Source organism: Salvelinus alpinus, chromosome 33 (assembly GCF_045679555.1).
Source record: "Salvelinus alpinus chromosome 33, SLU_Salpinus.1, whole genome shotgun sequence".
In the NCBI taxonomy this organism is placed as follows: domain Eukaryota; kingdom Metazoa; phylum Chordata; class Actinopteri; order Salmoniformes; family Salmonidae; genus Salvelinus; species Salvelinus alpinus.
Genome location: NC_092118.1, coordinates 12,596,095 through 12,740,273, shown reverse-complemented (window position 1 = coordinate 12,740,273; position 144,179 = coordinate 12,596,095).

The following is a 144,179-nucleotide window of genomic DNA, read 5'->3' as shown; positions in this document are numbered from 1 at the left end:
TAAGACGGATGTAATTACTGAAATGGGACTAAGACTAGAAACAAAATCTTACATAGGTGACAAAATGAACACTGCCTGGGTGTGAAGGGTGTGTGAGTACGAGCCACTGGTCTCTTCCTCCCTTGTGAAGGGCTCGACCCTGTGGATGGGGAGAGGGAGAGGGAGCGTGCTTCTTTAGATCAGTGGCAACGGGTGTACGGCTTTTGATCTCCCTGCTCTTCAATAAAAGCTTTAATGTAGCACTCGTCGAGGAATCCTCACCTGAGTCATACACGCACTCACACCCGCATGTACTTGCGTACACACACACACACACACGCACACACTCGTACATACACACAGGCACACACACAGGAAACCCTTCATATCCTCGCCCCCCTACTTTTTACACAACCTGTAGAGAGAGAGAGGAAGAGAGCGAGGATGAGTGACTCAGGCCACTAACTGGACTAATCCTGCAGCTTTAATTAAAACTCTCTAATGATCTGAGAGAGAGAGAGAGGGAGAGAAAAAGAAAAGTAATTTTCCTTCTGCCCTTTCTTTTTACTCCATCTCTTCCCCCGCTCCCCCTCTCCTCCCCTTTCCTCCTCCAGACACACTTTTTCAAAGACATTTGCTGAACGATTTACATTGCTCCGGAGGGCCCTGAATTTGCAATGCAATAACCAGAAGCATATGAAAGAGTAGCATGTACAGACACTTTTAAGATCCTTTTATAATCCTGATGAGAAGATGAAGAAAAAAAATGGAGAAAGAAGAAGTAGAAGAAAAAGCCCACATTCCCTGCTGCTGGTAAATTAAATACAGTATCTTGGGGGCGAGTGGGATGAGGTCGGGTTGAGGGTGGGGGTTGTAACAGCGGCACTTTTTGGTTTAGCTGGTGTCAAGAACCGGGGCTAGGCAATCCAATCCCAGCAGCTATGTCTTATCTGTGGCTTTATGGGAGAGACAACAATCTGGCAGATTAGTCAGAGCACAAAGCCACATGCCGCCCGGAGGAGAAAGCAGAGGACGCTCCCCGTCCAGGAGTCTCCCGTCTCGCCACACATTCACTCCCACGACATCCTAATCCCTCACCACACCACACAAATACCTGGGTGGGAATATTAGGCCTACCCATCACCATACCCATATATACAGTACATATTAATACCGACCCCACGAGACCCACAACTAAGACACTCTGAATGTGAACTCTGCATTTGGATATGCTGTGGTCTTCGAGGAAGGGAATAAATATGATCCATCATTAAGGATACCAGAACCGCTGAACGATGCAACTACAAAGTCAATTTGCAATTCCAAAAATGCAGGTAAAATCAGGAAGGAGAGAGCACCATGAGGATTCAGATTTGCCCAGGGTTATTTAAAGGGATGGGGCCTCTGGCTCATTTTGAGAGGGGCTTTAAGGTCGATCAGCACTGTCACCCAAAGTATAAGCACAGAAGAGCTCCTCTATGAACATTCTCAATATTCTGCCCAGAGATGAGGCCCGATTTGCTCCCTGATTAAAAGCATTGAGTCCCAGGACTGTTATAGATTACACCTGCTCAGCTATTCCTCACTGGGCCTCTTCCTCCTTCACACAGATTGGTTTGCTGCTCTGCATGGCTCTGCATGGCAGTAGAGAAGTGGATAGGCACAGAGTAATCTCTACTCATGATGCCACTTTCCAACACATCTGAGGACAAGTCAACATCCCCATCTCTCTGAAGCATACAACCCCATTATTTTCTATAACGTTACTTGAGAACGATGTGTATGACAATTTTAGAAGTAATCAAGACGGAGTGTCTCTGGTGACTTTTAGTGTGGGAATTTGAGTCAAAACTTTACCTTCAGTAAACTTGAGATCAGAAACTTCAGAATGGCTCTTTGTTTAATGACCCGCTCAGTAATTTGATGTATCTCTTCTTCTCTTCTCTCCTTGGTAATTACTTACAGTCTATAAACTTTGACACGTTCTTCACTATTGCACGTTAACGTTTTTAGATAGACTCTCGTTTCAAGGTGTTTTTTTAATGTGCCTTGTTTCATCCTAATCTGTATTGTTCCACACTCCTGCGCTAATGATTTTTCTGCACCACATTTGCAATCAGATTAATTTGTTTCCTGGCTAACACACTCAGACCAATGAGAGGAGCTGAGTATCTCTCTCTCTCTGCACATAGTCTCAACCAGTATGAAGTCAATTCTGTTCACGTCACACACTGAAGGGGATAGTTGACCAGCCACTTGATGGCCATAGAGTGTGTGTGTGTGTGTGTGTGTGTGTGTGTGTGTGTGTGTGTGTGTGTGTGTGTGTGTGTGTGTGTGTGTGTGTGTGTGTGTGTGTGTGTGTGTGTGTGTGTGTGTGTGTGTGTGTGTGTGTGTGTGTGTGTGTGTGTGTGTGTGTGTGTGTGTGTGTGTGTGTGTGTACGTTAGAGCGTGTGCCTGTACGTGCACGAACACATGCTCCCTAAGCCCATAACAGCCTGTGGTCCAGACCTGGCTGACAGGTGACATTTTGTGTTGCAGTATTAGACAGATGTGGCATTAGTGTGGATTACAGGGTTACCCAGAGTGCAGCTTGTGGCCTGGAGGAGGAACAGGGAGAATGAGGTAGTATTAGAGGAAGATACAGGTAGAGAAGAGAGCCTATATAATCCTGCTGGCTAATCGATAGTGGAGACAGACGCTGATGATGGCTGTCGATCAATCGTACTGGGCTGTGTGTGTGACGACGGGCCAAAGCAGCCCTGCTCCAGCCACAGCCGACAGCCCCAGCGCCTGTCTGTCTCTATTGGCGCCAGCCGCACTGATACTGACCCTGGGTCCTCACCACCATCTGAGACCCTCCTGTCCATCAGTCGCTCTCCCAGGGGGAGGGCCCTGTGGTGGGGGTGGTCTGCTGGACCATGGAACAGAAGGGAAAGGCACAATAGGTCTAGGACAAGGCTGTAAGAAAATCCTTCTTAGAGTGGACACACCAAAAACAACACAGATAAAAACATTTAGTATGCCACTTGTAACATTAGGGTTCATGGTGCGCTTGTTGGGGTAGGACACAACACAACCACCAGGGTAATACAGGTGAAAATCAGCATGAGTGCCCTCCACTAGTTTCTTCCCTTATATTAGAGTCACACAGTGTGGTTTAATAAATCGGGTATAGAATCCTTCTAGAGAGAGGAAGTATCTATTTCAGGAAGTAGAGACAAACACAGTAAAGTTGTTCCTGTCGTCATCTCCAGAGAAGCAGGCCTTATCATCCAGGCATGATGAGAAAACACAGCTCATATTCATCTTAGTAAAGTTGTAATAAATGATTTCAACGGCATTATCATCAATTGTATGCAGGTGGGCCGGCATCATACAGTGTATTGCAGGAATAGAGAGAGCGAGAGCGAGAGAGAGAGAGAGAGAGAGAGAGAGAGAGAGAGAGAGAGAGAGAGAGAGAGAGAGAGAGAGAGAGAGAGAGAGAGAGAGAGAGAGAGAGAGAGAGAGAGAGAGAGAGAGAGAGAGAGAGAGAGCGTATGAGAGAGAGACAGAAAGATATGGAGATGTTTGTTTAAGGGTCTGCCTCTAGGAGGAGTTGCTGAGCAGCCATGTGAACGTTACAGTGTTAGCAGATGGAGGGATAGAGAGATGGGATGGAGAGGGGGATGTACGTGGAGAGAGAGAGAGGGTTAGTCTGAGTGAGCTGGTCCCTGAAGCGGAGGAGGGTGATGCTCGGGGGTCACACAGAGGCAAATTGACTGATCAATGCAGGAGGGCTGTCTGCCGTCCCCAGAGTCCATGCTATACCTCCAACTCTAATGAACACAGGACCTTTCTTCAAGGAAACACAGGCCTCTACAATAAGTGCTGAGCCAGTCTATCAGCCTAGGGTCCCAGCTACTATACCCCACAAAACTCTGGGCTATAGTGAATACAGCCTCTATGAAGCTGAAAGTCACCCAGTGTAATGGCTCATATATGGTGTAATGGGAAACCGCTGGCCTAATGGTAGTGTGAATGTGTGGTCAGTGTTTTATCAATCTAATGGTTAATAAACATTGGGCCGCCATTGCCTTTATATTACGACGGCTACAGTATCAGCACCCAATATGTTATACTTAGCTCTTCAGAAATCAGCGGCTAACGATATCGGTCGTTGTCACTAAAACATCACAATAAGGTGCAGAGCATTTATTTGCCTGCTGGGAGGCAAGGGGATCATCCGAGTTATACAGCAAGTAACGGCATGCTTATCATGATCAGTAAACATCAACTGATCATGTCATTTCAGATATGTGAGGGTAGCCTTTGAGTGATATAAAATAAAAGTGAACTATACCTGACAGGTACGAGTGGTTTCAGTAAATCTCCCATCCTTTGTGGGCTCTGCATGTCAAGCAGCTGAAAGCCACATTTACCGATGTCTTGTTAACGGATGACGTTACTTTGCAAGCTACCGGTAGAAACTTTGTAGAGTTGGCTAAACATAGTGGTAAGTAGACCTAATGTACTTTTCTCTCCAACCAATGTAAGCCTACCTAGCGAAGTAAGCTAGCATCATCCCCCTTTCAACATTGTTTGTGTTATATTACAATTTCTGCTGACAGACAGGCTACATTGATAGGATACATTTAAAAAGCATTCTGACAGTACTGACAAACATGTTTTAAAATGAGACACCCATCCTCGCAATGAGAGAACACGTTGATGGCATTTTTGATATCAGATCATTGTGATACGATATAATGAAATGCATTTGAAAAGCGATATTATACAGGTGCATACGTTCTTTCAACCCACATACCTGATGGCTACCCCTCCTGCTAAAGTGTTTTAAAAGCCTAGATGAGTGGACATTGGGTTGGCTTTGGTTTGTAAAGCAGATCGTGTGAGAGAGGTTGGAGGAGTCCTTCATTGTACTGTATATATAATCTGCTAATGGGCTTTCCCTATCTTGCTCTCGTACCACTCACCAGGTACGGTGCATCTGCAGAACACCACCTTAGAGACAGGTCAGAGACTACAGCTACACAGCCTCGTGACGGTACCTACCTACGTACAAATGCAAACACATGTACAGTACCTATTCCAAGATCACTCCTGTCCATGCTTTAGAGTATGAGAGAGAGAGAGAGAGAGAGAGAGAGAGAGAGAGAGAGAGAGAGAGAGAGAGAGAGAGAGAGAGAGAGAGAGAGAGAGAGAGAGAGAGAGAGAGAGAGAGAGAGAGAGAGAGAGAGAGAGAGAGAGAGAGAGAGAGAGAGAGAGAGAGAGAGAGAGAGAGAGAGAGAGGCTTGTTCCTACACTGTTCTGGACTGCTAGGCGAAAGTGAGGAAGGATTGGGCATGTCTTTTTTTTATCACATATCTTTTGAAAAGTGTGGGAAACGGGGATAGGCAGGGGGAAATCATCTTCATATCAGCCAAAGAATAATGCATTTCATAAATATTTATACCCTCTTTTATTTCATATTCATCTGTTGGAGGGGAGGCAGTAGCGAGCTGCTCTCGATAGGGCCTCGTCGTACAGCTCGTAAGTTCACAGCCTCAATATCTGCTATTCCTTTTAGACTAGAAATCAGCATCCTGCTTGTAACAGTACACTGTATCCAGTTTACAGAGGTTTTAGATTATGTTGTACATGTATTATATAGTCATATTTTAGGGATGCATTATTATTTCAAACATCTTTGTAAGATATCGAATGTATTTACATGGAGCTATAAGGATGCTACTTTCAATTAAACCGTTTTGTCAAGAAAACAATACCAACATTGCCAAGTGCGATTTGAACCATGTAGGGACACCGTGATCATACTCTCAATTCCCCTCTGGTCTTAAAAAGAAAACAGACACAAAAGTTCCACAGCCAATACAAGACCACAGTGAGTGTCAGGAAACACCCAATTGTAGTGTGTGCAATCAAACTGAGAAAGTGTAATTGCGTTTTAACACCAGAGAACAATAACGCTTCCCTCTCCATTTTTGACACGCCACCAAAAACACATTACGAGCGGAGGATACTGTACCTCCATATCATTTCTGCTTTTGCAATATAGCAGGAGAAGTGGTCTTTCTTTGGCAGAGAGGGGAGGCAAGAGGAAGTGGCTGCACGTAGCATGTCTTCATTAAAGTGTCATTCCCCATTATTTTGCTCCTATCTCAATTAGCACTAGCTTTAATAAAGGGCCTCTCTCTCTCTCTCTCTCTCTCTCTCTCTCTCTCTCTCTCTCTCTCTCTCTCTCTCTCTCTCTCTCTCTCTCTCTCTCTCTCTCTCTCTCTCTCTCTCTCTCTCTCTCTCTCTCTCTCTCTCTCTCTCTCTCTCTCTCTCTCTCTCTCTCTCTCTCTCTCTCCTGATGTCTGGCTGGTGGTAGAGAGGGGAGAGAGAGGGAAAGAGAGACAGAGGAAGCACATCTGTGCAGTTTTTACAGGAGCGGCTGGTCCTCTCTCCCCCTCTGAGAGCAATTAGGAGGAGCCGGCGGTGGCTAGAACAGAGCCGCTATGCGTCGTATCCAAGGCTCCATATCCCCCTATTATCACCCCTGAATCTGAGAGAGAGCTACACTCAGCTCCCCGCTGCAACGCAACACCACCACAGGTCACCCTCTCCCCAGTCCGCACACGGCACAGTACGGTTGTCCCTCTCACCGAGAGAGACAGAGGGAGAGGGGAGGAGAGAGGGATGGCTTTATACGGAGCTGTAACCCGGATAAATATAATAGCAGGAGATCACAGAGTTATATTTCAACCCGGGGGTCTCTTGGTATTCCCATTCACCCACCCGCCTTTCCCTCGACCGCTTCCATGGGCTTCCAGGGTCTTCCAGGCTCTCAGAGCTGCCATTTTATATTTAGGCCCCATGGCTGGGCCTGAGAACAGTAATTGAGCGCATACATTTGCACTGTGACACCCTGTGACAGGCCCTCTGTGGAGGTGGTGTCAGCCTGGCTAGTCATCGGCTGATCTCTCAAATCGTACTCTAATTGGGGGATATTAAACAAGCCATCCCACTTAGCCTTTGGGATTGTGATCCATTTTCACTGCTCCTCATATTCACAACGTCAAGGCTTACTCAACCTCACACACCAGACACACACAGCACACACTCCTCCACACCCGCTGACACTGTGGACACACACACCATGCACACACACACGGACAAAAAAACACATATATGTGTTATTGATGTTATTGATGTTGGTTTTCATCCACAAAAGAGCCATAATGTCAAGTGTTTTGATTCATTCAACATTCCATTATTAATGCACAACCCTAAAGCAAATGTGCGAGATGTTTGTTGTTTAGAGGCAGTGTTACCGCATGACTGGATGCTCAGCATGTCTGTCTCATGGGAACCCTGTTGATATTGAAGAAATATCAACAGTGGACATGTGAAGGTCTCTCCTCACTTACAGTATGTACAGTCATGGCACAGTAGTATGACGGTTTTGACATGGTTAACCTTCTATCATTTGGGATTTTTTTGTTATTTTTTTTATTCTATACCTTTCAATAAACAATAAGTTACTTTTCAGCTTCAGAAATTGTATTTATGATACTGTTATTGATAAATTGGAAGATATGTAGTAATGCTTATTATTACAGCGTATTAACTTTTCTTTTTCTTTTCTGACATAAATATAGTTAATCTTAGGAGTCTTTAAAACAAAGAGTTCTAAGGGAGGGACATTGAATTATACTCTATTGTATTGCTGTATGTGAAACTGTGTGAGCTGGGTAAGGACAATCAGTCCAGTCAGTGTGTGTGGCTATGTGTTGTCGGTAAAATAGCATTCCAGAACAGTGTAGGAACAAGGTTCTCTCGCTCTCGCTCTCGCTCTCGCTCTCGCTCTCGCTCTCGCTCTCGCTCTCGCTCTCGCTCTCGCTCTCGCGCTCTCGCTCTCGCTCTCTCGCTCTCTCGCTCTCGCTCTCTCTCGCTCTCGCTCTCTCTCTCTCTCTCTCTCTCTCTCTCTCTCTCTCTCTCTCTCTCTCTCTCTCTCTCTCTCTCTCTCTCTCTCTCTCTCTCTCTCTCTCTCTCTCTCTCTCTCTCTCTCTCTCTCTCTCTCTCTCTCTCTCTCTCTCTCTCTCTCTCTCTCTCTCTCTCTCTCTCTCTCTCTCCAGAGCCCTTGAGAGGTCGATTCAATTTTCCAGGGCAGCAGTACATTAGCATAGGCTAAAACCATGACCGTAGGGTACACATTTTAATGATGAAACTGTTGTTTTTCCAAATCAAGGGCATTAGTTATGTTTTTGACAAAAGACAGCTGTGATCAGTTGGCCTATTTTACTTTGAGTGCTGTGGGACAGTGTTTATAAAAAAAAAGGGTGATTTATAGGCACGACCGCTCGCGCAAATTCTCCCCCTCTCCTCACGTATATTTATTAATATATTATACGCCAGGCATAGGAATGCATGTATTGAGGAGCATAATTGCTGTGAGGAAACATTCCTCGGAGGAGCTTGGCACATATTAAAAGCAAAAACTTGTGATAATATTCCTAATAAATCCTGCGCAGGCCTCAGACTCCTGACGTTAACAGCAACACAGCACTTCGTCTTCGTTGGGCTCCACGATTTAAGATTGGTCACAAACAATCTGAGCGGCGCCGGATTGCTAAGGCAGACACAGCGGCGTGCACCACTCCACTCATAAATCTCCTCTTCCTCATATGCAAATGATGCTCCTTTTTAATTGATAATTTCTGGAATAGCCCGGCTCTGTTGTGGACCCAAGTGTTCTAATGAGAGCGAGGGGGAGACCTATAGCATTCGGCTCCGAATGAAGGATCACATTTGCAAGTGGGGTAATTATTTAAGAAAGACAGGGGCTTGTCTGTATGTTTCTGTAAGCATCCACGGGAGCTTGCAGCTTTACTCAAGGTAAACGTGTGAACGTTTCTAACTGTTTATCAATATGTTTATATGTAAACGTGTGCAGCCAGCGCAGTATATATAAATACACAAAATAGGAACGTGTGTGAGAGGGGCGAGAGAGAGAGAGCAATTGCTGCTGATTGGCTTCATGTGATTTGTGTTTGTAGCCTAGCGGGTTATATTGTGTGTGTGTGTCTGTGTGCTTGAAAGTGCTTGCCTGCATGTGTATGTGTCTTTTTTTGTTGGTGCGTGGGTGTGTATGTGGGTGTGTGTAGTAGAGAGGAAGAGAGAGTGAGTCTGTTCCCTTGTCCTCCTCTCTCAATGTGGGTCACAGCTGAGGACCTCCAGGAGGACAATAGAACCGTGTCAGACACACACCGTGATGAATGGTGGAGGACTGAGCCCATCCTCTACACCATTACACCGCTCCAGCCCCAGCACCTGACGTCACCAAGGCGTTATTTAGAATTTCATTTGATTTCTTGCAAATAATGGACTGGGATGGAGAGGATATAAAAAATGAATGGAGAACTTTGGAAGCCCCATACATTATTAAGGCTCGTTAATTCTTAATAACCGATGTCAAAAAATCTCCATCTCGTGTACAGCTAATTCTCATCAAACCACTTTAGTGTTCGCGTCTTCAGCCGTCACAATGGCCCTTTCTTTCGCAGCGCGTTTGAAGAGAAGGGATCGAGCTTGTTCGTTCTTGCTTGTTCAAGGTGAAATATGAGGGGTATCAGTACCTTTCTTTCAGACGAACTGACGTTCGTAGCGTTCAGTCACTGTTCTGAAGGATGTGGGGGTGTGTCGCGTCGTGTTTATGCCCGCCTGTGTGAATTGTGTGTAACACAGCAGTGGTGTTTATGTTCATACTGTATCTGTTAAGATAAGATTAGGTCTGATTTAGCCGTCTGAGAGCCTCTACAATGATCAATATCTACATACTACATATCTACACACATACAGCACCTCAATTGAATGTGTGGCATAGCATTGGTTTGAGGTTAAATCTGATCCAAAAACAATAGTATTCCTGATTTGTTATACAGTATTTCACAAATAATCAAGGAATGCGATTGTTCTCACATACATACCATGTGTTTAGCATGTGATAATAGGGGAAACATGAATATAGCAACATTCGAAAGAAGTATTTATGTTTTGTGAAAAACGCAATCTGGTCGAAGATACAGCCCATCAAAATATATTGTATCTTGGTGAGAATATTCATTTCAAATCACGTTTACACGAATTACAGATGAACACAGTGACGTATATAGTAGTGAACATATAGAACATGACGGTGCTGTGAGGATTATGGTTCCACACCAGTAGGGGGAAGAGTGTCCAAAGAAACAACCGTCAGCACAATAACAAATTGAAAAGTGTTAGGCTTCTCCTCAAACAGACCAAATCTACATTACAGATAAGCATGTATCATTTTGATGAGCAAAGTCCGTTTTTTTTGGTTGTTTGAGAAGTAAACTTGGATTGTGTCAATTAAGGCCAGGAAATCAGGACGAAGAAAACATTGATCTCAGAATAAACCCTCCCGCTGTTCACCACGTCCTTTGGTCATTACAGCAGAGTATATAACCAGACATACTGTACTGTGTGTTCAACTGCGTCTGTGTGGTTGCAGCAGTATTGTATTAATAATGTTCAGACAAACAATTCACGTCGTCAAATCATTACTTTGAGTAGTACCTGTGATCATCTCACACACCTGTGCTACACGCCACACAGAAACGTGTACATTACACGTGCTCGTGCACACACACATAGACACACACACACACACACACATAGACACGCGCACACACGCACGCACGCACGCACGCACGCACGCACGCACGCACGCACGCACGCACGCACACACACACACACACACACACACACACACACACACACACACACACACACACACACACACACACACACACACACACACACACACACACACACACACACACACACACACACAGACACACAGACACTCACACACTGCAATGCCACCGGTTTAATGGTCTCGTGAAATCGGACTGTTTTAATTTATCTTATTCAGGCCTCCAGTTTGAAACTCTTCCTTCCCCATTTAACAATCTGTACATGGAGCAAAGCGGCGTCACAGCCCAAACTGACATGATTTTGTTTTAAGGGTTCAACAACTCGCTTGTTGTACAGCGCAGTATTTAGCACAGCACGCTCGTGTTAATTAGCCCTGAGTGTTATCATTTTATTAATCGCTACTAGGGAGAGGGAGAAGAGACGATACAGTTTCTATAGGATCACTTGGTGGTCTCCAGTCTCTGACCGTCAACACAACCATCAGCACACACCACGAGCATCATGGCAAATGGCTACACCATTCATTAAGACCTTTTATGCAAATTATGTTTGTTTTATAAACAAATTAACAGCCCAGATTTCCCGAAAACAGGTGCCGTGGTGTGACTGCGCACTAAATGATGTGATACTGAAGGAATTAATTAGAGCCCAAGCAGTAATTAGATGCAATAATTTGTGTGATTAGCGGGCTGTTTAAGATGGAACACACACACACCCACCCACACACACTCACACACTCACTCACCATGCACGCGATCCCTCGAAGACGATCACACGCACGCACACGCACACACACACACACACTAAACCATACACCGTGAATGCACGGCTGTGGTGTGCTTGTTGTCCCTCTTCCCTCGCTGAAAAGATCTCCCATCAACATATTTAGAACATTTTTCATTAAAAAACGCTGACATGGCTGAAGCTAATTACAAAAATGAGCGGTGGGGGGGGGCTTGTGCCTCTTCCCCCCCCTCCTTTCCTTCTCTCTTCCTAAGTTAAAGAGCCTCCTACCCTCAAAGCAAAGGGGATGTTTACACACACAGCACTTCTATGTTTGGAAGAGGCAATGAAAAAAAGCTAGCAATTTTTAAGCGTGACATATTATCAAAATCATAAAGTGCCTAATACATTTCTGCAGATTCAGTATATTTGGTTCTCGTTCTCATTCTGTAAATGGGGCTGCTCTGTACTTCTGTGGTCAGGTAGAATCCATGCACCTTACAAATGGGAACGTTTTTATGAAAGCCAGATAGAGAAAAGAGAGGCAAATATGTTAAAGCTGTGGCTAAAACTAATATTACAGGAATTAATTGCTATTTCTTGTGGTGACATAACATCATCAAACATTTGAAACAAAATGTATAGAAGCATATACTGTACATGTACACCCACAAGCACAAGCACTTGCACAGTTCTGTATTTGCATGTGTTGAATGTTGCCGTTGATAATTCCCATACTGTAACCTGAGATCGTACCTTCTCTCATGTAGCCTAAAGGGCCTGTACAATCATGATTGGTAGTACAGCATACTAATCCCTCAAATCAGAGGAAACTAGTCCCTAATACCACTTTAATCAGGGCCTTTGCATGATACTTGAGTTTACAGGGGGTAAGAGGGCAAATGATTCCATACCTCAGCATACCTGCATAGCCCTGTAAGTAAAAGTCCAAAGTAGAGATGGACTTTTTATGGTCTGTCGATGGGATTTTCCCATCAGCACCCTCCTCCCACTTCTCTTTCTCCCGACTTCCATATGTCTCCTGTGACAGAACGGATTACTGGGAACAGGTTGCATATCGCTGCTTATTTGAGAGCTCTTGGAGTTTCACATGGCACTCAATAAGTTAACATCACCCCGAACAGACCCCTTCTCCCCCTACGAGCCCTCGTCTCTTCTCCTCTCCGTTCCAGCGTATTCTTCAACACAGCTCTTCTGTCTGAGAGGTTGAAATTCATCTCTGTCTCATACGCAAATCCACAGGGACATCCATTGTCCAGGCCAGCGATTACAGAAACAGATTCTTCCATGCATAGCTTATTTTTGTTATTGGATTTATAGTAGCGACATGAGAAGGAGTTTTGAAAAGTTGTCCGTTTTGGTGTAACATATTGCGGTGTGATGACAGCTGAGACAAGGGAGGGAGCAGGAGGCTTGGAGGTAGGTCTACGTGAGCGAGTCTAAAGGTGACATGCGTGGCCTTATCCATGTACAAACAAAGGGGATCTATTATATCGACAAGATAGCCGAGTTACCGCTCTAACAATGGACATACATATCCTCGCTGATTGAAGGCAGGCGAGATCAGGTGGGAACATTCTAGCCAATGAGAAGGGAAGATATGCGTGTGAACAACAGGCACAACTAAATGTACCTATATCTGTACATTTGTAACAGCCTGAACATTACAAAATGTATATTTGATCAAATAAACCTGACGTAATTCAACACTCTCTCATAGACCTCCATACAAAAACGGACTTATCTCACACAGACAGATTTTGGGGCGGAGTAAATCCTCTCGCTTCACCTGTTCCCCTCTGGTACAGCTCATTTGCAACACTGCAACTCTCCTCACTGTTCAAAACAATTGTTCCTCAAGGCATTTCGGGAAATAAAAAGACATTTGAATAACTGACAACTCCAAGCAAGATGGAGATCTGGATGTGTGATATCTGGACCCCTGACACAATTTCTAGGTCTAGGAGCCATAGGACCCTTTGTACCGCTCCATTAACCCTCATGTAAGTTAATGATAAGAACTAGCCACCATGCAGAGATGGTACAATGAAGAACAGATCGTTCTGAACCCTCTCCCTCCTCATGAAAAGTAGCGCAGAAATACTGGGACCATAATTGTAGAATAACAAGAGAAACCTCAGGGATGTAATTTGTCATCCAGCACATTAAAAAGGAGAGCAGAGTGGGGAACAACATGTATTGCTCTTCAATTTAATGACCGCCCATCCTCCCCTCCCCTGATTACTAAAACTTTGATATCTACCTCCTTTAATAATGAGAGAAAATGGTCTAGGCTGAGAACGTATGGCGTTTAAAAAAGCATTAGCAAAGGGATAAATATTGTTGTTGGAAACAAGCTGGTAGCAAATAAACAAGCGCGTGATGAAGTGTGTGATTTGTGGGCAGAAGCTCTGCACATCCCTTTCAAAACCAATTTGAGTGGGAACGTTGAAACTTTGAAACAGAGTTAGAATTTGGTTTTGGATAGTGAAACTATGAATTTGAAAATATTCCCTTCAGAAATGTTCAACAAGCAAGAAGCTGGTTTGAACATGAAGATGGTAGAATTATGATGGGATTCGTCCAGATGAATTAGACCCAGAGCCTCTACAGAGAACTGAGGGAGACCACACCACATCAATTATTACCAAACATAATTCCAGCTGTTAGCTCTCATTCCTGAATACCTCAAATTAAAATTTGAAGTTGAAATGAATGCTGCTAAAAGAGAAATCACATAGGGTAAAGACCAGTGAGCCATTTCTCTGACTGAAGGGGGGGGGGGGGGGGTTCTGTGTCTGAGGAGTTTTGACACATTTATGTGTGAAGTTGGTATGAAGCGAATCTATTACCATACAGCTTATCCATGGTGAGCATTACCGCACCGCAGAGAGAATTAGCATTCAATGAATAAAATGTAAAGGAAATGGAATAATAAAGGATTATGTGTATTATACTTCCCTCCTATTTTTACTAATCTTCACCGGGGTCAGTGTTTTATCGAAATTGATTTCCTTTCTCAGGGATCCTGTGGTATCATAACACCGTACAGTATTCGTTGGTTCGTGGCTTTGTCTCCATGCAGCTACTGTCTTTGGATGGTAATCTCTGTGCTGGTGAAAGGTGTGGGGATTACAATGTGATTCATTCATATTAGACCACAAAACACAACAGGGGTGAATAGGCGTATGTAGTCATACACACTGGAATGTGCAGAGCACCCAGGATGGTTCTATCCACAGATGGACACCGCAAATGAGGGATAGATCCACAGGGGGTGGACAGTAGGGGTTGCTCATCAGTTGTTGCATCTTGGCGTAGTTTCACTGCTCGTAAACGTCTCAGCACAACAGATAGAGAGATGCTGCTGTCATATTGGCCATGTGTCTATGAGTATTGAATAAAGCATGTCATGACATTCTCCTCAGCGGCAGACAGAAAACTCCCCAATTAAAACCCCAGGGTAATCACACAGTGGTATGATATGTTATATTTAATCTTCAGCTGTTTGAATATATTATGTGAAACCTTAGCGTTTGTTTGACGGTTATTCTTAACTCTAAGGACTTAGCAACAAAAGTAAAGTTCAAAGCACATGCTGGAGGGTTCATAGCTAATGGCCGCCACTCGCTTGTTTGGCGGTTGGTTTGTATTTGTTTTCCATTTTGCACAGCGACCTCTCGCACAGAGCTGGCTTTTCCTCTGGTGAAGGGTTACTCTGCTGCCTTCATTTCCCCCTGATTATCTTGAGGCCTGTCATCTTTCTACAGCTACCCCCCCCCCCCCACACCACCCTCCCAGTTCTCTTCCTAATAGATGTGAAACACTCCAGTCAATAATATTGTACTTGTCTTCCCATACACCCGTCTCTCTCTGTGTGATCGGCTTGACTGTAAAAGAGTCAGGAGGGAGGTTCACATCTGAAAGTTCAGCCAAATGTTATCAACCACGGGGATGTTTCTCCTCCCCATCCCCCCTCTCACCCCTTCTAAAACCTGCAGCCAATAACAGCCAAGCGTCACTGATAACATCAACAGCTGTCAAAGGCCCAGGCAACTGTGGTTGTCTCATGAACCCAAACACTTGTATTCCCTCATTCCTTTGATTGTTATCCTTCACTCCCTCCACCACCCCTCCGAGCCTCCCTCTCCTCCCTCTCCTCCCCATCACTCACTTCAGTTTGATTCGCCTGTCAGATGGCCTCTGCCAAGATCTCTGCAAGGGGGGTTGGGGTAATGGAGCAAGGAGGGAAGGGGGCGATTTATAAACTGAGAGAGCGCCTCTTCAAAAGTTTGGCATGCTTTCAAAGGGAGAGGCGAGGCCTGCAGAGAGCATGTCACCACGGCCTCTTCAGTGATTTCTTCTTCTCCTTTCATTTTGTTTTACAGACCACTAGGGGACGAGGTAGGGCTTTTAATTGTTATTATTTATGTTATTATTTTTTAAATGTATTATCTTACTGCCCTTATCTGCAGTGCTCCACCACCACCACCACTACCGTCACGGCCTGCCCAGGATGCTCTAGCGCCCCTGAGAGACAGTGGCACCCTGGGCATGAGGGCACCAGTATCCTGCCAGGGATAATCCACTTCCTGGGGCTTTGAATCGCATCACAGGCAGCTGTCACGCTGCTGCTCCCCATCCATCATTTAGTCAATGAGAAATACTGATTAGAAAACACAAACAAAACTCAGGCCTTTGTTCTCCATTTGATGGGAAACATGACAGCGTTGCTGGGAGACACCAGCTCAGCAGTCCGGCGCAACACAAATCTTTAAGACAAATGCTGAGGGGTGTTTAATCATATGCAATGTTGATATCTCTAGGTTGAAGATGAGAAGGAGGTGGTTCCAATGCTGTTCTCTTCTGATGAGCATGGAATGGTTGTGACTGCCAATCATTTGAAACATAAAATTACTATTCATGATCTGTGTGTGTGCTGAAGAGACAGGAAACTCTTAATCATAGACAGGAAGGAACACAGAGAGAACTGCAATGTCTCTCTCGTCAGAACAGAGAAAGAGAGAGAGAGAAAGGGATGAAGTGAGGGGGAGAGAGACAGAGAGAGAGTTAGTTTGCAGATTGCCCCTTGCTCGATATTTGGATTTATGTGTGAGACACATTAACAGTAGAATGGCATGCAGAACTCGTACACTTCCCCAACATGTGGCCCTATGTGTGTGTGTGTGTGTGTGTGTGTGTGTGTGTGTGTGTGTGTGTGTGTGTGTGTGTGTGTGTGTGTGTGTGTGTGTGTGTGTGTGTGTGTGTGTGTGTGTGTGTGTGTGTGTGTGTGTGTGAGAAAGATACAACAGTTATAGGGGGCTGTCTTTGTCGATGGGCAGGGATGGCATACTGGCCCTCTCTCCTTGACTCCAATAACTCCAATAACAGTGACAAAAAAGGGAGCATTTACTTTTCACTAAATCATAAACATAAAATATTGAGGAATATTACAAGTTATTCTTGTCTCAAAATGAAATTACATCAGTAAACTTCACACGGAAAGGCATTTGGGTTTTGCGTGTCAAAAAAGACACACGTTAAATAGCACTATAAGCCTTTAATTTGACACGTCAAATAACAAAATCCTATTATAGAATATTGTGTGCGCTGAATTTGCATGCGCAAGCCAAGTGCCACCACTCCGGTCAGAAGCACTGTCAAAGCTGTAAAAAATAATAATCTCCAAACAAGCACACAAACCGGCCACAATATGTTTACAATACAACATAAGGCATTATTTGTTCGACCAAATGGGAAAATGTCTGTGTGAGCATTTGAAATAAGATCAGGATCAAATGAGCAGGATAAAAAATGTCCCTGACATGCAACCATCCCAGAGGCAGGGGAGAAAGAATGGTGATCCTGCTGCTGCTGCCTGCCAGACAGCCAGCCTGCCTGCCAGACAGCCAGCCTGCCTGCCTGCCAGACAGCCACACCCCAAGCAGTTGCACCTGACTCATCCTAGCTAGTCAAAATACAGATTAATATTCAAGGATTTTGTCAACATTGATGACAGTTTGGAAACTGGAGGTAGGCTGTCTCCCTACTACGTTGACTTCGGTTTGCAGTATGACAAAGTCACTCACAAATATCTTTGATACAGATGTTATTTGCAACTTCTGGGGTAGCTAGCTAAACAATGACCAGAAACTGCAATCATTTTCAATATTCTTAGCAATGATTTAGGAAGCTATGTGACAAAGTATTAGCTAGGCAGCCACTTGCTTTTCTCCTATTGAAATTGAACTTTGGTTCATGAAAATAACTACCGGTAGCTAGCTAGCTAGATAACAATTACCTAGCCCTGTTGCCCCGAGCTAATGTTATAAGCAGCTAGTTAGCTTAATCTGGCTTGTGTGTGTGGCTTGACCGGACCTGGTCCGACCATCAACAAACCAAATACAAAAACTTATAAATTAGGGGTATTTTAGATGTTGACAATTATCTAGAGACTTAGCTAGCTGACAATAGCTGAACAGATATCGTTTTGCTATGTTTTTTGGGGGAGACCATTGCATCCATCAGCTAGTTTCCTTTTCGTCTGACCAGCACTGTTCCAGAGCTTGTGTGTCTGCCTCATGCGGCAGGTGTGCGAGACAACACTTTACCATCATCATAACATACGTATCGGTGAATAGCTGTGACATATGAAATAACAGTGATAGTGGAATCAGTGTGTAATAACTACGTTAAAAAAGGATGAATGTTAAATAGTGTTATTTGACGTGTATCTTTTTTGACACACAAAGACCCAAACAGAGTTCCATAGAAAAGCAAAACATTTCATTTTATTCCATCTATACATAGAAATCTGACATGGTAGCCACCTTTCCCTCACACCCAGAGTGTTTTATTACAATCAGTACCCATGTCTGCTTGCACTGGGAAAAATGTGCAAGAAATAATTAAATAAAGAGGTTCGAGGGTCTGGATTGAAGTGTTCCTGTAAGAAATCCAGTGGTGTAAGCAATTTATTTCTTAACACATAGTTCATATTGTTTAAGGCACACTATATATCTGCCAGCGATGACAGGAAATATGGCTTTAATACAGCATCACACACAACGAGGGACAGAAGATATATTTCTAGCGATCTTTTCCCGAAAAGAGAGTTGGCCCTTTTATCATCTCTCAAAGAGGAAACGGCAAAAGCTAACCGGTAACCACACCATAATGCAATGATTCACCCATTCAGTGTTCACTTGTTTCCTTCTGATTATTCTGCTTGAAAAAAAAAGATTTACTGAGTGGTTCATTTTGCAGCTCAATGTGTAAAAAACATGCAACTGAAATGGGAACCATTAACGGTCCTAAATATCAAAACAACATGTTAAAGGTAGTATATTTGGCAAAGTCAAATGTTGACTAGAGTTGACTAGAGATTTAAATCTTCGTGCCTACTGTACATGTTCTACCTATTTAATATGTCTACCAAATGTGATTCATCTCCCAGACTAGATAACAATCTATCACATCAGGGCAGAATTAGTGAAAACAATACTCACTATCATTGTTATTTATTTAAAAGATGGGTGAGACATTCAAAGTATGCTGCCAGGGAAGGAAGTGAATCAGGGTTAACTGAAGACTAATTACAAAGCTAAATCCAGCCATATATGCTATTCACGGTAAAAACATTAAAAGAATATTTAGCCTTTTTGCATAGGATGAAGGATAGTATACACATTGGGTAGTCAAATACAAAATTCAATGCAGAAGCCAAAATTCCAGCCAGAAGGAGCACTTACTGACAACACTAAAACTAACCAAGAGAACTGATTGGGAAAGGGTGACATGACAACAGATATGTAACCACTCTGGCCACGTGCCAACCTGTGATTACAACCTAATTCTATTGTAGAACACATCTTTAGAATGTTTTACGAAAGTGTGATTAGCTACTGGCTAATGTTATGCTCATGCCATTTTATATTTTGGTTAGACATGTTAGACGTGTCGAGGCATGATCAAGTGGAGATGTGCAATGTAATGGAAGGGCTAGCTACAATATAGGGTAGCACACCCATTCAGATGGGAATCCCAGTAGGTGGATCTCTCTCTCTGTGGGACTACCAGCTAGGGTCAGTATTATCTCCATATTCCTCTGAATCATGCTGGAACATCTGAGCCAGCCAGGCCTCTCTTGAGGCAGTGGTTGGGGAGCTAGAGCCCAAAGCATTGATTTCATGTGCTGTGTGCTAATGAGCTAGCCATCTACCTATTCAACTGAACCGGTTAAGTGAGGTTTAAGGCTGGTCAGTTTCTCTCAGGAGAGCAATGGTGCCTATACATCCAATTACAAATATAATAGTATAGTTTGGATATTATAAGTAATCAAGAAGATAACAAATCACATTAACGGCATTGAGGTGGGCTAGCATGCTAAGAAATTATGCTAACCCATACTTTGTATTTGTCAGTTTTGTTTGTTTATTTGTTTTATTTTATTTGCATGGCGAAGGCAAGATGGCCGATGCTAACGTTAGCGGGCTACAGGTCAAAGTAAACTGAAATCGTGGACTGCTCCCAGTCCACCATACATTTTCCAGACACAAAAACGATTAAGCAACACAGATGTAGTAGAAATGAACTGTCCCTCTAAAGCATCAGAGAAAGAGACTAAACCATGTCTGCTGTGCTGTTTGGTCCATCTGTGTTTTTAAATAAAGTTCAACTTGGACAGTTTTTTCTTCTCTCCTTTTTAAAAGTCTCTGGTTCAGTGGTATGAAAGCCTACAGGGTGAGAGGGGGGTGGCAGAATAAACACTCAGTAATTAAGAGCACAAAATATCCGCTATCATTGCATTTTTTTCCCCGCCAAGGACTTCAGAGGAGGCAAGGCTTTTTGCCTTCAATTTTCCCACACGTCAGCCACTCTGCCATGGCACTGTGCTGTGCAGCTGAGAGTCACTCATCTGCACAGCCCTGAATGTACCTACTGCAGCCCTGGGCCTCTTTAATGTCAATTAACAAGGCCACAGATATCCAGCCACAAAGCAGCTAGCTCTGAGCTGACAGAGAGGAACTGAACTGCAGCTCCTGCACTGCCCAGAGGGAGGAGGGACACATCCGGAATCTCCCCTGTCCCCTCTCCCCCTGTACCTCCGTTTCCCCCACCACACGCCTCCCCCACCACACGCCTCCCCCTGCAACCCCCCCCCCCCCCCCCCTTACTCCTCCTCCCCCTTTCATGTCCAAATGGAAATGATGAGGAGGAGACCTGTTTTAAATTTTCCATGAACACAAAATTGAATTAGGTGTACCTAGATAATTCAAATGAACATTCATGTGTTTTATTTTTCATTGGCGCAAGAGGATGGATTCTCACAGTGTTCATTTGAGTGAGGACGCATTTAAATTATTTATAATTTGCGCATTGTTAAGTCTTAGTTGGAAATGTCACAACACATTGTGCTTTGTCAGTAGTATCCATTGCAGTGTGAATGTACTGTATGTTACTCTCACTTTATATTGTAAGGTTCAGAGACCTGCAAAACACCACAGAGCTGTAAAGAACACTTCATAGGTTGAGTACATTGCAACAATTTGATATGCCACTGATGCATATACAATACATACAGTACAATACAATACCCAGATAAAACCCAGCAGTGACGTATTGTGCATCCCAGCCTTATAAAACCCAGCAGTGACGTACTGTGCATCCCAGCCTTATAAAACCCAGTAGTGACGTACTGTGCATCCCAGCCTTATAAATCCCAGTAGTGACGTACTGTGCATCCCAGCCTTATAAAACCCAGTAGTGTTGGACTGTGCATCCCAGCCTTATAAAACCCAGTAGTGACGTACTGTGCATCCCAGCCTTATAAAACCCAGTAGTGTTGGACTGTGCATCCCAGTCTTATAAAACCCAGTAGTGTTGGACTGTGCATCCCAGTCTTATAAAACCCAGCAATGACGTACTGTGCACCCCAGTCTTATAAAACCCAGCAGTGACGTACTGTGCATCCCAGCCTTATAAAACCCAGTAGTGACGTACTGTGCATCCCAGCCTTATAAAACCCAGTAGTGACGTACTGTGCATCCCAGCCTTATAAAACCCAGCAGTGACGTACTGTGCATCCCAGCCTTATAAAACCCAGCAGTGACGTACTGTGCATCCCAGCCTTATAAAACCCAGCAGTGACGTACTGTGCATCCCAGCCTTATAAAACCCAGTAGTGTTGGACTGTGCATCCCAGCCTTATAAATCCCAGTAGTGACGTACTGTGCATCCCAGCCTTATAAAACCCAGTAGTGTTGGACTGTGCATCCCAGCCTTATAAAACCCAGTAGTGACGTACTGTGCATCCCAGCCTTATAAAACCCAGTAGTGACGTACTGTGCATCCCAGCCTTATAAAACCCAGTAGTGACGTACTGTGCATCCCAGCCTTATAAAACCCAGCAGTGACGTTCTGTGCATCCCAGCCTTATAAAACCCAGTAGTGTTGTACTGTGCATCCCAGCCTTATAAAACCCAGCAGTGACGTACTGTGCATCCCAGCCTTATAAAACCCAGTATTGTTGGACTGTTCATCCCAGCCTTATAAAACCCAGTAGTGACGTACTGTGCATCCCAGCCTTATAAAACCCAGTAGTGTTGGACTGTTCATCCCAGCCTTATAAAACCCAGTAGTGACGTACTGTGCATCCCAGCCTTATAAAACCCAGCAGTGACGTACTGTGCATCCCAGCCTTATAAAACCCAGTAGTGTTGGACTGTTCATCCCAGCCTTATAAAACCCAGTAGTGACGTACTGTGCATCCCAGCCTTATACAACCCAGTAGTGTTGGACTGTACATCCCAGCCTTATGAAACCCAGTAGTGTTGTACTGTGCATCCCAGCCTTATGAAACCCAGTAGTGTTGTACTGTGCATCCCAACCTTATACAACCCAGTAGTGTTGGACTGTGCATCCCAGCCTCAGTGTTGGACTGTGTTTTGTGTAGAGCTGGAGAGGAGGGTGAGATTCCCTGGGATGCAGAGGCAGTGCAGTGGTGGTGGGTGTAAAACGCTTTGATTGTTTTAATAACGAGGCGGACGTCCCTCAGTGTAATTAGCTTGCTGCAGGTTTCCAGGCCCAGCTCATTTGTGTCAGGCGGGGAGTAATTGTGTTGTAAAATATCGGCCCAGTGAGTGATAGCGGGAGCAAGCCGCTGGATGATTTGTGGGGCTGGGGCCTGCTGTATGCATTACTAAACAATCCTGATGCATTTATATAAAGAATCAAGTTGGAGAACAGCTTCAGCTAGACACTGGGGTAAAAGGCAGAATTGCAGTGACAGTGTGTGTATGTGTCTTATACTCTCACGTGAATGTGTATGTGTTTGTGTACAGTATATGCCAGTCTGTGTTAAGGTGCACGTTAGAACATAGTCTGTGTGTGTGTGTGTGTGTGTGTGTTGCATGATACCCTAGCTCTGTTCGAATATCCATACTAACATACTGTATACTACATACTTTATGAGTATATACTACATACTATATACTATTAGTTCATTTTAGTATACTGTAAACGAATGGTCATTTTTCAGTTGAGTGTACTAGCGCTTTTCCTGTCTAACAGAAGTTGATGCTGTTGATATGCAACTTCTTGCTAGCTTGTTAGCAAAGCTAACACATTACTAGCTAGACATCTTACGACTTCATTGACAATGTCCATTGAGAACGCACAAGCACTACACCACTTAGCATAGCTAAGAATGACGTGAATAATCAAGTCATTAAACGTTGGGTAGTTAGTTAGATAGCATATAGATAATATACTGGCAAGTTTGATGTATAAGTAGCCAACTAACATTAGGACGGTAGCTAGCTAACATACAAGTACTGCTGTAATGATATGCTTTCCAGTTCATAAGGCTACCATAGCTAACAAAAGGCATTACTTTATTACAATGCTCAACATTTTCTTAACATTTGTCATAATTAGTTATAATATTTATCTGCTCTCGTCAGACTTTGGCTGCATATTTTCTCCATTTTAATTCATAATGTTGTGAAGCCATGCTCATTTTCTGAAGAATTGCATTATAGGCCCCAAAAGCACGGAAAGAGTGTCCACTGCTTATATACTTTGTATATTGCCAAATGTAGCACGACATCCGCAAACTTTTGGCATACTAACTATATCCATGCTATGACCAATAAGCATACTACATACTCAATTTACATAACAAATAGTATGGTTAGTGCTGTTAGTATGAGTATTTGAACACAGCTCTTGTCTGTCTGTGATATGTACACTACTGGTCAGAATGCACTCCAAAAAGTGATTATTATGCAACAGGACAGTTAACACTGGCTGCCTGCTATATTATCTATAGGCTATGTTTCAACTTGTCAATTTCAAATTGTTGTATTTTTTGTATTTTCTAACAACAGTTTGAATTGAGGTGTGTTCCGCCTCCTCATTAATTCACATAGAAGTAGCCCATTTCAGCGTTGCGGACAATTTATGTTTGAGGCTTTACTGAGCCGTACAATCTTCTCTCTTTGAGGAGAGCCCACGCACTTCACCAATGTTTGCACAGATCAAGCATGCAGATATTTGCGCAGTCTTGAATGAATTGGAACATTTCCTGGCTGGCGCTCGCATTTCCTTGTTGTTTTCCTTACACAAAATAACTTTGGACATGTGTGCATTCCAATCATTCCTTATTTTCTGTACATCGTGTTGTCGTTTCTACTGTGGGCACATACAGTATATATCTACGCATGTATGTATGAGCATAATGTATTTACAGTTTTATTCACATGTTTTCAAGTACTGGTGACAAATATTGCATTCAGATTATTTCATAGATTGTAATGGACACCTGCTGTATGATGTGTGTAAAATACTATTTTGAAGGTTGTACTGATGAGCTAATAATCACATCACAGGTGAGCTCACTATTGAATTAAATAATTGAGTAAAACACTTTCTAGAAATCAAAAGTAATCCGACGATGGGTAGTTTGTGCGCGCCGCCATGTTTGTTTTTTCACATCAACCAAAGATAATAAGAGGAGACAAGATGAGTTTGGTCTGTTTATAGTATGCATTTTGATGGGGGTGTGTCGTCACTTCCCTTCATTCACTTCCGGAAGTTTAACTGAAAGATGAGTGAACCATTCCTTCACCTCATTATAACATCTTTGGTCTGACAGAATGCATTATATAATGTCAACAAGCATGGCGCCACACATAGCTGGCAAATAGCTTAGCATTCATAAATAGCACTTGCTATTAGCTAATTCATATTGTAGTTTCTGTCAGCCGAGAGTTATAAAAATATGACCGCTTGTGTTACGTTAATCTTTCCTCAGTTAGCGCTAGGACAAATGTAGCCTACATTTTCAGGTTTGGATGATAGTGTTATGCTGTAGCTACTTCTGTGAATGTCGCATCCAAAAATGTACTGGCCACATTCTGGACATAACTTTGTAAGGACTGTGTTTGTGCAAAATGTTTCTTTGAAAAAACTATGTGGTCAGCTCAAATACTAATTGTTGCATTAATCTAAACTGGACGTTCTAAATAAGCATACTAATCACACAAGTTTGAGTGTACGCTGCAGGGACCACTGTAGAATGATCACACCCGTGTGTTAATACATGTTGAAAGGTTAAACAAATCAAAATATATTTTATATTTGAGACTGTTCAAATAGCCACCCTTTGCCTTGATGACAGCTTTGCACACTCTTGGCATTCTCTCAACCAGCTTCATGTGGTAGTCACCTGGAATGCAATTCAATTAACAGGTGTGCCTTCTTAAAAGATAGCAGAAGATACAGAATACATGTACATATACAGCTAGCAGAAGATACAGTATACAGAATATAGCCCTAGTTGGTAAAAGACCAAGTCCATATTATGGCAAGAACAGCTCAAATAAGCAAAGAGAAACGACAGTCCATCATTACTTTAAAACATGAAGGTCAGTCAATACGGAACATTTCAAGAACTTTGAATGTTTCTTCAAGCGTAGTCGCAAAAACCATCGAGCGAAATGATGAAACTGACTCTCATGCGGACCGCTACAGGAATGGAAGACCCAGAGTTACCTCTGCTGCAGAGGATAAGTTCATTAGAGTTACCAGCCTCGGAAATTGCAGCCCAAATAAATAATTAACAGAGTTCAAGTAACAGACACATCTCAACATCAACTGTTCAGAGGAGACTGTGTGAATCAGGCCATCATGGTCGAAACCACTACTAAAGGACATCAATAATAAGAAGAGACTTGCTTGGGCCAAGAAACAAGAGCAATGGACATTAGACCGGTGGAAATGTGTCCTTTGGTCTAGAGTCCAAATTGGTTCCAACCGCCATGTCTTTGTGAGATATGGTGTGGGTGAACGGATGATCTCTGCATGTATATATCCCATCGTAAAGAATGGAGGAGGAGGTGTTATGGTGTGGGGGTGCTTTGCTGGTGACACTGTCTGTGATTTATTTAGAATTCAAGGCACACTTAACCAGAATGGGTACCACAGCATTCTGCAGCAATACGCCATCCCATCTTAGTGGGACTATCATTTGTTTTTCAACATGACAATGAACCAACACACCTCCAAGCTGTGTAACGTCTATTTTACCAAGAAGGAGAGTGATGGAGTGCTGAATCAGATGACCTGGCCTCCACAATCCCCCGACCTCAACCAAATTGAGATGATTTGGGATGAGTCGGACCGCAGAGTGAAGGAAAAGCAGCCAACAAGTGCTCAGCATTTGTGGGAACTCCTTCAAAACTGTTGGAAAAGCATTCCAGGTGAAGCTGGTTGAGAGAATGCCGAGAGTGTGTAAAGCTGTCATCAAGGCAAAGGGTGGCTATTTGAAGAATCTCAAATATAACATATATTTTGATTTGTTTAACACTTTTCTGGTTACTACATGATTCCATATGTGTTATTTAATAGTTGTGATGTCTTCACTATTATTCTACAATGTAGAAAATAGTAAAAATAAAGAAAAACCCTTGAATGAGTAAGTGTTATAAACTTTGACTGGTAGTGTACAGTATGTGTTTTTGCATGGGGTGTAGCAGTTTATTGCTGCAGGGTACAGATCCAGTGTCTCTGTGTGTGTGTGTGTGTGTGTGTTCATGTCTGATTTCCGAGGCTATGTAAGAACAGGCACTCCAGGCAAGCCTTAGGCAGCCCTGAGGGGCTTGGAGACACCAGGGTGAGTCTCACCTGCTCTACACAGGGAGAGGAAACACAGAAACCATAGAAAGACTACATTACGGTGGGTTCTGATCAATGTCAGTGAGATAACACAGAAACACAGACACACCTTTACGCTCTCTATATCTCTTTCTCTTTCAAAAGTTGAAAAGGTAAAGTCAGCTGCTGAATGAATCAAAGTAAGGCGAGAACAGAAATGTACCTATTAGCACTGCATAAAGGTTGATTATAAGATATTGTAGGTTCACTCTGATTACACGATTAAGTTGCCGGCATGTATTTTCCTCCTTTTGACACTGTTTTAAGCACAGACACTCATTATCACAGCCGGGGAGTATTTGCTTGATTTTCTTGCTTTTATGTCTGGAGGTGTCATTAGCGCTGTCTGAAACACAGCCGGTTGGTTCCCTGATCCACTCCAACACAGTCTGTCTGCCAGGAGATGAATCCACACCATACACCGGGGGCTCGGGCTCTATGGGAACGTGTGGGAGGGCCAGAGAGAATGTGTGCATGTGTTTGTGCGCATGCACACATGTCCTTTTAAGTAATATTTTATCACTTATCTCCATGTGCATGTGGAAGACAGATTGTAAGATAATGTTTTTCAGCTATCGGTGTATTATGCACCAAAAATGTGCATGGTTAATGCCTCACTGTGCCCAAAAACAATGTGTCCTAAAGAAAACACTGTCTGATTTCAATATTTGCAATTATAGCCCCACTTTCACTTATATAGCCAGCCATACAGTTTTATACTGAAACAAAAATATAAACAAAATATGTAAAGTGTTGGAGCCATTTTTTATGAGCTAAAATGTTCCATACACACAAAAATATAATTTCTCTCAAATTACGAGTACAACTCTGTTACTGAGCATTTCTCCTTTGCCAAGATAATCTGAGAAGTATTTCTGTCTCTAATAAAGTCATTTTGTGGGGAAAAACTCATTCTGATTGGCTGGGCCTGACTCCCCAGTGGGTGGACCTGTCTCTAAAGTCATGTGAAATCTATAGATTAGGGCCTAATGAATTTATTTCAACTGACTGATTTCCTTATATGAACTGTAACTCAGTACAATCTTTGAAATTGTTGTTTTTATATTTTTGTTCAGTATAATACAAACTACCTGATCAATAATTCTCTCAAGCTTTCTCTCATTCTCTTTTACTCTTTCCTATTTTCTCTGTCTCCCCTCTCTCTCACACCCCAACCCCCCTCTCTGCAGTACAGTATGTCTAACAGAGTGGGAAGAGTTGTCAGAGGATCCTAAATGACTACGGTATTTTACAGGCACATCAGATGGAGAAGGCTGTCAGACACACTCCTGCTCTCTTGTCTCCAGCACACTCTCCATGAAAGATGCAAATGGCTTCTCTAGTATTTCCCCCTTGCCCTTACTCTCTCTGTCCGCTCTTTACCGCCATTATAGCTACAGCAAATGATCAGAACCATGGCTCTTTTAACCTTATCCATCACCCTGAGATGTTTCCTCTCCGCCGGCAGTCCAATGTGCCAGCCCAGATTAAGGACTTCTCTTTGGATGGGGCCTAATTCACAGGGAAACGCAGGGTGCAATGAACTATTAAAAGAGGGCTGTGAATTCTTAATCCCCATCACAGGTAGAGGTAGTGGTTTTGACCCATCACTCTCCTCTCTATCTCTCTCTCTCTCTCTCTCTCTCTCTCTCTCTCTCTCTCTCTCTCTCTCTCTCTCTCTCTCTCTCTCTCTCTCTCTCTCTCTCTCTCTCTCTCTCTCTCTCTCTCTCTCTCTCTCTCTCTCTCTCTCTCTCTCTCTCTCTCTCTCTCTCTCTCTCTCTCTCTCTCTCTCTCTCTCGCCCTCCCTCCTTCCTCCCCTCCTCAGTGCCACCCTTGTCTCACACACACTTTGGTAGGTTACTTAAATCAGGAAATGCTCTTTTCCCCAAAGTATAGGAGAGGCCAGGCGGGAGCGGCGGCGCATATGTCACATCGTATCTGGTGACAGGGCCAGTGAGAGATACAGTATTGCTGCTGCCGCGGTGCTGGAGGAACGCTCAGCCATGCTTATCTGCGCTACGCGGGTCGGGCATTACTTGTCTGCAAGGCCCGGATCACTTTGGACAGTATCATTAAATGCCATGTCATTACCTGTTATGGAGTGATGCTCTCACTCCCAGTGCCTCCTGGGATGGGGGAGATCAGGGAGGGGGCTGATGGGTCGATGGGGGAGGGGGGTGAACATGTGTATGTGTTTGTGGGTTGGGAAGATGGTGGTGATAGTTGGAGGGGGGGGTCAAAGAGAGGAATCCTCGGATGGACGGGTTGAGAGATGGAATTGGCATTACATTCTCGATGCGGGCAGGATTGACTTTGACTGGAGCGAGAGGGCTGTTAGCTTATCTTTAAGGCTGTATTTGTCACAGGCTCAGGGCAACTTGCCGACATGCCTGCGCAGGGAAGTCGAACCGGTGGTTGAACGATATGGATAGGTGAAGGCTCCCGGTGGGACGTACTGCCGGGCAGGCGCGCAGAGAGAGGAGAGGCCTAAATTGAAGGTTTATTTATCCAATTCGCTGTCAAGGTCGGCTTGTCGGAGAGCTGTCCTGTGTGTGTTCACAAAATGCCAAAATCTAGACGAATTGTTAAAAAAAGGATAAGGCCCTGGAATCAATGACCTTTGTGCGTCAGGCATCAACATGCCAGAGTCTCTTAAGGCCATCCTTACTGGCCATTATTGTTGCCTTTTAAAACAAGAGAGTGGAGAGGAACTGTCTACTGAGAGTCATCCACTATAGACACACACAGACAACACACACACAGACATCCACACACATCACAAGTTACTCTACCCTTTCTCAGGTTCTTTACGTCTCCTAACCTTAAAGCCTAGCACGGTGGAAGACATTATTTCTGAATGTGTCTGGCAGGTTGTTAAAATCCATTGTAAAAACCAAGCAGAATAATGTTACCGTGCATTTCATTACTCCCCTTTATAGAACAGTTAAATATCTTCAGAATTCCTCTTGAAATATATATTCATGGATGGATGCTAAACTATCTCAACCCTGAGGTGATGTTTGCCAAATGGGTTTTAGCTCTCAATATGAAATAATTCTGACAGCAGTCAAATGAAAGCAAGACAATTTGAAACAGAGATCTCTAAGCATTCGTAACATCTAATATTCTGTTCACCCTTTTGTCCCTAACGGCCACCCCTCCGCTTGCTACTGTATGTACATGTATTATTACTGCCTATACCAGAAACCAGTCGTTCATTGTTTTCATTGCCAAAGCTTACAGTGTGTCTGTCATATGGCACCACAGTTCGGTCTGTTATTTAGTTTTCTAATCAGTTTGCATGATTGACCTGACACCAGCTTGATGCAAAGCTTAATTCCTTTTCCGTAAAGCGGCCCGTGCTACAGTGCTATCCTTTGGAGGGACCCCCTCATCAAAGTTTTGAAAGGCCCCTGTCAGCAGGAAAAGAACATGACCTTTAAATTGTATCAGCATGTTTGCTGGTGCATACGGGGAGTAGAAAAGGTTCAGTGGCCTGCTGGGGGAAAAGCGGCATTCTCAAAGCGTACACATAATTCACTTAGAGGGCTTTGAAAGAGCAGTTTGTTGACACTCGACAGTGGGGGCTTTAATGCTACTTTCAAGCCCCACATTTTTTTGTTGTTCCTTCTTTACCAGCATGGCATCTTAATTCAAGAGCTTATTTCACGTTAATTTGTTCATGTAAAATTAGATTTACAAACATTAAGATTAAGGCATAGGATTCTGTCATGCAGTATCAACAATTTATCCACTGCAAACAGTTATTTTTGTCTGTGTCTATCCTCCCTATCTGCGAACAGAACGTTTGACGCGGTTTAGCACAGGGAATTGTCATTGTCATTGATTTCTTTGTCAATAGTTTTGAGGTCACTGTAGTATATAAGCATAGTTTAATGAGGTGCTCTGAGATGCACAATGATCCTGGTTATTATACAGCTCAAACTAAGGAACTGTACTCTTCATGCTGGCGTGATCACTAATAATCTAGTAATAATCTAGTAATCCAGGCACTTGTCATCTCCCGTCTGGATTACTGCAACTCGCTGTTGGCTGGGCTCCCTGCCTGTGCCATTAAACCCCTACAACTCATCCAGAACGCCGCAGCCCGTCTGGTGTTCAACTTTCCCAAGTTCTCTCACGTCACCCCGCTCCTCCGCTCTCTCCACTGGCTTCCAGTTGAAGCTCGCATCCGCTACAAGACCATGGTGCTTGCCTACGGAGCTGTGAGGGGAACGGCACCTCCGTACCTTCAGGCTCTGATCAGGCCCTACACCCAAACAAGGGCACTGCGTTCATCCACCTCTGGCCTGCTCGCCTCCCTACCTCTGAGGAAGTACAGTTCCCGCTCAGCCCAGTCAAAACTGTTCGCTGCTCTGGCACCCCAATGGTGGAACAAACTCCCTCACGACGCCAGGTCAGCGGAGTCAATCACCACCTTCCGGAGACACCTGAAACCCCACCTCTTTAAGGAATACCTAGGATAGGATAAAGTAATCCTTCTAACCCCCCCCCCCTTAAAAGAGTTAGATGCACTATTGTAAAGTGGTTGTTCCACTGGATATCATAAGGTGAATGCACCAATTTGTAAGTCGCTCTGGATAAGAGCGTCTGCTAAATGATTTAAATGTAAATCACTCTGTTAACGTTAAAGCAAGACAATAAGAAATAGCGGCAACAAAGAAAGATGAAAGCATTGACAGCGAGCCACTTATCATATGAAAAGGGCTCTTCAGATAATAACAAACTAAAAGAAGATATCTGCAGATGGCATTTGAATAGTTAAACGCAATAAAATACTAGTATAATCTTTGGGGATGTTTTATGCAGTAATCCCCACTGAGTATGTGCCGGGACAGGATGTTAAACAGTTCCACTCACGTTGGTTCTATTTGCATTGCGCTGATTCTTTAGAGTGCAATGCCCTGCAGTGCGTTTGTTTCTCTCCACCGTGGAATATCACGGCTTGCATTTTTAATCAGACACCGAACTGAACCTGCAGCACAATAGATTGTTCTGTTTGCTATTTTACTTTTCCTGTACACAGTGGGAACGTGATGCAGATGTTGATCACAGGAACGCTTTGGGAGATGTACGACTGAAGGAAGACACAATTCGTTATTTTTTTTAAAACATGCTGGGCACTGCATATTTCAGATAGGGCCTGCCCCGGGATATTCATCCTAAAGAACTCCAATAGCCCCTACCGTCCAAACTCTGTTACAGTGAGAGAAAACGCAATGTACATTTGTATCACAGCATGCTTGGGGGAAATACGCAGCTCAAGAAAATATGTATTTCGAAAGACATTCTTTAAAAAAAGAAGAAGATGCCAGCACTGCACTTTTTTGAAATCACACTTGGCAATGTGTACCACTAAGAACAAAGAAACCAGCTCTATCATTGCTTAATCTCTTATTCTCTGGGGATGTGTAGCCTATTCTACGGTAAAATGTGTGGTCAGTTGTTTTCTCCATGAAATGACACAGAGCCTTCTGGTTGTTAGGTTAGGGAATCGGTGCATGGCACACTGTGGGAGGAGTTGCTGTATGTGGGGCCGCAGACGAGAGACACAAACAGTCCGTGGACAAGGCGTGGGCGGTGACTGATGACCAGCATCACATGTGAATCAAGTCTCCATAAGACTCAATAAAGAGTGAAGGGGGCTCTGGAGAACATGACACCTGAACCCACACTACTCACATCATGTGCTCAGCACAGCCATTATGAACTCAAAATGCACAGGTAGGGGATTTACATCATTCCCATGTTTAAACCAATAACTTTCTAAACACTAACCTGTGGGTATATCATATAAGAAGATGTATTTTGGTACTAGGCCAATATTCAATCAATTCCAGAAAGTGGATTCTGGAAAACATTAGACATTAGACAAATGCAGCCTCAGGATGTATGGTTTCCAGTTTACATAGAGTCCAGTGAAGTTCTTTCAGGGCCGACGAGGTATCTGCTTGGGGGGATGTACACGGCTGTGACTATAATCAAAGAGAATTCTCTTGGAAGATAATGAGGTTGGCATTTGATTGTAAGGAATTCTAGGTCAGGTGAACAAAATGACTTGAGTTCCTGTATGGTGTTGTGATTACACCATGAGTCGTTAATCATAAGGCATACACCTCCTCCCTTCTTCTTACCAGAGAGATGTTTGTTTCTGTCGGCACGATGCGTGAAGAAACCAGGTGGCTGTACCGACTCTGACAACATATCCCGAGTGAGCCATGTTTCTGTGAAACAGAGAATGTTACAATCTCTGATGTCTCTCTGGAAGACAACTCGTGCCTTAATTTCGTCCACCTTATTATCTAGAGATCGGACATTGGCGAGTAATATGCTTGGGAGCGGTGGATGGTGTGCTCGCCTTCTGAGTCTGACCAGTAGGCCTCTCCGCCTGCCTCTCCTGCGGCGACCACGTTGTTTTGGGTCAGCCTCTGGGATAAGATCCCATGTCCAGGGTGGAGGTCCGAACAAAGGATCCACTTCGGAAAAGACGTATTCCTGGTCGTGATGTTGATAAGTTGACATCGCTTTTATATCCAATAGTTCTTCCCGGCTGTAAGAAATAATACTTAAATGAATACATAAAAAACAAATAACTGCATAGTTTCCTAAGGACCTGAAGCGAGGCCACCATCTCTGTCGGCGCCATCTTGTTTTAATTGCAGTATAACTGAAGTTCAACCTCTGATCACAGCAGTTATTCTGCAATTACTGTGTCCAAAATACCACAGTCACTGCACTTTTACTGCAGCTTCAAATCTGCAATCTTTTTTTGTAAGAGTTTGTGTACAGTGAATTTCAATCAAGGATGAAGGCAATAGGTTACTTAAGACAGAAATGATAGGAGGGAGATTGATCGGGGAGGATGGGTGGATGCATAATGCAAAGGTCTAGCAACCAAACGTTACGTGTCCGAATCACATGATGGACAACTTTTCTAAATAGCATTTTATCTAATTAGCAACTTTGCAACTACTTGCTACTTTTTAACTACTTAGCTATCATGTTCCCTAACCCTCATACCTAACCTTTACGACTAACCTTAACCCCTAACTCTAAACTTAACACCTAGCCTAGATAACGTTAGCCAAGTAGCTAACCTAGCTAACGTTAGCCACAACAGAAAATTGTGTACTAAACACAAATGCTTTATGAATACAATCATATGGTGGACACGAAAAATGGTGTACTGGACACGAATGCGGTATGTAGAAAATTGTGTAGCAGACGTAAAATACACTGCTCAAAAAAATAAAGGGAACACTTAAACAACACAATGTAACTCCAAGTCAATCACACTTCTGTGAAATCAAACTGTCCACTTAGGAAGCAACACTGATTGACAATAAATTTCACATGCTGTTGTGCAAATGGAATAGACAACAGGTGGAAATTATAGGCAATTAGCAAGACACCCCCAATAAAGGAGTGGTTCTGCAGGTGGTGACCACAGACCACTTCTCAGTTCCTATGCTTCCTGGCTGATGTTTTGGTCACTTTTGAATGCTGGCGGTGCTTTCACTCTAGTGGTAGCATGAGACGGAGTCTACAACCCACACAAGTGGCTCAGGTAGTGCAGCTCATCCAGGATGGCACATCAATGCGAGCTGTGGCAAGAAGGTTTGCTGTGTCTGTCAGCGTAGTGTCCAGAGCATGGAGGCGCTACCAGGAGACAGGCCAGTACATCAGGAGACGTGGAGGAGGCCATAGGAGGGCAACAACCCAGCAGCAGGACCGCTACCTCCGCCTTTGTGCAAGGAGGAGCAGGAGGAGCACTGCCAGAGCCCTGCAAAATGACCTCCAGCAGGCCACAAATGTGCATGTGTCTGCTCAAACGGTCAGAAACAGACTTCATGAGGGTGGTATGAGGGCCCGACGTCCACAGGTGGGGGTTGTGCTTACAGCCCAACACCGTGCAGGACGTTTGGCATTTGCCAGAGAACACCAAGATTGGCAAATTTGCCACTGGCGCCCTGTGCTCTTCACAGATGAAAGCAGGTTCACACTGAGCACATGTGACAGACGTGACAGAGTCTGGAGACGCCGTGGAGAATGTTCTGCTGCCTGCAACATCCTCCAGCATGACCGGTTTGGCGGTGGGTCAGTCATGGTGTGGGGTGGCATTTCTTTGGGGGGCCGCACAGCCCTCCATGGGCTCGCCAGAGGTAGCCTGACTGCCATTAGGTACCGAGATGAGATCCTCAGACCCCTTGTGAGACCATATGCTGGTGCGGTTGGCCCTGGGTTCCTCCTAATGCAAGACAATGCTAGACCTCATGTGGCTGGAGTGTGTCAGCAGTTCCTGCAAGAGGAAGGCATTGATGCTATGGACTGGCCCGCCCGTTCCCCAGACCTGAATCCAATTGAGCACATCTGGGACATCATGTCTCGCTCCATCCACCAACGCCACGTTGCACCACAGACTGTCCAGGAGTTGGCGGATGCTTTAGTCCAGGTCTGGGAGGAGATCCCTCAGGAGACCATCCGCCACCTCATCAGGAGCATGCCCAGGCGTTGTAGGGAGGTCATACAGGCACGTGGAGGCCACACACACTACTGAGCCTCATTTTACATTTACATTTAAGTCATTTAGCAGACGCTCTTATCCAGAGCGACTTATTTTGACTTGTTTTAAGGACATTACATCAAAGTTGGATCAGCCTGTAGTGTGGTTTTCCACTTTCATTTTGAGTGTGACTCCAAATCCAGACCTCCATGGGTTGATAAATTTGATTTCCATTGATAATTTTTGTGTGATTTTGTTGTCAGCACATTCAACTATGTAAAGAAAAAAGTATTTAACAAGAATATTTAATTCATTCAGATCTAGGATGTGTTATTTTAGTGTTCCCTTAATTTTTTTGAGCAGTGTATAATGACTTTTTCACATGCCTGTTACACATTTTTAAGAAGTAAATTGTGTTTAATTCACAATAATCTGTGATAGTGTGTTGACAAGTAAGCCTTGTCCGAGCCAGAACGTCCCAAAGCAAGCTGACAGTTAATCATGTCAATCTTTATTGAGGGTCAGGCAAATGGTATTCTGGTGAACACATTACTAACAGTCACACTTTTGCGTTTTATTTGTCACATTTCAAAATGTCTATATTTCTTTGTGTACTACTTCCGGGAAGTAACTTTGTAGGCCTGTTTAACAACTCAACCACCAACACACTATAGTGTTTGTAGACAGCTGAATTCTGACAAGAACAATGTATGTTGTTTGCTGACAGTTTTGGGCTGTGGGTTATAATGGTGGAATGGGGTTGCTGTTGCAGCGGTGAATGCTCAGGTTTTTAAGCACTTGCCCAGTCTAATCACCATTTGACAGATCCACTGTAAATCAAAGGTCCAGTGTCAGTGGGTGCCAGCGAGTCTTTGATCTTATTCCAAGGCCTTGAAACAACTTGCTTATTTTCTGCTCAGTTTTTGCTCCCTGCTAAAGTAAAACATTTCGAGATGAATGTTCTGACAGGTCATTGTGTGTCAAACTGCCACTCTGTAATGGGTACATCTTTCAGCTGGAGAGTTGATGGCTGGAGAAAAGGCTGAAAGACAGTGGGAGAGAGAGAAGAAAACAGAGAGCACACTGTACCAGAGAAAGAGAGGGAGAAATAGAGAGAGGGGGGAGCAAGAGGGGGAGCAAACAAAATAAAACAGCAAGATTCTTCTCTTCCCAGCTAACGGCACATCTTCTCTACGACCAAACACTTGTCACGTTGAAGGAAAGTTATATACATATTTAATGATATTGGGTACAACTGGTGCTTTGAAAATCTGCTGCACTATAAAAAAATATATATTTGTTAGCTAAGGCCCACTAATGCATCAGAAACGCTAGCAGCGTGTCCTGGGGAAAGCGTTATAATTGCGTTGTTCTAATATCGTTCCTTCCCTAATGTCCTACTGCTATTCAAGCCAAGCAATTTTTTCCCCTATTTAATATATTCTGTTATTGCATCATATCTCATACGGATCTTGTCAAATACATTCGCCTCTGTATGACAGTCCAAATAATTATATATATTCTGAATTTCTCTTTGTGGGCTTGGGTAATCAACCCTTGAAAGACTTATTACTTTGTTTACACAAATTCCTTGCTCTTCTCTCAGGTTCTTCCTACCAGTTTTCACCTCTCATTTTCAAACGTAATAAGGAACCATGTATTTTCTAGCACACTGAGGATTCTGATGCAAACTAACACCTTCAGACATTACTATGAAGAAAATAAAGTGTGTGTGCTCTGGTTAATAATGGAAACCATCTTCCTTATCAAGATTTAATTGGACTAGAAACTACAGTCAACGGAGCACCACCAGAATTGAACAAACTAAACAAAGACAAACTTATGTTTAAATTCTGAGTTTATGACCCTTTCATTTATAGAAATGACTTGTGCCTGTAATGTGATTGAAAGGAGATTAGTATTTAAATGTGTGGCCTAGGGCCCTCAGTGCCCGCCAATCACTTCAAATCTCTTTAATGCTTTTTTTCTGCCACTGAAAGAGAACTCAAAGCTGCCATATGCCATGCGCCGCACGGCTCAAGAAGAAAACTGGGAAAGACTGTTACAGCCGATACATGCATTATTTATCTAGTGATTTAAACTACTTCAGGACTGTTATTAAAACAAAGATGTTCACTTCAGATAAATTATATTAATGTAACATTCATACTCAAACATATTTGAAACTAGGAGAGAGACAGAGAGAGAGAGAGAGATAGATGCATGTAAGCACAAGAGTTTGTGGATGCACAGAATGTCTGTTTCATGTGTGTGTGTGTGTATATCTGAGAGAATTTAGGTGATAATTGAATTAATTTGGCCATGTGAGCACAGGCTGGAGTGTTGTAGTGCTGTGCTACCTACTGAGAACCCCACTTTGTGAATAACAGACCTCTGGCCCCCAAAGGTTATTGAGGTCAGCCCCATTCCAAAGCAGACAAGACGTTTACCCCCCCAACCCCACCCCACCCCCACGATCCAGGCCTAACACAAATCATGTCTGGGGCGGGCAGGGGGTTTGAGTAATCCTCAAGTGTTACCCTCAAGGTAAGATGGAGAATTTGGCCAGGCCCAGTGAGTCTTGCTGCCCATAAAGAATGAATGGCTTTAGCGCTGCACCAAGACAGAAAAATCAATGCTTCATATGAGGAGGCTGCAGGGGTTAGGCTCCCATGTTCATGTCAACAAGGCTATTGGTTTTCTTAATACTCCAAAGTTGGCGTTTCCCTGCTGCAGGAGGGCTGGCGTGGTGACTTGTGTGGTCAAAGCTTACAAAAGCGATTGTGCCTCCAACCCTACCGCCTGGCTGGGGAGGCCCAGACAGGATTAATTATCAACCACTCTACTTTGTAAGGTAGAACTGTAGCACCACCAAACTGCTGCTAAAGGGAAGCCACCAGAACTTGGCAGAGGGGGTTGTTACATGTACTGTAGAAATAATGTAGAATAACATTGCCGTTATCCATGTATGCTGTTCTAAATGTATGCATATTGATAATGGATATATTGTATAAACACACAGAGGATCACAAATGATTAATCAGAAAATGTACACTACCGGTCAAAAGTTTTAGAACACCCACTCATTCAAGGGTTTTTCTTCATTTTTTACTATTTTCTACATTGTAGAAAAGTAGTGAAGACATCAAAACTATGAAATAACATATGTAAGATGGCGCCGGAGAAGAAGGCAGACGTTTTACGTGGCCCCAGCCGATTGTGTTTTTTTGTTTGTTTATTTTGTTTGTTTGTAACTTATTTATGTTACTTATTTTGTACATAATGTTGCCGCTACCATCTCTTATGACCGAAAAGAACTTCTAGACATCAGGACTGTGATTACTCACCACGGACTAGCGGAATCCTTTTTTTTCTTTCACGACTCTGACGAGCCCGACACGAATGATATACAGCTTCCTCGGGAACAGGCCCAGATCCCCGTGATCTGCGTGAAGAGGAGGCGGAGAAAGAGGGGCCAAAGGGCGGGCTGCCATCTGAGAATTCGTAGGCGATCGAATAAACCCCCACTTCCCTCCATTCTGCTAGCAAACGTGCAATATTTGGTTACGTGGAAGATTAAACTACCAACGGGACATTAAAAACTGTAACATCTTATGCTTCACGGAGTCGTGGCTGAACGACGACAATATCAACATACAGCTGGCTGGTTATACGATGTACCGGCAGGATAGAACAGCGGCGTCTGGTAAGACAAGGGGCAGCAGTCTATGCATTTTTGTAAACAACAGCTGGTGCACGATATCTAAGGATGTCTCTAGCTATTGCTCGCCTGAGGTAGAGTAACTCATGATAAGCCGTGGACATTTACATTTACATTTACATTTAAGTCATTTAGCAGACGCTCTTATCCAGAGCGACTTACAAATTGGTGCATTCACCTTATGACATCCAGTGGAACAACCACTTTACAATAGTGCATCTAAATCTTTTAAGGGGGGGGGGGGGGTCAGAAGGATTACTTTATCCTATCCTAGGTATTCCTTGAAGAGGTGGGGTGAAGAGGTGGACCACACTACCTACCGAGAGAGTTTTCATCTGTATTCTTTGTAGCTGTTAACATACCACCACAGTCAGAGGCTGGCACAAAGGCATCATTGAATGAGCTATATTCATGAGCAAACAAGAAAACGTTCACCCAGGCGGCGCTCCTAGTAGCCGGGGACTTTAATGCAGGGAAACTTAAATCCGTTCTACCAAATTTCTATCAGCATGTTAAATGTGCAACCAGAAGAAAAATAACTCTGGACCACCTATACTCCACACACAGAGATGCATACAAAGCTCTCCCTCGCCCTCCATTTGGCAAATCTGACCATAATTCTATCCTCCTGATTCCTGCTTATAAGCAAAAATTGAAGCAGGAAGCTCCAGTGACTAGATCAATAAAAAAGTGGTCAGATGAAGCAGATGCTAAGCTACAGGACTGTTTTGCTAGCACAGACTGGAATATGTTCCGGGATACCTCCGATTGCAATGAGGAGTACACCACATCAGTCATTGGCTTCATCGATAAGTGCATCGATGACGTCGTCCCCACAGTGACAGTACGTACATACCCCAACCAGAAGCCATGGATTGCAGGCAGCATCTGCACTGAGCTAAAGGCTAGAGCTGCCGCTTTCAAGGAGCGGGACTCTAACCCGGAAGCTTATAAGAAATCACGTTATGCCCTCTGACAAACCATCAAACAGGCAAAGCATCAATACAGGACTAAGATCGAATCATAGTACACCGACTCTGAAGCTCGTCGGATGTGTCAGGACTTGCAAACCATTACAGACTACAAATGGAAGCACAGCCAAGAGCTGGCCAGTGACACGAGCATACCAGACAAGCTAAACTACTTCTATGCTGGGGCAAATAACACTGAAACATGCATGAGAGCACCAGCTGATCTGGGAAGACTGTGTGATTACACTCTCAGCAGCCAATGTGAGTAAGACCTTTAAGCATGTCAACATTCACAAGGCCACAGGTCAGATGGATTACCAGGACGTGTACTGCGAGCATGCGCTGACCAACTGGCAAGTGTCTTCACTGACATTTTCAAACTTCCCCTGTCCGAGTTTGTAATACCAACATGTTTTAAGCAGACCACCAAAGTGCCTGTGCCCAAGAACACTAAGGTAACCTGCCTAAATGACTACAGACCCGAAGCACTAACATCTGTAGCCATGAAGTGCTTTGAAAGGCTGGCTCACATCAACACCATCATCCCAGAAACCCTAGACCAACTCCAGTTTACATACCGCCCCAGCAGATTCAGAGATGATGCAGTCTCTATTGCACTCCACACTGCCCTTTCCCACCTGGACAAAAGGAACACCTATGTGAGAATGCTATTCATTGACTACAGCTCAGTGTCCAACACCATAGTGCCATCAAAGCTCATGACTACGCTAAGGACCCTGGGACTAAACACCTCCTTCTGCAACTGTATCCTGGACTTCCTGACGTGACGCCCCCAGGTGGTAAGGGTAGGTAACAACACTTCCGCCACGCTGATCCTCAACACAGGGGCCCCTCAGGGGTGCGTGCTCAGTCCCCTCCTGTACTCCCTGTTCACTCATGACTGCACGGCCAGGCATGACTCCAACACCATCAATAGATTTGCCGATGACACAACAGACAACGATGAGACAGCCTATAGGGAGGAGGTCGGAGACCTGGCCGTGTGGGGCCAGGACATCAACCTCTCCCTCAACGTGATCAAGACAAAGGAGATGATTGTTGACTACAGGAAAAAGAGGACCAAGCACACCCCCATTCTCATCGACGGTGCTGCAGTGGAGCAGGTTGAGAGCTTCAAGTTCCTTGGTGTCCACATCACCAACAAACTATCATGGTCCCCTCTTTATACCACTGCTACTCTCTGTTGTATAGTCACTTTAATAACTCTACCTGCAGTACATATACATTCTACCTCAACTAACCGGTGCCCCTGCACGTTGACTCTGTATCGGTACCCCCTGTATATAGTTTCGCTATTGTTATTTTACTGCTGCTCTTTAATTACTAGTTACTTTTATCTCTTATCCCAAAAAATGTTAAACTGCATTGTTGGTTAGGGGCTCATAAGTAAGCATTTCACTGACAGGTCTACACCAAAAAAGTGTTAAACAAATCAAAATATATGTTATATTTGAGATTCTACAAAGTAGCCACCCTTTGCTTTGATGACAGCTTTGCACACTCTTGGCATTATCTCAACCAGCTTCACCTGGAATGCTTTTCCAACAGTCTTGAAGGAGTTCCAAAAAATGCTGAGCACTTGTTGGCTGCTTTTCCTTCACTCTGCGGTCCGACTCATCACAAACCATCTCAATTGGGTTGAGGTCAGGAGATTGTGGAGGCCAGGTCATCTGATGTAGCACTCCATCACTCTCCTTCTTGGTAAAATAGCCCTTACACAGCCTGGAGGTGTGTTGATTCATTGTCCTTTTGAAAAACAAATGATATTCCCACTAAGCCCAAACCAGATGGGATGGCGTATCGCTGCAGAATGCTGTGGTAGCCATGCTGGTTAACTGTGCCTTGAATTAAAAACAGACAGTGTCACCAGCATTGCACCCCCACACCATAAAACCTCCTCCTCCATGCTTTAGGTTGGGGAAAACACATGCGGAGATCATCCGTTCACCCGTATTGCTTCTCACAAAGACATGGCGGTTGGAACCAAAAATCGCCAATTTGGACTCCAGACCAAAGGACAAATTTCCACTGGTCTAATGTCCATTTCTAGTGTCTCTTGACCCAAGCAAGTTTCTTCTTATTATTGGTGTCCTTTAGTAGTGGTTTCTTCGCAGCGATTTGACAATGAAGGCCTTATTCACACAGTCTCCTCTGAACAGTTGATGTTGAGATGTGTCTGTAACTTGAACTCTGTGAAGCTGGTAACTCTAATGAATTTATCCCCTTCCTTTCCTGTGTTCATGAGGGCATAGTTTCATCACAGCGCTGGTTTTTGCGACTGCACTTGAAGAAACTTTCAAAGTTCTTGAAATGTTCTGTATTGACTGACCTTCATGTCTTTAAGTAATGATGGACTGTCGTTTCTCTTTACTTATTTGAGCTGTTCTTGCCATAATTTGGACTTGGTCATTTACCAAATATGGCTATCTTCCCCCTACCTTGTCACAGCACAACTGATTGGCTCAAACGCATTAAGAAGGAAAGAAATTCCACAAATTAACTTTTAAGAAGGCACACCTGTTAATTGAAATGCTTTCCAGATGACTACCTCATGAAGCTGGTTGAGAGAATGGCAAAAGTGTGCAAAGCTGACATCAAGGCAAAGTGTGGCTATGTGAAGAATCTTAAATATAACATATATTTTTCTTTGTTTAACACTTTTTTGCTTACTACATGATTCTATATGTGTTATTTAATGTTTATTTAATGTGTTATTTAATGATGTGTTATTTAATATGTGTTATTTAATACACATTTAATATGTGTTATTTAATGATGTCTTCACTATTGTTCTACAATGTAGAAAATAGTGCAAAATAAAGTAAAACCCTTGAATGAGTAGGTGTGTCCAATCTTTTGACCGGTAGTATATTTTTTGCAGTTTTTACATTTGTTTTAACTTTTATTTATTTTTTTATTTTTTTATTTTTTTACATTACATGTATGTTTCCATTTTACAAGTTGATGGGACAAGTTTCCTGTCTCAAGAACATGTAAAACAATATTAATGTGGTATTTAGAACACTGGTGCTTTTATCCAAGACGGATCGTACCATCACATACTGTATATGATCACATATATTTCTAATTTTCCCTTCCATTGAACATGCAAAAGCATTTATTATCTGCAGCACTCGCTTTAATTGAAATACATGGAACAGAATTGAACAGGATGTACACTCTTGGAGAAAAAAAAGTGCTATCTAGAACGTTAAAGGGTTCTTTGGCTGTCCCCACAGAAGAACCCTTTTGGTTCCAGGTAGAACCCTTTAGGGCAGGGGTGGGCAACTCCAGTCCTTGAGGGACTGGTTGGTGTCACACTTGTTCTCCATCCCTAGCTAACACAACTGATTATCAAATTGCATTTGAAACTGAAAATCATGATTAGGTGTTTATTGGAGTCAGGTGTGCTATCTGGGGCTGGGGCAAAACTATGACACCAATCAGGCCCTCGAGGACTGAAATTTCCCACCCCCTTTCCACAGGTTTCTACATGGATCCCAAAAAGGTTCTACCTGCAACCAAAAGCGGTTCTACCTGGAACCAAAAAGGGTTCTCCTATGGGGACACCCATAGAACCCTTTCGGAACCCTTTTTTTCTCAGAGTGTATAATGCAAAGTGTTTTATTTGATATCCGTAGGAATTATGCACAACTTTAATCAGAAGTGCTTTGTTCAAACCCATCAAATGTTATTAATAATTGACTGGCAACAGTTTTTATAATTGAACACACAGAACACTGTTCAATAAAACTTACCAGTGAGTAGTCAGCCATGACTCAGTTCTAAACCATGAGAAATGGTACCAGATAGCTAATTCTATTAGCTTTCTCTGTGTCTTTGATGCTCTTGTCTCTGATATATTCTCTAATAAGTGAAAGAGGAAACCAGCCAGGTAATTGCAGCTTCAGTACCCTGCACCCACACACACACACACACACACACACACACACACACACACACACACACACACACACACACACACACACACACACACACACACACACACACACACACACACACACACACACACACACACACACACACACACACACACACACACACACACACACACACACCAGGACAACAACCTCTCCCTCAATGTCAGCAAGACAAAGGAGCCGATCGTAGAACACCGGAAATGGAGGGCTGAGCACGCCCCTATCCACATCTTTGGGGCTGTAGTGGAGCGTGTCGAGAGCTTCAAGCACCTCGGTCTCCACATCACTAAGGAATTAACATGATCCACACACACCAACACAGTCGTGAAGAAGGCAAGTCAAAGCCTCTTCCCCCTCAGGTGGCTGAAAAGATTTGGCATGGGCCATCAGATCCTCAAAAAGTTATACAGCTGCACCATTGAGAGCATCTTGACTGGCTGCATCACCGCTTGGTTTGGCAACTGCTTGGCATCCGACCACAAGGCACTACAGAGGGTAGAGCATACGGTCCAGTACATCACTGTGGCCGAGCTCCCTGCCATCCAGGACCTCTATACCAGGCGGTGTCAGAGAAAGGCCCTAACATTTGTCAAAGACTCTAGCCACCCAAGTCATAAAATGTTCTCTCTGCTACCGCACGACAAGCGGTACCGATGCACCAAGTCTGGAACCAACAGGACCCTGAACAGCTTTTTTTCACCGCATACAGCGCATTCGGAAAGTATTCAGACCCCTTGATTTTTTCCACATTTTGCTATGTTACAGCCTTATTCTAAAACGTATCAAAACAATTGAAATCCTCATCAATCTACACACAATACTCCATAATGATAAAGTGAAAACAGGTTATTAGAAATGTTTGCAAATGTATAATAAAAAAAAAACTGAAATACATTATTTACATAAGTATTCAGACCCTTTTCTTTGAGAGTTTCCAATGATCATATTTGAGATGTTTCTACAACTTGATTGGAGTCCACCTGTAGTAAATTCAATTGATTGGACATGATTTGGAAAGGCACACACCTGTCTATATAAGGTCCCACAGTTGACGGAGAAAAATCCAAGCCATGATGTCGAAGGAATTGTCTGTAGAGCTCCGAGACAGGATTGTGTCGAGGCTCAGATCTGGGGATGGGTACCAAAATAATTGTGCAGCATTGAACCACCAAGACTCTTCCTAGAGCTGCCTGCCCGGCTAAAGTGAGTAATCGGGGGAGAAGGGAGATGACCAAGGGAGGTGACAAGGAACCTGATGGTCAATCAAATCAAATCAAATTGTATTTCTCACAAGCGCCAAATACAACAGGTACCTTTACAGTGAAATGCTTACTTAAGAGCCCTTAACCAACAATGCAGTTTTAAGAATATATATATATTTTTAATATTACAAAATAAATTAATAATACATAAAATATTAAAAAAATATAAAAATGAGCAAACAAAAATTACAAATAAAAAAATAACATTTATAAAAATAAACTGAAGTAAAAAATTTATAAATAAAAATTTAAGTAAAAAATAAGAACATTTTTGAAAAATAACAAATAATTAAAGAGCAACAATAAAATAACAGTCGCAAGGCTATAGACAGGGGGTACCGGTATCGAGTTAATGTGCAGGGGCACTGGTTAGTCGAGGTAATTGAGGTAATATGTACATGTAACTAGAGGTAAAGCGACTATGCATAGATAATAAACAGAGAACTTTTTGAGGATCTGAGGACCCATTGCAAATCTTTTCAGTCTCCTGAAGGGGAATAGGCATTTTAGTGCCCTCTTCACGACTGTGCTGGTGTGTTTGGACCATGATAGTTTGTTGGTGATGTAGACACCAAGGAACTTGAAGCTCTCAACCTGCTCGCCTACAGCCCCGTCAATGAGAATGGGGGCATGCTCAGTCCTTCTTTTTTCTGTAGTCCACAATCATCTCCTTTGTCTTGATCACGTTGAGGGAGAGGTTGTTATTCTGGCATCACACTGCCAGGTCTCTTTCCTCCTGCCTATAGGCTGTCTCATCGTTGTTGGTGATCAGGCCTACCACTGTTGTGTCGTTGGCAAAATTAATGATGGTGTTTGCGTTGCAGTCATGGGTGAACAGGGAGTACAGGAAGGGACTGAGCATGCATGCCTGAGTGGCCCCTGTGTTGAGGATCAGCGTTGCAGATGTGTTGTTACCTACCCTTACCACCTGGTGGTGGCCCGTCAGGAAGTCCATGATCCAGTTGCAGAGGGAGGTGTTAAGTCCCAGGGTCCTTAGCGTAGTCATGAGCTTTAATGGCACTATGGTGTTGGACACTGAGCTGTAGTCAATGAACAGCATTCTCACATAGGTGTTCCTTTGGCCAGGTGGGAAAGGGCCGTGTGGAGTGCAATAGAGATTGCATCATCTGTGGATCTGTTGGGGCGGTATGCAAATTGGAGTGGGTTTAGGGTTTCTGGGATAATGGTGTTGATGTGAGCCATTACCAACCTTTCAAAGCACTTCATGGCAACAGATGTGAGTGCTACGGGTCGGTAGTCTTTTCTGCAGGTTACCTTAGTGTTCTTGGGCACAGAGACTATGGTGGTCTGCTTGAAACATGTTGGAATTACAGATTTGGTCAGGGACAGGTTGAAAATGTCAGTGTAGACATCCGTCTGGCCCCGCGGCCTTGTAAATGTTGACCTGTTTAAAGGTCTTACTCACATCGGCTTACGGAGAGCGTGATCACACAGTCGTCCAGAACAGCTGATGCTCTCATGCATGCCTCAGTGTTGCTTGCCACGAAGTGAGCATAGAAGTTATTTAGCTCATCTGGTAGGCTCGTGTCACTGGGCAGCTCACGGCTGTGCTTCCCTTTGTCGTCTGTAATAGTTTGCATGCAAAGCCACATACGACGAGTGTCGGAGCAAGTGTAGTAAGATTCAATCTTATTCCTGTATTGACACTTTTGCAGGTAGAAAGTCAAGGGGTCTGAATACTTTCTGAATGCACTGTAGGCTGCTTTTACTATTTATTATATATCCTGTTGCTTAGTCACTTTACACCTACCTATATGTACATATATATCCAATTACCTCATATCCCTGCACATTGACTCAGTACTGGCACCACGTGTATATAGCCATGTTATCGTTACTCATTGTGTATTTTTACAACGGGTGGGTCTAATCCTGAATGCTGATTGGTTAAAATCTAATTCTAGCTGGTGTCTATTCCACAAGTTATCACCGGCTAAATCTATGATGTTAAAATGCCTGTTTACGCTGTTACATCTGACTGCGCAATCCACTGTCTCATCAGCCCAGCCAGGCAATTTATAAACTTGATCTACATTATAAAAATCATCTCGACATTATCTCACATTTGTTTTAGACTAACATTTAGTTTTCAACACCGGATATTTGTATAAACCTTGCTGTCTGTCTCTCCGACATTTAACATAATTTCAATATTCAAATTCGATCTCCAGCTGTCCCATAGTAATGAATGTGTCGGGTGTCAGGATGAGACAGACAGGCAGGCAGCTTTTCTCAGCCAGTTGAAATCATGAATCAGCATCATTTTTATGGATATATACAAAGAACTATCAATAGAAAACAGGTCAAACGAAATGATGTGCAGGTAGTTTGAAGTCTTTCCTGCTTCAGTTTGAAGTGATTGTGTTTGCTGTGTTGTTGGCTAACTGTGTCCTGACGAGAGGGCACATGTTCTATGCCAGGAGAATTCGCGCGTCATTAGCTCATTGTTATGGATGTATCCAAATAAATGTCACTAGAAAACAGCTTTAACAAATGCAAATGCAGCTACTTTGCTGTTGTTTTCTGGTTGCACTGTTTGACTGTAAGTTAGCCGTAGTTGTTGGCTAGCTAGCAAGCAAGGGATGAGAACGTTGCCAGCCAATATGGCAATGGAACATTTAGAACGAACGACTATGTCATGTCCATAGATACAGAAGAAAAAGACTGAACGACTGGGTCACGTCTCTGGCAACCGAACCGATAAAACGAACAACCAGCCGGCTCGGGTAGCAACCCTAGATTTGTGTCGGGACTATATCTTGTGGAAGGATGAAATAGTATGAATAAATGAATCAAAATAACGTTTTTAATGAAAATATGTCAATCATTATTTGAATATGTTGGTAACTCATAGTATAAAGACGGTGTTTGGAGGATATATTGGCAACACCCGTGCCAATATATCCTCCAAACACCAGCTTCTCTGGCATTATCACTTCATTATTCATAAAAAAAAATAATAATATTCCTTGTGTTATTATTTCTTATTCTTCTCTCTGCGTTGTTGTGAAGTAAACTTAAGTAAGTAAACTTTCACTCCTAGTCTACGCCTGTTATTTACAAAGCATATGACAAATAACATATTATTTTAATTTATTTGACAAACACACCGTTACTATTTTCTAGTTGTTTACTAATTTGTCACTAATTTAAGCTTTTGTTACCCTTAAGTACCTCTCTCAGAGCTTTTCCCCAGATCCCCCCTCTCTGCAGGCCCGACACCCCCCACATACAACCCGGCCGGCGCAGTCGTTAGCCACACAGTGCTAAAGGCGGTAAAGCTAGAGGGAGGGGTTGGTCGGCAAGGGGGGAGTGAGCATTGCTCACCCGGAGCAATCGGATGAAAACGCAGTGCAGATGTAATTTGTTTTCAATGGCTGTTTCAAAAGAATAATTGTGGTGACACTGGCCAATCGATATTATGGATTTTTGTTTCCGAGTGCAGTGTGTGTGTGGTGCTAAGAGTAGGCAGGAAATACAACACTGCAGCCAGAATACAATAAAAATGGATTGAGGGTCTGTGGGTATTTGTAGGGCTGGTAGCCATCACTGGGCCACGGACATCATTGGTGGGATTACTAAACGTGTCCTCTGGGCTGCCTGCCCTGCTCGCTGTGAATGTGTGGCTGCATTTAGTCCTGTTCCTCTCCCCTGCTACTCCTTCAGGAAGAAAAACATTGACTACACTTGAATAAACTCACTTAAGATGAAATGCAGAAAAGGGAGAAAACACTGAGTCCCCTAAGCTCAGGGGAAACAGTATGGGGACTTGAGGAGAGGGATCAACCGTGGGACTGCCTGGTCTATCATTTCTAGCTACACAGGCTTGTTCTGCAGGCTGGCGTGCGTGCATGCGTTCATGTGCCTGTGTGCGAGGGATGAATGGATGTTTTTGTTTGTGTGATATACTGTGGTGTGTTGGAGAGTGCAGTAGGATACAATAAGGATGGAATCACCATCTACAGGGGCAACGTCAATAGTAAATACAAATTTGGTATATGGTATTGTCATGCACATGCTTTGATATGCAAATGAGCAATGATATAAACAAAAAAGCAACAATTTGTATGATTTTGAGTCTATTCTCCAGCTGAAATTAATTTGAAGAGATTAAAATATAATTCGGTGTTGTTGATCCCCTTACTTGAACATCATGTTATGTCTCCTATTGAATTCTGTTGCATGATGTATCATTGAATGTTGTGAGTATCCCAGCTCATGGAAGGGAGACAGCTTCCATTTATTGATGCTTGTTGAACCAAAGAAAAGCCCCGGCTTTAAAAGAAACCTGGGCCTGCCCGCTACCCTGTTCTGTGTTATCTATCTAACCTCTCTCCTCCTCTTAGTAAGGCACCTGCATGCTTCCTTTCCTCAAACCACCTATTCATTTAGCATGCAAGGCCAGATTCGTCCACAGCTGCCTGATGTTTTATACAAACCTTGTCCTCTTTATAGATCTGTGTCTGTCTTTTAATGAACAGATGAAACTAATGAACGTGAATTATCCATTTAATTAAAATAATTAAAGTCAAATAGATAAACCCAAGCATTCAAGTATAAAAGTATTATTTGTGGAATAAATACATACATGTTTGTTTTTAACCAAATACCGGTAGGCCACCTTTTGAATTAATGATGAATATCGGCCTCAGCTTAATTTATCTGCAAGATTTCGAGTGCAGTCTGTCAAAAAGCCATTGAATGTATATTTACTTTCAACACTTATAATATATAATACAGGTTTACATGAGCCACTATTATCCAAATGTTCTTTGTAATTCACCATGCTTATTGGACAGGTTTGGGAATAATGTAATACTTTCTTTGGTTTCCTACCATACTGTATATTTATGTATTTATATGCTGAACTAATAAGGTGTTTTCCCTTGGTAGTTAGCTGTGTTGGTAGCATCAGATGGGGGTGATTTGTCTCTCTCCTCCCCCCAGCAGGGTCCTCAGGCCCTTCCCTAAATGGTCTCTCTGTGTAACCAGATAATGGCCAGTTTGTGCATTTGCCACATCGGGCACTAGTATTTTCCTGGCATCTGGGAAATGTAGTCAGGGGCACTTCTAATTTATCAGAGTGTGAGGTAGAGTGGTGGGGGGGGTCATTGAAGTGAGACAAGCTGTGGTGTTGGAGGTGTGGGGGGTGTTTAATACTGGAGAACATCATTCCTCTCTAAGCCCCCACTTGAGTTTGCATGTGTGCAATATCTCTCTCTCTCTCTCTTTCTTTCTCTCTCTCTCTGCAATATTCCCCTGCTGCTGGCCACCAGATACTCAGGCCTGATTTATAAGCATGGCCCCAGTTCCTGTCCTCTGCCTGACTGCCTCCACAATGGAGAAATGTCCCCTTTTTTTAAAACAACATGGAGAATCTAGAGAATGGGTGGTACATTATAGCATGACTTCCTAATACAGTGTCGTGTCTTCTGTTTTCAGACTCCCTGTCTACCTCTCCACCTCTCTCAATCCCTCTCCTTTGGATTCCTTTATGTTCTCAGTGTAGAGATCAATGTAGGGGTGACAGGTAGCCTAGTGGTTAGAGCGTTGGACCAGTAACCGAAAGGTTGCTAGATCGAATCCCTGAGCTGACAAGGTAAAAATCTGTCATTCTGCCCCTGAACAAGGCTGTCATTGTAAATAAGAATTTAGTTATGTAAAATAAATCTAGTTGTTTGATCTAACTATGCCTTGTTGGATTAATATGAAATATAGGCTAGTACATTCATTATAATTAACATTTTTCTGTACTTCTTTTAAGTGTCTGTATCCCCTTAATCCATCTTAACCCAATGCACAATGTTGAAGTTGGAGATGCTCTGAAGGGGTACTTCTCATATGAGTAAACATACTGTAGGTATGTGTGTGCCCAAGTATGAAAGAAGAATTTTAGACAGCTATCATCAGTGGTGGACAGCAGAGGGTTAATGTTCCCCTCATAATATAGAGACAAGTGCCTGGGTGTATTAGCCACTTCCCTATGAGTGGCTTCTGGCATATCATCAAATGCACAGGACCAGCAAATCTAGATGACCTTGATATTAGTCCTGTGATTGGTATGTTCCCCTTAACGTTGACATTAAAAAATAATCATTGTGGCTCATTGTATAATCATTGTAGAGCAAAATGATTACAGGACGGATGGCCAGATACACCTCTGCCCAAGGAGGATCTGCTAAGGCTACATAGTAACATAGACATTGAATTCTAGCATCAGGAAGATCACTTTTGTACTGCAGAGAGAGTGAAAATAAATCTTGACGATCTTAGAATATTTCCCCAACACGGCAGAGGTGTTTGATTCAGTTTTATAGTATGCTTGCACTGTGGTCCAGTGTTTTTTTGTGCCGTGCTTGGTGTTGAGCGGTGTGGAAGATTCCATCCACTCCACTGTCGCCCATGCTGCTCTGTGGCTTTGCAGAAACCTTTGTCTAATTGCAAGTGGGATGAAATGATTCTAGTGTGGCTGACAGGTGAGAAGCAGCTGGAGCATGACCAGAGAGAGATTTCTCTAGTGGCCTGGTGAGGGCCATTCCTGCTTAGATACATCCCCTTCTCCAGGGACCCCCATACACACACAAGCTGACATATGATATAGTTAGACACCAACACTGTCACACTCACATATTAAGACAGACAAACAGTCACTTCCACACCAAGGTGAAGCCCCAGCTCCTGGGTACTGAGATCATGTCGAAAATGTGGATGTCTTTCCCGCTTCTACATTTAACTCCTTTATGATCAGGCCCTGGAGCCAATTAGAAGTCCCCTAGGTGCTAGGCCACAGGGACAGGCCAAGGCGAGAGAGCGAAAGGAGCCATGATCAGCCCCAGCAAGCCCCTCCACCCTGCCTGCTCTCAGGGCAGTTCTTTGTAGTAAAACGCTGGCACATATAGTATTGATTTTCATTTAGATAACTTAATGTTCACAGACAATCCGCACCCCCCAACACGGGCCAAACTTAGATCTACGAGCTTGCCTCCCTGTAATCTACCGCCATTTCTCTTCTCTCGTTTTTTTGGATTCATTTTTCCTAAACTTAACTGATTCGGAATGGGGAGATATAAATGAAAAGTGCAGGCTGCATCGATCAATCACACGCCGCGCAAACATCCCCACTGGCCTTTCCCAACATCCTATTACCACCGGGTAGTTGGCCAGTCAAACGGGGATAAAAATTACACCGAAAACATCATAAGTTAGGCTTGATTTGTCGAGCAAGAAGCCTGACAATTCAGTGAGACTTATATACCCAGGCCAGCACTGAAAATCAGGCTTGTTATGGCTCAGGACTTCTATAAAGATTGTTCATTTCATATAAAACAGCTACCTGTAGTGAGAGCTGTGAGAGGAAGAGTGATGTACAGTAGGGTATAAATACAGAGGAAAATCTATTTGTCTGGCCCTGCCTGGCTGGCTGTGTTGGAAGCTGAGGCTGGCCAGGGCCTTAGTTGTGTTACAGGCAGCGGGGGGCCGGGGTGGAGGTTGAGGTGACGGCCATCATCTCTCTGCGTCAGATAAGATGAGATAAGTCGCTGATGTGTGACCGTTGGCATCGCGGCGGACCCTGCCCACCACCAGGGCGGTAATGAGGGGGATGGAGCGGGGACTCGTCTCGACACGCCACGACGCACTCACAGCCACAGTGTTAAGTGGTGGCGATGCTCTCGCTTGGCCCTCCCAGCCCCCGATTGGAATTAATGCTCTACTGACTAGTTACTGCAGAGAGATATATATGGTGTTTTTCTGCTTTATTGTCCTACTTTTTTTTAAACAGGCACGCAAGCGAGCATGTGCACACATGCTCAAATGTGTAGTTATACATTTTTGATTTACAATATGACGTTGTTTATTTTATGTAGTATTCAAAAACATGTTTGGTCATGAATGCATGCACTTTCTCTTAAATTAAATTATGCAACACAAAAGAAGCACCCACCGAACCAACAATATCATGCCAATACCAGTGTTGTAGTGTGATGGAGAATAACTGTTATGAACCATTCACAGACGTAGTATCTGAGACAGTAGGGATTGAGATGGGAAAAAATCCTCCCTCAGCCTAGTTCCTTTGAGTTGTGCTCCATTTTGCTACGACACTTATAAGGGCAACACTTTATAAGTGCAATAACTGGTCAGTGCTTGCCAGATAGTGAGACAATATTTACCTCCAGTTTTTAACTGTTTACAAATGCACTTACAAATGCTTATAAGATGAACCCTTATGTATCATTATGCAACCTTGTTTTCAATGGTTGCACAGTTGAACAATAGTTATTTTCTCACTTTTGCGTGTGAGGCATTGTGGCTCTTTTCCCAGTAACAGTAAAGGTTGATTTTCATGATGTGTCTTGACCCACGTTTGAAACCATGATGTCCAGGGCGAACCTACATCCCAGACATGATTCAATCATATCATTCCTAACACATTACCCCTTACCAGACTATATCAACACACGTACCACTTCTCTGTGATTGTCCATGTATGGTGAACTCTCTGGTGTGAAATGATACGTCTAATACCTTATGGTGGTGAAACAGTGGAGGAGGTGTACTCTAAAAATCGATCTTCATACCCACCACTCATTGTCTGAACCTGTTTAACAGAAATACTGAATCTTCTCTCATGTCATGTGTGATGAGTACCCAACTACTGCCTATAAGTGTATCTAAGCTCTGAGTGAGCTCTCAAATCATCTCGAAATTGTTATTATTTTTTTATTTAACCTTTATTTAACTAGGCAAGTCAGTTAAGAACAAATTCTTATTTACAATGACAGCCTAGGAACGCCTTGTTTAGGGGCAAAACGACAGATTTGTACCTTCAGCTTGGGGATTCGATCTTGCAACCTTTCGGTTACTGGCCCAACGGTCTAACCACTAGGCTACCTGCCGTCCCTTTACCAACATTTACAGTATAATTGCTAAAAGGATAGCTTATTTTAAAGTGGTAGAACTATGAACAATTATAAATGAGTCATAAACATTTATAACTGCTGAAAGAATACCTTATTTTAAAGTGGCAGACCTATAAAAATGTATAGATTAGTTATTAGCATTTAGAAATGCTAAAAGTGCAAGACCTATGAACATATACTTCTTATGGCTGCAATCCCGTTAACGGGATTGATATGATAACAGCCAGTGAAAGTGTAGGGCGCCAAATTCAAACAACAAAAATCTCATGATTAAATTCCTCAAGCATACAAGTATTTCACACCATTTTAAAGATACACTTCTTGTTAATCCCACCACAGTGTCCGATTTCAAAAAGGCTTTACAGTGAAAGCACCACAAACGATTATGTTAGGTCACCGCAAAATCACAGAAAAACACAGCCATTTTTCCAGCCAAAGACCGGAGTCACAAAAAGCAGAAATAGAGATAAAATGAATCACTAACCTTTGATGATCTTCATCAGATGACACTCAGGACTTCATGTTACACGATACATATATGTTTTGTTCGATAAAGTTCATATTTATATCATAAAACCTCAGTTTACATTGGCGCCATATTCAGAAATGCCTTTGCTGATCTTCGTTGGAATGCACTCCTAGGACTCCCACTAGAAATGTTTGTTTTGTTCGGTAATGTCCATCATTTATGTCCAAATAGCTATTTTTGTTAGCGTGTTTGGTAAACAAATCCAAAGTCAGGAAGCGCGTTCGCTAAAAGCAGATGAAATGTCAAAAAGTTCCGTAACAGTCAGTAGAAATATGTCAAATGATGTATTGAATCAATCTTTAGGATGTTTTTAACATAAATCTTCAATAATGTTCCAACCGGAGAATTCCATTGTCTTCAGAAGTGCGATGGAACAGAGCTCCCTCTCATGTGAACGCGCATGGTCAGCTCATGATAGACCTTACTCATTTCCGTCTCCTTCGGCCCCACTTCACAGTAGAAGCATCAGACAAGGTTCTACAGACTGTTGACATCTAGTGGAAGCCGTATGAAGTGCAAACTGACCCATATCCCACTGTGTATTCGATAGGCGATGAGTTGAAAACCTACAAACCTCAGATTTCTTTCTCAGGTTTTTGCCTGCCACATGAGTTCTGTTATACTCACAGACATCATTCAAACAGTTTTAGAAACTTCAGAGTGTTTTCTATTCAATATGAATAATAATATGCATATATTAGCAACTGAGACTGAGGAGCCGGCAGTTTACTCTGGGCACCTCTGGGCACCTTTTCATCCAAGCTACTCAATACTGCCCCTGCAGCCATATGAAGTTTTAATGACTTTTTATTTATTTATTTATTATTTATTACTAAAAACACAAGGAAGGGGTAACATTAAAGTATTAGAACATGAAGGACAAACAATACAGCACCAAGACACGATCAAACATGTATCTGTCTTTCCGCAACAGAGCCATCCTTATGTGTGAGGGTGTTTGTGCATGATAGTGACATAAAATATATGTCATAGTTTCCTTTTTCATGATCACAACCTTGTGAAACCCGAACCCTCCAAGATCCCCCCACAGTTCCCCAACAGTTGTCCCTCAACCATTCGAGACCCCTCCCACAGCCACCCCCCGGAAAAAATAAATAAAATACAATTAATTCCATTCCCCACCCCCAAGAACCCCCAATGCACCAACAACCAAGAGAATGAACTAAAGAGAAAATACGAAAAGACAGAAGAAAACAGCAAACAACAATGCAATTTATTTTTTATTTTTTAAACAAAACAAAGGACATCAAGGACAACTGGAATCATAACAGAAATGCCAACTGTATATGTTTGTGTGCATGTCTGGCACTATTACATGTATGTGTGTGTTCTTGTATGTGTTTATTTGAATGAGAGTGTGTGTATATGCATGTGTACAAACACCTGCATGGCATCAGCCTCAGGCAAACCGGCATTAGTGGTAAAAACACTGCCACTTAGTGTCATTCAAATGTACTTTTATTATGTTTTATTTTGACTTTTCTTTTTTCCTTTATCTTTTGACCATCATTCTCTCTCTCACACAGCAACTCCACTCCCACTTGTCTCCAATTCCACATACCAACCCTCACCTTCCCTCCGCCCATCCCATCTATTTCTGCTGGCCACCCACTTTGTGTTTCTACGCAACACATATCTTTCAACTATGCTATGATGTTTAACATACAATTTCAATGACTTAACATTTTTAAATGGCAAAATTTAATTATTACCAAATGTATTTTTACAACATGAATAACTGCTGAAAATATACCTTTTAAAGAAACTGGGAACCTACTTGTCACGTTCCTGACCTGTTTTCCCTTGTTTTTGTATTTGTTTAGTATGGTCAGGGTGTGAGTTGGGGTGGGCATTCTATGTTGTGTGTCTAGTTTGTCTGTTTCTGTGTTCAGCCTAATATGGTTCTCAATCAGAGGCAGCTGTCAATTGTTGTCCCTGATTGAGAATCATATATAGGTGGCTTGTTTTGTGTTGGGGATTGTGGGTGGTTGTTTCCTGTCTCTGTGTTTGTGTTCTGCACCAGATAGGACTGTCTCGGTTTTCACGTTTGTTGTTTTGTATTGTTGTAAGTGTTCACAGTTCGTTAAATTAAACATGTTGAACACTAACTGCGCTGCATTTTGGTCCTCTCCTTCATCCCAGGAAGAAAGCCGTTACACTACTGATCATTTATGAATGATTTACCAATATTTATAACTTCTGAAATACACCTTAAAAGAAATTGGAAACCCGGTAACACATTATTTGGATAGTCCATCTGTAGATGCTCTATCTATCAGTAACATGTCAACTGCATGTCTGTTGACTTTCAAAAAGAAAGTGTCTGTAGTCCATCTTCAGATGTTCAACAAACTATCTGTAGACCATCAGCAGCATTTCAACATAATGACTTTAGCATTTCAGTAGCATCTCAACGGTATATCTCTTCATTTTCAACAAGGTAGTCAATAGTCCATCTGTAGATGATCAACAAACAATCAAGAGACTATCAGCAGCATCTCAACTGCTTATCAGTTACATCTTAACAGCATATTTGTTATCATTCGAGTAACTATCAGTAGATGTGCCTTGAAACTATTCAAATAAAGTGAAACACAAGTTGAGCTTAGTTGATGGTCTACAGACTATATACTTCACATAATAAAATGCATCAACGGATGAGTATGTTCAGTGTATTTACTAACACTCTAGTAACCCTCTGTAGATGCATTGGAACGATCTAAATACAGTGAAAGACTGCTCAATTAAGTTAATATGCAATAATCACTCAACACATCCAAATGTGCAACTATTGTTGCCATGATTGAAATGATCTTTTGATACTGAAGCACCTGGGAAAATAAATCAAAAGGGAAACAAACAATTGCAATGCTTAAACGTGTCTTTCCTGTTGGTGATGAAGAAACGCATCAGAGGCATAATGTTGAAATCAATCTTTTATCAAAAATCACAACATTTTCTATCAACATTAAACCTCTTAGCGCACGGATCCCGTTATCGGGATCAAAATCGACAACATCCGGTGAATCTGGAGCGCGCCAAATTAAAATTACAAAATTATAATATTAAACATTCATGAACATACACGTGTCTTACATCATTTAAAAGCGTAACTTCTTGTTAATCCAACCGCGTTGTCAGGTTTCAAAAAGGCTTTACGGCAAAAGCATACCATGCGATTATCTGAGGACAGCGCCACACATCAAAATACTTTTTCAAACCAGCACAGGCATCACAAAATCCCAAATAGAAATAAAATAAATCACTGACCTTTGAAGATATTCCTCTGTTTGCAATCCCAAGGGTCCCAGCTACACAATGAATGGTCTCTTTGTTCGATAAAGTCCTGCTTTATATCCCAAAAATGTCAGTTTTGTTGGCGCGCTTGATTCAGTAATCCACAAGTTCAACATGCATACAAACGAATCCAAAAAGTTACCAGTAAAGTTCGACCAAACAAGTCAAACGATTTTTCTAATTAATCCTCAGGTACTCTAATATCTAAATAAAATTTAAGATGGAAAATAGTATGTTCAATAGGGAAGATAAATATCGAAGAGCGCGCATCTCATTCACGCGCGCAACAAGACTACTTTTTCTAATGAGAGACACCTTGGGAAAAACTACAACTACTCGCTTGTTTTTCAAAAAACAAGCCTGAAACCCTTTCTAAAGACTGTTGACATCTAGTGGAAGCCATAGGAACTGCAATCTGGGAGCTATTTATTTGTATATCCCATAGACAAGCATTGAAATGGCCTGTGACCTCAAAAAAAATATTTCCGGATGGATCTTCCTTGGGTTTTCGCCTGCCATATCAATTCTCTTATACTCACAGACATTAACTGTTTCAGAAACATCAGAGTGTTTTCTATCCAATGCTACCAATTATATGCATATCCTAGCTTCTGTGCCTGAGTAACAAGCAGTTTACTTTGGGCATGTCATTCAAGATTACAAAATTGCTTTAAATGTGCCCCACCATACACTTTTCAGGGGCACCTTTACAGTAGTGTTGCATGGTATACCGAAACTTCAGTGTTATCACAATACCATAATTGGCACACGAGATGCACACACACAAATAAGCTCATTTTAGACAGAACACAGGGTGCTTTCACTTAAACCTGCTCCAACCTTGCTGAACCTGATGAAGAATGGCTGCAACAATCTCATGTTGGACATTTTTCATCCACCTCTGGCCTGCTCGCCTCCCTACCTCTGAGGAAGTACAGTTCCCGCTCAGCCCAGTCAAAACTGTTCGCTGCTCTGGCACCCCAATGGTGGAACAAACTCCCTCACGACGCCAGGTCAGCGGAGTCAATCACCACCTTCCGGAGACACCTGAAACCCCACCTCTTTAAGGAATACCTAGGATAGGATAAAGTAATCCTTCTAACCCCCCCCCCCCCCCTTAAAAGAGTTAGATGCACTATTGTAAAGTGGTTGTTCCACTGGATATCATAAGGTGAATGCACCAATTTGTAAGTCGCTCTGGATAAGAGCGTCTGCTAAATGACTTAAATGTAAATGTAAATGTAATTTTGTCAAATTGTCCAAGCACCACATCGTTTTTTTGGGGCATGGTAGTGTTGCATGGTATACAGAAACTTCATTAGTATCACAATACCACAATTTTGCAAAATGTTCAATATAAAATGTTTTTGTGTGGGGGTACCGGTACTGTCGAATGTAACAAGGTACTCTTGTTTGCAACAAGAAAACATTTTTGTGCGCTTATCTTAGTTGGAAGGGAAGTAACCCCCCCCCCCTTTTCTCTTAATCTCTGTGACTTTTACTTGAATCAACAACTGTATTTTCTGTGCATAATGTTGCCAGGGGTGCGTTCAGCTACAGTGGGGAGAACAAGTATTTGATACACTGCCGATTTTGCAGGTTTTCCTACTTACAAAGCATGTAGAGGTCTGTCATTTTTATCATAGGTACACTTCAACTGTGAGAGACGGAATCTAAAACAAAAATCCAGAAAATCACATTGTATGATTTTTAAGTAATTAATTTGCATTTTATTGCATGACATAAGTATTTGATCACCTACCAACCAGTAAGAATTCCGGCTCTCACAGACCTGTTAGTTTTTCTTTAAGAAGCCCTCCTGTTCTCCACTCATTACCTGTATTAACTGCACCTGTTTGAACTCGTTACCTGTATAAAAGACACCTGTCCACACACTCAATCAAACAGACTCCAACCTCTCCACAATGGCCAAGACCAGAGAGCTGTGTAAGGACATCAGGGATAAATTGTAGACCTGTACAAGGCTGGGATGGGCTACAGGACAATAGGCAAGCAGCTTGGTGAGAAGGCAACAACTGTTGGCACAATTATTAGAAAATGGAAGAAGTTCAAGATGACGGTCAATCACCCTCGGTCTGGGGCTCCATGCAAGATCTCACCTCGTGGGGCATCAATGATCATGAGGAATGTGAGGGATCAGCCCAGAACTACACGGCAGGACCTGGTCAATGACCTGAAGAGAGCTGGGACCACAGTCTCAAAGAAAACCATTAGTAACACACTACGCCGTCATGGATTAAAATCCTGCAGCGCACGCAAGGTCCCCCTGCTCAAGCCAGCGCATGTCCAGGCCCGTCGGAAGTTTGCCAATGACCATCTGGATGATCCAGAGGAGGAATGGGAGAAGGTCATGTGGTCTGATGAGACAAAAATAGAGCTTTTTGCTCTAAACTCCACTCGCCGTGTTTGGAGGAATAGAAGGATGAGTACAACCCCAAGAACACCATCCCAACCGTGAAGCATGGAGGTGGAAACATCATTCTTTGGGGATGCTTTTCTGCAAAGGGGACAGGACGACTGCACCGTATTGAGGGGAGGATGGATGGGGCCATGTATCGCGAGATCTTGACCAACAACCTCCTTCCCTCAGTAAGAGCATTGAAGATGGGTCGTGGCTGGGTCTTCCAGCATGACAACGACCCGAAACACACAGCCAGGGCAACTAAGGAGTGGCTCCGTAAGAAGCATCTCAAGGTCCTGGAGTGGCCTAGCCAGTCTCCAGACCTGAACCCAATAGAAAATCTTTGGAGGGAGCCGAAAGTCCGTATTGCCCAGCGACAGCCCCGAAACCTGAAGGATCTGGAGAAGGTCTGTATGGAGGAGTGGGCCAAAATCCCTGCTGCAGTGTGTGCAAACCTGGTCAAGAACTACAGGAAACGTATGATCTCTGTAATTGCAAACTAAGGTTTCTGTACCAAATATTAAGTTCTGCTTTTCTGATGTATCAAATACTTATGTCATGCAATAAAATGCAAATTAATTACTTAAAAATCATACAATGTGATTTTCTGGATTTTTGTTTTAGATTCCTTCTCTCACAGTTGAAGTGTACCTATGATAAAGATTACAGACCTCTACATGCTTTGTAAGTAGGAAAACCTGCAAAATCGTCAGTGTATCAAATACTTGTTCTCCCCACTGTATCTGACCACTGTAGTTTGCATTGAAATTATAAATAAATCACAAAGGGTTAGTTTCCATGAAACAGCTGCCTGTGTTAGCTGCCGAGTTACAACAGTGTCCTTAGCTAGCTAGCTAACTATGTTGATGAATATGCTAACGTTAGCTAACTAGCTAAACATTTGGCTTAGGGCTGGCACTGGCAGTATAGGATTATGGAGAGTGAATTTAATAGTATGTTCGTCATCTTACTTGGTAGTTACCTATCTATGTCCATCTGGCTAGAATCAACAAGGGATTTCTACAAAATAACAACATTAGCTAGCTAGCTAACATTGGCTTACTAAGCAACAAACACGGACATGCATTGCCAAACAATGCTACTGCCACCTTCTGGTTTGGAGTATTTTAACATGGCTTTGTAGCTGACGACATCAAGTTTTTTGCTGTGTGAACACAAAAGAGATTGACTGCCGACACTCTGTTCAGAGGTGCTAATTACTCTCTGCTGGCAAATGGTAGACAAGCATATGTGTGTGTCCCCAGCTTTAGGTAGTCTCTTCAAAAGGTTTCTAACCCTGGCAGTCATTATGAATGCAGGTTGTGGGTTAATACAAAATTCCAACTGTTGGATATCCTAACTCTGGCAAGATTCCATTAGAGTGGTGAGGAGGATTTCCGCGGACCCTTCGTGTACAGAAGTAATTTAGCCCAACATATCCCATCGAGCCAAGCGTGGAGAGGCTGCCCGTTGTCACAGTTCCAAGACCAGTCAGAAACGTACAGCTAATCCTACACCAAAAACGCCACGTCAAGTAGTAATGATATCCTTCGTCACTGTCGTCTTATGACAGATATCTCAGTATCTCGAACCAGTCATGACTATTCAACAAAACAATAAAACAATCCAGCGAATTTCTTAGTTACATGATTGTATAACTAGCAAAGGAGTTTTGAAGTTGAGGGTGTGTTATTTATGAAGTTTGGCAACGAGGACAAAAACTAACATAGTTCAGCTAGCCAGCTGGTTGAGCCAAGGAAGACTGGGGAAAACATGCCCACAAGGCTAATTCAGGAGATTGTAGTTTTTATGCCCTGATATCAGGAGCTGGCGGTGAAAAGTTTGATTAAACAATATAGAGACTGAAATGAATATATAATATATTTAAGGACAGCAAATCAATATGAAATCAACTGTAACTGTCAATTGTAAAACAAAGCTTAAAATAATTTCTGAGTGAACCCTAAATACAGAAAATGAATGGTGAAGTCTCTTCCGGACATGGTTGACTCCTCATCTCTATAGGAATTACACACCACTCAGCATAATGTGACCTGCAATTAGTGTTGCAAAATGTTGGTAACTTTCCCAAATTTTCCAGATATCCCAAGCAAGAAATCTTTCAACCAGGACTTTTTTTTATTTACGTTTGGGAAAGGCCTCGTTTTACCCTAAAATAGTGGCCTGAAACTTGTGGTTTACAGGCCACATCAAGACTGCAAGTGGGGTTACAAAATATCTATATTCTAAGAGTTCAAGCCCTATTAAGTTGAGCATTTAATTAACAATGAACTTAAGGTTCAACGGCCTTTCTTTAAATTACTACGGCCTTGGTTTCCTAACAATAATATCTGTGTCAATATCACAAAATTAACTTGCTAACAACTTGTTGCCATATTCGCATGGCTGTAGTCAACCAGAAACCAGAAACTAATGTCATTTGACATTTTCAACGTTTTTTTTACTTCATTACTAAAATGACTGCTGAGATTGACGCTTTGTGAGCTCAGCCCTAATTTACCGCTACACACAACATTTCTTGCCTGACAGAATGATTGCTTGAATGATTGCTCTCTGTCTCATGGAAATAGTTGCAGTGTTCAGCTGTATATAGTCACCTAACTAGTTGGTTGTTTTGTCTTGTTTCTACCAAGCTGTTTGCTATAGCTAGCTAGCTTAAGCTAACAAGCAGCTTGGTAGAAACAAGATAAAACAACCAACTAGTCAGGCAAGAAATGCTGTGTGTAGCGGTAAATTAGGGCTGAGCTCACAAAGCGTCAACCTCAGCTGTCATTTTCACTAGCTAGCCATACAGACAACCAGCTAACTAGCCACTGAAATGAAGGCTAGGGTAATTTGTTTTTATGTGTTGGGTTTAGGTTATGGTTTGTCATATTTGCTAGGTGCAGATAGTCATAGACTATACATTGCCTCGTTTTCCTATTATTTGACAGCTTAGATGTCGTGTTAGGGTAGTTGGATATTTGTTTACATAGCCAGCTAACAAGTTGCTTGTTTTGTCCTGTTTCTGCCGATGCAATTCATTTGGAAGCTGTCCCAGCTTCGTAACTAATCAGCTAACATTGGCAAGCTCTGTAGTTATTCTGTCAGGCAAGAAGCAAGAGTTGATTGGAGGAGAGAGAGAGAGAGTGAAAATGAGAGAGAGAGAGAGTGAACGTGAGTTAAGTGATGTGGAGAGTCAGGGCTCAGCAGCAAAAAGCAGGGAGGAAGAGGAGTTAGAGATGATTGGAGGGCTAGAGGTGTGGAGCAAGTAAGGAGGGAGGAGTGGAGCGAGAGGAGAGTGGAGGGAGAGAGGAAGAGGAGAGAGCGTGGATCATGAAGAGGGAGAGGAGGATGGAGAGGACGAAGTAGAGGGAGAGTGCGAAGCAGAGGGAGAGGAGGAAGCAGAGGGAGAGGAATAGGGAGGGGAAGAGGGAGAGCACACCCAAGTGTGTCTACCCCAAGTCCCACCATTCACCCTTGTACCACACAGCCTGGGCACAAAGTGACAGTGGCAGAGGTTTTGGAGTTGTTTTTAAAAGTCGTAGGAACTTACATCTGTTCCAGAACTGGGTGGGGTTAACCATCTTGAACAACTGAAGAGCTATTACAATGTTGGACGCACATGCAGAAAATGTTGGAAGTATGTGTTTAGGGGGATGCTCAACACATGCGTACATTGTCTGGGGGACCCTGCAAAGGCCCCTTCCCAGAAACAGCAGGCGTTGGTCCCTGAAGGCATTGAAAATGCAGCTTGTGCATTCACTTTGTGATATGGCTACAGTGGCAGGAAGAGGGGAGCCAGGAGTGTGGCACCAGACCGTGTGGACCGAGTTGTAACTCATTTGAATGCCGGTGAAGTTTGAAGGGAGCAAGAGAGGGTGTGTGGTGTGCATCCGTAGTGGACGCAGGGAAAAGAGTGGGGTATGTTCCAGAAGTTCCATGACATGTTTTAGGGTAAATGCAATCACTAAAGTGACGATGTGAAATACAGAATGAATTTGTCCTAAAAATATTTTATTTTCTCTGAACAGTTGCTATTTTGTTTCTTCTCTCTTTATCTGTCTCTATCTAATACTTGTTGCATTTACTGAATCGTTGTAGGCTACTATTTCCACATTTTGTGTCAGGCCTGGTCTGTACTAAATCTTATTGAGAGAGGCTACTATTACTTATTGGAAATCAAAAGTAATCTGATTGGATCCTATAGGTTTTTGATCTTGTAGGATTTTCTCACCCCAGTCAGAATCCTACTTGAACTTTTTTCTTAATTGAAGCCAATAAATTATAGTTTTGTCATTAGTTCCAGTACAGTATAACAACATTAATTACAACATTTTCATTGATCAGAAACAACAGTTCTATAATAATTGTTGCTTTATTCACCTGTAAGAAAGCTTGTCCCTTTAAGAGTGACTGATGATGTCACAGCCAGTGCAAGCTCGCAGTGTTAATTAACTTTCAAATCATCAAATCAAATCAAATGTATTTATATAGCCCTTCTTACATCAGCTGACATCTCAAAGTGCTGTACAGAAACCCAGCCTAAAACCCCAAACAGCAAGCAATGCAGGTGTAGAAGCACAGTGGCTAGGAAAAACTCCCTAGAAAGGCCAAAACCTAGGAAGAAACCTAGAGAGGAACCAGGCTATGAGGGGTGGCCAGTCCTCTTCTGGCTGTGCCGGGTGGAGATTATAACAGAGCATGGCCAAGATGTTCAAATGTTCATAAATGACCAGCATGGTCAAATAATAGTAATCACAGTGGTTGTCGAGGGTGCAACAGGTCAGCACGGTCAGGTGGACTGGGGACAGCAAGGAGTCATCATGCCAGGTAGTTCTGAGGCATGGTCCTAGGGCTCAGGTCCTCCGAGAGAGAGAAAGAAAGAAAGAAAGAGAGAAAGAGAGAATTAGAGAGAGCATACTTAAATTCACACAGGACACCGGATAAGACAGGAGAAATACTCCAGATATAACAGTCTAACCCTAGCCCCCCGACACATAAACAATTGCAGCATAAATACTGGGGACCGAGACAGGAGGGGTCAGGAGACACTGTGGCCTCATCCGATGATACCCATGGACAGGGCCAAACAGGCAGGATATAACCCCACCCACTTTGCACAGCCCCCACACCACTAGAGGGATACCTTCAACCACCAACTTACCATCCTGAGACAAGGCCGAGTATAGCCCACAATGATCTCCGCCACGGCACAACCCAAGGGGGGTGGGGGTGCGCCAACCCAGACAGGAGGACCACGTCAGTGACTCAACCCACTCAAGTGACGCACCCCTCCTAGGGATGGCATGGAGGAGCACCAGTAGGCCAGTGACTCAGCCTCTGTAATAGGGTTAGAGGCAGAGAATCCCAGTGGAGAGAGGGGAACCGGCCAGGCAGAGACAGCAAGGGTGGTTCGTTGCTCCAGTGCCTTTCCGTTCAACTTCACACTCCTGGGCCAGACTACACTCAATCATAGGACCTACTGAAGAGATGAGTCTTCAATAAAGACTTAAAGGTTGAGACCGAGTCTGCGTCTCTCACATGGGTAGGCAGACCATTCCAAAAATTGAGCTCTATAGGAGAAAGCCCTGCCTCAGGCTGTTTGCTTAGAAATTCTAGGGACAATTAGGAGGCCTGCGTCTTGTGACCGTAGCGTACGTGTAGGTATGTACGGCAGGACCAAATCAGAAAGATAGGTAGGAGCAAGCCCATGTAATGCTTTGTAGGTTAGCAGTAAAACCTTGAAATCAGCCCTTGCCTTAACAGGAAGCCAGTGTAGGGAGGCTAGCACTGGAGTAATATGATCAAATTTTTGTTTTCTAGTCAGGATTCTACAGCCGTATTTAGCACTAACTGAAGTTATTTATTTGCTTTATCCGGGTAGCCGGAAAGTAGAGCATTGCAGTAGTCTAACCTAGAAGTGACAAAAGCATGGATGCATTTTTCTGCATCATTTTTGGACAGAAAATGTCTGATTTTTGCAATGTTACGTAGATGGAAAAAAGCTGTCCTTGAAACAGTCTTGATATGTTCGTCAAAAGAGAGATCAGGGTCCAGAGTAACGCCGAGGTACTTAACTCTCAAGCGACCTGTGGCTGTGCAGAGCATTTCTGGTTTCTAACATGATTATCCTTCACTGTGCGTGAATGCAGGAACTGTGAGTACAGTTTCCTTATGTTTCCTGACAAAGCTGTCAATGTTTTAGTCATATTTTTGTCACTGTACAAGATTTTATGCGCTCGTTTTTATGCTAGCTAAGAAACAAACTATTGTTTATCACTTTTTGCCTATCAGCTGACCAGCTAGCTAGCTAAGTTGTAGCCATTTCTATCTCATTTGGAGTCACTGTATTGTTATAGCAGATGAGAAATGTTTATCTTGTTTGTTATTGCTAAATATATGTGCTTTATTATAGACAAATCAAACCTGTTTTAATGATTTCTGGTAGTTCATCAAAATAAATAAATCATATCACATTTTTACTAATTCAGCAGTTTTTACCTAATTACGTAGAATACTATTGGAAATTAATGTTGAAGTTCCATTTATATTCCTTAAACATAATTTGAAAATGATGCTGTCGCTGCTTCCCATTGACAATAACTTTTGATAAATAACCCAATGTCAAAACACAGTTTTGAAGTGTCCAAATCAATAACCAGTATGATATATTGAAAACAAACATAAAATGTACTACCTACACATGCATCTGCCACAATAGTAATCAGATTACTTTTTAAACGAGCACCTTATAAACCCTGTATTTCACTGGTTAGAGGACAACTTGTGGAAGACAGCCAGCTACATTTTGAATTGTTGTATTTTTTTTCAAGTGGGTCACCAACATAGAAAGGTAAACACAACACTATTTTGTTAATCACCCTTATTGATATCAATTTGAAATCAATATAGCGGGGGCAAACGTTTGTGGTGTATGCTCTGTTTAAATTAACAGTATTCGAAGGCCACACTGAATCTGAGAATAATTATAATATCACTGGTTAGAAGATCATTTGCTGAAGACAGTCATCTAAACTCTAGAATCTTGGATGGAAGTTTTGGGAGGCTGCCGAAACAGGGAAGGAAACAAATCAGTTGGTTTGTTATTTAACTTCAAGGAATCCATAGGATATCAACAAGGGTTGAGTTTGAAAATTTGTTTGAAAGTCCTAAGACCGCCAACTCGTATGACAAAATCAACAGTACATCACCAATGATATTGATCTGTTTTAAGCAATCAATTTTGTTTAATTGTGATTACTATAACGTTGATATTAATCACTAATCTGAAGTAAAAGGGATGTGTAAATACCCTCAATTCGATGTGGTCAAAATGTGTGGTTGTAGTAACAAATGTAGTAATATTTTCCACATACAGGAAATTAGCACAATATAAAATAATCTAATATGTAAAGATAAATTAACATTTCAATTTAGGCTGATAGTGTTTGTTACCCACTCACAAATTCTTGTCACAATCATATATTTCTCACTAGTTTAATCGTTAACAGAATATAACCAGGCACACCCATAGTGACTGTGCAGTAGCCCATTAATTCGCCCTGCCTACTTATTGTAACCTGTCAAGCCATAGTATTAATATTATTGTTATTTCAGACCACAGTGTATGGATGTAGTGTGATTTGTTTCCTTCGCTGTTACGGCAGCCTCCCAAAATTTTAGATAAATACAGCTTGATTGGACAATCTCACAGATAAATATGGCACAGAAACCTGAACCTTTATGTTAAACTGCAATCAAGATTAAAGACCAGTAAACTGAGAAACAATCTCCCGTCTCTCTCTAAAGGCCCCCACAGACTGTACGATTTTAGCCGTCTTATGCCTCAATTTTGCCATCCCAGACAAAATGTCCACGTTGTGGGAAATTTCTTAGGTCATAAATGATGGCGGTCATAGCCTCCGACAAATTTCTGTCAGTTCTAGACTTTTTGAGCCTTTATTGTGTAGTGTGTGGCTGGTGTTGCGAGCCGATCCTGTTTACTGACCAATAGGAACATGGCCCGCAATGGCTACATGCATTTATAAAACATTTTTTTATGTGACTATAGAATTCACACACCGTATAATGAGAACTTGGTGCAAGTAATGGGCTGTGTCTAGTTACCAATAACATAAACACACCTCGAACGTCGAAATCACAACGCTTGTATTGAGTAATGCCAATGATTATGTGGAGACACGTATCACATTCGAGCTATGAGGCTTATATTCAGCTTTTCCATGTTGTGATGTGCCTCTTCAGTTTGAGAGTTGAGCTTTTCATTACGAGGAGAACACTGTCCCAGAGGTAGGAGGAGCAGTGTCTGTAAATCATCAACGTAGCAACAGCTTGTTGTTCTTTCAACGCCATGCTTGATGCGCCCAGTTGACGTAACCTACGTCTCAGTCACAGGAGGTTGGTGACACCTTAATTGGGAAGAACGGGCCCAGGGTAATGATTGGAGCAGAATAGGTGGGATGGTATCAAATACATCAGACACATGGTTTCCAGGTGTTTGATGCAATTCCATTTGCTCCGTTCCGGACATTATTATGAGTCTTTTATCAACATCCTCCTGTGGTCGCAGTTGATGTAGACTACGTCGCAGTTGACATAGTCAGCTGACGTAGCCTCGTAAGCCAATCGCAGAATGTGATGAAAGAACTGAAGCAAATCGTACAATCTGGCCAGGTTAAAATCAACATTTTAATTTGTTCACATAGTAAAAGACTGAATCGGACCTAGAGTGTGGGAAGATCTTAACCTGAGCACAATCTCCATCTCCACAATCTCCATTGCCTACTCACACCAGTGATAATTTCCTGAGGTTCTCAACTTCTTCAACAGACAACTACTATATGGGAGTGATTTAAGTCTGATTTGCAGTATGACCAATAGAAAAATCCTATCAGATCTTGGAGCCAGTCCTAGTGGACTATAGCATTTTAGGATAGGTTCCAAAATCAGAAGGGATATTCTATTAGATTTTTTTTATTGGAATCCTATAGCATTTTTTACTAGGGGACTAAGAATGCTCAAAACTTTGTGCTGATTGTCCTTTTTCCAATATTCAAAATTGAGTGCTGCTATTATGTTTGTCTTTATTCAACTTCATTCAAATACTTTCAAATTAATTATAAAATGTCCACATGCTTGACAAACGAAATCATTGAATTGACTTCATAGCACGGTTTGGAACCGGTTCAGGGAACAGAACAGAAAATCGCAAAAGAACGTAATTTTTCAAGGAACAGAACCATAACCGAGAAGAACATTATTGTCACGTTCTGACCATAGTTCTTTTGTGTTTTCTTTGTTTTAGTGTTGGTCAGGACGTGAGCTGAGTGGGCATTCTATGTTGTGTGTCTAGTTTTCCGTTTCTATGTTTGGCCTGATATGGTTCTCAATCAGAGGCAGGTGTTAGTCATTGTCTCTGATTGGGAACCATATTTAGGTAGCCTGTTTTGTGTTGGGTTTTTGTGGGTGGTTGTCTTCATGTCTTCGTGTGTCTGCACCAGACAGAACTGTTTCGGTTTTTCACATTTTGTTGTTTTGTATTTTGTAGTGTTCACGTTTATTGGCTTTAATTAAAAATGATGAACACTAACCACGCTGTGCTTTGGTCCGATCTTTCGTCCACAGAAGAAAGCCGTTACAATTATTTTACGCTCCGGGGCATTTTTTTCCAGTCCCACATAAAACACGCCTATGCAAAGCCCTCACTTTGCCACTCAGAAACTTATTCCAGTGTCTTTGCCAGTGTCTCTGTGTGTGTATACTACCTTCCCCCCTCCCTCGGAAGAATAGTCTACTGTAGCTACTGACGTTACAAGCATGATTCAGAACTTAGGGAGAGATTTTTTATTCGAGAAGAATGAATGAACTTTTTCAATGCTAGCTACGAATAACGTAAACTCATGTAAACTCATACATCACCTTGGTCTGTACAATTGCCCTTATTTTAGCACCCCAAAAACGTAATACTTCCAGATCAACTGTAATGTCAATACCATTGTAAAGCACAATTTCTCCCCTTTCCAACAAAATCGATTACATGACCTAAACACTGCCCGTTTCTGCATAATTCAAGCAGGCAATGAGCCATGTCGGGTCTTTTTAAAAATGGCGGGTGGGGAAGCTAAACTAATGTGTGCTAGTGAGAAGGACATATGTCGTGTGGGAAAATTGCTTTTTTCACTCGATCTGTCCAACTTATCACCTTATCGCCTCTAAAATGTAAATAAAACACTATAAAGAGTTTATATAATGTGTCATTACATACCTATTTGAAGGTTTGTGTCGAATTTGAATCGGGTTTTTAGGGCGGTGCTAAAGTGATCTTAGAAGTAAACAGCGGCTTTGAGAATGATGATCGCATCCAATGATGACGAAAAAAATGACTAGGTATCCCTCCTTACCCCCGTCACTGTCCATTTCTTGTTTTTAAACTTTGAGAGAAGTGCTACACCTGGTGGAGAGAGATTGTAAGACAGAAATAGTTGCTTTATGCGTGCTGTACGTTACGACATGACACTCAAGATGTAACGGAGGGTCAATTTTTTCAACTTTTCTCCAATACTATAGAGCCATTACCATGTCGATCAACGCTTGAATAGAAACCTAGTTCACACCCCCGATTTTGAAGTCAACACAGTCGCTACAGTCCCATTAGTCTTCTTTGTAGCCTCGTTTGAATGTCGCGGTTACGCACATTTGTACGGAATGGGGTGAGTTTACGTTACTATAGTTATTAAGTTTCACATTCGATTTATTAACTACAAAAAGGTAAGACATGTTTTTATTTACATTTTGGTGCCGCTCTGCACGCACAAGCTTGTTAGCAAGCTAGCTAGCTCTGGTCTAGCGCTCAAGCTCTAGGTGGCATTATGTGTAATATAATGGAACTGAGAGTCATGATCAAAGGCCAGCTTTGGTCCAACGTTAGTCAAGGCAACTCTCTGAAGTTCAGACATTCAAAGTTCCTTCCTAGAAGCCGTTCCTCCGTAGGTATAATTCTGTGAGCCTAATTCAGATAAGTCCGTGTTGCCCAGCAACAGCCCCAAAGCATCACTGCTCTAGAGAAGATCTGCATGGAGGAATGGGCCAAAATACCAGCAACAGTGTGTGAAAACCTTGTGAAGACTTACAGAAAATGTTTGACCTCTGTCATTGCCAACAAAGGGTATATAACAAAGTATTGAGATAAACTTTTGTTATTGACCAAATACTTATTTTCCACCATAATTTGCAAATAAATTCATTAAAAATCTTACAATGTGATTTTCTGGATTTTTTTCCCTCATTTTGTCTGTAATAGTTGAAGTGTACCTATGATGAACATTACAGGCCTCTCTCATCTTTTTAAGTGGGAGAACTTGCACAATTGGTGGCTGACTAAATACTTGTTTGCCCCACTGTATCTGTAGTCCTGCGTTTTCAGTTTATTTTGTTGATATACCGTGACCTGTTGGTTACACTCGAGACCTATCAACTTCAATTTTCAGGACAGAAAAATGTAATTGTCCCCCATGATGAAATTGGGTAGGGGACTATGGATCTGTCTCCGTCCGTTTGTTGATTGTTAGTACGTACGTCACACGCAATATTTCGGACCCCAATGGCCTGATTTTGACCAAACTTTAATGAATGATCCGTCTTTCCATGGAGATCCAGCATTGATTGGCCCAAGGGGGGTGCTGCATCATTTGTGCAGGATGACATGTTTACTGTTGCATTTTTGTCAAATGTATAATTTTTTTTCAATCAGGATGAGCAACAGGAAGAAGGCCAAATGGACACAACAGAGCATACATTGATGGAAAATAGTATGGTCTTTGCTGAGGCTGCCAGTGATCCTGCTGATTCCAGTTTTGTGTCTTTCACCAGCCCCGCCGTCTCCAGCAAGGGATCAACCTCTGACACTGTGCCAGAAGAAACTGGAGGATGGAGCGACAGGAAATGGATTGCGAATGAGTCTAAACTCATGGAGCTTTTCCAAACATGTCACCAATGTGGAGCTGTCTTGACTGATAGAAGATGCACCACTTTGGGCAGCAAAATCGAAGTATCATGGAGTTGTTACAATAGACACAGCATGCATGTGGAATGGCAAAAAATAACTTGCTTATGCTGTACATGGATCCATTCTTTTCACTGGTTCGACATACATGGAATGTGCTGATTGGGCCACACTGCTGAACCTTCAGATGCCCAAGACAACAGCCTTCTACAAAATACAGTTAACATACTTGCTTCCAGTTATTGAGCATGCATACCACGACTAGCAGATTACAGTCTTTCCGAGGCTGATTGTAAATGTGTGGTGATGGACAGTCCTTGGTTCAGGTAAGAATGTGGAAATGTTCAGCCAATGAATTTTACTAGGTGGGCTACATAACAGGCATTACTAATCATCAATTGTTTTTATCCCCCAAGGCAGTGTTACTCACTATTCTTTTGTAAGGGGGCCACTTTGGGTTGAGACAATCATTCAGAGGGCCGCACACATCTTTCATTTGTTGTACTTTTACTTCCAATATTAGCAGAGCAATAGAGCACATGCAATTATATATGCAATTACACACATATATATATATATATACATCTATACATCAAATAGGCTACATCACATGTATAAGACCCATATTAAGGGTTATCTCAGTAGTTGGATAAGAAAAAATGTTCTTTCAGATCGTTGACTGAAGGGCTCCCGAGTGGCGCAGCGGTCTATAGGACTGCATCTCATTGCAAGAGATGTCACTGCAGTCGCTGGTTCGGATCTAAGCTGCATCACATCCGGCTGTGATTGGGAGTCCCATAGGGTGGCACACAATTGGCCCAGTGTCGTCCGAGTTTGGCCGGGGTAGGCCGTCATTGTAAATAAGAATTTGTTCTTAACTGAATTGCCTAGTTAAATAAAGAATAAAATAACCATTAAAAAATACATTTTTAGCTGAATTCATTCTAAATGTATAGTATGTTGTTGCAATCCTTGTGAGGCAATCCAGGTTTTGTTCATTGTTGAAAATGTTGCTTCACATGAATAAGTGCTGACAAAAAATGTCACCTTTTGCACACACTGCTTCAGAAGTGGATACTCTGTGTCTGACAAAGGCTCCAGAAATGGGTAACACCTGATCTTAGTTCACCTTGCAATGTGTCATTTGCCTGCAGCTCCACTATCTCTCTATTCCAGCACGGTCAGGACAGAGGGCTGTGATGACTGGGGTCAGAGATGACACTGGCACATGAAAGGGGTTCTCAGTGAATTTGAAAAACTCCTTGTACTCCATGATATCCTTGAATCTTGACTCAAACTCCAACTTCAACTCTTCCAACACATGCACACATGCATCATAGCTAAAATGTTGCAGTATATCTGGGTTGGATGTGGGGGCTGCTCTGAGTTTTGGAAAACTGTCTGTTCGGTATGAACAGTGTGGTGATTTTATTTTGAAATGCTGTGACCACACCCAGCATTTTGCCTGGAGTTTTAGCTTTCCATTGGAGCTGGAGATTCACCGTGTTCAGGTGGCAGGTGATGTCAGTTTAAAACAACTGTTTAATATCCACTGTGGATCTTCCAGCTCTGGCTCCTCTCTCCCCTTGCTTGCAACAAATTCACAGATTTGAGGGAGGAGAGAGAGAAATCTTTCCAAAACTCTGCCACGAGACAGCCATCTCACCTCATTTTGAAATATCAAGTCACCATATTCTGTCTAGTATGCCTCCAGCAACTCGTAGAATTGCCGGTGATTCAATGCCCTCGCAATAATAATGTTCACCACATGCACGACTTGCTGCATCACATTCTGTAAGTCAGTCTTTGAGTTTAGCCACAAGTGCTTCTTGATGAATGACACAATGAAACGTAACAAAGGGAATATCCTCTCTCTTTCTCATCAGGCCTTTGAGTCCCTTCTCCTTCTCTCACATGTTTGGGGCGCTGTCAGCGCAAACAGATTCCAGATTTGACCAGTCAGTATTATTATCAGTAAAAACATGTAACAAGGGCTTTCAGAATATCCTCTCCTCATGTTTGTCCCTGAAGGGGCAGTAAACATAAAAGTTCCTCTCTGAACGACTCATTTTGCGTGAAGCGCACCCAAACACATAATTGGGCAATGTCACTTACATCAGTGCCTTCGTCAAGCGCAATACTAAAACACTGCACCATGGATATATTAGTAATCAGTTGCTTACCGATATCCTCACTGATGTCTTCTATGTGTCTTGTTATGGTAGAGTCTGTGATTTGCAGTCCCTTTATTTGCTTTAAAATAGCTACCTTGTTTGTGAAATCAGCAAACAATATTTCGGCTGAGGCCAAAAAACACTATTTGACAATCTCCGTGTCTGTGAAGGCCGCCTTGTTTCTCGTGAGTCATATGTTGCCTCTGTCGTTATTTCTGACAACAGTGCTAGTTCTGTCCATTATTTGTTGTTGTCCTTTGCGCTGTCCTTTGAGTTGCGCTATTTTGTTGTTTCTGAGGTTGCTTTGTGGCGGATATGTTTTGTCAAAGTGGGCATGGTGTGGCTGGAAATGTCACTCTAAATTTGTTGATTTAAAACAATTGACTGCCTTCTAGCAAATAAGACAAAGTGAGCTAGTCCCATCATGCAGTACAAAAAAACACTTGTCTGTCCGTTTCTCTTGGAACTTTCTGTGTTCTTCTTGAATTGACCATATCCTTCTCTTAGCCACCAGAGCCGCGTTTGCCAGGTTAGCTACGTTAGCTAGCTGCATTTCCCCGCCGCCATCTTCCTGATTTTCCTGGTTCTCCGGTGGTTGTTCATTCATAGCTGTCACGTTGTTCTCCAGCTCTCCCCCTTCATTTTCATTGTCAATAGATTTACGTTTCTTTTTTGCAATAAATCAAACCATGTCGACCAGACTGAAAAATTAGCTAGTAGCAAACTGATATGTGTAGGTCGCTGTAGCTGAGCAGGTATGTTCTATTTCGGCCTTTCTGTTCAACAGCTGCGCTATACTGCCATCTATCTGCCGTCCAGGGAACAATAGATATATTCAATGAAGTGATTCAGGCCTGCATTAAACACATTGAACCGAAGTTGTATCATTGTTATGTATTATGAATGGAAAATAGGAAAATCACCGCAAGCCGCAAATTAAGGGATGCGGCCCGTGGGCCACACAATGAGTACCACTGCCCTAAGGTTACAGAGGCCACACGGTCTCCTGCAATGGAACCAGTAGGTTTCCAGAGGGGACTTGAACATCTTATTGGTAAGGGAATAGATGTCAAGGTGGTCACAACAGACAGATCGTTCTCCATTCGAAAGATAATGAGAGAGTCCTATCCGGACATTGAACATCCAATTTGACACCAGGCATACATGTAAAGGTCAGTAGACTGTAAAGACATCCACAGATGACACAATGTCTATTGCACTCCACACTGCTCAGCGTTCAACACCATAGTGCCTTTCAAGCTCATCACTAAGGTAAAGACCCTGGGATTAAAGACCTCCCTCTGCAACTGGATCCTGGACTTCCTGACGGACTGCCCACAGTTGGTGAGGGTAGGCAACAACACATCTCCCACACTGACCCTCAACACGGGGGCCCCTCAGGGGTGCGTGCTTAGTCCTCCTGTACTCGCTGTTCATCCACGACTGAGTGGCCTCACACGACTCCAACACCATTATTAAGATTGCAGACGACACGACAGTGGTAGGCCTGATCACCCACGACAATGAGATGGCCTAAAGGAGGCTGATCGTGGACTACAGGAAACAGAGGTCAGAGCACATCCGCATCGACGGGCTGTAGTGGAGCAGGTCAAGTTCCTCGGTGTCCATATCACTAAGGAATTATCATGGCCCAACAATTATCATGGCCCGACAACGCCGCCTTCCCCCTCAGAAGGCTGAAAAGTTTAGACATGGGCCCTCAACTCCTCAAAAAGTTCTACAGTTGCACCATTGAGAGCAGCTTGACTGGCTACATCACAGCTTGGTATGGCAACTGCTTGGCATCTGACCGCAAGGCGCTACATCACTGTGACCGAGCTCTCTGCCATCCAGGACCTCTATACCAGGCGGTGTCAGAGAAAGGCCCTAAAAATTGACAAGCGGTACCGATGCACCAAGTCTGGAACCAACAGGACCCTGAACAGCTTCTACCCCCAAGTCATAAGACTGTTAAATAGTTAATCCAGGTAGCTATTGGTTAACTATCTGTATTGACCCTTTTTTGCACTAACTCTTTTGACTCATCACATATGCTGCTGCTACTGTTTATTATCTATCCTGTTGCCTAGTCACTTTATCCCCATCTACAGTATATGTACATATCTACCTCAATGTTGGGCTCCCGCATAGTGCAGCGGTCTAAGGCACTGCATATCAGTGCCAGAGGCATCACTACAGTCCCTGGTTCGATTCCAGGCTGTATCACAACCGGTCGTGATTGGGAGTCCCATAAGGAGGCGCACAATTGGCCCAGCATTGTCCGGGTTTGGCCAGGGTAGCCCGTCATTGTAAACAAGAATTTGTTCTGAACTGACTTGCCTAGTTAAATAAAGGTTAAATAAATACCTAAATAAGTACCCATGCACCTCAATTACCTCGTACTCCTGCACATCGACTCAGTACTGGTACCCAGAATATATAGCCATGTTATCATTAATCATTGTGTATTTATTCTTTGTGTTATTTTTTTCTATTGTTAATTTTTTTTTCACTGCATTGTTGGGAAGGGCCAATAAGTAAGCATTTCACTGTTAGTCTACACCTGTTGTTTATGAAGCATGTGACAAATAATGTATTTTAATTTTATTTGACCTTATACTGTGGGTGAAGAGTATCTGCAATCATCTCTGGTGGAGTTGTAGCTTATGTGGAGGAGTTAGAGGTAAATACTTAAATCAATAGTGTAACTGTAGAAAAACAACCCCACTCATGTCTCACTCCCCTCAGCTGGTCTCAGACCACTTTGAAGTGTTTGTGACAGTATTACCCATCCCCCACTGGTGCCAAGAGGTCTAGGGCCATAAATCTGCTCTGTCTATCAGGAGCCAACAATCTTCTCACCCTGACAGCCACATCTCCATTTCCCGGAACGGTGTGCAGATATCAACAATACTTGTCTGTTGAACTCATGCCTGTTTGTGATCAAATGTCATTTTCAGGAGTTGAAGTGCAGGTTCAGGTCAATGCTCCGTCACAAATAAATAAAATAACATGTGTGGGGTCTATCGCTGGGAAGTGGACGGAGTGGAACACCACTGTTACCATGGAGCGCTAACAGAGGACCAGCAGAGGAAGAAGAGGTAACTGCAGGAAGATTCACCAACCTACAAAGCCCTGTACTCTCTGGTCATGGACAAACGTCTGCCGAATGATCTCGATCAGATGGCACTGTTCAAGCACACAGGTGTGTTCCCCGTTGAATTTGGAAGTATATCACATGAAACACACACAGAACCTGTCCTTTTCACAGATGAAAAATGCTTTCTTAGAATCCTATTATTATTGTGCTCTGATTTTTGCGTAGTTGTTCACAAGCAAATGACTTGGTACATAATATCTGTTTGGCGCCTGCCATGCTTGTGTTAATCTGTGCTCCATCTAAGATTGTCTCTCTTCTCTTTTGTTATGTTTTACCAGGAACACTTGAGGTATTTCACAGTTCTATGTTGAAATACTGTCAAAAGCGTCTCCACTTCAAAGACTACAGCTTGAAAGCCCGTACCCAGTTGACAGTTTTGGACCACAATGAGAATCAGAACCGGAATGGAGAACAAGCCTCAACCATTGCTGGAACTACTGAAACTATGACATCAATGTTCTGATTTACACTTTAGCACTTCCCATTACCATCCCAATATGACAAAACAATCATTGGGCCTGTCCAGACAGATCTATTCTAACAAAAGGACAGGTAATTGCCCCTGCTGGATAGTTTGGTTGACTTGGTGAAAGTGGGGGGTTTCTTATGGTGCACCCTTTCAGTTGTTTCAGAGGCACCTGGGGGGCTGACTAACTTAACTACACTTATCTGATCATTTGGATGTAGCCTTTTGGATGAGTGCAAAGTAGGAAACCAAGAAGTGTCCTTGTCTTTATATTGTTTATGTTCTCTTTTCATATTTCCGTCACTCCAAGATACAACATTGTTTACCCTAAACAGTCAACGTTGGATTGCGCGGCCAATATACCAGCCAACCAGGAATGACCTGATTGAGCGAGTCCTCATGGACAAATTAGTGAAAAAGCGGGAGCCAAAATCCTGTGGAAGCGGCTGTCGTCTGGCTGCCAACAGCCCCCATCCCAAACCCCAGCAAGGAGGAGGTTACTGCATTACACACATCAACACTCAAGGACATTGGGGGCTTTTCTGACCCCCCCCAACCTAATATGAATACACTCCATTGTAATATAATTTGTTAGCATCTTATCCTTAACATTCTGCATCTATAGCATTTTATACAAATGCATCTAATGTAGGCTACTACTGTAAATAAAAGCACTGCCATACCTACTTCATACTGTCTATTTTAAATTTCGTTGAAGTGAATTTTGAGAATGCCTTGTCTATACTGTGTGTTGTCTGTTGTTTTATTTAACCAGGCAAATCAGTTAAGAACAAATTCTTATTTACAATGACGGCCTATCCTGGCTCATCGATTGTCATGTCATTTACATAGGTATACACTGTGATTTGTTGGGTGTTACCAATTTACCTTCAGTATTAAAATGTTACTGATACAATTCTTTGATCTGACTGCTTTATTTATTAAATTACTTATGGCAGATAGAAACAAAACAGGTAGTACTGGTTCAAATAATGGCATTTATTACTGTGATTTGACAGAATTGTAACAAAATAGAAGGTACTGGTTTATTAGAGTGCTTTGACTAAATTGGTTGATTAGGCAATGTCTGGCTGTGAAGCTAAGTCATCGTAGTTTAATTACAATAGGCCCATCACATCCTCTGCCTCCTTGAAACAACACATGAAGGCAAGACTCTTCTGTTTCCGCATCCGTGTCTCTCACTTCTTTGGCCATTCAAGCACCAGTCGTTATGAAATCAACCTGTGTTGACTAAAAACACAGTGTTATTCATGATTAGCTAGATACAAATAATCTAATCATAAGAAAAATACACCTTAGCCAAATACATTTAAACTCAGTTTTTCACAATTCCTGACATTTAGTAAAAATTCCCTGTCTTAGGTCAGTTAGGATCACCACTTTTTTTTAAGAATGTGAAATGTCAGAATAATAGTAAAGAGAATTATTTATTTCAGCTTTTATTTCTTTCATCACATTCCCACTGGGTCAGAAGTTTACATACACTCAATTAGTATTTGGTAGCATTGCCTTCAAATTATTTAACTTGAGTCAAATGTTTTGGTAGCCTTCCACAAGAGTCCCACAATAAGTTGGGTGAATTTTGTCCCATTCCTCCTGACAGAGCTGGTGTAACTGAGTCAGGTTTGTAGGCCTCCTTGCTCGCACACGCTTTTTCAGTTCTGCCCACAAATGTTCTATAGGATGTGGTCAGGGCTTTGTGATGGCCACTCCAATACCTTGACTTTGTTGTCCTTAAACCATTTTGCCACAACTTTGGAAGTATGCTTGGGGTCATTGTTCATTTGGAAGACCCATTTGCGACCAAGCTTTAACTTCCTGACTGATGTCTTGAGATGTTGCTTCAATTTATCCACATAATTTCCCTGCCTCATGATGCCATCTATTTTGTGAAGTGCACCAGTCTCTCCTGCAGCAAAGCACCCCCACAACATGATGCTGCCAGCCCCGTGCTTCACGGTTGGGATGGTGTTCTTCGGCTTGCAAGCCTCCCCTGTTTTCCTCCAAACATAACGATGGTCATTATGGCCAAACAGTTCTATTTTTGTTTCATCAGACCAGAGGACATTTCTCCATAAAGTACGATCTTTGTCCCCATGTGCAGTTGCAAACTGTAGTCTGGCTTTTTTACGTCGGTTTTGAAGTAGTGGCTTCTTCCTTGCTGAGCGGCCTTTCAGGTTATGTCGATATAAGACTCGTTTTACTGTGGATACAGATACTTTTGTACCTGTTTCCTCCAGCATCTTCACAAGGTCCTTTGCTGTTGTTCTGAGATTGATTTGAACTTTTCGCACCAAAGTACATTCATCTCTAGGAGACAGAAAATGTCTCCTTCCTGAGCGGTATGATGGCTGCGTGGTCCCATGGTGTTTAAACTTGCGTACTATTGTTTGTACAGATGAACGTGGTACCTTCAGGCGTTTGGAAATTTTTCCCAAGGATGAACCAGACGTGGAGGTCTATAATTTTGTTTCTGAGGTCTTGGCTGATTTCTTTAGATTTTCCCATGATGTCAAGCAAAGAGGCACTGAGTTTGAAGGTAGGCCTTGAAATACATCCACAGGTACATCTCCAATTGTCTCAAATGACGTAAATTTGCCTATCAGAAGCTTCTAAAGCCATGACATCATTTTCTGGAATTTTCCAAGCTGTTTAATGGCACAGTCAACTTAGTGTATGTAAACTTCTGACCCACTGGAATTGTGATACAGTGAATTATAAGTTAAATAATCTGTCTGTAAACAATTGTTGGAAAATTACTTGTGTCATGCACAAAGTAGACGTCCGAACCGACTTGCCAAAGTTATAGTTTGTTAACTATTTGTGGAGTTGTGGAATTTGTGAGTTTTAATAACTCCAGCCTAAGTGTATGTAAACTTCTGACTTCAACTGTATAAAGCATTAACAAGTCCCACTCTGTGCAGCACACACACTCATCGTCGATTGCTATGGTTTGGCATTCCCTTCAGTTGCACCAACAATCCCCCTCAAATCTGGCTCTCACCACCGCTCCAGTTAGCTTGTTTACTGGCTCCGCTGCTGATTCAGCCTCCCTCCCTCCGTGCTTGCTCAGCATCCAGCAGCATAAGTTCCTCCTCAGTAAATTCAAGCTCAAATAAATATGGCTCTGAATAAAATGGTATTTTTCTACCTCAAGGTCTGATATGATTTGTGAAGTGTTATTATTTGCCAATAAGAAAGCAAGCTAGCTAGTTACGTTAGCAACTAGAGTAAGCAACAACTGGCTGCCTCCTGGGAGTTTGGTTGACAAAACCACACCAAGTCTTGCGGGAAGAGAGCGCAGGCAGAACCCAAAGTAGTTTGTAAATGAGAATGTTGATGGAATCTCATTTCTTACGATTATCAGTCAAATTAACACATTTATAAAATACAGATTATTATGTATAGTTTTGTAAGTCTATTAATGACCAACCACCCAGCTTTGGAGTAGTTTGAAGGTCTACTTCCCTGATTTTGACAGGAACTGGCTAGTACATACCCATTGCCTTCCAGCAATTGCGCTAAGCGAACAATATGCTACCTTCAACTTCCTTCAAACTGCATGCAGAAACATAATAATAGTATCCATGAGTTTGTCTGACTGGGTAAGTAGGAAATTACCCAAAATCACCAAATCCCGAAGTATGCCTTTACCATAAAGATTTGAAACTCAGGGCATTGTTAAAGACTGAGTGTCCCAGGATGCCAGACATTGAATTTCAGATCCTGCGTTTAAAGGAAGAGACTTAATTGGAAGTCAAAGGGGCATTTTTGAAGGGTTACAAAGGTTGAATCTTCGAAAATGTTACACATTTGTTACACAGAGACGGTCATGACCCGGCAATTGAAATATGAATATACTGTATATATATTTTTTTACCTTAGTCACAATGGTCTTGCAGCGGTAGAAACTAAGAGCCTTGTTAGATCAATTCTGAAGAGTATATCGGTCACATTATTTTACATTATTTTAGACTTAAAACTGTCTGTGTGTCTGTCTGTCTGTATGTCTGTTTGTGAATGTATATGTCTGTCTGTGTATGACTGTATATGTCTGTCTGTCTGTCTCTGTCTGTCTGTCTGTCTGTCTGCCTGCTTGCCTGCATGTCTGTCCATATGTCTGTCTGTCTCTCTTTCTGTCTGTCTATGAGTGTATTCTGTCCTACTCTGTCTGTCTGTCTGTCTGCCTGCTTGACTGCATGTCTGTCTGTCTGCCTGCCCATATGTCTGTCTATGAGTGTATATGTCTGTCTGCCTGCCTGACTGTCTATGTGTGTATATGTCTGTTTGTCTATGAGTGTATATGTCTGTCTGTATGTTTGTCTGAGTTCCTCAATACTTTGCAGATAGAATTGTATGTCTGTCTGTATGTGTAATCCTAACCCTAACCCCTGACTCCTAACCCAAACCTCTATATAGATAGCCCCTGTGACACTCATCTTTCTCCATTGAATGCAATGCATTGACAAAACGTCAACCTTGTGAGACTCATCTTTTCCCATTGAGTGCAATGCATTGACAAAACATAATACATTGTGATGTTTTCCTTCTTTCAAAAACATGACAGGATGACGTTTTCCTATGATATCATGTTGCTTCACGTTCCTCAATCCTCTGTTTGGCATTTGGAGGCATTCCCTGGTAATCAAATACTTTGTTTATGGAACGCATCACCCCGAAATTGGGGTTTGTCCCTTGACCTGGCAACCTTGGCCCTAGTAGGCTAGAGACACTGTAACAACATAGGAATGAGAGCTATAGGCAACTCAGTAGAAACAGTTGCTACTGCATTATTTCATATTTCAATTAAGCATTGTTTCTAGAAAACAAATACCACTTGCTTCCAGTTGATTTATTCAGCTAACAGTAGCTAACAATTACTTACCAGATTATGTTGTCTGTGCACTGGTAAGACATCATCTTCTTCTTCCCTCCACTTTTCTCACATTACATTTTTCCTTTCAGCAGACGTTTCTTCTGCTGGCAGTTTATCAATTTCAATGTAGTTTTTTTATTCTGTTTGACATTGCCAATTAGGTTCCTAACCAAACAATCCATTACCTCTGATGCATGCAAAGGGGTAGGTTCGAAAATGGCTAGTGTTTTGAATGGAGTTAGCACACTTTTTGAGTAGAATTGGCACACTCCAATTTCATTGGCTGTGTACAACATTGCAGATTGATTTCACTGCTACCTACTGTATCTTACATGCGTGACTCGTATATGGATGACCCCCCCCCCCCCCCCCCCCGCCTGCAGTAACGTTACATTCACATTCACAACTGTAACTATATGAGGTCCAGACGGAGTGACTACAAAGTGATACAACGATAAGGTAAGTTAATGTTAGGTGCCTAGCTACATTGTTGAAATATGTACAGTAGCAGTCAAAAGTTTGGACACACCTACTCATTCAAGGTTTTTTTCTGTGTTTTTTTCCCCTACATTGTAGAATAATAGTGAATACATCAAAACTATGAAATAACTCACATGGAATCATGTAGTAACCAGAAAAAGTGCTAAACAAATCAATCTTCAAAGTAGCCACCCTTTGCCTTGATGACAGCTTTGCACACTCTTGGCATTCTCTCACCCAGCTTCACCTGGAATGCTTTTCTAACAATCTTGAAGGATTTCCCACATATGCTGAGCACTTTTTGGCTGCTTTTCCTTCACTCTGCGGTCCAACTCATCCAAAACCATCTCAATTGGCTTGAGGTCGGGTGATTGTGGAGGCTAGGTCATCTGATGCAGCACTCCATCACTCTCCTTCTTGGTCAAATAGCCCTTACACAGCCTGGAGGTGTCCTGTTGAAAACAAGTGATAGTCCCACTAAGTGCAAACCAGATGGGATGGCGCATCGCTGCAGAATGCTGTGGTAGCCATGCTGGTTAAGCAACAATTACTGCTGTTTGTAACGGCTGTCCTCGCTGACAGACGGAGAGGACCAAAACGCAGAGTGGTTAGTGTTCATTATTTAATGAAAGTCAACAAACACTTCAAAATACAAAACAACCAACAAACGTGACAAAACCGAAACAGTCCTGTGTGGCACAAACACTGACACAGGAACAAACACCCACAAAACACACGTGAAACCCAGGCTGCCTAAGTATGATTCTCAATCAGGGACAACGATTGACAGCTGTCTCTGATTGACAATCATACCCGGCCGAACACAAACATCCCAACATAGAAAATCACACATAGACAAACCCACCCAACTCACGCCCTGACCAACTAAATAAATACAAGACAAAAGAAAACAGGTCAGGAACGTGACATAACCCCCCCCTTAAGGTGAGAACTCCGGGCGCACCAGCATAAACTCTAGGGGAGGGTCTGGGTGGGCGTCTGTCCACGGTGGCGGCTCTGGCGCTGGTCGTGGTCCCCACCCCACCATAGTCAATCCCCTCCGTAGCCTCCTCCAAATTAACCCCACTAGATTAAGGGGCAGCACCGGACTGAGGGGCAGCACCGGACTGAGGGGCAGCACCGGACTGAGGGGCAACACCGGGATGAGGGGCAACACCGGAATGAGGGGCAACACCGGAATGAGGGGCAGCACCGGACTGAGGGACGGATCCTGACTGGCTGGCTCTGGCGGATCCTGGCTGGCTGGCTCTGGCGGATCCTGGCTGGACGGCTCTGGCGGATCCTGGCTGGACGGCTCTGGCGAATCCTGGCTGGACGGCTCTAGCGGGTCCTGGCTGGACGGCTCTGGCGGGTCCTGGCTGGACGGCTCTGGCGGGTCCTGGCTGGACGGCTCTGGCGGGTCCTGGCTGGACGGCTCTGGCTGGTCCTGGCTGGACGGCTCTGGCTGGTCCTGGCTGGACGGCTCTGGCTGGTCCTGGCTGGACGGCTCTGGACAGACGGACAGCGCTGGGCAGGCAGGCAGCTCAGACAGGGCTGGGCAGGCAGGCAGCTCAGACAGGGCTGGGCAGGCAGGCAGCTCAGACAGGGCTGGGCAGGCAGGCAGCTCAGACAGGGCTGGGCAGGCAGGCAGCTCAGACAGGGCTGGGCAGGCAGGCAGCTCAGACAAGGCTGGGCAGGCAGGCAGCTCAGACAGCGCTGGGCAGGCAGGCAGCTCAGACAGCGCTGGGCAGGCAGGCAGCTCAGACAGCGCTGGGCAGGCAGGCAGCTCAGACAGCGCTGGGCAGGCAGGCAGCTCAGACAGCGCTGGGCAGGCAGGCTGTCAGACAGCGCTGGGCAGGCAGCTCAGACAGCGCTGGGCAGGCAGGCAGCTCAGACAGCGCTGGGCAGGCAGGCAGCTCAGACAGCGCTGGGCAGGCAGGCAGCTCAGACAGCGCTGGGCAGGCAGGCAGCTCAGACAGCGCTGGGCAGGCAGGCAGCTCAGACAGCGCTGGGCAGGCAGGCAGCTCAGACAGCGCTGGGCAGGCAGGCAGCTCAGACAGCGCTGGGCAGGCAGACAGTTCAGACACTGGCTGCGCTGGAGAGGAGGAAGGCTCTGACAGCGCTGGACAGGTGGGAGCAACTGGAGAGAGAAGACGGAGAGACAGCCTGGTGCGGGGGGCTGCCACCGGAGGACTGGTACGTGGAGGTGGCACCGGAAATACCGGACCGTGAAGGAGGACACGTGCTCTTGAGCACCGAGCCCACCCAACCTTACCTGGTTGAATGGCCCCCGTAGCCCTGCCAGTGCGGCGAGGTGGAATAGCCCGCACTGGGCTATGCTGGCGAACCGGGGACACCATTTGTAAGGCTGGTGCCATGTACGCCGGCCCGAGGAGACGCACTGGAGGCCAGATGCGTTGGGCCGGCTTCATGACACCCGGCTCGATGCCCAACCTAGCCCGGCCAGTGCGGCAAGGTGGAATAGCCCGCACTGGACTAAGCACGCGTACTGGGGACACCGTGCGCTTTACCGCATAACACGGTGTCTGACCAGTACGACGCCCTCTCACTCCATGGTAAGCACGGGGAGTTGGCTCAGGTATCCTACCCGGCTTTGCCAGACTCCGCGTGTGCCCCCCCCCCCAATACATTTTTGGGTCTGACTCTCGGGCTTCCGTGCTAGCCGCGTACCTTCATACCGCCGGTTCCTCTCTCCGGTTGCCTCTGCTCTCCTCGCTGCCTCCAGCTGTTCCCATGGGAGGCGATCCTTTCCAGCCAGGATCTCCTCCCATGTGTAGCAACCCTTGCCGTCCAAGACGTCTTCCCATGTTCATTCCTGTGTCTGTCTCTGCTGCTGTCGCTGCCCTTTTCCACTCCGCTTGGTCCTTTGGTGGTGGGTGTTTCTGTAACGGCTGTCCTCGCTGACAGACGGAGAGGACCAAAACGCAGAGTGGTTAGTGTTCATTATTTAATGAAAGTCAACAAACACTTCAAAATACAAAACAACCAACAAACGTGACAAAACCGAAACAGTCCTGTGTGGCACAAACACTGACACAGGAACAAACACCCACAAAACACACGTGAAACCCAGGCTGCCTAAGTATGATTCTCAATCAGGGACAACAATTGACAGCTGCCTCTGATTGAGAATCATACCCGGCCGAACACAAACATCCCAACATAGAAAATCACACATAGACAAACCCACCCAACTCACGCCCTGACCAACTAAATAAATACAAGACAAAAGAAAACAGGTCAGGAACGTGACACTGTTATAGGTTTTCAGCCCCAGCTAGGAAAGTTTAGCTAGCTACCTGGAACTTGCCATTTTTACTGTCCACTATCTTTTCAACCTAGCACAGTCAACCCATCATGGAAGCTAGGGGACAAGAGTATGGATGCGTGACAGTGCAAAGGAAGAGGACAAGGAGGGAATGCAAGTAGTTAACAAACCACTAGCCTTGCTAACATTAACAGTACATCTAAGCAAAGATTAGAGAACTAGCTAGCTAACTATACTTAGCTAGTGTTTGTCAATGTTGTAACTAGATAGCTACCTAGTTAACATTAGCGATCACAAGCTCTATATATAACTAGCTAGCCAAGCTTGTTATAGCAGAAATACTTTTGTCACTTCTTAAATATGGAACCCATTGGCTCTGAGGTGGCACTACAGTTAATAAAAAGTTAATAAAAACATACAAACATACAAAGCATTAAATATACACTATGCAGAAATCACTCCAGCATTTCATGGTTGCTAAAATTCTAATAGTTCGCCATATCCAAAAAATATTGTATTCGTAGCTGTTTGAAGCTGGTATACGAAACCGAAAAGTAAAAGACTCAAAAACCAAACTTAAGAATGGAAAGCATAAAAAATCTTTACTTAGAACCAATCTACCTCTTATTAGACTTATTAGACTTCAATGACAATTAAATATCTGTAACTTATATTTCTATTTGAATTTGGTCTTCAACCAAAAAGTCATATATTGCAGCTTTAACCAAATTTGGTTATGGAATTTCTCTCCATATAAGGAACAAATATGCCACTTGAAAATATACCACTTCATGTTGTTGCATCCCAAGTAAAAAAGATTAAGCTGATGAACCAGGAATTGGTTAGATGGAAGAATAAAGCACAGGTCTTCCAGGCTCGAATGGAAGAACTGGGGACTGATAGAGCATTTCTGGAGTAGCAACTGGGCGAGATGACTGCCGAAAAAGAAGGTAGGTGACATTATTCCAAATTAGGATGTCTGTTTAATTGCATATGTTATTTTATTGTTTATGGAGTCTCCACAAATATGCATTTGTAAAAAACACTTAAATGTCTTCTGTCAGTATATAGAACACCAACAAGACAAAAATATCTTGAAGTCTATTGCACAATCTCCCACTGACGATACGGCCACATTCAGCAAGTCATCATGAGTCCAGGATAAGCAACAAAACACTATGAGTCGTCCACATTGCTTTTGCATGCGAGGAGCAGTAGGACATATTGAAACATTGTAGCTGTGGTGATGACAAGGAAATGCTACTGAACAACAATGGCGCCGGAGAAGAAGGCAGACGTTTTACGTGTCCCCAACCGATTGTGTTTTTTTGTTTGTTTATTTTCATTGTTTGTAACTTATTTTTAAACTTATTTTGTACATAATGTTGCCGCTACCCTCTCTTATGACGAAAATAACTTCTGGACATCAGGACTGCGATTCATCAACACGGACTGACAGAATCCTTTTTTCCCTTGAACTTCTTGTGGCTGCAGGGGCAGTATTGAGTAGCTTGGATGAAGGTGCACAGAGGTGCCCAGAGTAAACGGCCTGCTCCTCAGTCATAGTTGCTAATATATGCATATTATTATTAGTATTGGATAGAAAACACTCTGAAGTTTCTAAAACTGTTTGGATTATGTCTGTGAGTATAACAGAACTCATATGGCAGGCAAAAACCTGAGAAAAAATCCAAACAGGAAGTGGAAATTATTAGGCTGGTCGATTTTCAACCAAGATCCCATTGAAATCACAGCGAGATATAAATGAGTTTCCTACGGCTTCCACTAGATGTCAACAGTCTGTAGAACTTTGTCTGAATGCTCTACTGTGAAGGGGGGCTGAATGAGAGAGGAATTAGTCAAGTCTGCCATGACCTGACCATGCTTTCACCATGCGCGTTCACATAAGAGGGAGCTCTGTTCCATCGCTCATCTGAAGTCAATGTAATTCTCCGGTTGGAACGTTATTCAAGATTTATGTTAACAACATTCTAAAGATTGATTCAATACATAGTTTGACATGTTTCTACTGACTGTTACTGAACTTTTGGACATTTCGTCAGCTTTTAGGGAACGCGCTTCGTGACTTTGGAATTGTTTACGAAACGCGCGAACAAAAGTAGCTAATTGGACATAAATAACGGACATTATCGAACAAATCAAGCATTTATTGTGGACCTGGGATTCCTGGGAGTGCATTCTGATGAAGATCATCAAAGGTAAGGGAATATTTATCATGTAATTTCTGGTTTCTGTTGACTCCAACATGGTGGCTAATTTGACTATTGTGCTGAGCGCCGTCTCAGATTATTGCATGGTTTGCTTTTTCCGTAAAGTTTTTTTTAAATCTGACACAGCGGTTGCATTAAGGAGAGGTATATCTATAATTCCATGTGTATAACTTGTATTATCATCTACATTTATGATGAGTATTTCTGTTGAATCGATGTGGCTATGCAAAATCACTGGATGTTTTTTGAACTAGTGAACGTAACACGCCAATGTAAACTCAGATTCTTTGATATAAATGTGAACTTTTTTCAAACAAAACATACATGTATTGTGTAACATGAAGTCCTATGAGTGTCATCTGATGAAGATCATCAAAGGTTAGTGATTCATTTTATCTCTATTTGTGCTTTTTGTGACTCCTTTCTTTGGCTGGAAAAATGACTGTGTTTGTCTGTGATTTGGCGGTGACCTAACATAATGGTGTTTGTGGTGCTTGTGATGCTTTGTGGTGCTTTCGCTGAAAATACTATTTGACATCGGACACTTTGGTGGGATTAACAACAAGATTACCTTTAAAATGGTATAAAACACTTGTATGTTTGAGGAATTTTAATTATGAGATTTCTGTTGTTTGAATTTGGCGCCCTGCACTTTCACTGGCTGTTGTCATATCGATCCCGTTACCGGGATTGCAGCCATAAGAACGAGTCTGACGAGCCCGACGCGAATGATATACAGCTTTCTCGGGAACAGGCCCAGATCCCTGTGATTTGCGTGAAGAGGCGGCAGAGAAAAAGGGGACAGAGGGCGGGCTGCATTCTGAGAATTTGTTGGCGATCGAAAAAAAAAACACTTCCTTCCACTCTGCTAGCAAACATGCAATCTTTGGAGAATAAAATCGATGACCTACGCGGAAGATTAAAATACCAACAGGACATTCAAAACTGTAATAGCTTATACCTCACAGAGTCGTGGCTGAACGACGACACTATCAACATACAGCTGGCTGGTTATACGCTGTACTGGCAGGATAGAACAGCGGCGTCTGGTAAAACAAGGGGCAGCGGACTATGTATTTTTGTAAATAACAGCTGGTGCACGATATCTATGGAAGTCTCAAGCTATTGCTCGCCTGAGGTAGAGTATCTCATGATAAGCTGTAGACCACATTATCTACAGTTGAAGTTTACATACACGTTAGCAAAATACATTTAAACTCAGTTTTTACAATTCCTGACATTTAATCCAAGAAAAAGTTCCTTGTCTTAGGCAAATTAGGATCACTACTTTATTTTAAGAATGTGAAATGTCAGAATAATAGTAGAGAGAATAATTTATTTCAGCTTTTATTTCCTTCATCACATTCCCAGTGGGTCAGAAGCTCAATTAGTATTTGGTAGCATTGCATTTAAATTGTTTATCTTGGGTCAACCATTTCGAGTAGCCTTCCACAAGCTTCTCACAAAAAGTTGGGTGAATTTTGGCCCCTTCCTCCTGACAGAGCTGGTGTAACTGAGTCGGGTTTGTAGGCCTCCTTGCTCGCACACGTGTTTTCTGTTCTGCCCACAAATGTTCTATAGGATTGAGGTCAGGGCTTTGTGATGGCCACTCCAATACCTTGACTTTGTTGTCCTTAAACCATTTTGCCACAACTTTGGAAGTATGCTTGGGGTCATTGTTCATTTGGAAGACCCATTTGCGACCAAGCTTTAACTTCCTGACTGATGTCTTGAGATGTTGCTTCAATTTATCCACATCATTTCCCTGCCTCATGATGCCATCTATTTTGTGAAGTGCACCAGTCCCTCCTGCAGCATAGCACCCCCACAACATGATGCTGCCAGCCCTGTGCTTCACGGTTGGGATGGTGTTCTTCGGCTTGCAAGCCTCCCTTATTTTCCTCCAAACATAACGATGGTCATTATGACCAAACAGTTCTATTTTTGTTTAATCAGACCAGAGGACATTTCTCCAAAAAGTACGATCTTTGTCCCCATGTGCAGTTGCAAACCGTAGACTGGCTTTTTTATGTTGGTTTTGGAGCAGTGGCTTCTTCCTTGCTGAGCGGCCTTTCAGGTTATGTCGATATAGGACTCGTTTTACTCTGGATATAGATACTTTTGTACCTGTTTCCTCCAGCATTTCACAAGGTCCTTTGCTGTTGTTCTGGGATTGATTTGCACTTTTCGCTCCAAAGTACGTTCATCTCTAGGAGACAGAACGTGTCTCCTTCCTGAGCGGTATGACGGCTGCGTGGTCCCATGGTGTTTATACTTGCGTACTATTGTTCGTACAGATGAACGTGGTATCTTCAGGCATATTAAATTGCTACCAAGGATGAACCAGACTTGTGGAGGTCTACAATTGTTTTCTGAGGTCTTGGCGGATTTCTTTTGATTTTCCCATGATGTCAAGCAAAGAGGCACTGAGTTAGTAGGTAAGCCTTGAAATACATCCACAGGTACATCTCCAATTGACTCAAATTATGTCAACTGTTCTCTCTGATACCGCACGGCAAGCGGTACTGGAGCGCCAAGTCTAGGTCCAAGAGACTTCTAAACAGCTTGTACCACCAAGCCACCCCCCCCCCCCCCCCCCTTTTACACTGCTTTTACTCTCTGTTGTTAACATGTATGCATAGTCACTTTAATAACTCTACCTACATGTACATATTACCTCAAATAACCGTTTCCCCCGCTCATTGACTCTGTACCGGTACCCCCCTGTATATAGTCTCGCTATTGTTATTTTACTGCTGCTTTTTCATTACTTTTTACTTTTTTTCTTATTCTTATCTGTATTTTTTTAAACCTCATTGTTGTTTAGGGACTCGTAAGTAAGCATTTCACTGTAAGTTCTACACCTGTTGTATTCGGTGCGTGTGACTAAATAACATTTGATTTGATTCTAAATGTTTCCTGTAATTTAAATGTACTTTTCTTTCTAAAATATAATCTAGTGACTGACACCATTGAGAATGAAGAGAGTCCCCAGCTGACAGCCCAGCCCAACAAGGAGACAGTCCTTGGTTCCTATCATCAAGAACCATGTGAAGTATGGTAGTCAGTGATGAGTGGAGACCATATGCCATTCTCTCACAGTAGAGCTACAGGCATGTGAAGGTCAACCGCAGTCAGAATTATATAGACCCGCGTACAGGTCTACACACTCAGAATATCAAGAGGGCGTGGCAGCCTTACAAAAAGGAAGGGTGGTGTCTGCATGGAAACTGATCAGAGAAGACCCTAAAGACTCAACTCTGCTCAACTCTGGACATACTTGTTGGGCTGGAGACACAAACATGGAGTCCGTGGTAGACTTTTTTTCAAGGATGTAAGGAATGTGTGTTGGTCGAATTAAACTACCTTGGTGCTGCAATGTCTCTCTCTCACTCACTCGCTCCTTGGGCAACTTCCCGAATTGCACTGGCAGCCTTTAGGCATTAGACCAAAAATGTTTGATAGACAATGTTGTGATTTTTGTTAATTAAAAATATTGATTTAAACATTATGCCTCTGATTAAGCAAATTGATTGTTTGTTTGTTTCCCTCTTGATTCATTTCCTCAGGTGCCCCAGATTCAAAAGTTAATTTCAGTCATCCCAACAACAGTTTTACATTTGGATGTGTTGAGTGACTGTTGCATATTAACTTAATTAAGCAGATTTTCACTTTATTTAGATAGTACAATGCATCTACAGAGATTTACTGGAGTGTTAGTGAATTCACTTAACATACTCATTGGTTGATACATATTTGAATGTGACGTATACAGTAAATGTGACATTTCTGTTTTATTCTTAATGCATTTTCTAACATTTCTACAAACCTGTTTTTGCTTTTTAATTATGGGGTATCGTGTGTAGAATGATGAGGGAAATAAACATTTAATCTATTTTAGAATAAGGCTATAACTTAACAAAATGAGGAAAAGTGAAGGGGTCTGAATACTTTCCCGAATGCACTGTGTAGTCTGTAGACCATCAATTAAACTCAACTTGTGTTTTCATTTTATTTGGATACACTCTTAGAAAAAAGGGTTCCAAAAGGGTTCCAGGTAGAACCCTTTTTGGTTCCAGGTAGAACTCTTTTGTGTTCCATGTAGAACCCTCTGTGGAAATGGTTCTACATGGAACTCAAAAGGGTTAAACTTGGAACCAAAACGGGTTCCTCAAAGGATTTTCCTATTGGGACAGCCAAATAACCCTTTTAGGTTCTAGAGAGCACCTTTTTTTATAAGAGTGTAGTCCCAAAGCATATGTGTAGATAGTTACTGGAATGACAACAAATATGCTGTTAATGTAACTGATATGCAGTTGTTGTGCTGCTGATAGTCTCTTGATTGTTTGTTGATCATCTATAGACGGGCTTTGCATTTGTGAAAGTGAGGGGATATACTGTTGAAATAGTACTGCCATGCTACGGATATGCTGTTGAAATGCTACTGATAGTCTACAGATGATTTGTTGAGCATCTATAGACGGACTACTGACTACCTTGTTGAAAAGGATTAAATATACTGTTGAGATGCTACTGAAAGGCTAAAGACATACTGTTGAAATGCTGCTGATAGTCTACAGATAGATGTATTCATGAGTTAAATGTTTATAACAGCATACAATCTCTCCATAAACATGCATTACATAGTAAGACCAAAATGTAATTTAATAGGAAAGTACATTGGGGAAACAATTTTAATTGCAGTGATTCAAATCTGTAGCCTATCATTAGTATGGTGAGTAGCCTAGCTAATTCACATTTAATTTTTCTCCCCTATTTAACATTTAAAGTCAGAATATAAATTGACAACAGATTAACTATTTAGAATACAACATAGGGACAGATGGTCCCCTTCTGTGTCTTCATCTGTTTCTTTCTTATGAAGTAAAAAATGTGATTTTCCTATGTTTTATATATATTTCTACACCGTGAGGTTGGAATAAATCTGTGAAATTGTGAAAAGGATGATAACACCATTTTAGTGTAAGAGCAGTTTGAAAAGATCACATTAAATGTTTGCCTGTTTTGGTGGTATGGAGTATTGGTGACATCACCAGGCGGTGTATGGTTAATAGACTAATAAAAAAGAGAGTTTCAAACCTCTCTGCCAATAACAGCTAGTTTTCAGTTTTCCCCTCCCCACTCAGACTACTCCCAGACAAAACTAGCAAAATTCTTTCCTGAGAAATTGCTCTAGGTAAGAAGCTATTTTGGATTATTTTGGGCCATTTGAATTGAGAACAATCACAGTAAGGTACTTAATTGTGACCCAGAAAATATTTGATATTGAGATAAAAACGTCTGCATTGGGCCTTTAAGCATTTTTCCATCGTGGACTCTGATACCTTTTGGAAATGTGGGAGAGAAGAGGAATGTATACATCAATACCATACTTCTACTATCACCCTTATCATGATTTCTAAAATGTAGGCTTTTTCCTAGCTAGCTTATGTTATCCACTGCTGGCTAATAATAATAACAACAACAACAATAATAATTACAATAATAGTGCTTACTTGCTAACACAAATACCACAGATGAAAGGGGTTAGCTAGCTAGTTATCATCTAGCTAGTTATCATAATATTAGCTAGCTAATGTTAGCTAGTAGTCTTGACATTTTAAAGGAATCACTGATGTTAGTGTGCTGGCAAAGGATGTTACCTAGCTAAATTACTAGCTACCTAGCTAGAGACTGCTATGGTAGCGTGTTAATCCAAAAAGCTAAACAAATTGCATGGAAACTCTGTCATGATGATGTGAGCTAGGTACCTAAAACATTTTCTATCTAGTGAGGCTAACTAGCTAGCAAAATGTACGTAACTAGTTAGTTAGCAAGGCAGCTAGCTACCTTGCGTGCTAAATTGTTCAACAGTATTTCTGTATTCAAGAAGACATTTTAGGTTTCATCAGAGCGAGAGGGTGGGTTCACTCCACTCCAAATCTGTCCATGTTAAGCAGATCATAAATTATTAAGCAAGTGAGGAGTTTTTGCATAAGAGAGCGTGAAATTTAGTCAAGGTATGAAGTTTCATAATGCTTAGGTTGTTACAAGTGTAGTGATATAAGTGTGATGCATGTGACATCCTGGCAACATTGAGAAAAAACACTTTATATCGGAGTTGTCCCTGTTGAAATTCAAGACATCTATACATATTAATGAGGCTAGCATAGCATCTCACTCTCCAATGAATACAGGCGGTTGACGTCAACACTACTCATCAAATATTCAGAAAAGTATTCAAATAACAATGTATCCACCAATCCAAAGAGAGAAATAGGTGGGAGCTGACAGCTTTCCGTTCCGCTCTGTGGACAACAAATCCCATTGTTAGGCCTGGGACACAAGCATTTCGTCATTATATCCAGTATCTTTGGTTTCACCCTATGCTAGCTAGCTAACATTTCGTTGATTGGTAGACAGAGGTGCTAGCAAATGTTAGCTAGCTAGCTAGCTACTTATACCGAAGAAAAATATAAATGCAACAATTTCATTGATTTTAATTACAGTTCATATGAGGAAATCAGTCAATTCAAATAAATTGATTAGGCCCTAATCTATGGATCACATTACAGGGAATACAGATATGCATCTGTTAGTCACAGACACCTTAAAAATAATGGGCCTCAGGATCTCGTCACAGTATTTTTGTGCATTAAAATCCAATCAAATTTTAGTGGTCACATACACATGGTTAGCAGATGTTATTGTGAGTGTAGCGAAATGCTTATGCTTGTAGAGCCGACAGTGCAGCAGTATCTAACAGTTAATATCTAACAATTCCACAACCAAACCTAATTCACACAATCTAGTAAAGGAATGGGATAATAATATATTAGTATAATATATATGGATGAGCAGTTAAAGAGCGCCGAAGATGCAATAGATAGTAAAGAATATATAATGAAGGATACAGTATACATTATATACATATATGATAAGTAATGCAAGATATGTAAACATTCTTAAAGTGATATTATTAAAGTGACTAGTGTTCCATTTATTAAAATGTCCAATGATATCAAGTCTGCAGGTAGGCAGCCGCCTCCCTGTGCTAGTGGTGGCTGTTGGACAATCTGATGGCCTTGAGATAGAAGCTGTTTTTCAATCTCTCTGTCCCAGCTTTGATGCACCTGTACTGACCTTGCCTTCTGGATGGAAACGTGGTGAACAGGCAGTGGCTCGGGTGGTTATTGTCCTTGATAATCTTTTTTGCCTTCCTGTGACATCGGGTGTTGTAGGTGTGCTGGAGGGCAGGTAGTTTACCCGCGGTGATGCGTTGTGCAGACCGCACCACCCTCTGGAGAGCCTTGCGGTTGTGGGCGGTGCAGTTGCCGTACCAGGCGGTGATACAGCCCGACAAGATGCTCTCAATTGTGCACCACATTTTTTCAGCCTCCTGAGGTTGAAGAGGCGCTGTTGCTCCTTCTGCACCACACTAACTGTGTGTGTGGACCATTTCAGTTTGTCAGTGACATGAACACAGAGGAACTTAAAACTTTCCTCCTTCTCCACTGCCAACTCTAGGACCAAAAGGCTTCTCAACAGTTGTTACCCCCAAGCCATAAGACTCCTGAACAGGAAATCAAATGGGTACCTGGACTATTTGCATTGTGTTATCCCCCCCAGCCCCTCTTTTACGCCGCTGCTACTCTCTGTTTATTATACACTTGAAGTCGGAAGTTTACAGACACCTCAGCCAAATACATTTAAACTAAGTTTTTCACAATTCCTGACAATTAATCGTAATAAAAATTCCCTGTCTTAGGTCAGTTAGGATCACCACTTTATTTTAAGAATGTGAAATGTCAGAATAATAGTAGAGAGATTGATTTATTTCAGCTTTTATTTCTTTCATCACATTCCCACTGGGTCAGAAGTTTACATACACTCAATTAGTATTTGGTAGCATTACCTTTAAATTGTTTATCTTGGGTCAAACATATCAGGTAGCCTTCCTCAAGAGTCCCACAATAAGTTGGGTGAATTTTGGCCCCTTCCTCCTGACAGAGCTGATGTAACTGAGTTAGGTTTGTAGGCCTCCTTGCTCGCACACAAGTTTTCAGTTCTGCCCACACATTTTCAATGGGATTGAGGTCAGGGCTTTGTGATGGCCACTCCAATACCTTGACTTTGTTGTCCTTAAGCCATTTTTCCACGACTTTGGAAGTATGCTTGGGGTCATTGTCCATTTGGAAGACCCATTTGCGACCAAGCTTTAACTTCCTGACTGATGTCTTGAGATGTTGCTTCAACATATCCATATAATTTTCCTGCCTCATGATGCCATCTATTTTGTGAAGTGCACCAGTCTCTCATGCAGCAAAGCACCCCCACAACATGATGCTGCCACCCCCGTGCTTCACGGTTGGGATGGTGTTCTTTGGCTTGCAAAGCCTCCCTCTTTTTCCTCCAAACATAACGATGGTCATTATGACCAAACAGTTCTATTTTTGTTTCATCAGACCAGAGAACATTTCTCCAAAAAGTACGATCTTTGTCCCCATGTGCAGTTGCAAACCGTAGTCTGTCTTATTTATGGCGGTTTTGGAGCAGTGGCTTCTTCCTTGCTGAGCGGCCTTTCAGGTTATGTCGATATAGGACTCGTTTTACTCTGGATATAAGTTCCTTTGCTGTTGTTCTGGGATTGATTTGCACTTCTCGCACCAAAGTACATTCATCTCTAGGAGACAGAACTTATCACCTTACTGAGTGGTATGACAGCTGCGTTGTCCCATGGTGTTTATACTTGCGTACTATTGTTTGTACAGATGAACGTAGTGCCTTCAGGCATTTGGAAATTGGATGAACCAGACTTGTGGTCTACAATTTTTTCTTGACTGATTTCTTTTGATTTTCCCATGATGTCAAGCAAAGAGGCACTGAGTTTGAAGGTAGGCCTTGAAATACATCCACAGGTACACCTCCAATTGACTCCAATGATGCCAATTAGCCTATAGGAAGCTTCTAAAGCCATGACATCATTTTCTGGAATTTTCTGGAATTGTGATACAGTGAATTATATGTGAAAAAAATCTGTCTGTAAACAGTTGTTGGAAAAACTGCTTGTGTTATGCACAAAGTAGATGTCCTAACCGACTTTCCAAAACTATAGTTTGTTAACAAGACATTTGTGGAGCGGTTGAAAAACAAGTTTTAATGAATCCAACATAAGTGTATGTAAACTTTCGACTTCAACTGTACATGTACATACTACCTCAATCAGCCTGACTAACTGTTGCCTGTATATAGCCTCGCTACTGTATATAGCCCCGCTACTGTTATTTATCACTGTCTTTTTTACTGTTGTTTTTATTTCTTTACTTATCTATTGTTCACCTAATAGCTTTTTTTTTACTTAAAAATTGCACTGTTGCATTTCACTGTTTCACTGTTGTATTCGGCGCACGTGACAAATAAACTTTAATTTGATTTGTATTCCCGTCGATGTGGATAGGGGCGTGGTCCCTTTGCTCTTTCCTGAAGTCCACGATAATCTCTTTTGTTTTTCTGACATTGAGTGAGAGGTTATTTTCCTGACATCACACTCCGAGGGCCCTCACCTCCTCCCTGTAGGCTTTCTCGTCGTTGTTGGTAATCAAGCCTACCACTGTTGTGTCGTCTGCAAACTTGATGATTGAGTTGGATACGTGCATGGCCACGCAGTCGTGGGTGAACAGGGAGTACAGCAGGGGGCTGAGAACACACCCTTGTGGGGCCCCAGTGTTGAGGATCAGAGGAGTGGAGATGTTGTTTCCTACTTTCACCACCTGGGGGCTGCCCATCGGGAAGTCCAGTACCCAGTTGCACAGTGCAGGGTCTCAAGCTTAATGATGAGTTTGGAGGGTACTATGGTGTTGAATGCTGAGCTGTAGTCAATGAACAGAATTCTTGTCCAGATGGGATAGGGCAGTGTGCAATGTGATGGCGATTGCATTGTCTGTGGACCTATTGGGGCGGTAAACAAATTGAAGTGGGTCTAGGGTGACAGGTTGCCATCAATACATTTCCATCAATAAATCGGGGCACTCTGTTCACAACATTGACATCAGCAAACCACTCGCCCACACAATGCCACACATGTGGTCTGCGGTTGTGAGGCCGGTTGGACGTACTGCCAAAATCTCTAAAACAACATTGAAGGAGGCTTATGGTTTTATAAATGAACAAATGGCAACAGCTCTGGTGGTCATTCCTGCAGTCAGCATGCCAATTGTACACTCCCTAAAAACATCTGTGGCATTGTGTTGTGTGACAAGACTGCAAATTTTAGAGGGGCCTATTATTGTCCCCAGCACAAGGTGCATCTGTGTAATGATCATGCTGTTAATCTGCTACTTAATATGCCACATCAGTCAGGTGGATGGATTATCTTGGCAAAGGAGACATTCTCACTAACCGGGATTTAAACACATTTGTGCACAACATTTTAGAGAAATAAGCTTTTTGTGCGTATTTTCTGGGATCTTTTATTTCAGCTCGTGAAACATGGGTCCAACACTTTACATGTTGAGTTTATGTTTTATTTTAGTGTAGCTAGCTGAGCAATGTGAGAAATCATCCAGCAGAACTTCTGGATCCAAAAGTGAAACAAATTGCAGAGAGAATTTACATTCTCCTCTGTTAACAATTTGACCTTGTCAACAACGTTTCTTTCGCACAATCTCTTCTGTCTGGCCTTTGCACACTTCTCCTAGCTACCTCAATCCTGATTCTTCACGACACACTCTCACATGATGTCAGTGTCAACACACATTTCTGGTTATTCCTCAAAACAAGTAAGCTGTTGGTTGTCGTTATGTGACGATCATAAAATAGATTTTGAATTCAATCACTTTTGTTATCTGTACAACTAAAAAGTATATGCATTTTGTTTATATAGTTTCTTTTTTGTACTAATTTGGATATCAGATTACCTTTGAAATGGTGGTAATTTGTGACCTGCATAATCTCCCAGCACTAGACTCAAGTCTGCCATCTCAGATAAGTTCATGACTCCTACCAATGCTAACCTGCAGAGATGCAGGGAAAAGGCCCCAGTTCTCCACCCAGTTGACCAGAGGGCATTCATAGGATTCAGTATAATCCTAATAGCACTATCCCCCTGGACACAGACGTAAATTCAATTTCTATTCCACATTTGTTCAACGTCATTTCCTTGAAATGATGTGGAAACAATGTTGATTCAACCAGTGTGTGATCAGTGGGATGTTTGCAGCGATGTGTGACTCGACTGTAATGCTGTAATGGTCAATAGTGACCTGGGAACAAAGACTCCACTGTAACAAGGTTGGCAATCATCCTAATCACAACTAGTCTGCCAGGGAGGCCACAAGTCCTTGGCATTAGTGTGTTTCTTGTCTGGGTAGCTGTCTGCCTTCCCAGCAGCAGCATCCAATACTTAACTCAGTGCCTTCCTTTCCCTTTTCTCTCTTCAGATGTCCCCTCAGGAAGAGGAGACACAGCGATGAGACATGTCTTCTTAAGACACTTCCAACTGTGCAGAGGCCACCATGCTGACCACAGCCAGTACATTCACTGCCGTCACCTTGTGTCACATCACTCCTCAAATGATCCACATTGAGGGACATTAACCCGGTCAAAAAGGGGAGAGAAAAGTCACCGGACGCAGTATAGGGCCGCTGACGCGATGGGCCCTGGCACTTTGACGTGGAGGAAAAGCTTGTTTTGTTCACCTCGAGTCACCACGAGGACAGGGCATCTCAAATAGAGATAGAGGGGTTCCTTCAAGATGGGGCTTGACGGACAGGCGATCTGAACGTGTCCTTCTGGGAGCTGCGGGCGTAACCCTACCCCACGCTGGGAGGTGTACCTTTAGATCTGAGGCCCAGAGTGATGAATGTTTTGATATGCACAGAGTCAAATGAGATCATGTGTGGATGTGGAATTAAAATTAACAAGGAGCTGTAAGTTCAGAGGAGTGGAGAGGGGAAAAAGAGAGGCTTCAAGTGAAACTGGATTCTATTAATTAACTAAGGCTAGTCTCTTATGGGCTGTTTGCCACTGTGTTCTGTCTTCACTATGATGAAGGGGAGGTATTCCAATGCTTTGGATGGGGTAGAATGAATAGTGCTTAGGGCTTGGAGGGAGTGAGACACTAGAGTTTTAACATACAGCTGGGGTGCAATGGTAAGGGTATGTGTGTGTACGTGCGTGTGTGTGTCAGTATGTCTGTGTCTGTGTGGGGGTGTAGGTCGGCAGTGGAGTGTCCCAGGGGGGCCATTACCAGGCTCTCTGCTGCCTGGTGACATCCATTTGGATGGGCGCGCCTCGGGCTGGGCTAACCCTCACAGATCCACTCTCTCCTGTAGTCAATAAAAGCCCATCCCAAATGCAGGGGGATCAGCCTACAAGGGACGGCTTTATTCAGAGGGGAATTTGGAACCTAACACTACGATCAGGGTGTAAATTAAGACAAATAATAGCTATAATCCCACATTGTCGGTTCTCAAGTTCTCAAGACTATCTCTCTCTACTGTTTGTGGATCAGCTCCGTCTGGGTTTTTTCTCCACACTGAGATTTGGTGTACTGTATGATGTGTCACCCTTCTCTCTCTGTGCATATCCCAAACACATTTCATGTAGCGATGATAGACCCTGAATGCTCCATGGCTCATTTAAGGTAATTCTGGGAGAATGGGACCTGAATAAGCTTTTATCTCTCTTGTAGGGGGTCTGTGAGGTGGAGCCATGTTGTCATGTCCACGCACACACACCTTCTTCATTTACATACCCAGATGGGTTTTCACACCCTGGTTCAGGGGATGACACGTAACTGAATATGTTTTTGGCAGGAAGAGTTTGAGAGGGGACCGACGTTGAAAGCACTTCTACAAGGGGAAAAGGTTTTGAATAGGTTTCTTAGCTAATTTGAGTACAGTAGCTATCCTCACTGTACTACATCACGTCAAAAGCCAAATATATTTTTGCTTCTGTGTGATATTAGTAATAATGACTCACAACGTATACCACCATTATCTCAATTACATAAATAAAGGTTTCTATAAAACTAGGCCTATGCAAACTGCCAGTTAAAGGGCGACTGCACTACCTGATTTGGCCTTGTTTTTCACCAATGCTCATTAAAGGAAAATTTGCATTTTGGTATTTGTTTAGTCCATTGTTCGTGTAGTCCCAACATGTTTTGAATATCAGCGATCACGTTTTCTAGATGTATACAGTAACTTTCAAAACACAGAAATACAGCCGGTATGATGCATTTTCCATCATATGATGCTGCATTTTGCATTAGGAAATGCTAGCGGTCTTTAGGAAATGCTAGCGGTTATGACAGAATGGAAATGAGAGTTGTGTTGAAGGTATGGTTTGATGTGGGTGTTTCCTGGGTGTGTCTTTACCATTCAATCACACAAAACAAGGGCTGTAGTGAGTACAGCGAGGTAAGCTAAGCCAGCTTTGCTATGGAGAGAACAAAGTGTTGAAGTTGAGAACTTCTCCCCTACTGACTGACTCGCCATCTCAAGATGGTCAACTAATTCAGTTCTATGTGTAGGTTAAAGCCTGCACCAACAAGAGGAATACCTATGTAAGAATGCTGTTCATTGACTACAGCTCAGCCTTCAACAACACAGTACCCTCCAAGTTCATCATTCATCTCGGGGCCCTGGGTCTGTACCCTGCTAGGTCCTGGTCTTCCTGACTGGTCGCCCCCAGGTGGTGAAGGTAGGCAACAACACCTCCACTTCGCTGATCCTCAACACATAGGCCCCACAAGACTGCGTGGCCACACACGCCTCCAAATTTTATACAAGCACCTTTGAGCATCCTGTCGGTCTGTATCACCGCCTGGTACGGCAACTGCACCACCTGTAACCGCAGGGCTCTCCAGAGGGTGGTGCAGTCAGCCCAATACATCACCGGGGGCACACTGCTTGCCGTTCAGGACATTTACACCCGGTGTCACAGGAAGGCCAAGAAGATCATCAAGGACCTCAGCCACCCGAGCCACCCGAGCCACTGCCTGTTCACCCCGCTATCATGCAGAAAGCGAGTTCAGTACAGATGCATCAAAGCTGGGACCGAGAGACTGAACAGCTTCTATCTCAAAGCCATCTAACTGTTAAATAGCCATCACTGGCAGGGCTGTGACGGTCATGACATTTTGGCAGCCGGTGATTGTCAAGTGAATTTCTTCCGGTCTCAAAGTAATTGACCGTGAATTAAAATAAACACATTTAGCATCTCCTGGATCCACGCATAGCCTACAAAAAACTGATGAAGACCTTTGGAATATCTACGTTTTAAAAAGTCTAATAAATCCATGTAATATAGCCTACACCATCACAATACATTCATTGTTTATTTTAGACAGGTCTAAAGAAACATGATATGAAGAAAATGTAGTCTATGCGATTAAATAAAAAATGTTCATCAATCTACACACAATACCCCATCATGACAAAGCCAAAACAGGTTTTGGTTTTTGCTCTGACATGCACTAACAACTGGGGGACCTTATATAGACAGGTGTGTGCCTTTCCAAATCATGTCCAATCAATTGAATTTACCACAGGTGGATTCCAATCAATTTGCAAAAACATCTCAAGGATGATCAATGGAAACAGGATGCACCTGAGCTCAATTTTGAGCCTCATAGCAAAGGGTCTGAATACTTATGTAAATAAGGTGTTTCTGTTTTTTTTTTATTTTTATAAATGTGCAAACATTTCTAAAAACCTGTTTTCACTTTGTCATTCTAGGGTATTGTGTGTAGATTGATGAGGAAAAAAAGGACATCAAGGACAACAACCACCGAGCCACGGCCTTTTCACCCAGCTACCATCCAGAAGGCAAGGTCAGTACAGGTGCATTATAGCTGGGGCCGAGAAACTGAAAAACAGCTTCTATCTGTAGGCCATCAGACTGCTAAATAGCCATCACTAGCCAGCTACCACCCGGTTACTCAACCCTGCACCTTAGAGGCTGCTGCCCTATATACTTAGACACTAATAATGGAACACTAGTCACTTTAATAATGTTTACATACTGCTTTACTCATTTCATATCTATATACTGTATTCTATTCTCTGTATTTTAGACAATGCCACTCCGACATTGCTTGTCCTAATATTTATATATTACTTAATTCCATTATTCTACTTTTAGATTTGTGTGTATTGTTAGATATTACTGCACTGTTTGAGCTACGAACAAGCATTTCGCTACACCTGCAATAACATCTGCTAAACGCGTATGCAACCAATAAAATGTGATTTGAATTTGATTTGACCTAGCTAGCATAGCTTGGTGATAGCTGCAGCTGGCTGTCCTATCTAGCTGATATTTCTCTGTCAAATCAGTTATGGCAAGATAGCAAGAGCCAGTGTCTACACCTTGCTCCGAAAGTAGCTTGCAACTTAGATTTAACGTTTCATCATGTAATCTGAATACATGTTACAGTGGAAACGGTATCAACTGAGAGTTGAATGCCCGGTCTTGAGTCAGCTCAGCTGTCCTACAACACAATATTCTATATATGCTAGTTTTGTCTCGTCTCTTCTTATGTCCGCTGTTAGATCTTTCCTGGGACACAAATCCCAGAACTAATATCCCTACAGGTGTAGGATACATGTGGACATTGCACAAACATTACCCAGCTTGAGTGTAGATACATCAACAACAAACAATTATGGATGTATTTGTGTTACAAAGACAAAAACAATTTTGCTGTTAATATCCTATTGGTGTGCTTATAAAGACAGTATGCCTACACTTTACCTAACAAATCAAGTCTCCAGTGGGTGATGAAGTCCCTTCCATCTATGTAATGTGTTAGAGGTAATGGACATGTGCAGTCAGGTGCCAGGAGGGATGGAATGCATGACACTCCATCCTGGATATGACAGTGTTTGCCTCATGGGTCCAGCAGTCAGAGTTCAATAACTGCAGGCAGGTGTGAGATGCAGGAGGATGGCACTTTTCTCATACTGAGCAGCCTACATAGAGTAATATGAGAAGAATGCAATTGCTGAACTTATGTAGACATTGTAAACAGTTTTGATGACTTTCAAGTGTAACAGTTCCATGTAGAATAAACCATCCTTCACAAAAATACTATAGAAGCAGTGTTCTGCTAGTATAACAGTGTGCAAATATTACACTTGTCATTCATCGTTTATAGACCTTTTTCCAATTCACGACACACAAAAGCAGGCCAAACAACCATTTTACTGGTTGAAGTTGAAGTGTTTTTGTAAACATAATGCAGTTGATTTGCGATGATGACACAAACATATTTAACAGGACATTCATACGAGCCTTAAAATCAAATTATAATCCAAAAGTAGTGGGTGGGGTTAGCTGAACCCTTCAATTGCTAGATAGATAGTTTGCTTAATTATTTAGCAGGGATGGTGGGGTCGTCACGTGTTACCACAGCCACACAGTGATAAATCCAGACCATTTCTACAATTGATCTTCTTAAAGTCTGATTTTAAACCTAACCTTTCCCCTAACCTTAATCACACTGCTAACCTTATGCCTAACCATAACCTTAAATGAAGCCCAAAAAGCACATTTCTGTGTTCATGAATTGTTACGCTATAGCAATTGTTTTGTATAATCTTTCACAATATTTACTTTATGGCTGTGTCATCTAGTGGAAACCCTTAGTCAGTTCAAGCTAGTCAGTTCAAGTTGAAACATTATTGAAAGCAAGCTGGCAACATGCAATTAGGTTAGTATTGTGCAGTAACTACAATGTTGTTGATCCATCCTCAGTTTTTCTCCTATCACAGCCAATAAACTGTTTCCTTCCTCTCCGGCAACTGAGTTGGGAAGGACGCCTGTACCTTTGTAGTGACTGGGTGTTTTGATACACCATCCAAAGTGTAATTAATAACTTCACCATGCTCAAAGAGATATTCAGTGTCTGCTTTTTTTATTTTTTACCTATCTTACCAATAGGTCCCCTTCTTTGTGAGGCATTGGAAAACCTTGCTGGTTTCAGGGGTTGAATCTATGTTTGAAATTCACTGCTCAGCTGAAGGACCTTACAGAGAATTGTATGTGTGGGGTACAGAGATGAGGAAGTCGTTCAAAAATCATGCACACAGAGTGAGTCCTTGCAATTAATTATGTTACTTGTTAAGCACATTTTTACTCTGGAACTTATTTAGGCTTGCCATAAAAAAAGAGGTTGAAAACTTATTGACTCGAGACATTTCATTTTTTTAAATGTTTTATTCGTTTGTAAACATTTCTACAAACATAATTCCGCTTTTTGGGGTATTATGGGGTATTGTATGTTAGGGCTGGGTGATATGGCCAAAATATAATTTCACGATATTTTAAAAAATGTTGACGGTATGATGCTATTTGACAGTATTTTATGTTTTTGAAGTTCTAAATGTGCTTTATGAGTAGTGTGTGACCCTAGGGTAGCAACACATAGAGTATCAGTCAAAAGTTTAGACACACCTACTCATTCAAGGGTTTTTCTTTATTTTTACTATTTTCTACATTGCAGGATATTAGTGAAGACATCAAAAAACGTGAAATAACACATATGGAATCATGTAGTAACCAAAAAAGTGTTAAACAAATCAAAATATATTTTATGTTTTAGATTCTTCAAAATAGCCACCCTTTGCCTTGATGACAACTTTGCACACTCTTGGCATTCTGTCAACCAGCTTCATGAGGTAGTCACATGGAATGCTTTTCCAGCGGTCTTGAAGGAGTTCCCACATATGCTGAGCACTTGTTGGCTGCTTTTCCTTCACTCTGCGGTCCAACTCATCCCAAACCATCTCAATTGGGTCGAGGTCAGGTGATTGTGGAGGCCAGGTAATCTGATGCAGCACTCCATCACTCTCCTTCTTGGTCAAATAGCTCTTACACAGCCTGTAGGTTTGTTTTGGGTCATTGTCCTTTTGAAAAACAAATGATAGTCCCACTAAGCGCAAACCAGATGGGATGGCAGAATGCCTTGATTTCTAAATAAATCACTGACAGTGTCACCAGCAAAGCACCGCACACCACCACACCTCTTTCTCCATGCTTCACGGTGGCAACCACACATGCAGAGATCATCCATTCACCTACTCTGCGTCTCACAAAGACATGGCGGTTGGAACCAAAGATCTCAAATTTGGACTCATCAGACCAAAGGACAGATTTGCTCAGGTCTAATGTCCATTGCTCGTGTTTCTTGGCCCAAGCAAGTCTCTTCTTATTATTGTATTCCTTTAGTAATGGTTTCTTTGCAGCAATTCGACCATGAAGGCCTGATTCACGCAGTCCCCTCTGAACAGTTGATGTTGAGATGTGTCTGTTACTTGAACAAAGAATTTATTTGGGCTGCAATCTGAGGTGCAGTTAACTCTAATGAACTTATCCTCTGCAGCAGAGGTAACTCTGGGTCTTCCTTTCCTGTGGCGGTCTTCATGAGAGACAGTTTCATCATAGCACTTGATGCTTTTTTTAATGAATTGATTGACCTTCATGTCATAAAGTAATGATGGACTGTCGTTTCTCTTTGCTTATTTGAGCTGTTCTTGCCATAATATGGACTTGGTCATTTGACCAAATAGGACTATCTTCTGTATACCAACCCTACCTTGTCACAACACAATTGATTGGCTCAAACATATTAAGAAGGAAAGAAATTCCACAAATGAACTTTTAACAAGGCACTCCTGTTAATTGAAATATATTCCAGGTGACTGCCTCATGAAGCTGGTTGAGGAAATGCCAAGAGTGTGCAAAGCTGTCATCAAGGCAAAGTGTGGCTATATTGAAGAATATCACATTTAAAATATATTTTGATGTGCTTAACACTGTTTTGGTTACTACATGATTCCATATGTGTTATTTCATAATTTTGATGTCTTCACTATTATTCTACAATGTAGAAAACAGTAAAAATAAAGAAAAATCCTTGAATGAGTGAGTGTTTCCAAACTTTTGACTGGTACTGTACATTCAGGTGATTTCAATGGGTCTTTCTCCATTCTGCTGTTCAATTCAACTTTAACCCCTCCAAAAATCAGCTTTTTTGTAAATTTCTGCATTCCCTGAACTCATTTCAGATCTTTTCCACCCTAGAACTTTTCTGACTCATATCGATGCCACAGGCCATTTCCCAAGGGATTAGTTGGGTTTTAGGGGCAGTCACTCTTTAAATGAACTGTTTTTGTTCCGTTTATGTTCTGGATTACATAGGAGCTCGTTGGTCTAACATCACATTTCTGTTGAGTTCTATTGATCATTGACATGCAGGAGAAACGGTTGTCCAAGGCTTTAAACGCTGTGGCTCGGGAACAAGTTCTTTAGAAGCCCTGGGCTCAGACACAGGAGAGAGGGAGGGCATGCTTCTTTAGCATTCTGACTGCAACACAATTAAGACAGACCGGTAACAGATACTACCAGTTTAACCACATTACTCTTAAAACATGTTACACAAGGCAGAGACATCCCTGACAGCGAAACATTATCCTCCGAGTTAACAATGAATCACCCTCACATCCTCCTCTTGCATACCATTTACATATCTTAAGAAAGGCAAGGATCTGCCATGAGAGAACCACAGGTTAGTTAAGCATGACACGCAGCAGGAAAGGACTAGAGCAAAGATTCCGTATTGTCCCGAACTTCAAAGTCGTTAAACTTTTGTTCTCGTTGTAGCCATGGCACAGTTGTACAAAACTGATGTAACATGTTTCTGTTATTGTTACATCTGTTTTTAGTTGAGTGTGTTGGTGTGATTTCCCCACCTCCATTATGTGTCTATTGTTCTGCTTCACCCTCTCATTTATAATCCGGTGGGGAGTTTGGAGATAAAGGACTGGGGTGTGGAGACAAAGTGAGCGGTCACATTCTGTGATGCTATCTGCTTCCCACAACGCACTGCAAGTGGATGCCTGGCATGTTCTATACATCTTTCCACTGTAGCACTCATTAAACAAATACCGTTGATATATAGCTTTCAAGAAATGCATTTTTACCTCTGTGTTCTGAATCTACTCTTTCCTGATCTCTTGGGCCCTTAAAAACACAGACATTTTTTTTTGTCTTGCAGTAGTTGTTTTTGTTTCGCTCTATTTTCCGATAGCTGATTGTGTTCTAGATTGATTGCACCGTGGCCTGTTTCTATGAAGAAGCACAAGCACTGTGGGTTATAAATGACATAGATGTGATTATAGAATACATCATTATTTGTACTACACCTTTTCTCTATGTTATTGTCAAACTGTTTCAAACCAGTGTGGTACTGCTAACAAATATTCCCACCCAAAGATTGTGTTGATATGCGTAGGAAAAGAGATGCATAAACGTACCTATATACCCACTAATGTTGTATTGCTACTTGAAGCTATGAATCTTAAACATGAGAGCATTCTAGTAATATAAAAAAACAAGGTTCTTAGTTTGCACTTCTCGGTAATGCATGTTTGTGTCTCGCATGGAGATGTCAATACGTGATATTATAGCAATTTCTCGTTATGCAGAATAAGAAATGAGTTTCATGTTCACACTCTCTTTTCATTTGTCTAAATGGGCAATTATTTGTATGGCTCTGTATTGAGAGGATTTAATTAAAGTTATAATTTCATTTCATGCAATCAATTGATATTCTAATGAAAATGTTGGGAGATTCCCCGTAAAGGGGACGTTGGTCCTAATTTGCCATTTTCAGATTGTTGCTAGAGAGTCAAAGATTGATTAGTCATATTGGAGAGTAACGAGGGACGATTCACACAGACACAAATGGCCAAATTAATTGGTGCCTTATGAAAACCCTTAAGAAAGGTGGACATGATCATACAATATACTCTGTCTCCGCAATGAAACGGACGGTGAATATAATAGTTTCATTTAGCTATACTGGAGCTCTATCGCTAATTCTTACTAAACAGTCGAACCAACAAAGAGCCACAAAATGACGGTTTCTTCATTCAGGATGTAAAATCTGTTCGAAAATGTTACGATGAGAATCAAAATAACATCCAGAGCTCAGATATCCTGTGTTCCATCAACACCTTTCCTTACCGATACAGAGGTGAATTAAGTATTTCTACACAAAATGTTTACAGTAAATCAAGTAGCTTGATCCAAAGAATACTTCAAAGCGGAAAAGCTAGCTTGAGTAAGTGGGTGTTTCTTGCCTTGTGCTCCATATGCATCTGTTAAATGACTTGCTGATCTCATTAAATAAAGCTAATGTACTTGTAAAACAGTCAGCGGGGACAGTACATCATTGTAAGCTTTGGCGAGAAGAGGGGGGGAGGGAGAGAGAGAGGGAGGGAGAGGGGGAGCAGAGAGGAGTGAAATGGGGTGAGGTGGATGCTGGTCAGTGGAGATGTCTAAGGCCCATAAATCTTGGCCTCTTCCTGCCTAGTTATTGTGTATTTCTTTTGGCCAGAGATTGATTGTAGCAGGGAGAAGATGAATTTGCCCGTAGACCTTCTTTTTTTCTTTTTTTTTCTATCTCCTGATGCTTGGCCAAGGTGATAATGTTCTAGCTTTTTTTTGGTGTGTCCCAGCTCTCGCCCCCCTCCTGTTCTTTTATACTGAGATCATTTGTTTTGGATTAGAAACAGCATGCTGAAACAGAGGGGGTGGGGGTGGGGCACACGTAGGGGTCACCGGTGAGGGGCGAGAGCAGGAGGATGTACAGGTGTGTGTCCCAAGTGATATGCAAGAACACAGCTGCCCCCCCGGTCCCCCCCCCAAATATCCCTCCTCTTCCTCCTCCCACCACCAGTCTTCCGTCTTGTTCTCCATCCCTCATTCCTCTCTCGGAACACCGTTGGCCAGGTTTTATCCTACGGGGGAATGAGAGGGAGACTCGACACAGATGCTTCAACACTGTAGATGCAGACGCATCATAATTGTATGCTGTGCTCAGTGCTCTGTGTCTGGCCACTGTACCTCTGTACCAGTGCCAGGTCTGCTGCTCTGGAGGCCTTAGTCTGAATACTACTTAACCTGTGACATCACTACATGGCCATACAAACACTCTGGGGGGGCATTATCTGGCAAAGTAACAATGTTGATTACGTGAATAAGATTTGAATAATATCTGATTTGCAATTCCTTTCATAATTATTAATCAAAAAATGTAACATAATTATATGTATGAAATAAATGTATTTAGTTATTGAATATGATGTGAAAATAAGACATATTGAATAAGAAAATAATTTGCATTAATTGCACATTCCTTCAAAGCCTACAAACACACTGGACCACACAACAGACACATAGACACAAACACTCAGACAAAAAAACTTTGAAAGTCATGCGAGGATCACTTTTTTCCCTTTTTTCTAGCGTTGACCTTTCTGCAACGTTGCCCCGTATTCACTGGTTGTCAGCACATGCTTTGTCCCGGGCCATCCGTCTCTGTCATCCGTCAATCCTACCCCGAATCCCATCCGTCCCATTAGCCTGGGATGAGGAGCATCCCAGCCTGCTAGCTTGCAGGATCATTAGAGCCCTGCCACTCCCTCTGCCCGGGAACCGGCCTGCGCCCAGTGAGAGGAGAGAGAGAGGAGTCCAGGTGGCCTGTTGTTATTTATAACAAAGGAAACAACACAGCAGAACCGTCTGACATCAGGCCCGTACGGACCGCACCGCCTCGCCAACCGCCAGGACTGGGATCAGGACGAGGGCTGGGGGCGGTGTCATCGCTGAAGGACAGCTAAAAGTGGACCTCCACTCCTATCCCCTCTGCTCCCGACGGTAAGAGACCAGGACTTATTGAACAGAAGTTAGGTTCAACGCCTGGGAAGATTGATTGTTTTAATTGCCAACACTTTGCTTTCTGTAACATCTGAATACTTAATGTCAGGTTTTAAAGGATTTTACATTGCCTTCCCTCTTTTCCTCCCCTCTCTATCTCTCGCTTTCTTTCTCTCTCTCTGCCTCCCTCCTTATCTCCTCTCTCTCTCTCTCTCTTACACACTCACTTCCTCTATCTCTCATAAAGAGGTGTGTGGGCCCACCTTAACATTCTCAGTGTTCTTTTCAGATGTTTCTTCCTGATTCTGATTTGTGAGTGTTGAGTGTGGTGACTTACGGAAGGCAGTCTATCTTGACATCTGGATTGTCTCTCTACTGTAGGCATGTGTATATCCAGCCTGTTAGTGCTTGTCTTTGTGAAATTAGTTGGTAATGGTCTAGTCCTGTCAGCTCCAAAGTTGATATAAACTGAAAAAACGGACTTAAATGGCTCTTTCTGCAGCCAGTGATATATTCCCCTTGAGAGAGGTTCTTTGTTAAGTGCCCGTTGGAAATATATGTTGCCATATTTTACACCACTCCCCTCTCTTGATCTTCCCTGTGGTATGCAAAAACTACAGTGCCTTTGGAAAGTATTCAGACCCCTTGACTTTTTACACATTTTGTTAGTTTACAGCCTTATTCTAAAATTGCTGCACAGCTATTTTCAGGTCTCTCCAGAGACATTCTGTCGGGTTCAAGTCCGGGCTCTGGCTGGGCCACTCAAGGACGTTCAGAGACTTTTCCTGAAGCCACTCTTGCGTTCTTGGCTGTGTGCTTAGGGTCGTTGTCTTGTTGGAAGGTTGGAAGGTGAACCCTCCTCAGTAAAAGGCCCACTTGGACAGCCCGCTTGGAGTTTGCCAAAAGGCACCTAAAGACTTTCAGACCATGAGAAATAAGATTCTCTGGTCTGATGAAATCAGGATTGAACTCTTTGCACTGAATGCCAAGTTTCATGTCTGGAGGGAACCTGGCACCATCCCTACAGTGAAGCATGGTGGTGGCAGCATCATGCTGTGGGGATGTTTTTCAGCAGCAGGGACTGTGAGACTAGTCAGGATCGAGGGAAAGATGAACGAAGCAATGTACAGAAAGATCCTTGATGAAAACCTGCTGCAGAGTGCGCAGGACCTTCGACTGGGGCAAAGGTTCACCTTCTAACAGGACAACGACCCTAAGCACACAGCCAAGACAACGCAGGAGTGGCTGGTCCCTGAATGTCCTTGAGTTTCCCAGCCAGAGCGCGGACTTGAACCTGATCTAACATTTCTGGAGAGACCTGAAAATTGCTGTGCAGCAATGTTCCCCATTCAACCTGACATAGCTTGAGAGGATCTGCAGAGAAGAATAGGAGAAACTCCTCAAATACAGATGTGCTAAGCTTGTAGCGTCATACACAAGAAGACTCGAGGCTGTAATCGCTGCCAAAGGTGCTTCAACAAAGTACTGAGTAAAGAGTCTGAATACTTATGTAAATGTTTTTATTTTTTATACATAAAATCAAAATCTTGTCATTAAGGGGTATTGTGCGCAGATTCATGAGGGGGAAAAAAACGATTTAATCAATTTTAGAATGAGGCTGTAAAGTAACAAAATGTGGAGAAAGTCAAGGGGTCTGAATACTTTCCGAATGCACTGTAGATGATATGGTGTTCTAAATGTTTAGCTTTTTTGATAACCCAGTGCCCCTGTCTCTTGTGTCTATGTTTAATCTCCATAAAAACTTAGCAGGACAGGATAATATGAGAAAGGTGAGAGTCGGAAGAGGAGTTTCCCGGTGATTTCATTTGAAATAAAGCAACACTGCACACACAGTGAATGTGTTTGAAGAACAAAAGAGGTGTAGATTGATTGATCTCTAAATTTGCCAAATGGGGCCACTTGAAAATACAGCTAATGACAGGAAAAGAGGACATCTGCTCCTATTCTCTGTGTGGCTAGTACTCCTGTCTTAGTGACCATATAGAGTGTTTCCTGTAGGCCTGGGGGCTAGGCTGGTAGGGAGGGCTGTATGGGGGAGTGGAGAGAGCCAGGGTAGGGTAGAGGAGGGGAGGAGAGGGTGGGGGTTGTCAAGGCCAGAAGCAGGTGCCTTTGTGTTCCTCCTCACACCCCTCCTCACATCCGTCACTCCGGAGCGAGGGAGCAGACAATTAATCGTGGGGCCGAACGAAGAGGCAGAGTCGGAGAGAGAGAAAGAAGAGAGTGACGATAATAAAGTGGCCCTACCTGGCATTAATCTCCCTCACACTGCAGGCCTGTCAGGGCCAGCCGGCCAGTGACTAATGCCACGCTTTGCATACAGTGGTCACAGACAAGAGCAGCATGCTATGCCATAACATCAGCCGGCGACTCACTCAGCTGATTTTTTTGACTAGCGTGGAATCATCGCAGAACACGGAGAGGGACAGGGGAAGAGAGATAGAGAAAGGTAAAGGCTAAAGGAAGAGGGACAATTCGGTCTGATCAATGGTCAGATTCAGTAACATCTGTTTGTCTTCTCCTTTTCCTAATACATCGGTCCTCGTGATACTAGTGAACTTTGAGGGACTTTGGGAAGCTTTGTTTTCTTTGGCAGTGGGAACAAGAGCATAGGAAATGAAACTAAATTCACCTCTCAATGCTCCCTATGCAGCTGCTGGACTGATGCTATCTTTCATAGTATTCCTCTAATGTTAAAATGTGTACTAGACTACATACACACCACAAAAACAACATGGTGACTTTTAAAGAGTGGCTGAACAGCAGATTCCACATGTGTTTTTTTCTGCTGCTCATTAAGATAACGAGATTTGAGTTTTGAGGGTGTGGTTCGATGTGGGTGTGTTATGTTCGCTTTACAGTACCCTGGCAGTGACTGTTGTTTGTCCCTCTTGAGTCACAACAGCAACAACATAGCCACTACCACTTCCTCAAAATAGTCCGAATGAATCTAAGATAAATCAAGTAATATGTAATGAATTTTTACGTTTTTGCCGAGGAAGTCTTAGTTGCGCAATTTTACATCAAGCTAAGGTGTTTGATGCAGTATTTCTCAAGTACATGTTTTAAAACGACTCAGTGCACTGAAGACAGCATCAAGTCAGCTGCTGGCTGCACTCAGGGTTGATTTCTGAGAACATGTCTACAACTTCATCATCAGCAAGCTGTCAAACTATTTTAAATAAAGCACAATTTTATTTTATTTGACAAGCTACTTACTACATGCTGTTTATCATTGCCCTAGCTAAGTTCCAACTCTGTGTTTGTCAATAAGGCTAGCTAGTAGTAGCTAGCAGGCCCATTGAGCAGGTAGGTCACGTTAGCTAAATCAGCGTATCAAGTCACTGGCGAGTGTCGACGTCTGTGCTTCGGTGCCGTTTTATTTGTAGAACTTTCTCACTATCTATTACCAGATTGCCTCTGTCTGGCAGTGTTTCATTGCAAAACCTGTTTCAAAACAGGACACAGCGGGACACAAGTTGCTCGCAAATGTAGTTTAGAATTTTGGAATATTGGCAAGTGGCAGTTGGGATGCAAGTGCACATCGCATCGTCTCAATTTTCATTTTGCCCAAAACTTTGGCTGACTTGAGTGATCACTATCAAAAACATCAGCAAGTGGCCACTCCACAAAGGGCTTAGGGTCCAAGTGCTCTTTCAACATAACATTGGCGTCGTGTTGTCTTACGTAAACAAGTTTCGGGCGAAATTAAAATTGAGACAATGCGAGGTGCACCTGCTCAAGTCCGAAGCGATACGTAATATCTGTCTCACTGTCCGGAGGTTTGCTGCTATGAATGAATAGAGCGCAATCAGCGCAGCTGTTCTCCATGCATGACAATTCTCCCTCGGCGTTACAATCCCGTGTTAGTGGGCAACCCTCATGTAAGTCGTGACGACCTCAGTTACACCAATTTCACAAAATAGAGTTTTGGAATATACTAACCAGATAAGTTGCGCTCAGTTTCCCTTTAAGTGATGTTAGGAGTGAATGGATCACGGTATAGTATTATATACAATTATATCCTGGTATTAGTTAATTAAGCTTAACTTGAAGAACAAAGTCAGCCATTATTTTGTTGTGACACATTCTAAACCTCTGTAAGGTTCTGGATATACCCCTATTGACTTGAACAACTCAACTGTCCAGTCATGGTCTGTTCAAATATAACAGTGGTATGGCATCCCCCTCGGACGTCTGGTTGTCTGGACGTCAGGTAAACTAATGAACAGGTCTGAGAGCTGTGTTAACCAGCTAAGTAATAGCAGAGTATAACAAGAACAACACCTTGCACGGAGAGAAGGATGTTCGGTGGTTGTCGGTTTGCTGTTGTAGTAGCTTAGTGTGCGTCTGTCGATATCCCCCCCTGATCAATGATATTTTAGGGCCTTAACTACTCCCATATATCCCAATCTAATTACAGCCCCTCTCCAGGCTGGTGTCAGTCCCCTGATAACAGAGGTCTCTTTCCTCTCTTCCTTTTCTTCCTGCGAATGTGTAAATCAGGGAGGCAAGGCAGCGGGACCCCCGTCATGGCTGTACTGATGAGTAGACTAGTCTAGGCCCACAGAATCAGGGGGAAAGTCAGTGTCTCCATCACTCCTCTGCTTCTCCAGTCTGTTCATTAGGCCTATCCTCTGAATATTACAGCCAGCCAGACCAGCCCAGGATCATTACGGACCAGCTCTCAAAGAGGTAAACAACGACAGGGGCCAGCCCAGGGACAAACCACTCTGACAGATGAAAAGAAAGCCATGTGTGAGATCTCTGTTTTACCAAGTTCGCCATGTATGCCATGCAAGCTTTTGATGTGTTGCTATGGTGATGACTGTGGTTTTTAGAAATGTATATGGAAAACGGCATCTACATTTTCCTTTCACTTCAGAGCCAAACGCCCTGCAGTTGGCATGGCATACAACTGAAAGTGAGTTTGATAAATCAATATGAGTACAGTATTGAGTAGTAGTATTGAGTATTGAGAAGTATTGAGAAATCAATTATATTGTGCATTTAAAGTACAGAGCATCCGCCATATGCTAAGACAAACAAACTGATCGAACTGCATGGGTTGGGGCTCAACACCCAACCTTAAACAAACACCCCTCCCCCAAGAGATAGCTGAGTGACAAATTCCCCACAAACTTCCAGGCAACAGACAGAGAGAGAGTGTCACAAAGGGGATACGCCGGCACATATTCTTAATGATTTTGTCGTAGCACTGCGCCACGGTGCAGGACAGCAGCATAACTGATTTGTTGCCAGGTAGCATGCCAATTAAGAGCACTTGTTATTATTTACATTTTTACACTATATATCATGCTAATCGCACGGTCGATTTGTCACTGGCGGTGTGATTTATGCAGATGGGGGTGGGATTCCTGGGGTTGGAGGTAATGGGAGAGGTAGTAGCGAACATAGCTAGGAGAACCCCAAGTGTCTGGGTACGCTACTCTACAGACAGGAGTCTCATCGACTTCTCAATCACCTGGACGCATCTTCTTCTCATCTCCTCAGCCCTGCTACCTACCTCATTGGGCTGGTCGATGTTAGGTTTGACTTACTGCCAATCTCTAGTTTATATAATTAATAAAAATAAAAAAACATTTTAGCTGACACTTATCCAAAGCGACTTACAGTAGTGAGTGCGTACATTTTCATACTTTTTCGCACTACTCCCCCGTGGGAATCAAAACCCACAACCCTGGCATTGCAAGCACCATGCTTACTGAGCCACATTGGACCATATCTCTGGTTTTAGTGACTTTTACACTCTGTTTTTGAGAACTGACCATTGAAAACCATTCTAAATATTTCTGAGATATGGGTTTCAAGGGATGTCCACTCTTGTTGATCCTCCCCCAGCATACATGAGAGAGTTTCACTGTTGACATATTGCATATGCATCTGGTATGCCCATATGTGTCAAGTGGCCATTTTGATAATTTTTCCTGCTCTAGGACTATGGAAAATGATCATAGCCTCTGATATTTTCATCCCACTTCCACCCAGCCTCTTTCAATCCCCCGCATAACCTTTCTGATCAATCCATATCACCCAAGAATCATCAGAGCGAGAAAGAGGACGCTGTCGCCTCAGTTTTATGAAGTTTTTTCTCTCTGAGAGTAGATGGTGGGAAAGCAATATCCTCCAGCTCTTTTAATCATGTGACGGCGGACAGACCTACGTGTCTGCGGTGTGGCCCATTGATCAAAGCCAGCGAGGCCGTGATGGGAGAGGGGCAGGCTGGCATGGACAGAGCCCCAGCCAGCCTCAGCCAGCCCCGTACAGCCATTCCCCACGGCTCAGCACAGGGCCATTTGTCAAAGTTTTATCTGATTCCAAAGGTATTGGATCTATCAGTCACTATGTATGAAAGGGAGATTGACCCCTCTATGGACATTTTTCTAAATTAGAGTGGGCTGATATGGAGCATTATGGGCTGGTGTCTAGGTGAACGACGCATGTTAATGCTGACCAGGACCTTGTTAAAACCAACAATTAATGTCATTTGATTGTAAAAATGGGAAGGGAAATGTGACTCTTCTACATTAGAAGTGGTCTGAACTCTAAATGGTTTCCTTCCCCTGGGGGTTTAAATTGCCTCCCCTCTGACAAAGCACCTGCCAGGAATTCATCAGCCATCCCACCCATCTGTCCATCAGGGCTCCGCTCCTCTCTGCCATCAACAGGTAATGTCTAGCTGTGGTGGCCGCATGATAATGAAAGATAGAAAACATCACACACTCTGTCGCCTGCCATTATGTCACAAATGTATTCTACTTAGACAAACATGCATCTCATGCATTGGTTTTCCAACATTGTATTGACTCCCTCTTTTTCTTTCTCGGTTTTGGCTGCCACAAATGGGGAAAATCTAGTCTGACGTTCAATGATGAAAAAAGTCCTGAAGCAATCACTAAAGGTGTGACTTTGATGACGTAAACCAACAAAAGCGTTAAAAAGGCTTCTCCAACCACCAACCATTTGGGCATGTTCTGACACAAACCTGACCAGATTTACTTTCCTTCTCACAGACAGTGGTGTTTAATTGCCACTTAATTAGCTTTTTTACAAAGAACACATTACGCCACTTGGGACAGGTCTCTCGTTAGAGCAGAGCTCACTTACTTCCTGCCATATTCTAATACCACAATGTTAATAACACACAGATAAAACCAGTGTACTCTTAGGCATACTGTAGGTAGAGAGTTCAGCAACTCACTTGGGGTTAAACCAATTAATCCCAAAGGTCACAATAGTGAAGAAAAAAAACTGTTGTACTTTACAAGCTCAAGAGAAGTTATATTTGTACTTCAAATGAAACGTTTCATATATTATCCATTATCAAGGTGTCTAGCATGATTCAGAGAAGTTTGATATGATTTCTCAAAATGGTCATAAGACCACCAGCATATTCCTCCAAGGTGTACTTTTACAGACAAATTTGGCATCAGAAGTCTGCATTCAACAGCTTTAGAAATGAATACGTTGATGAAATTTGCACCCCCTTTTGCCTCCAGAACAGCCTGAATTCTTTGGGGCGTGGACACATTGCTAAATTGGTATCAAGGGTGCCAGGAAAACATTCCCCACACCATTACACCACCGCCACCAGCCTGTACTGTTGACACGAGGCTGGATGCGGCCATGGACTCATGTTGTTTACACCAAATCCTGACTCTGCCATCAGCATGACGCAACATGAACTGGGATTCGTTGGCCCAGGAAATGTTTTTCCACTCCTCAATTGTTCAGTGTTGGTGATCTCGTGCCCACTGGAGCTGCTTCTTCTCTATGATATCAATGTATCCGGAAAAACGATTTTATGTATACAGTAACTGTGCATGTACATCCTGTCCGTTTCCCAGTACCTCACTAATCAGGGATAAGCAGTGATGTGTGTCTGCTGGAGTTTGAGGATCTCCAGTCTGAGTTAACTGGATTGTGGTCTGAGATGACGAGACGTTGTGTTTGTGATCAGCACTGATGCTCTGTGTCCCCAGTAGAGCCCCTCCGGTAAGAGTTCAGGGCCAGTGAGCAAACCTGTCTCTCTCAGCACCCTCCTGGCAACGTCAATATGCCCCTGAGTTTCTACGGTACAACAGACACACACACAAAACACACACACACACACACACCACTCACACGCACTTTCTATAGAGTCTATTTTATCAATAAATCTTGCATTCACTCTAGGTTCCTGTAACAGTTCATGTAAAGTTACTTACAACGTCATGCTAATCACATTAGCGCACGTTAGCTCATGTAACGATGTGAGCTGAGAGTCAGGAAGCAAGTTCAGGGAGTGAGGGTTTTAATAAATAAACACAACATAATACAAAGCAATGAAACATGAACAATGCACAGACATGACACAGGAACAGAAACAATAACGCTTGGGGATTGAACCAAACGGAGTGACATATATAGGGAAGGTAATCAGGGAAGGGATGGAGTCCAGGTGAGTCTGATGACGCGTAGGTGCGGGTAACGATGGTGACAGGTCTGCGCCATAACGAGCAGCCTGGTTACCTAGAGGCCAGAGAGGGAGCACACGTTACAGTACCCCCTCCCCGACACGCGGCTCCAGCCACACAGGACGCCGACCCAAATGACGATCCCGGGGAGCAGGAGCGGACCGGTCACCTCTGCTGAGGCGCTCGAAACCTGTTAGTCTGGCTGAGACGTGGGAGCATGGCGACCTAGAGTGCTGGAGAGAGAACATACGTGACGGTATCCCATCCCCGGCTTGTTCGGCTCCAGCCGCAGGACTCCAACCAGAGGGACGATCCCGGGGATCAGGAGCGGACCGGTCACCCCTACTGATGCACGGGAACCTGTCGCCGGCTGGAGCGCGGGAAACTGACAGACTGGCTGAGGCAAGGGAGCCTGGCGATCTGGCTGAGGCATGAGAGCCTGTAGTGGGTCCCGGATCCGACGTCATTTCACAAAAAAAAAAGAAGCACCCTGATACTTCCCTTAGGTGAGACGTTAGTCTGTAACGATGTGCGCTGAGAGTCAGGAAGCAAGTTCAGGGAGTGAGTGTTTTAATAAATAAACACAATGTAATACAAAAACAAGAAACACGAACAACGCACAGACATGACACAGGATCAGAAACACCTGGGGAAGTAACCAAAGGGAGTGACATATACAGTATATAGGGAAGGTAATCAGGGAAGTGATGGAGTCCAGGTGAGTCTGATGATGCGCAGGTGCGCGTAACGATGGTGACAGGTGTGCGCCATAACGAGCAGCCTGGTGACCTAGAGGCCAGAGAGGGAGCACAGTGACAGCTCAACCGTCCCGGTATAGGGACACCGATACCGTAGAGGCAAAGCACCAAGACAAGTAGGTCCCTGTAACAGTTCTTGTAAAGTTTTTCTTCATGTTATCGCTCACACTTGAGGCCTGCAAGTAAAACATCCCAGATAGGAGAAGTAAACCTTTTAATTTTGTTCGGTCTAATAGCATCTGTGAATGTGCGTCCAAAGGCAAAGAGGCTCCATACATATATCGGAAGTGTGTCATAAGAATGAATGAACCGCTCTCACAATGGAACTGCCAACCTGTCAGGCGCTGGGCAGAATGCATGACTGACACGCTTTGATTGGTCGATTTAATATATAGAGAGAGGGGGAGACGAGAGGAGCTGGCTCCTCACAGAGCTCTGTTAGAGCAGAGATATGGAGCGCTGTAAGTCTATTTGTAGGAGACATGGAGCGTTAACTCTCTAGGTATCCGCCTTGTTAGAGGGGTTTGGAAAATAGGAGTTAAGATATACTTTGTTATCATTTGATCCTGGCTGTGTTAAACAAATCAACATGGATAGTAGTACTTTAAGAGCCTTCCCTCAACATTACCCATGCTATTCTGCTGTCGCGTGGTGTACTCTTAGCCATACTATAGGTAGAGAGTTCAGCAAACTCACTTGGGGTTAAACCAATTAATCCCAAAGGTAAATATAGTGGAGGAAAAAAACTGTTGTACTTTACCAGCTCAAGAGAAGTTACATTTGTACTTCAAATCAAATGTTTCACATATTATCCATTATCAAGGTGTCTAGCATGATTCAGAGTAGTTTGATATGATTTCTCAAAATGGTCATAAGACCACCAGCATATTCCTCCAAGGTGTACTTTTACAGACAAATTTGGCATCAGAAGTCTGCATTCAACAGCTTTAGAAATGAATACGTTGATGAAATTTGCACCCTCTTTTGCCTCCAGAACAGCCTGAATTATTTGGGGCATGGACAGGTTGCTCAATTGGTATCAAGGGTGCCAGGAAAACATTCCCCACACCATTACACCACCGCCACCAGCCTGTACTGTTGACACGAGGCTGGATGCGGCCATGGACTCATGTTGCTTACACCAAATCCTGACTCTGCCATCAGCATGACGCAACATGAACTGGGATTCGTTGGCCCAGGAAATGTTTTTCCACTCCTCAATTGTTCAGTGTTGGTGATCTCGTGCCCACTGGAGCTGCTTCTTCTCTATAATATCAATGTATCCGGAAAAAATATTTTATCATCACAACAACCATACTGTGGACAAAAGTGATATATGACTTAAAAAAAAAGTTTTTATCAAGGTCTGGCTGAGCTCTCTTCCAGAGATGTATACAGTAAATGTACAATTACATCCTGTCCGTTTCCCAGTACCTCACTAATCAGGGATAAGCAGTGATGTGTGTCTGCTGGAGTTTGAGAATCTCCAGTCTAAGTTAACTGGATTGTGGTCTGAGATGGCGAGACGTTGTGTTTGTGATTAGCACTGATGCTCTGTGTCCCCAGTAGAGCCCCTCCGGTAAGAGTTCAGGGCCAGTGAGCAAACCTGTCTCTCTCAGCACCCTCCTGGCAACGTCAATATGCCCCTGAGTTTCTACGGTACAACAGACACACACACCACTCACACACACTTTCTATAGGGTCTATTTTATCAATAAATCTTGCATTCACTCTAGGTTCCTGTAACAGTTCATGTAAAGTTTCTTACGTCATGCTAATCACATTAGCTCATGTAACGATGTGAGCTGAGAGTCGGGAAGCAAGTTCAGGGAGTGAGTGTTTTTAATAAATAAACACAACATAATACAAACCAAGAAACACGAACAATGCACAGACATGACACAGGATCAGAAACAATAGCGCCTGGGGAAGGAACCAAAGGGAGTGACATATATAGGGAAGGTAATCAGGGAAGTGATGGAGTCCAGGTGAGACGGATGACGCGCGGGTACGGGTGTGCACCATAACGAGCATCCTGGTGACCTAGAGGCCAGAGAGGGAGCACACGTGACAGTACCCCCACTATCTGTAGGAGCGAACCATTTTCTAGAATGGGGTGGTGTATCTAATAAACTGGCCACTGAGTGTATATTTAATCATAGCCAATTGTTTCTTCTTCAGTAGATTGAAGTTGAGTTGGGTTATGGATGTACCTGCTCAAGATGATCTTACAGATGATTTTATCATTATACATTAGCCTTTACAAATGTTTACATCAGTCATTCTGTCTGTAAAATGTCATATTTTGTTATTTCAGGGGGAATTTCCTGTGTATTGACCCGTAAACTGAATTAGTGAAATAACTTAACAAATATTTAATGTCAATGGGCTTGTTTACTGTCTCTTGCAGAAGGGTAGACCTGATCTATTGGAGCTTTGCTGAATAGTCACAAGGGTAGACCTGGTTTATCAGAGTATTGGGACATGGCCACAGAGCTCAACCTTGTTTGTATGGGCATTTGGGTTGAAATGCAGGTGTATATTAGTATTGTGACTCAGTCAAAGGTGTAGACCTCATTTGTAGGAGTACTGGAGCTGAGTTGCAGGGGTAGACCTGGTTTATGGTTTATGAGTATTCAGGCTTCAGCACGTATTTAGACCTGGCTTATTTGACTAATTGGGTTCAAGCACAGGTGCGTACTTTGTAGGTATGTCAATTGGAGCTGAAGTACAGGTGTACACCTGGTTTGTATGAACATTGGGGCTGAAATGCAGAAGTACACCTATTGTTATGACAATTGGGGTTGACATGTAGCAATATACCTGTTTTAGGAGTATGCCGATGGATTTGCCTGGTTTATATGACTATTGGGGTGTAGGGATAACAAGCTCATACAGGTAATGGGTGTAGATTGACATAGATTGCTAATTCAAATCCTTTCTGGCAGTGGTAGGAAAAAAGTGAACGGTGCTGGGGCACATGTGTTAAACCACTGTACTATAAGTTTATATATTACATGATTAGCGTATACAGGTCAGAGGTCACATGACTACGGTATGCAAATAACAAGGTTGGGATGTGCAGCGAATAGCTGGTTATAGATTACAGTTGGTGACTTGAGGAATACAAGCCTAATGAAAGTGGGTAACAGGTCTGAGATAGGCAAGTAACAGGGATTTGGAAAGGATCTGGGGTTTTTGAGTAACAAATAGGGCTTTTAGGGCAAGGATATGTAGGTGTATTGGTACTTGGTTGTATCAATATTAGGGAATTAGCATGTGGATGCTAGGGTTAGGGCATGGGGGTAACAGAGTTAATTGGGTTTAAGTGTGTAAGTGGGTCGAGGTATATAGAGATCGGGGCCGAGGAATAGGGGTACATTTGCATAGTGGAATGTCTGGGAAAAATTTGGGAACAAATGGGTTAAGTTTAGTTGGAATAGAATATGTCCAGACTTTAGTTCAAGGCCCATTGTTTTGTCTCTTACTTTCTAATATGTCTCTTATGTGACTCTGTTTTGCTCCTGATGAATAACTACAGGACTGCTAGATGACAGGCAAAAGCACATTTCACCATGTTTGCGCATGTAATTTCATGTTCCTAAAAAGGCAACATTATTGTTTTTCCCTCTCCAATTTAGAGGGAGATCAATATTCAGCTAGGTTTATGAGAGTGACAGGCCCTGGATATTGTATTTTTTCCTTTGAGAGAGGGCATTAAAACACAATACATCTGAGTCTTTTTATGGGCTGACAGTATCACTATCATTAACACGATAGTGTTGATGGTCTGAAAGTGTTGAAAAATGACGACTGCTCTTATTCATATGTAATCGCGGTGTACCAATATCAATCATACCTCCATCTCACTTTTTTGATTCGCAATTATGAAGACGCACCTCCGGAGTCTCATTCATGAAACACTGTGCACTGTGTCTTCTGCGTGTGGGTGGGGCAGTTGGTTTAAGATTATACAGCTATACAGAATCGTCTCTGTGTGTCAAAGTGCTTGAAGTGGGATGTTCTCACTATGTCTATATTTACGTACAGTATATCCATTTAATGCGCCAACTTTTTACTCAGGTTAGTGAAAGGTAAATCCCACCTTCCTCAATTGCTTCGTTTTTAGAGTTAACTTAGATGGTTCCACCCATCGCAGCCATATTGTGGATCACACCATAGGAGAGACATTTACTGTACTTTCAGTCACTCTCTGGTGTGTCTGTAGAGAGGGCCCTCCAGGTCTTCCCCTCCTTGTCGGTTAGCATCAGTTTAGACTGTGGGTAGACAGAGGGAGAGTTAGCTAGGAGAATGGTCCTGATAAATGCTCCGGATGATTCCCTGTGTGAGTGATTGAGCACTAACCCTGTTTAGCTTCTTTAATATACTTGTATTAGCATGAATAAATAACGAGAGTGTCCAGCGGTTCTGAATATTTGATTGTGTCTCCCTAATAGGCCCGCGTCTCCTGTCGCATGGTGCCACTGGGACTCTGTTGGTGTCATAACCGCGGCCGGCGGCCATCGATCTTTATCGCTGGGCCATAAATCAATTACATCCTCCCCTGATGAGACTTAGAAAGCTCATCCCAACTGTGCCAGGTCCTTTGTGCTGTCTCCATCAAAAACAAAACAGCCTGTTATTAAAGTTTGGCATCTTTACTTCAGTCAGTGACTATTGGTGTCAAAAGAGGACGTCCACCGAAGGAGTCGCGCCTCTTTCCTTCACTCTGCAGAAGCACTTCACTGTGTCCACTGTGCACATATCCTTAAATCATTCATGACACGAGCCCCAAGCCAGAGCAGGCAGGAAGTATACAGGTAGCTGGATGGGACCTTGTGGGCATTTGGGGTGGGGGGAATGGAGGAAGCACAGCCCCTTGGGAGCACCACAAACAGATTGACAAATGCAAGCCAGGGCAGGACTTCAGATTAGATAATAACTCACGCATGGCGCGTGGTCGTCACAGCTGACTGTCGCTGCTCTGTGCTGTGCTCCGCCATTATTGTGGTTGCCTGGGGCATCCAGGAGCAGTGAAGGGCACCCACACACATGGTTGTGCTCAGTGAAACTGCAAACCACACTGGTGTGTGGATATCTTGTGTACCATGCCTTCCAAGAAAGGGAGTCAACTATACCCGTTAGAATGGAAATATTTAAGAAAGGCATTGTGTTGGACAGTTCCAATCTTCTTTCAGAGGATTAGCTTTCTCATTTCCCTCTTCCATGTTCCAGCAGCACCCCGTCTTTCCTCTCTCTCTCCATCCTTCCATCCCTCTCTCCTGTCCTGACAAATGCCTTGTCCACACCTCCCACACTGGCAGCATTAACCCGTTTAACCTTTGCCCCCTCCTGACAGAGCTGACAAGCTAAACCAGTGCAGGACCAGACCACAACACTATTCATTCACCCAGGCTCCTGGAGCGGACGCCTCGCCCAGACTAATTGTGGAGTGTAGTAGCTGTTACTAATGTTGTTTTGGTTTTAATAGACAGGCACCTAAAAGGAGAGGCCCACACACATTTTGTTTCCATAAGACCCCATTAGTGTCTGCAGAAGAGATGGGGGGATTTTTTTTTTTTTTTGCAGGAGCAGTACCAGAGATAGGTCAAGTTTACTAACCAGAGATAGCCGCTATGAAGGCAAGACAATCAACATTGCAAGCGAGACCATGATAACATCCATAACAGCGTGCCCATCACCTCTGCATTTTGGTGCTGGAGCCAAACTACTGCACAATACGCGCATACACACAGTTACATGCTGATAAACAGTAATACAAGGGGGAAATGCTGGCCAAATACCCTAAAGTCTTTTACATGGTCATGGGGATAGACTGGGATTAGTTGGTGATGACCAGTGGTGGTAAAAGTACCCTATTGTCCTACTTGAGTAAAAGTAAAGATGCCTTAACAGAAAATGATTCAAGTAAAAGTAAAAGTCACCCAGTAAAATACTACTTGTGTAAAAGTCAAAAAGTATTTGGTTTTAAATATACTTAAGTATCAAAAGTAAACAGCTCCTCACCCCCTACAGCTACTTGCCCAAGCCTCCCCAGCTTCTCCTTCACCCAAATCCAGATAGCAGATGTTCTGAAAGAGCTGCAAAACCTGGACCCATACAAATCACCTGGGCTAGACAATCTGGACCCTCTCTTTATAAAATTATCCGCCGCCATTGTTGCAACCCCTATTACCAATCTGTTCAACCTCTCTTTCGTATCGTGCAAGATCCCTAAAGATTGGAAAGCTGCCGCGGTCATCCCCCTTTTCAAAGGGGGTGACACTCTAGACCCAAACTGTTACAGACCTATATCATCCTGCCCTGCCTTTCTAAAGTCTTCAAAAGCCAAGTTAACAAACAGATCACTGACCATTTTGAATCCCACCATACCTTCTCCGCTGTGAAATTCGGGTTTCCGAGCTGGTCACGGGTGCACCTCAGCCATGCTCAAGGTACTAAACAATATCATAACCGCCATCGATAAAAGACAGTACTGTGCAGTCAAATTCATCGACCTGGCCAAGGCTTTCGACTCTGTCAATCACCGTATTCTTATCGGCAGACTCAACAGCCTTGGTTTCTCAAATGACTGCCTCGCCTGGTTCACCAACTACTTCTCAGACAGAGTTCAGTGTGTCAAATCGGAGGGCCTGTTGTCCGGACCTCTGTCAGTCCCTATGGGGGTACCACAGGGATCACTTCTCGGGCCGACTATTTTCTCTACATATATCAACGATGTCGCTCTTGCTGCGGGTGATTCTCTGATCCACCTCTACACAGACGACACCATTCTGTGAACATCTGGCCCTTCTTTGGACACTGTGTTTTAACAAACCTCCAAATGAGCTTCAATTCCATACAACACTCCTTCCATGGCCTCCAACTGCTCTTAAACGCTAGTAAAACTAAATGCATGCTCTTCAACCGATCGCTGCCCGCACCCACCCGCCCGCTCAACTAGCATCACTACTCTGGACGGTTCTGACTTAGAATATGTGGACAACTACAAATACCTAGGTGTCTGGCTAGACTGTAAACTCTCCTTCCAGACTCATATTAAACATCTCCAATCCAAAATTACATCTAGAATCGGCTTCCTATTTCGCAACAAAGCCTCCTTCACTCACGCTGCCAAACATACCGTCATAAAACTTACTATCCTGACTATCCTTCGGCAATGTCATTTACAAAGTAGGCAACACTCTACTCAGCAAACTGGATGCAATCTATCACAGTGCCATCCGTTTTGTCACCAAAGCCTCATCTACCACCCACTCCTACGACCTGTATGCTCTCGTCGGCTGGCCCTCGCTACATATTCTTTGCCAGACCCACTGGCTCCAGGTCATCTATAAGTCTTTGCTAGGTAAAGGCCCGCCTTATCTCAGCTCACTGGTCACGATAACAACACCCACCCGTAGCACGCGCTCTAGCAGGTATATCTCACTGGTCATCCCCAAAGCCAACACCTCCTTTGGCCGCCTTTCCTTCCAGTTCTCTGCTGCCAATGACTGGAACGAATTGCAAAAATTGTTGAAGTTGGAGACTTATATCTCCCTCACTAACTTTAAGAATCAGCTATCTGAGCAGCTTACCGATCGCTGCAGCTGTACACAGCACATCCATAAACAGCCCATCCAATCTACCTACCTCAACCCCATATTGTTTTTATTAACTATTTTGCTTTTTTGCACACCAGTATTTCTACTTGCACATCATCATCTGCACATCATCATCTGCACATCTATCACTCCAGTGTTAATTTGCTAAATTGTAATTACTTCGCTACTATGGCCTATTTATTGCCGTACCTCCTCACGTCATTTGCACACACTGTATATAGCATTTTTCTATTTTGTCATTGACTGTACGTTTGTTCATTCCATGTGTAACTCTGTGTTGTTGTTTGTGTCGCACTTCTTTGCTTTATCTTGGCCAGGTCGCAGTTGTAAATGAGAACTTGTTCTCAACTGGCCTACCTGGTTAAATAAAGGTTAAATAAAAAAGAATAATAAATAAAATGTAATTGCTAAAATATTCTTAAATCATTTCGAATTACTTATATTAAGCAAACCAAATGGCACGATTTTCTTGTTTTTTTTATTTCCATATAGCCATTGGAAAACACAACACTCAGACATAATTTACAAACAAAGCATTTGTGTTTAGTGAGTCCGCCAGATCAGATGCAGTAGGGATGACCAGGGATGTTCTCTTTATGTGTGAATTAGACCATTTTCCTGTCCTGCTAAGCATTCAAAATGTAAGTACTTTTGGGTGTTAGGGAAAATGTATGGAGTAGAAAGTACAATATTGTATTTAGGAATGTGGTGGAGTAGAAGTAAAAGTTGTCAAAAAAGATAAATGGTAAAGTAAAGTACAGATACCCCAAAAAACGACTTAAGTAGTACTTTAAAGTATTTTTACTTAAAAAGTATTTTTACTTACTTTACACCACTGGTGATGACCATTAGTAATGTTGTGTTGTGTTGCATTTTGATGTATTGCTGTTGTGTTGTTGTGTTGTATTTTGGTGTAATGTTGTGTTGTTGTATTTTGGTGTAACGTTATGCTGTTGTATTTTTGTGTAATGTTGTGTATTTTTGTGTAATGTTGTGTTGTTGTATTTTGGTGTGATGTTGTGCTGTTGTATTTTTGTGTAATGTTGTGTATTTTTGTGTAATGTTGTGTATTTTTGTGTAATGTTGTGTTGTTGTATTTTGGTGTGATGTTGTGTTGTTCTATTGTGGTGTGTTGTTGTGTTGTATTTTGGTGTAATACTTTGTTGTTGTGTTGTTTTGTTGTTGTGTTATGTTGTATTTTGGTGTAATGTTGTGTTGTTGTGTTGTAATGTTTTGTTATTGTGTTATAAGTTGTATTTTAGTGTAATGTTCTGTTGTACTTTGGTGTAATGTTGTGTTGTTGTGTTATGTTGTACTTTGGTGTAATGTTTTGTTGCTGTGTTGTATTTTGGTGTAATGTTTTGTTGTTATTTTGTATTTTGGTGTAATGTTTTGTTGTTATTTTGTATTTTGGTGGAATGTTTTGATGTTGTGTTGTATTTTGGTGGAATGTTTTGATGTTGTGTTGTATTTTGGTGTAATGTTTTGATGTTGTGTTGTATTTTGGTGTAATGTTTTGATGTTGTGTTGTATGTTGGTGTAATGTTTTGATGTTGTGTTGTATTTTGGTGTAATGTTTTGATGTTGTTGTATTTTGGTGTAATGTTGAGTATCTGTGATGTTGTTTTATATTTTGGTGCCATGCTCCTTTTTTCCAATGTACTTTGCTCTTCATAATTTCATGTTTATATTTGCTACTTTATTATATTTTTAATCTGTACGTGTCCTTGAAAGGCGCAAATAAAATGAATTATTATTGTTAATGTATCCTAGCACTTTAACTCCTCACACACTGCCCTCTCGGAGCAACTCTTCATTTCATCTCTGTTCTCCCCCAAAGGCTGACCACTGCACCATCTGTGGTGTGTGTCTTTTATAGCATGTCTGTAGATACTGTTCAATTAGGCTTTCAAATTCCAGAGCATACTGTAGCTTAGTAGAATAATGCTGAAGGTCTTCGATGACATCACCGAGGGACCACATGTGACACAAAAACACATAGGGTCGATATAGCATAAACAACATACACCCACATATGTATACATATGTAGAAACAGATGCATGCACAATCAATGGTGTACACACACACACACACACACACACACACACACACACACACACACACACACACACACACACACACACACACACACACACACAATTATGATTTGTTAGTAGCCAATTGAAGGTGTGAAAACATGAAGATACCAAATAATTGTATTATAATTGACTCAATGCAGAATTCAGAGATCAAGCTGATTGGTGTGTTGGTGACCATACTGTATAAGATACTTTATGTTCTTATTGTCAGGACTGTGCAATGCCTGAAATAGTATCTACTGGTTGTTGTGAATAACATTGTATAGTGAGAGCTAACAACGTTGTCTACTCTTCTGTACACAACTGGAAAACGAAATACTTACTTTGTACTTTGTCCCTTATTTTGAACAGTTCAGAATACATGCACTTTTGTCTATCTAAAAGGACTTATCACTACATTAATTGTTATCAATCTTTCCTTTTACATAAATGATCTGAAAACATGGAAATGCATAGAATATGCAAATCAAAATGAAATAAATTATCATGTTAAAATGCCCATTAGTTATTCATCACTAAACTATTTCATCTCAAGCACTTTTTTTTAAATCTAAGTGCAAAAACGGACACATGTACTTCAAGTCTCCACTGTAATTTCAAAGGCTGTTCTAGGCACATTAAAAATGCATAAGGACATAATAATTAGAATATTTTCTATCAGAGAAATGAAGAAATCTCAAAAAGCTAAGATTATATTAGATATTTCTGGCCTTAAAATTATTTGAAAGGTGAAAGGCACAAGGCTAAAACACATGCCTGTTCTAGGCCATTCCTCTAGTTCATCAAGCCCTCGGCTAATTTGTCCCCACTCCTCACCACATTCTCCTCTTATTTTATATTATTTTTTAGTTGTGCGCACATTTGAATTACTAATTCAACTTGTTTTAATATATTCACAAGACTCTTCAAGGCAGACTCATATATCAAAGTGCACAAACTTGTATTGATGTTAAATATCAAAGTGATTACATGGCAACAGACATAGTGTTAGTTCTTAATTGCGTCGCTCTCTGTCCAAGATGCTAGAAGTGTGATGAGAGGAAGCCTGGGACTTCCCTTTATCATGGTCAAAGAATTGGAGACAGACAGAGAGATAGATACTATATATACTATAGATACGATAGATACTATAGACACGATAGATAGAGAGATAGATAGATACTATAGATATACACTATATATAATATAGATACCATAGACAGAAACTATAGATAGATAGGTAGGGATAGATTGGTAGATAGATAGCTAGGTATAGATAGACAGATAGATACTATAGATAGATACTATGGATAGATACTATAGATAAATGGGTAGGTAAAGATAGATAGATAGATAGATAGATAGATAGATAGATAGATAGATAGATAGATAGATAGATAGATAGATAGATAGATAGATAGATAGATAGATAGATAGATAGATAGATAGATAGATAGATAGATAGGTAGGGATAGATAGATAGATAGATAGATAGATAGATAGATAGATAGATAGATAGATAGATAGATAGATACTGTAGATAAATACTATAGATCGATACTATATATAGATAGGTAGGTATAGATGATAGATAGTTAAATTCTACAACCACCTAAAAGGAAGCGATTCCCAAACCTTCCATAACAAAGCCATCACCTACAGAGAGATGAACCTGGAGAAGAGTCCCCTAAGCAAGCTGGTCCTAGGGCTCTGTTCACAAACACAAACACACCCCACAGAGCCCCAGGACAACAGCACAATTAGACCCAACCAAATCATGAGAAAACAAAAAGATAATTACTTGACACATTGGAAAGAATTAACAAAAAAACAGAGCAAACTAGAATGCTATTTGGCCCTAAACAGAGAGTACACAGTGGCAGAATACCTGACCACTGTGACTGACCCAAACTTAAGGAAAGCTTTGACTATGTACAGACTCAGTGAGCATAGCCTTGCTATTGAGAAAGGCCGCCGTAGGCAGACATGGCTCTCAAGAGAAGACAGGCTATGTGCACACTGCCCACAAAATGAGGTGGAAACTGAGCTGCACTTCCTAACCTCCTGCCCAATGTATGACCATATTAGAGAGACATATTTCCCTCAGATTACACCGATCCACAAAGAATTTGAAAACAAATCCAATTTTGATAAACTCCCATATCTACTGGGAGAAATTTCACAGTGTGCCATCACAGCAGCAAGATTTGTGACCTGTTGCCACAAGAAAAGGGCAACCAGTGAAGAACAAACACCATTGTAAATACAACCCATATTTATGCTTATTTATTTTAACTTGTGTGCTTTAACCATTTGTACATTGTTACAACACTGTATATATATAATATAACATTTGTAATGTCTTTATTGTTTTGAAACTTCTGTATGTGTAATGTTTACTGTTAATTTGTATTGTTTATTTCACTTTTGTATAATATCTACCTCACTTGCTTTGGCAATGTTAACACATGTTTCCCATGCCAATAAAGCCCCTTGAATTTAATTGAATTGAATAGATAGATAGATAGATACTATATATAGATTGATAAATATATACTATAGATAGATAGATAGATAGATAGATAGATAGATAGATAGATAGATAGATAGATAGATAGATAGATAGATAGATAGATAGATAATATGGATAAATACTTAAGATAGACACTATGGATAGATACTACAGTTACAGTTGAAGTTGGAAGTTTATATACACTTATGTTGGAGTCATTAAAACTAGTTTTTCAACCACTCCACAAATTTCTTGTTAACAAACTATGGTTTTGGCAAGTCGGTTAGGACGTCTACTTTGTGCATGACACAAGTAATTTTTCCAACAATTGGTTACAGACAGATTATTTCACTTATCATTCACTGTATCACAATTCCAGTGGGTCAGAAGTTTACATACACTAAGTTGACAGTGCCTTTAAACAGCTTCTGATTGGCTAATTGACATCATTTGAGTCAATTGGAGTTGTAGATACACTATTCCACCAACATGGACTGACAGATGGCATACATTTATGAAGATGTTTATAAAAGCATTGTTTTAATCTTTTCCCCCAGTATGTTTTTGAAATCATTTTTCTATTTCCCTCTTTCCTAATGAGAAAGCTATTTCATAGGCCGTTGTATTTATATTTCTGACATACTTTTAAAACAAGCGAACAACACAACTTCACGCTGCCTCTTGTATGGTTTGTATGGTATGGACACAGCCATGCATTTTGCAGGTGTGTGTACTATAAATAACCAACAAAGGAAACCGCACTTGAAAAAACATGAAAGGCAATGATTCATTAGTACTGTTTTACATGTTCATTTTTTCTTTCTCTAATTAGACCCACAAATAATAATATTGTTACGTTCTTGTTTCAAAAGGGAGAGAATAATGAATCGTTACAAGAAGGGGATTTTTGGTTTAATTTTTCTGCCCCTCCTTTGTAGCTGGTAAAATGATATTGCACTCTCCAATGTAACGCCATTAACTCCTCCTGGCACTTTCCAGGTCACACATTTTTCAGCTATGAATTCATTCTGCTTAGACCGATATGCTGTCTTTTTAATGAGGATATTTCTGGGTTATTACCTCTGCCCATGATACGCCACCTTATGCGAAATACCTAATTGATGTAAATCAAATATAGTTAGCATGAATCCTCCTTTCTCTTTATTCAAAGAATATTCACATTGCCTTTGCAAGCAATAAGTCACCCTCAAACCCTTCCAGCTGATTGGACAGGAAGTCAACAGGACACTTGGGATGACATTTCTTTTTTTCTTTTTTCAATTATCCAACTCCGAACGGGAAACTCGGATTTCCATACAATCCCATTTCCAGGAGCTGAGGCGTAAATGTGAGCGCATGCTCACAGAAGCAGAAGAGTGGCTGCTGAGGAGACGTGCTGGCATTTGACTTTGCTGAATAAGCTTAAGGTGTGCATTGCAGCAGGTTGGAAGTGTTATTGAGGGGGAGAGAATGAGAAGAAGAGAGAGAGGTCTACTTTGGTCCTGTTCATTAAGCGCTGTCTCAATCAGTGGTGAAATGAGGCCTTGTTGAGGTAGACTGGACACTCTCTCAGGGTCGCTTCACCTCCTCGCCTGGTACACATGGGCAGACTCCAGGGTTTGTAAACGTCCCCATCCTACACTCCGCCACTCCAAAGGTAGGGTATCATATTTCAAATGTTAATCAAGACAATATGTTACGTGCAGAATCATAATCATACTACATGATTACATGTGTTCTCCTGATTTAGTTAATTTCAGCAGTAGACCAGGGAGGAAGCGTGTGACGTTTAACACAAACACAAAGTGACAGGTCTCAGCGCTGCTCCCTTCCAGTGTGTGTGCTACTGGGATCCCTGCTGCCTCGTATCAAAGCACTCTCTTGGGGTACTGTAGCACCAGGCCTCAGTGAAAAGCTCTGATGTACACACTACAGTAAATCCACAGCTTTGTGTCACAGTCTCCTCTCGTCCCCTCTAGCTTTGCCAGAGTGGTGCCCGTGATCAGCGCTGTGCAGCACCAGTGGAACATCATCCTCAGCGAGCAGAGCAGGGAGAGCGAACTGCCTCCTCTTCGTCGTCATTAAGCCGGATAAGAAGCGGCGTCCTCCCAGCACGACAACACAACGCTCCCGAAAATCCTTAACCATCAAAGGCAGTGTTGTCTATCAGTCAGACTGGCTCACGGTGAGTGACTGAGGGAGAGTGACACTAAGCACAGGCTGAATACACCTCAGTCAGGCCTGGCAGGTCGCCATGACAGCGGGGGTGGGCAGGATGTCCCTTACCAAGGAGGATTAGCCCATTTAGCTGCCATCCCAGTGCCAGTTGGTGCCACTATCCACTCCACTCTACCACAAGGTGTCACATATCGGGGCAAGACGATCACACCGGGTGAAATGCCATGTCAGGATGACTGTAAATATGTTTTCTGATATGATCAAATGTTTCACTGTCAGGAACCGTGACAGGTTGGCGTCAAGAAAAACACCAGCATAGGATATGAGGGAATTACTCAAAATATGACCCAAATTCAGGCCAAAGAACATTTTGAAGGAAATGGCTGGGTTTAGGAGTAGTGTGCTGCATTGTCAGTACAACATCACCATGCTACGCTACAACTGTGTGATAACGATGAGATAAAGAGAAAAGCATTTTCAAGCAAAACCAGCCAAGATTACCTTTTGAACAACATAACTGCTGTCTTAAAAACGTGGGTGGATGGATGTCGCTGTCCCTGGCCTGAGTATAGTAGTTCATTTGATGTCGATGTATTGAATGAAACATTTGCAGGCAAAGAGTTGAAGCTTGCCATATGTGTTTGATTGTGAAGGTGTGTTTGGTCCTTCGTTAAAGATCAGTGATCTTTAGCAAAGGACTTCATTTCAACTGTGGATTGATCCTCTTTGTTGACAACAGACATCAGCTTGTCTCTGTGGCGTTGACCGCTGTGTACCCCGAGTCACGTTGTAACTGCATTGCGTTGAATGGATTGCTTTAAATGTCTCATCCCATTTCCATCGCCAAACTATACATACACTCAAGTGAGCGAAAAATCCAGCTGTGTCCGTTGAGAATTAAAATTCCTCACTGTGACATCAGCAGCAACACAAACTCGAAATATGCCTGTTTTTTTGTTGTTGTTGTACCTCCCTATCTTGAACCTCAGGCTTTGATAGAGATCCTGTTCAATTAAGTGCTAGGGCATTATCCTGCGCATTCTCCCAGTCACTTCTTTAATTTAGTTGTTATAATTAGGCATTAACTGGTGTCAGTTCTGCGGCCACTAACAGCCCACTCAGTTCTGCTTGTCTGCATTATCACAGTTTGGGGGAGAAAGTAAATTATAATGAAGGACCATATAGTCCAATTACAGATAAAAGCAGCCAAGTGCAGTGCTGTAATTAGGTGCCACTACCTCTCCTTCCTTCAGAATGGCATGTCCATGGGAATACCTAATAGCCATTTTTATTACTTTTAACCCATTACTCATGTTTTTAACCCAAGGACTTTCAATCATAGAGACGGGCCAACGGCAAGAGCCTCCTCTAGCACTGCAAACAATTATTGTGCGCGTCACACACACGCAAAACAAAGTTAGCAGGTTGGAGAGGATGGGGTGAGATGGAGAGTAGAAGGGCTTGGTGGTGTGTGAGCTGCACGGCTGTGGCCCTTCAGGAGGAGTGAAGGGTTGGAGGAAGAGAAGGCACATCCTCATGTTCCCACTTTAATGGGTCAGTATTTCATTATTTGGAATGGCGTATCTGTCTGTTGTAGCCGGCCATGTAGTTCCTTGGTGGAGCACTTACAAGGCATCTGTGTAATTAAACTGTAAGATAACCCCTCCGTTCCTCTCTTTTTCACTCTCTCTCTCCTTTCCCTCCTCTCTCTCTCTCTCTCTCTCTGTCAGGTGAGACAACATGCTTTGGAACGCTTGAATTCAGAAGGCAGAGAAAGATACTGGAACGAGGATGATTTTGGCGTTGGAGGGAGGGGGTTGGCAGTTGGTGGATCTTATTCAAAGTCCACTGAATACTCTGTCTAGAGTCCATAAAACCCAGAGAATTGACTTAGTTTCATATGATACACCAGGATTGTAAGAAAATCAAGATTTGAAATCCTTCTTGTATTAAAGTCAAGCATTATGGATATCAAGGAGCATATCATCCACACAACTATTAGCCAACACAACAACAACTACATTTTCTGATGAAAACATCCTTTTAACTAGTTAAATAAAATACTACGAGCCCATCCAGTGGAACATAAACGTCTCAGCATTGACAGCTGTCGTCCATTTTTCACAGACAGACATACAAATGATGATACACATCAAAATGCCCTTCTCTCTAATCTACGTCCCCGGAAATGCAGAAACATCTTTTGGTTGTAATTTGACAGGGCTCTGGATGCGTGTTTAGACTTTGATGGCATATATAACATACTGAAGGCCTGACTGTGTTTGGACTGCTGTTCTGACTGTGTTTGGACTGCTGTTCAGACTGTGTTTGGACTGCTGTTCAGACTGAGTTTGGACTGCTGTTCAGACTGTGTTTGGACTGCTGTTCAGACTGTGTTTGGACTGCTGTTCAGACTGTGTTTGGACTGCTGTTCTGACTGCTGTTCTGACTGTGTTTGGACTGCTGTTCAGACTGTGTTTGGACTGCTGTTCTGACTGTGTTTGGACTGCTGTTCAGACTGTGTTTGGACTGCTGTTCAGACTGTGTTTGGACTGCTGTTCAGACTGTGTTTGGACTGCTGTTCAGACTGTGTTTGGACTGCTGTTCAGACTGTGTTTGGACTGCTGTTCTGACTGTGTTTGGACTGCTGTTCAGACTGTGTTTGGACTGCTGTTCAGACTGTGTTTGGACTGCTGTTCTGACTGTGTTTGGACTGCTGTTCAGACTGTGTTTGGACTGCTGTTCAGACTATGTTGTGAATGCATTGTTTCCCAGAGTTTGCTGGCGACAGACGATGGATTAAACGATGAATAAGTGATTTATTAGCTGCCGCTGTCACGCTGGTTAGATGGATTACTACAAGTGACCTATGACCCCACTTACCAGAGTCCTCCCCAGTGTTTCAGAGCAGGAGAGGTGTGTGTGCCTGTGTTTGGACTGGGGAGGTGTGTTGGGCGCTCCGCTGGCCAGCTGTAATCTTGTGACAGGATGGGACTACTTGATCAATGGCCTAATGAACAGTGTATTTCATTGGCCCAATGAACTGACTTGCTTTAGCCAGACAGATGTGCCTTGCCATGGATAGTGTGGTGTACCTGGTGTACGGTGTACTCAAAATAATCAAATATATATGAGAGATGTCTGAATTGTAGTATGCCCACATCAACATGCCCACTATTCTTCAGTGTTCAGCCATTGTTTGCTTGTGGCATTGAGTGAAGTGGTGGGTTGGGTGCAAAATATGGCTAGTCTGTAAGTGTTTTATTTCTTCAGTACTCTTTACGTCAAAACATCTGAAATTTGAGATGTTGTGATGGAAAATAAAATATGACGACGAAATAGCTACTCTTGTGTTTCTATCTAAGTTGTGAATGTGTTGTCTACTAATAAACAAATCAACATATTTTACCATCTGACGTTTCGAAATAACACATTTTTAAAACATGTATTAATCAAGCAGATCATACCTTCAAAATATTAAATAACATTAATTAATCTGTAGCCTATTTGTTCAAAATGTATAATTTTTTATGTTTTACTTAAAACTATGCAATATTTCCAGACTTTAGGACATCATACAAGTTTAAAAGGTGAAAACCCAACCCAACTTGCCTATGTTGGCGGAGTCTGTTTGAATGCCAGCTGCAGACTGTTTCTAATTGTGGACAGACATGGAATTAAATCGAGGGGAATGATGGGATTCATTGGGCCTCATTGTTTTTGCCTCTGCTTTGCATCTGAAATGTACCAACACTGCTGATTAGGACCATTCTCTCTCTCGATCTCTCAATCTCTCAATCTCTCAATCTCTCAATCTCTCAATCTCTCAATCTCTCAATCTCTCAATCTCTCTGTCTCTCTCTCTCTCTCGTTCCCCCTTTTCTGTCTCTCCAGTGATTTGCAATAAAATCAAAAACAAAAGGACAGAGGTTTTGTACCTCGGCTGACTTTGTTATGGCATCCATAATAAAGAAAAGTAATATGCTTTAAACATTAAATAAGACTTTAATTGGGGCACATGAAAAACGTGCCATCGGAAGATGTAATTGAATGTCGCCATGTAGCTGGGGGAATTAAAATAGGTCATTTTCTGTGTTGCTTTATTTTTGATTGAATCCACTCTTAAGTGGTTGAGACAGTGGAATTATCAGTTTTAAGATGCTATTTGAAGTGCTCAATGCCAGCATGCCTTTTTGAAAGCAGAGGAGGGAGAGGGAGGAGGGAAAGAGATGACAGAGACAAATGTCTCTGCATTGACAGCTGTCCTCCATTTTCTCACAGACAAACATACAAATGATGATAAAAAAACACAACGTCCATCTCATTAATTGTCCTTCCCGGAAATGCAGAAACGTCTTTTGGTTGTAATTTGACAGGGCTCTGGATGCATGTTTAGACTTTGATGGACTGTCCTGAAATTGTACAAATGAAAATAATACATAGAACGGTATTCGATAGAGTTGTGCAGTAATGTAATGGTCATTGTAAACAAATATGTAGCAATATTGCCAATATTAGCCATATTCAAAATGGTTTGTTTGAAATATGTGTGTTCAACCTCATCAAAAGCAACTGTAACATTGTAACAAGTGTTTCCTTTAGTTGAGGTTCAATTCTAGGGACAAACACTCTCTTTAAATGTAATATCACAGCACAGTTATATCAGGTCTCCCACAATTCCCAGAGAACAAACGAGGCCACTCTCTGAGCCAGCCTTGGAAGCCCCTAAATGCCCCCGGTGGGAATCCAACACGAAGGGAAGCTCACTTCAACACGCTCACGGGAGAGATGGATCCATAGGGGCTAAACCTCATAGATATCCAGCATCATCCAGGTTAGTCACACCCTCTCTACAGGCTGGCACTGCCAAGGATCTACCAGTGGCTGTAGAATGGGTTGACCACTCAGTACGAGATGTAGGCCTATCAAAAATCAAAAGACGCTGATAGTCACACGCTATTGTCTCACGGTGTGTGTGTGTGGATGGGAGTTGTCTATGTGTGGAGAAACAATTTAAAAGCTATCTCTCTTTCTCTCTCTCAAATGGATAATTCTGGTGATGCCTGTGACAGGCCATGATTTAGATTTTGATTTATGTTCTTCCAAAAGCTAAAATCAAAGAATCCATCTAGTGCTATTTTATGGCAGCTGAGATGATGAATGGCGCAGTCTCTCGGCCAAACCACGCCGCTGTGTCTTTGCCCCGGATTTTAATTGCTAAAGTAGCCAGTCATTGCTCAGGATTCAACGACGAAAGGAGCATACTCTCGCCCTCTCTCTCTCTCTCTCTGTCTCTCTCAGTCTCTAGCTCTCTCCCTCTTTCACTCGCTCCCTCTCTTTCTCCAAAGTGCAGAGGAGATGGTTGCTTTGAACGAAAATTGAATTTAGTTTACAGTAACTTGCTGTTAAATCATTCATAGCATCGCCATAGGGAGCTCGTTTAACAAGTATAACTAATGGCTCTTGTAATGGGACAAACTTTGAAGTGTAAATTTAGCATGTATATTTAATGTATGGAAATAATATTTTTTAAGTAATACGCCAGATAAGAATTTGATTCGTTTTTTGATATTCAAATGTCCAGAGCATCACCTCTTGCTCTGCATGACTACTCTTTATTCTTCTCATGTATTCTTTGTGAGGGACATTTCCTCCTCTTATCTTCATTTTGGGAGTGTGAAGGAGAAACATGAGGTTCAGGAAGATAAAGCTAGATTATTCTACAAAACACTGTAGTTATGTTATTGATTTTGACAGCCCAAGTGACAAATAACAGTTCCAATGGAATATTCAGCACAATTCGTGTCCCTCGTTGTAAGTGTGTGTTCTTTAATATGAAGTCTGAAAGGCGTTCTCATTCCAAAAATCTAATTTTGCTCAATGATACTTCACGGGCCATAAAAGTGATAAAAACATGTAAATAAAAGCAGTCCTCCACCCCATCTATCAGAGGGGGAAATGTGACTCCCCCTCCCCATTTAGAACATTTTTAAACAAAGTAGTAACATTGCTTTTCAAAGTCTCACATAAGCAATGATGCAAATTATAAAAACAAGCAGGCAATACATTATTTCACATCTGCAGACCCAGTGATAATTTGTAATAATTTTTAATAAAGCATGATTGTAGTTTGTAGCACTGAATAATTTAATCAAGTGGAAATGTGCAACATAAAAAAAATACATCTTAAAACCCCTCCCACAAATATTGTAGCGTTTGTGTGTGTAGAATATCCTTCATTGGTGTGAGGTTTGCTTTGTGTATATGTGTATGTATACAAATGGCATGACTGTTTCTGCTCTTTTCATCAGGGCACTATATCAATGACACCAATTGCCCTGAAAGCGCATTGTTTGGACGATAGTAACAGTATCCCTTGGACATGAGAAACAAAGCAGAAAGCCACATATACACATGCTGGAATGGATGAGGAAGAAAGCCTCAGGTAAAACCCAGCCTGGCACTCATTTATAACAATGACATGGGAGCGAAGTTTCTCTAAATGAGCCATTCAGATAGCCAAACCAGTCATTTATCCTGATGATTAATACAAATGATATTCGTAATAATAAATATCACTGCCTTACAGCATGAGCAGGGAGCAGGGAGAGGAGGGCTGCACATCCACACAGCTAAACATCCTCAGTGCACAGAATACCTGTGTGTAGGTGTATGGGTGTGTCTGTGCACTTTTCTGTAATTGTGCTACACCTCTGCGATAGCTGCACGTATTCTGTGTAGATAAAAAGGGGTATGTGTGTCCGTGTCCAAGCAGCATTAGATTCTATGAGTGAGAAATATCATCTCTCTGTGTGTGTGTGTGTGTGTGTGTGTGTGTGTGTGTGTGTGTGTGTGTGTGTGTGTGTGTGTGTGTGTGTGTGTGTGTGTGTGTGTGTGTGTGTGTGTGTGTGTGTGTGTGTGTGTGTGTGTGTGTGTGTGTGTGTGTGTGCATGTGTATCCTTGTTTTCCTACATTATCGAGGTGATGATCTGGCTTTCAGACTGAACGCCCTACTGAACATACATTTTGTATCCGTTCCTGAGTTATTCCTAAATATTGGCCCTGTTATGCATTTATTCTTTGCTCTGACATAATAATGCACCAACGAGCGCTGTCCTAATCTGGGGAAGGAGGGAGCCACTGTAGTCGAGCCTGAAACAAATGAAGCTGTCACTGAAACACAAAGCCCCAGAGAAAAATTAGAGAACTGGATGCTGTACTTATGCAGAGAGCTCTGTTTTTCTCTAGTCGTCTCTCTTGTTATCCTCTTCTCTTCTCGCGTGCACACCACCGCAGCACTGGTTGTTCATCTCTGAGGATTATGTAATGGTGGAAAATATTATTCATCAAACGTGGCACCTCACCTCCCCACCTCTGCTAACATTCCCATGGTACACCAGTGTCCACCTCCACCCCCTGCCATCACACCCCTCTTTACTTGCTGTGGCAGTGCACTGTGATTAAGCTGTGTCCAACTTTTAACTTCCACATTCCCACTCCAGCATCTTACACCACTTTAGCTCCCAGAGAGAGGACTGCCCAGCTTTTTCCTCTCCCACTAAATCAACAATTTCCCACTTCAAATCATGCTACATAATACACTTCCCCACTCCACCAACCATGGCATGATGAGGGGAGGAGAGGCGAGGGAAAAATAGAGTAATATATCTGAGAATCAACATAAAGAGTCACTTCAATTGTAAGAGGAAGAATGTGTTGATGACATCGCTTGATAAGGTTTATGTCTTCCTGACATTTTATTAAAGTAAACACGTTCCAACCTACATGACATCACTAAGTAGGTTAAGTGTAGTCCCGAGCCGTCATCGATCATTACAGAATGTAGCTTATTCGGCTGCTCGGAGTGGTAAAAGTTTTCCACTGTATCGAGATGACATTTAATTTTTCATATCTCCTCCGTAGTCCTGGAATGAATTTTGGCAGACCTGATGCAATTTAGCAGCTTGGCAGTTTAAAATTGGGCAATGAATCACGCGGATTCAATGGGTGCGAGTGGCTGCATAACATTTTCTCTGTGTCAGGAGAAAGAGAGAGGTGCTGAGTCTTTGGACAGTGGACCCCCCCCCCCATCCCCATCTTACCTCCACCGTCCTCCTCCTCCTTCTCCTCTCTGTCTAGTGAACACAGTAACAAATCCCTGCTGTTCCCCCAACCTGGGAAAGACACAACATTAATATCCACATTAGCTGTGAAGGGCCCAACTGAATTAAATACAACAGTGCAATTAATTTATTTCAGTTAAAATCAGTAAGTTATGTTTCTTACAATGCAGACTTACTGTAGTAATAAAGTTATAACTGTTGCCATATGATATCATGTGATTAAGGACCAGTTTTTGGTGTGCTCTGAATGATTGATTCCCAGTGTGTGTGTATCCCTCACAAGAAGAAATGGTTAGGAGCACTGCACCGAGACACACCACACTGTACAATGAACACACACGTCCAGCCGAATCTGTGCAATTACAGCGAGTGGCCAGATATGAAAGAGGAACAAAACATATTTGTCTCGATAGAAATCTGCTCCAACACAATACAGTATGTCTATAACAACAGCTCTCCTCATCTTTTTCCAGCCGTTCCCTCAGCGACCCCTCTCACCCCAAACAAAGAGCACCCCCCCCCCCACTCCCTGCACCCACAAACGCCTCCATCCAGCACATAAGGCTCTATATGTGCTTTTAAAAGGTGAAGAGGTCCAGAGGCCTCCCCTGTATCTGATATTTGACAAAGAGCACTACGGATAGAAA